Consider the following 121,896-nt stretch of genomic DNA (forward strand, 5'->3'; position numbering starts at 1 on the left):
AAAGTCACAAAATCGTTCAGTGTCTGATGACGAATTTCCACACGAGTCATTATCACTCAATTCTGCAAGTGGTTCTAATTTACTATCGCTGTTCTCTAGCTGTTCTAAAACCGATTTTGACCTAAAGGGACACTTTTTGGACGCCATGGACGTTTCTCAGTTTCCAGGCAGAAAGAACAGTAAAAATGCAGGCAGGGCACAGGACAAAGCACTCGGGACAAAATGTATGTGAAATGGTTTGATACAGGAATGTTATACTATGTGATTTTAGTGAATGTCACTTTTTGTCATTTTCAAATTTCCCGCCGGTTCCAGCCCCCGAACGTCCCGACGCTCGCAGGGGACTGAACCCAGATGAGAGATGCTAGCATCTGCCGGAGGACATTACAGGGGACACTGCAGGAGGGACATCACGGGAGCGCAGGACAAGGTAAGAGGAGAACATATCCCGGAGCAACGCTCGGGGTTACCGCCTGTGGTACTGAAACTTTACCCCGAGCTACACTCAGGAATACCGCCAGGGAGGCTACGGTATTAACATTAAAGTGGTACTGATGTCTAGAAGCGGAGCTTAAAAAAAAAAAAAGTCAGGCAGAGGGCAAAGGACAAGTCACCAGTAGTGCTGGTGATCTCCCTGCTACTGATCCTTCCTCCCCGGTTATGGACTTTCCATGCCATGCTCAGCACTGTGTGAAGGTGGCTATTCTGGTAAAGACAGGGCTGTGGTTCCTCATGTCAGAGCTTCCAGCATTGGGCACAGTAGTAAACATCACCAAATCTCAGGATATCAGCAGTCAGAGGCAGAAGTGCCTTGGATGATCTCACACTGCAGATATACAGGAGTGCCTAGGCACTCATATTTTTCAGGAGAAATTCAGCACAAAAGGTACATTTTCCAGGGTGCCGATAAGGCACAATTCACATTACTAGATATCTTCCCTGGTGCATGGAAAATCTTCACTTTTTAAATTCAGGTCCACTTTAAAGCAGTAGTGAACTCTGCAAAAAAACAAAAAAAAACCTAAGATATCCCCGTCAGGTTAATGACATACTGTGCTAATATGCACCGCATACTGACACATTACGGCACTTACTTTTTAAATGGAGCCCTCCAGCGGTGTGCTGTCACTGCTGCAGGCACTGCCATCTTTGTGCTCTCTGACTGTTTGAATGGCTGGGCTGCAATGATGTCACGATCGTGGTGTGGTGATCTCTGCATTGACGGCACAGTGGGTGATCCCAGAATGCAGAGCACACTGCGCATGCGCATGTGACATTACCAGCTGCGAAGATCACCCAGCAGTGTATATCTAGGAGATTTTTACTGTATATACAGGTAATCCTTATCACAAGATTTACTGCAAAGCAAAACTTACTACCATAACATCAGCTTTCTCTATATTGAAGTGGAGAAGGTGAGGCTATCCTGACAGGAAGCAATTGGAAATCTCCTTAATAGAGACACAAGCAGATAAAAACCTGGAAAAGCTTCTACCCCTAACCCCCCCTCCAAAAATGACAGACAGGTTCTAGCTGGAAAATGTATTGTCCCACTGCCAGGGAGGTCTCCCCATGCCATGGTACCCTGAAATCCAATGTAGACTGAGATCTAACATACTTGCAGAGGATCTTTGCTTGCTGACACCCTGCCCCACTTACAGAGTGGTCTGTTGCTTCCATTACCAATACTCACCCGCCCAGAGGATCCGGCGTTGTCCATGAGATCCTCTGGTTCTCCACCACCTCTCAGTCCTGCACTGCCATACAGATCATCAAGAGGCCCGCCAGCTCTTCCTGGTTCAGCCCCACCCCCTCCGACCTTTGTGACGTGCATACCCCAACAAGCAAACAGAGGACCGTGCACGCTGTTCACCAAACTACCGAAACAGAGGACCAGTTTACTGTCCTTCAAACTGTAAGGGGGCTAGACTGTAGGCAGTGGGAGTAGAAAATGTCTTGGCATTGGTGGGAGCAGGGGCAGACTGACAACTCATGGGGCCCCGGGCAATAGGGGATCATGGGGCCCCTGTGTCCTTGCCCAAACTCAAAAAAGCCTATGAAAAAGGTACCAGGAGCATCTCATGGGGCCCCCTACTGACCCCGGGCCCTCGGGCAGTGCCCAAGTTTCCAAATGGTCAGTCCGCCCCTGGGTGGGAGTAAGCAATGCCATAGGCTTGGTGATCCGTGGGAGAAAAAAAAAAAAAAAACACTACATAATTGGTCTCAGTGTGAGGAATACGGCCACATAATTGGTTTCAATGGGAGAATCAGTTGCTCAACTCTGGCGTCAGTGGAATAGCATCCAATTGTTGGTGTCAGAAGCAAGGATAGTGCCCCATCTTTGGTGTCTTGTGGCAGTACGAGGCGCAGTGCCCAAATGGTGGTGGCAGCGCGAGGAACAGTGCCCCATCGATGGTGTCAGTGGAAGGAATAATGCTCCTATGGTGTCAGCGTGAGGAACAGTGCCCCATCGATGGTGTCAGTGGAGGGAATAACGCTCCTATGGTGTCAGCGGGAAGAACAGTGCCCCATCACTGGTGTCAGTGGAGGGAATAACGCTCCTATGGTGTCAGCGGGAAGAACAGTGCCCCATCACTGGTGTCAGTGGAGGGAATAACGCTCCTATGGTGTCAGCGGGAAGAACAGTGCCCCATCACTGGTGTCAGTGGAGGGAATAACACTCCTATGGTGTCAGCGGGAGGAACAGTGCCCCATCACTGGGGTCAGTGGAGGGAATAGCGCTCCTATAGTATCAGTGGGAAGAACAGTGCCCCATCACTGGTGTCAGTGGGGGGAATAGCGCTCCTATAGTATCAGTGGGAAGAACAGTGCCCCATCACTGGTGTCAGTGGGGGGAATAATGCTCCTTCTATGGTGTCAGTGGGAGGAACAGTGCCCCATCACTGGTGTCAGTGGGAAGAACAGTGCATGTTTGTAGCGTTCCACTGTAAGGTGCCCATAGAGGAGTGCGGCCACCCCGCCAGTACACAGGCCTCTCGTCCGTCAGTAGACAGGCTGCAATCTCTCCCACCATCCCCACTGCAGTCACCTGGCCAGCACTCCCCTATGACAAGCTGAAGGCTGTGTGACCAGCACACGTGGCCGACAGCACTGCAATCTGTCAGTAGGACCTTCTACCAGCAAGTCACCCAGACAGGGTGTGCAGCGCTCCAGCCATGCCCCGTCCCCCCGCTACCACACACAGGGCACTCGGACACATTACCTGCAGCCCCACACGACAGATCTGCTTCACTCCACTCTAAGCTGCAACATCCACCCGGATGTGACGTTACTCACACCTCTGATTGGCTGCCGCTAACAAAGTGGGCGAAGGGCGAAGAAGTGCGCAGTTATGGGCGGAGTTACAGCGAGAGTTCCAAAGGAAGGGTGTGTGGACTAGGACGTGTTGAAGATGGCTAACAAATAGGAGTGAGGGGGCGGGGCCGTCACTGGCGGCGCGCAGAGGGAGGACCGGGCATATGAGGGAACATTAGTCAGCCAGACTAGAGTGCGGTAGTTTGGCTGCGGAGGAACACCTGTGGTGCCTTCCATTCACATGTGTATACTGCGCACGCGTTGTGGTAAGAGCAGAGACGGTTGCTAGGATATTTAGTGGAGGGGTGGGCATTGTAAGGACAGTGGTTTAAAAAGACATTGCTTCTATAGGACTTTGCCAGTAGAAGCAGCTCAGTGATATCACGTGTCCATGCACATTAGGACGTTTAGGGGCATGTAAAAAAAAATAATGCACGTTTTTTTCATGGTAAAAGTATGTTTTTATGATGTTTTTATTTATTTAGTGGGAGCCATAAAATCTGCCTCTGCGGTCAGTAAATCACAGGTGCAATGCAGGGCTCCAGCAGACTGCAGATACACAATGACTGAAAGAAGACATACACTACCTGGAGTGATCACCAGTGTCCTAATGGTTCATTGAGTGGGATGTAACTGGGGTTGTGAGCACGGCCCGGGAGCTGGATGTGGGTGGCGTTCTCCCAGGATGGAGCGGGACCAGAATACCGTGACTGTCGTCTGCAGCCTGGGAGCGTGATGTGGGTGGCGTTCTCCCAGGATGGAGTGGGACCAGAATACTGTGACTGTCGTCTGCAGCCTGGGAGCGTGATGTGGATGGCGTTCTCCCAGGATGGAGCGGGACCAGAATACCGTGACTGTCGTCTGCGGCCCGGGAGCTGGATGTGGATGGCGTTCTCCCCGGATGGAGCGGGACCAGAATACTGTGACTGTCGTCTGCAGCCTGGGAGCGTGATGTGGATGGCGTTCTCCCAGGATGGAGCGGGACCAGAATACCGTGACTGTCGTCTGCGGCCCGGGAGCTGGATGTGGGTGGCGTTCTCCCCGGATGGAGCGGGACCAGAATACCGTGACTGTCGTCTGCAGCCTGGGAGCGTGATGTGGATGGCGTTCTCCCCGGATGGAGCGGGACCAGAATACCGTGACTGTCGCCTGCGGCCTGGGAGCGTGATGTGGATGGCGTTCTCCCCGGATGGAGCGGGACCAGAATACCGTGACTGTCGTCTGCGGCCTGGGAGCTGGATGTGGATGGCGATCTCCCCGGATGGAGCGGGACCAGAATACCATGACTGTCGTCTGCAGCCTGGGAGCGTGATGTGGATGGCGTGCTCCCCGGATGGAGCGGGACCAGAATACCGTGACTGTCGTCTGCAGCCTGGGAGCGTGATGTGGATGGCGTTCTCCCCGGATGGAGCGGGACCAGAATACCGTGACTGTCGTCTGCGGCCTGGGAGCTGGATGTGGATGGCGTTCTCCCCGGATGGAGCGGGACCAGAATACCGTGACTGTCGCCTGGGAGCTGGATGTGGATGGCGTTCTCCCCGGATGGAGCGGGACCAGAATACCGTGACTGTCGCCTGCGGCCTGGGAGCGTGATGTGGATGGCGTTCTCCCCAGATGGAGCGGGACCAGAATACCGTGACTGTCGTCTGCGGCCTGGGAGCTGGATGTGGATGGCGATCTCCCCGGATGGAGCGGGACCAGAATACCATGACTGTCGTCTGCAGCCTGGGAGCGTGATGTGGATGGCGTTCTCCCCGGATGGAGCGGGACCAGAATACCGTGACTGTCGCCTGGGAGCTGGATGTGGATGGCGTTCTCCCCGGATGGAGCGGGACCAGAATACCGTGACTGTCGCCTGCGGCCTGGGAGCGTGATGTAGATGGCGTTCTCCCCGGATGGAGCGGGACCAGAATACCGTGACTGTCGTCTGCGGCCTGAGAGCTGGATGTGGATGGCGTTCTCCCTGGATGCAGTGGGACCAGAATACCTTGACTGTTGTCTGCGGCCTGGGAGCTGGATGTGGATGGCGTTCTCTCTGGATGGAGTGGGACCAGAATACCATGACTGTTGTGTACCCTCTGATGTGTGTTGTTGAGGATTGAGTGTTGCTCCCCCAGTTAGGAGTGGGTGTGGAGGGATATAACTGTCAAATTCAATGGCTCAACCATCAACCCGTCCCCACATACCAGGGTGCTAGGTGTAATCCTGGACCGTGAACTATCCTTTCAGCCTCGCATCCAATCACTGTCCAGAGCTTTCCGCCTCAACCTCTGCAACATCTCCAAGATACGTCCCTTCCTAACCAATGACATCACAAAGCTTCTAACTCACTAATCCACCTTTCCAACCGTTCAGTGTCTGCCACCCTTCTTTGCCAATTCCTCTATTAGGCTCCCACTCACACAACAAATAAAATTCAAAATACTAACAACAACTTTTGAAGCCGTCCACAACTAAGCCCCTAGTTACATCACCAACCTGGTCTCAAAATACCAACCAAATTGTTCCCTTTGTTCCTACAAAGACCTCCTGCTCTCCAGCTCCATTCTCACCTCCTCCCATGCTTCCAGGATTTCTCCAGAGCCACTCCCATCCTCTGGAACTCTCTTCCCCACTGTGTCCGGCTATGGATGTGGATGGTGTTCTCCCCGGATGGAGTGGGACCAGAATACCATGACAGTTGTCTACCCTCTGATGTGTGTTGTTGAAGATTGAGTGTTGCTCCCCCAGTTAGGAGTGGGTGTGAAGGGATATAACTCAAATTCAACAGCTCAACCATCAACCCGTCCCCACATGCCAGGGTGCTAGGTGTACCCCTGGACTCTGAACTATCCTTTCAGCCTCATATCCAATCGCTGTCCAGAGCTTGCCGCCTCAACCTCCGCAACATCTCCAAGATACGCCCCTTCCTAACCAATGACACCACAAGCTTCTAACTCACTCCCTGGTCATCTCCCGCCTTGACTACTGCAACTCCCTCCTCACTGGCTTACCTTTGCATAGGCTATCCCCCCTCCAGTACATCATGAATACTGCTGCCAGGCTCATCCACCTTACCAACCATTCAGTGTCTGCCACCCCTCTCTGCCAATCCCTCCACTGGCTTCCACTCACCCAACAAATAACATTCAAAATACTAACAACAACTTATAAAGCCTTCCACAACTCAGTCCCTAGTTACATCACCACCCTGGTCTCAAAATACCAACCAAATCGTTCTCTTCGTTCCTCACAAGACCTCCTTGTCACCCCCTCCCATGCTCATCTCCAGGATTTATCCAGAGCCGCTCCCATCCTCTGGAACACCCTTCCCCAATGTGTCCAGCTATGGCTTAGATGGTGTTCTTCCCGGATGGAGTAGGACCAGAATACCATGACTGTTGTCTACCCTCTGATGTGTGTTGTTGAGGATTGAGTGTTGCTCCCCCCAGTTAGGAGTGGGTGTGGAGGGATTAAACTGGGGTTTTGAGCATGGCCTGGGAGCTGGATGTGGATAATGTTCTCCCTGTATGGAGTGTGGCCAGAATTCCATGACAAATTGTCTACCCCCTGATGGATGTGTGTTGAGTGCTGCTCCCCCCAGTCAGGAGTGGGTGTGGAGGGATATAACTGAGGTTAAATAAGGTTGTGAGCTTGGCCTCTTTGTTGCTTGTGGATAGTGATCTCCCCGGATGGTGCGTGAGCACAGTACCCTGAGAACGTTTATTCCCATTATAGGTAGTCCAGAAATTAGTGCTATTCCTCCCAGTTAGGTTGGGTGTGGAGGGATATAACTGGAGTTGTGTGCACACCCTAGTTGCTGTAAGTGGATACTGTGACCAGAGTATCCTGGCGGTGTTCATTCCCTTCCTACAGGTAGACGACACGGAGTGCTACTCCTCACAGTTTGGAGTGAGTGTGGTGGGATACAACTAGGGTTGTGTGCATGGTCTGATTGCTGGATGTAGATAGTGTTCTCAGATGGAGGCTTACCAGAGTACCCTGACAGTTTTCTTCCCCCTGATACAGGTAGTCTATGATTGAGTACTACTCTTCTGAGTTAGGAGTGGGTGTGGTGAAATGTAACTGGAGTTGTGTGCATGGCATGGTTCCTGGATGTGGATAGTGTTCTCCTCGGATGGAAAGTGATTAGAGTACACCAGCAGTGTTAATCCACTTTATACAGTAAGTGTAGGATTGAGAATGGTTGCATATAACTGGGGATGTCTGCACAGCCTGGTTGCAGGATATGGATGGTGTTCTCTCCAGATGGAGAGCGACCAGAGCATCCCAATGGTGTTCATCCCCCTGACACAGGTAGTCCAAGTTTAAGTTCTACACCTCCTAGTTAGGTGTGGGTGTGGTGGATAATAACTGAGGTTGTGTGCAGGGCCTTGTTGCTGGCTTTTGATGGTGTTCTTCCCAGGTACAGAGGGACCAGAATACCATGATGATATTTATCCCCGTTACAGGTAGTCCAGTACTGAGTAGTACTCCTCCCAGTTAGGAGTATTTGTGGTAGGATATCACTGGGGCTGTGTGGACAACCTTTTGCTGTAGATCGTATTCTCCCCAAATGGACATGATGGTGTTCATCCCAATAGATACAGGTAATTTAGGATGCAGTGGTAAAATTCCCACTTGGGAGTAGATGTTGTGGAGTTTACCTTTGGATGTGTGTACGGCCTTCTTGCTGCATGTGGATGGTGTTTTCTCTAGATGGAGAGTGACCAGGGTACCCTGAAGGTGTTCATTCCCATAGATTTAAATGTCATTTTTGATGCATATGTAGCACTACCCCCCCCCCCCCCCTTAGGAGTTGCTGAATTATTTTTGGGCTCCCTGTCTCTCTCTCGACCCACTCTGAAATTTCCACCCCTGCTGACACCACTGTGCACATTTGGTCAATGTTAACTCTATGTTTATTACCAGAAAATAGACACACACAAGTTACAGTGAACTGATATTTGTTTATGTTGCAGTTGAATGTGAGAACAGTAAAGCAGCATAAAGCAGTAAGTGTGCAAATAATAACATCACTCTTAGTGGCTTTAAGCAAAAGTCGACACAGCAAAACACCTCAATCAGTTTTGGACTTCCTGCAGTTCAGAATTTGACCAAGATTCACAGCTCTGAGATGTTCCTGTCCCCAGAGAGCAAAGGAACACTACAAAAGAGTAAGGATAGCTCACTTTGGGCCCTCAGAAGCCAAAGACAAGGTTCAAGTCTGAGAAAAAGAAAGAGCTCTTTAATCGGCGAGGTTAATCTCCCTTTAACTGCAGTGAAAAATCTTCTGCACGCTCATTGGGGCCCAAGTTGGTGCACTACAAGAGTTCAAATCTCCTTGGATGCAATAGGTAGTCCCACAAAAGATTATTGCGAGAACAGGCACTGCCCCTTTAGGTGGTAGTCTACTTAGGCAGTACCCCATAAGATGAGATGCAAGTTTTCTGTTTCAATGTTTTTTATTAGAGAAAAAATTTTTGAACAATATAACAGGCTCACGAAATGCAGAGCTGAGCAAACATACAAAAGCAGATACAGATCAGTAGTATGCATTAATCAGTCAACACAATGCCAAACATCACTAAAGGGGATGGCAGGAAAATCAAACCAATTATATCAACATCACTCAGGCATCCCTTCTAAAGCAAATATCCCTACTGAGTAGTATCAACTCAGAAAAAAGAAAAAAAAAAGACATAAAACAAAAAGGAAAGAAAGAGAGTTATAGGAAAATGGAGAGAGACCAAAAAAAGAGGAGAAGTCAGGAAAAGAAAAAAATCATAGATCCAAGGCCAGCACAGACAACATAGGAGGCCATAGCTAGTGGGAGGTAAGAATGAAAAGGAACAATTTATCCAGGGTTCCCAAACTTTAAAGAATTTCATATGTGAATCTTTGAGAATGCTGGACATCTGTTCATTAATCATCATGGAATTCATCCGGGTCTTCACACCCTGGAAGGTAACTGAAGAGGTCCTCCAGGCTTGAGCTATAGTACATTTGGCCGAGATAAATAGGTAGGAAGCCAATTTCTGCTGGCGCGTGGAAAGACCTGGAATTGGACAATGCAAGAGGGCCAATCTAGCATCCTTACAGACCATTACATGAAACAACGTTTGTAGCAAGCCAAAAACCCTAGACCAGAAGCCTATCAAACGTGGGCATGACCACCAAATATGCATGGCATCCCCCCGCTGACCACAGCTCCTAAAACACCTATCGCTACCACTTGGGTAGATGTGAGCAGTCCAAGCCGGGACCCAGTACCATCACAGGAGAACTTTGTTGGCGGCCTCAAGAGTAGAGGGAGATGCAAGTTTTAAACGAGGTTTAAAGGGTGGGCAGAAGAAGTGTGTGTGCCACTGAGTTGCAGGATACTGCCACCTTGTGTAAATGTGAGATTTTTCCATGCTGCGGTGTCCATGAGGGGAAAGAAGCAAGCTGTGCGTCTCCATCTTGGATACTCATGAGGCATGACAGAAAACCACAAATACATATTACTCCCAGGAGTCTATTGCAAGTTTAAGTGGCTTAGTTCACTTCCACCGGAGGCAAGTACCCTTGAATAGAGCTAAGTCATATCTTGTTATTTACAGTGATACAGGATTATTATACCGTATGCTTTCATTGGGAATTCCAGCACTCTTATATATAGAGACATTTTTGGGCCTTTCATAGGTGAATATTGAGCATTATCTCACAAGTATTTTTTCTTGTTAAACAGGACAATAGTCCCAATAACCCCTATAAGGAACCGTACTTGCGCTTACATTGAAGATACATTTTTGGAGCCCTTTTTAAGCAAATCACTGGAATGTTCCAGTGCTATTATGCACAATCAAGATTTTTCAACTATATTCAACAATTTTTTGATATAAAGGAGAATATACCTCTCATCGATTTAAGAATTTATACAGATTAATATTTCATTAGTGGAAACATCATGGTTTCTATTATGGTAATTATTCATTCCAGTTGGCAATCTCTATGACTTATAAGAGAAGTTGATACAATAACATTTGTTTGTTCATTCTAGAAACCTAATCATTGTTATCCTATGAAAACATTTCATTTAAGGAATATCGGCCGATTGAAATTGGCCATACACTGTGAAACAACTACAATTGATCTATATGATGTTGATGAGTCGCCAAGAAGGTAATATACCTATATATCATTTATACTAAGCCTTTCTGTGGCCATATGGTTTAATTCAGAAGTTATCTTGATATGGCAAGATAATGACAGAAGTCTAGCAAACTCAAGGACTTCATGTATTCATTATTTATTTATTCTCCAGGACCTTTGACATACAGTCAGGTCCATAAATATTGGGACATCGACACAATTCTAACATTTTTGCTTCTATACACCACCACAATGGATTTGAAATGAAACAAACAAGATGTGCTTTAACTGCAGACTGTCAGCATTAATTTGAGGGTATTTACATCCAAATCAGGTGAACGGTGTAGGAATTACAACAGTTTGCATATGTGCCTCCCACTTGTTAAGGGACCAAAAGTAATGGGACAGAATAATAATCATAAATCAAACTTTCACTTTTTAATACTTGGTTGCAAATCCTTTGCAGTCAATTACAGCCTGAAGTCTGGAATGCACAGACATCACCAGAAGCTGGGTTTCATCCCTGGTGATGCTCTGCCAGGCCTCTACTTCAACTGTCTTCAGTTCCTGCTTGTTTTTGGGGCATTTTCCCTTCAGTTTTGTCTTCAGCAAGTGAAATGCCTGCTCAATCGGATTCAGGTCAGGTGATTGACTTGGCCATTGCATAACATTCCACTTCTTTCCCATAAAAAAAACTCTTTGGTTGCTTTTGCAGTATGCTTTGGGTCATTGTCCATCTGCACTGTGAAGCGGCGTCCGATGAGTTCTGAAGCATTTGGCTGAATATGAGCAGATAATATTGCCCGAAACACTTCAGAATTCATCCTGCTGCTTTTGTCAGCAGTCACATCATCAATAAATACAAGAGAACCAGTTCCATTGGCAGCCATACATGCCCACGCCATGACACTACCACCACCATGCTTCACTGATGAGGTGGTATGCTTAGGATCATGAGCAGTTCCTTTCCTTCTCCATACTCTTCTCTTCCCATCACTCTGGTACAAGTTGATCTTGGTCTCATCTGTCCATAGGATGTTGTTCCAGAACTGTGAAGGCTTTTTTAGATGTCGTTTGGCAAACTCGAATCTGGCCTTCCTGTTTTTGAGGCTCACCAATGGTTTACATCTTATAGTGAACCCTCTGTATTCACTCTGGTGAAGTCTTCTCTTGATTGTTGACTTTGACACACATACACCTACCTCCTGTAGAGTGTTCTTGATCTGGCCATCTGTTGTGAAGGGTGTTTTCTTCACCAGGGAAAGAATTCTTCGGTCATCCACCACAGTTGTTTTCCGTGGTCTTCCGGGTCTTTTTGGTGTTGCTGAGCTCACCGGTGCGTTCCTTCTGTTTAAGAATGTTCCAAACAGTTGTTTTGGCCACGCCTAATGTTTTTGCTATCTCTCTGATGGGTTTGTTTTGTTTTTTCAGCCTAATGATGGCTTGCTTCACTGATAGTGACAGCTCTTTGGGTCTCATCTTGACAGTTGACAGCAACAGATTCCAAATGCAAATAGCACACTTGAAATGAACTCTGGACCTTTTATCTGCTCATTGTAATTGGGATAATGAGGGAATAACACACACCTGGCCATGGAACAGCTGAGAAGCCAATTGTCCCATTACTTTTGGTCCCTTAACAAGTGGGAGGCACATATGCAAACTGTTGTAATTCCTACATCGTTCTCCTGATTTGGATGTAAATACCCTCAAATTAAAGCTGACAGTCTGCAGTTAAAGCACATCTTGTTAGTTTCATTTCAAATCCATTGTGGTGGTGTATAGAGCCAAAAATGTTAGAATTATGTCGATGTCCCAATATTTATGGACCTGACTGTATATGCTTCCCTCACCATAATAGGATTGGAAGAAATTTTTGATACCCTTCAGATTAGAGATACAGATTGAGAATAGAGAAGATTTACATATACCTGGATTTTTCATATGGACTTTCCATAATGAATACAGAAGCAGTATTTACCTATTTCATCTGGCTCATTTGTCACTTATGCAGCTAAGTGGAAAACGCAGAACGTTTTTTTTTGTTTTTACTTTTTTGATTTTATTTTCATGATTGACACTGTGTTCTCCATGATATAATGTCTACCTTTCCATGATCCATGTGAACTTAATAAATACTATTGCATCCACTAATATAGTGATTATTACTCCGCTTGGGATTCGTAATATACCGCTTTGTGGCAGGTCTGCTCTTGTCAGCTGCTAATATCTATTCGTAACTCTTGCAGAGGCTGACTTCATACCCTAATGTGCTTTAACTAACCGCGAACGTCAGATTTCTCTGTGCAGTGCGCTGGTTATTTTCATACACCCCTTTAGGAAAACTTCAGACCAGGCAGGACAATTTTAAAAGGTTTTGCCAAGAAACCTCAGTATAGCAGTTCAAAACAGAAAAATAAGTCTGCCTAACTTTTACAAGCCATTACAAAAATTAAACCTGGCAAGGCCCCTGGACACCTTGGCTTATTATAAACATTTTCATGCTCAACTGGCCCTACACTGTTGAGGCGTTCAATGCCCTCACACAACAGCGTAACTTTAGACCTGAAACACTGAAAGCATACATCACTGTCATACCCCAAGAAGGAAAAGATCATACCCTGTGCCCGAATTTTAGGCCTTTATCTCTTTTAAATGTGTACCTCAAACTATACACCAAAATCTTGGCGAACCGTTTGATCCCACATTTACAGGATATTATACATTTGGACCAAATGGGCTTCATGTTTGGGAGGGAGGCAAAAGATGGCACAATTCGAGCTTTAAATGTGATCCACTCCGCCCTGTCAAAGGCTAATTCTACTTTCATCCTCTCCTCAGATTCTGAAAAGGCCTTTGATAGGGTGGACTAGACTTTTCTTGAACACACTTTAAAAGCTGTGGGCTTTGGTAAATCTATGATGGGTTGGATTGAGTCTCTATAACCTACTCTCCCAACCATTGGATATCAACAATGGGATCAGGGCTGCCCCTTGTCACCCCTTATTTTTATAATGACCTTACAGCCCTTCCTAAGGCAAATTCTGCTATTAATGGAATCAAGGTAGGACGGAACTGGCATAAGGTCTCCGCATGTGCGGATGACCTTCTATTTTTCATTAGTCAGCCTGACATATCAGTACCTAATTTATTGGCTGAGTTTAAACGCTATGGAGCGCTATCTAATTTCCAGATAAACTTCCAGAAATCTGAGGCTTTAAACCTAACTGTGGCGAGGGCAGTGCTGCAGGGACTTAGATCAAACTTTGCATTTAAATGGGCCCACTCCAGCATTCAATACTTGGGAATCCAGCTGGCAAATTTATTTTCCAAAATTTATTTGTGCCCCTTCTCACCGCTTTCAAGAAAGACATAGCTGGTTGGCATCATCATATTTTCTCCTGAATGAGTGGATGTGATGTCATTAAACAAACCTTCTCCCTAAACTACTTTACCTGTTGCAAACCATACCAATCTCCATCCCATCTTCCTATTTGAGATCAATGCAGTCGATCCAGAATCAGTTTGTATGGGCTAATAAGCCAGCCCATATTAAACATACAACACTTAGATGCTGGAAAACGGAGGGTGGCATGGCAATGCCTGAAGTGAAACGTTACCAAATGGTGACACATCTCACTAGAGTTATTGACTGGAATAGACACTCACAAACTAAACAATGGGTGACCATGGAAAATCAGTACTCTCCTACACCCCTCTCAGTACTGCCATGGAGCCCTGCTTTACCTACATTTTCCTTACGCAACCATTCAACCATCGCCCCAACCTGCAAAGACCTTTAGTACCTAAGGCCTATCTCCTTTTCCTTCAGCCCTTTATTCCGTAATGGGCAACCCTTGATTTCCCCAAGGTCTACAGGATGCAACTTTCTCTTTAGTCTATCTAAGTCACTCATGAAGTCTGACTGTATAACAGATGATGCAGATACCACCATTATTCCACCTTAACCAATTTCATCTGCTTCAATTACCCCATTTTTTTTATATCTTTACCAGTGACATCACGCTGTTTACCTGCCCTCTTGACTTTGAAAGTGAATGTAAGGTGGAAGGCCCAAGCAGACATGCATTGTCTCTCATCTACAGTGAAGCAAGTAAGTATTTGATCCCCTGCTGTTTTTGAATGTTTGCCCACTGACAAAGAAATGATCAGTCTAAAAATCGAATGGTCGGTGTATTGTAACACTGAGAGACAGAATAACAACAAAAATTTCAAAAGAAATGCATGTCTAACAAATTATGCACTGATTTGCATGTTCATGAGGGAAATAAGTATTTGATCCCATTCACAAAACATGACTTAGTACTTGGTGGCAAATCCCTTGTTGGCAATCACAGAGGTCAGACATTTCCTGTAGTTGGCCACCAGGTTTGCACACATCTCAGGAAGGATTTTGACCCACTCCTCTTGGCAGATCCTCTCCAAGTCATTAAGGTTTAGTGGTTGTCATTTGGCAACTCGAACTTTCACCTCCCTCCTCAGATTTTCAATCGGATTAAGGTCTGGAGACTGGCTAGGCCACTCCAGGACCTTAATGTGCTTCTTCTTGAGCCACTCCTTTGTTGCCTTGGCTGTGTGTTTTGGGTCATTGTCATGCTGGAACACCCATCCACAACCCATTTTCAATGCCCTGGCTGAGGGAAGAAGGTTCTCACCCAAGATGTGACGGTACATTGCCCCATCCATCGTCCCTTTGATTCAGTGCAGTTGTCCTGTCCCCTTAGCAGAGAAACACCCCCAAAGCAGAATTTTCCACCACCATGTTTGACGGGAGGGTGTTCTTGGGGTCATAGGCAGCATTCCTCCTCCTCCAAAACACGGCGAGTTGAGTTGATGCCAAAGAGCTCGATTTTGGTCTCATCTGAGCATAACACTATCAACCAGTCCTCCTCTGCATCATTCAGATGTTCAGTGGCAAACTTCAGATGGACCTGGACATGTGCTTTCTTGAGCAGAGGGACCTTGCGGGCACAAATTACCAATTGTTTTCTTGGTGACTGTGGTCCCAGCTGCCTGGACATCATTGACAAGATCCTCATGTGTAGTTCTAGGAGGATTCCTCACTGTTCTCATGATCGTTGACACTCCACGATGTGAGATCTTACATGGTGGACCACACCTAGGGAGACTGACAGTTATTTTGTATTTTTTCCATTTGCGAATGATTGCACCAACTGTTGTCACCTTCTCACCAAGCTGCTTGGCGATAGTTTGGAAGCCCAGTCCAGCCTTGTGGAGGTCTACAATCTTGTCCCTGACATCTTTGGACAGCTCTTTGGTCTTTGCTATGGTGGAGAGTTTGAAATCTGATTGTTTGATTGCTCCTGTGGACAGGTGTCTTTTCTACAGGTAACAAAATGAGATTGGCAGCACTCCCTTTAAGAGACTGCTTCTAATCTCAGCTTATTACCTGCATGAAAGACACCTGGTAGCCAGGAATCCTGCTGAATGATAGGGGATCAAATGCTTATTTCCCTCATGAACATGCAAATCAGTGCATAATTTGTTAGACATGCATTTCGTTTGAAATTTTTGTTGCTATTCTGTCTACACCTACCATTCACTTTTTAGACTGATTATTTCTTTGTGAGTGGGCAAACATTCAAAATCAGCAGAGGATCAAATACTTATTTCCTTCACTGTATCTACCTTCAATAGGCAGCCTACCTACACATCTCCCTCTTTTATCGCAAGTCGTCCTGGCTTACATTATAACGTTTCAGCCAGCATTACAGTGCAGCATCATAAATAAGAGTCATGGAAACCTAAAGAGTAAAATAGTATTCACGTAGTTCAAAGATAAAAGTCTGGGTCAGGGAAGTATACTTGCTCTCCAGTGATCAAGTGGATCCCCCTGACACAGTGGATGACCAGGAAGAGGCAACCTGGTTTGATGATTTAAAACCGATCCATCTGGATGTGCCTGCCGATGTTATATTCCTGGTACAAGTGGTTGAACTCAGCCTCAATGTATTTGTTTTGTTGCAGAAAGTTCCTGAGATGGTCCAGCACTTTGAGTCGCTCTCAGATGGCCTGGCTTTATAGCTTGTGTCACTCTTCCTCAAGTTGGTAAAACAACAGTAAGGCTACTTTCATACTGAGGAGTTTTTGAAGCGTTTTTGCATTAAAAAAAGCTGAAAAGCTCAAGAAAAACGCTTCCCTATCTATGAGAATGTATATCTATGGAAGTTTTCACACTGAGGCGTTGTGCTTGCGGTGCGGTGTAAAAACTCCTGCTTGCAGCATCTTTGGGGCATGTTTGGGGAGTTAAAAAAAACACCTCTTCCCATTGAAATCAATGGAAAACACCTGAAAAGCATCTAAAAAATGCATCTAAGAAGTGTTTTTGGTGCAGTTTTTAAGTCAAGTGTTCTTTAAAGACGCTCAGAAAGCATGGTAAAAGCGCGGTAAAAACGCCTGTGCGTTTTTGCTGTGTTTTTGCAGCAGATCAGTGTGAAAGTAGCCTAAGGGAACAGCAAGGGAAGACCAGGCTGTAATTTTCTCAACTATGGGCATCCAAGCAACTGGGCCAACTGGATGATTCTTGCCCGAAAATGAACAAAGCCTTCTGGCAGATATGCATCCGCCGGATGGTGATATTTATGGAAAGCTTGTTAAATTGGTGCCACTTGGAAACCTAAACAAAAACAGTAGTGGGCGCTCTATGCATGTGCTTAAACCAATATTACAAACCACCTATATAATCAAACATAAGAAATCAATTCCATCATCTGTCAATTTCCCATTTTCTGACATAAGTCAATGTGAATAAAGGAAAAAGGGAAAAGATTAAAAAATCTTAAATAGAAAAGTCTGTGTGTATAAAACAACAATAAGAGTTTTTCATCTTAGTCCATAAATCTTCCCAATTCTTCAGTGTTTCCTCCACCGCAATGAGTGTACAACACCCGATGAAATATGAGGCCTAAATCGTTCACCAGACCAGTTAGACCTTCTTACTAAGAGAGAAGGTCAACATGCACTGGATTAATTAACCAGGATCCACTGCTGCCCAGGGGAATACATTTAAGTAAATAAAAGTAAAGGTGTTGTGCTAGTGTAAAATCATATCATGCACATGCATATTCACATAGCACACAGAGTCTTTCAAAGTCTCTTTAACCACTTCAAGTCCGGACACTTCAACCCCCTTCTAGTTCAGGCCAATTTTCAGCTTTCAGTACTAACACACTTTGAGTCACAATTACTCAACAACCATGCAACACTGAAACACTGAACATATGATATTTTTATCATTTTTTTTTTTAGACAGAGCTTTCTTTTGGTGGCATTTGATCACCATTGTGATATTTATTTTTGCTATATAATTGAAAAAATACCAAAAAATTTGAAAAAAAAATTTTGCTTAGCTTTTATTATTCAATTTTGCAAAATAATAAATTTTCTTCATAAATTTAGGGCAAAATGTACTCTGCTACATTTTTGGGGTAAAATAACCCAAAACAGTGTATATTATTTAGTCTGCGTGAAAGCAATAAAATGCTGAATGCTAATATGACATATGGCAGTGATCAGGATGCTGGTATAGGGTATGGCGGGGATCAGGCTGTTAGCACAAGTTATGGCGATGTTCGGGGCACTGGTATGGGGTATGGCGGTGATCAGGATGCTGGTATGAGGTATGGCAGTGATTAGGACGTTGGTATGGCATATAGGATAACCAGAATGCTGATATGGGACATGGCAGTGATCAGGGCGATGGTATGGTGTATGGTAGTGATCAGGGTACTGATATGGGGTATGGCAGTGATCAGGGTGCTGGTATGGGGTATTTCCATGATCAGGAAGCTGGTATGGCAGTGATCATAGCATGGCTATGGTGTATGGCGGTGGCATTGTGAGCACTGGGACAGGTGACGGGCTGGCTGGATTATTTATTAGAACTACAATGGGCAGGGATCAGGGACACTGGGGCAGGGATCAGGGACACTGGGGTGGCTGGCACTGCAGTCTGTGGGTGTACATGCAGCCTGACAGGTTAGAGGAGAGAGAACTGATCTTTTCTTTCAGTTCCTAGTGTTTAGTATGCGATTGCTGTGATTGGAAACAGCAATCACATGGTAGAACACCATGTGATTGCCCAGATACAGTGGTAGTGTGATCCGCTGTGTCTGGGCGACATGCGTATTGCCAGGCTCCCGGGAGCAAGCTCTGTGTGCCATGCAGGAATGGAACGTTAGTCAGTATCGGCACAGCTTCCCGTCCACCAATAATCTATAGAAATTGGGTCATTTTGGGGGGTGCTGCTACTATTCAACATTTTAGGGCCTCCAAAACTGTGATAGGTGGTGGGGAAGTGAAATGAGGAAGTTACACCCTTTGAAAGCCTGAAGATGGGCATTGGTTTTTGGCCCCTGTACACGGCTAGGCTCCCAAAAAGTCTCTCACGTGTGGTATCTCCATACTCGGGAGAAGCAGCAGAATGTGTTTTGGGGTGTGATTCCACATATACTCATGGCATGTATGAGAAATATCTCATTAAAATGACAACTTTGTGGGGAAAAAAATAATTGTCATTTTCCAAACACGTGTAAAAAAAATATTCCATGCACTCAGCATGCCTCTCAGCAAATACCTTGGGGTGTCTGCTTTTCAAAAAGGGGTTATTTGGGGGGGGAGGTGTTGTGCTATCCACGCATTTTTATGTCCAACATTAGAAGCTTCTGCAACACATCACCCACTCTTCTAACCACTTGAAGACCAAGCCTTTCTGACACTTTTTGTTTACATGTAAAACTCAATATTTTCTTGCTATAAAATTACTTGGAAGCAGAGGCCCTAGAGAATAAAATGGTGGGTAGTGCAATTTTTTATCTTGCATGGTATTTGGAAAAAATATACTTATTTACATTTCAGTGCACAAAAACACAATATAATACCCAATTGTTTGATAAAATATAAAAGGTGATGTTACGCTGAGTAAAAAGATACCAAACATGCCACACTTTAAAATTGCGCACACCCGTGCAATGGCGACAAGCTATGTAAATTTTTATTACCCATGGGCAACACTTTAAATGCCTTTACAGGTTATTACTTTTATTTACATAGGAGGTCTAGTGCTAGAATTACTTCCCTTCAGTTCCCTGACATTTGCGGTGATACCTCACATGCATGGTGCGATCGCTGTTTACATACGGAGGTGGGACCAACGTGTGCGCTCGCCTTTTTGTGTGAGTACAGGGGGCGGGGGCATTTTAATTTTTTTTTTTTTTTTTTTTTTTTTTTAAATGTTGACACTGTCCCTTTATTATTTTTTTTTACACTTTTATTGTTATCTCAAGGAATGTAAATATCCCCTGTGATAGCAATAACCAGTGACAGGTACTCTTTACTGATAAATCTGGGATCAACTAGAACCAGATCCCTCCTCTGTCCTTAACAGCATCTAATTACAGCAAGATCAGTGTGATCAGATGCTTTCCCAATTTAGAGAGCCAGAGAAAGCCATGGAAAGCAGTGAGGGATAGGGGGGATGTCCCCTCCTGCTGCTTGTAAAAGCACTCCTAGTGGCTAAATAGCCTTTACAAGAAATCTGACTTGCCAGTTAAAAAAGACAATACCGGGATGATGCCTGCAGCTGGTATCATCCCGGTATACCCACTCAAAGTCCAGCGATGTACCTGTACATTGCTGGTCCTGTTGGGCATATATGTAATGTGTTTTTCTTCATATAGCCCGTCGGCCGAATTAAAAAATGAACCTATGGATGAAGAAATCTCTGCCAAACTGTGGATGAGAAATCTCCAGCAGCGCTGCAAACGCTGACGTATATATTCTTATGGCCTGATGGAAGGAGGACCTAGTTTACGCAAGAGACTGGCCCGAACGGAGATTTTATCTGAGGTATATCGATGATATCCTCCTCCTCTGGCAAGGGGATGAGGAATCATTAGGTAATTTTATTGACTTTTTGAATAACAACACGTTGAATATTAGTTTAACCCATACCTATAGTTGGGAAGAAATTAAATTCTTGGATCTAACATTAATGAACAATGGGACGAACATAGTGACAAAATCCTTTTCAAGCCCACTGATAAAAATAGCTATATACCCATGGATAGTTGTCATCACTCTTTCTGATTAAAGGATATTCCCAAAGGGCAATTTATCAGAATTAGATGGAATTGTCAAAATCTATCTGATTTCCATTCACAAGCTAAGATTCTTAAGGATAGATTTCTAGAAAAAGGATATGCTAATAATGTTTTGGATGACACTATCACTCAAGTAGCTGGACTCCACAGAATTTCTCTTTTTAATATCCAGAAGGTGAAACCTGAATCTCGGATAATTTGCCCTTTTGTCACTAATTTTTAAGTGCAACATTTCCAAGTCAAAAACATTATGTTTAAACATTGGAACATTTTAAGAAATTATCCCGTTCTCAAAGATTTCCTCCCATCCAGACCAAAAGTTATCTTTAGGTGGGCACCAACTCTGAGGGATAAAATCATGCCAAATGTTGTTAATCCCCCACAAGAGATCTCTTTTTTTAAAGGCCTTAAAGGTTTCTTTCCATGCAATCGATGCATGATTTGTCAACTAGGGGGAAGAAGGCGGACTAAAGTCACCTCCTTTACCGCGAGTGTTACTAATAGAACTTACAATATTAATTCCTTCATCTCTTGCAATAGTCAATATGTTGTATACATCCTAGAATGCTCCTGCAACAAACAATAAATTGGGAGGACCACCAGACGCATGAGAGACAGAATGAGGGAGCATTTGTATAACATCAAGAAGGGTTTCAAAGAACATTCGTTGTCCAAACATTTTAGAGACTGTAACCATAGGGACCCACACGGTATCAAATTCACAGGCATTGATGTCTTAAGCCCTCACTGGAGAGGGTGTAATAAGAGAAGAGCAGTATCCCAGCTTGAGACCAAGTGGATATATCATTGCGCTCTCTGATTCCCATGGGCCTTAACGTAGATATTGATATCAATGGATTTATTTATAACAGCTGAATATTAATTTAGTTGGTTGTGATAGATCAGTGATATTCATCATGTACTGTGACCTGTGCTGCTCATTTAAATTGCCTGCCTTATTTTCCAATTTGATCTGCCATTTTTTTACCCCCCTTTTTTTCATCTAATGTTAGGTTAACATCCCTATATACAGTTGCGAGAAAAAGTATGTGAACCCCTTGGGATTACGTGGAGTTTTGCATGAATTGGGCATAAAATGTGCTCTGAATTTCATCTAAGTCACAACAATAGAAGAACACAGTCTGCTGAACATAATACTACACAAACATTAGATGTTGCCATGGTTTAATTGCACATAACATGTAAACATTCACAGTGCAGGGAGGAAAAAGTATGTGAGGCCCTAGCTTAATGACTTCTTCCTAGAGCTTATTGGAGCCAGGAGTGAGCCAACCTTGACTCCAATCAGTGTGATGATATTGGATGTGTTGCTGACAGCTGTCCTGCCCTTAAAAAACACACACCTGTTTTGGGTTTACTGGTTTCAAGAAGCACTGTCTGATGTGAACCATGCCTCGCAGAAAAGAGCTCTCAGAAGACCTACGATCGAGAATTGTTGACTTGCATGAAGCTGGAAAGGGTTACAAAAGTATCTCCAAAAGCCTTGATGTTTATGTGTCCACGGTAAGACAGACTGTCTACAAATGGAGAAAGTTTAGCACTGTTGCTACTCTCCCTAGGCGTGGTCGTCCTGTAAAAATGACTGCAAGAGCACAGCGCAGAATGCTGCATGAGGTAAAGAAGAATCCCAGAGTGTCAGCTAAAGACCTACAGAAATCTCTGGCACATGCTAACATTTTTGTTGACACATCTACAATAGGGAAAACATTAAACAAGAATGGAGTACATGGGAGGACACCACGGGGAAGCCATTTCTGTCCAAAAAGAAAATTGCAGCACGTTTGAAGTTTGCAAAAGAGCACCTGGATGTTCCACAGCACTACTGGCAAAATATACTGTGGACAGATGAAACCAAGATTGAGTTGTTTGGGAAAAACACACAACACTATGTGTGGAGAAAAAAAGGCACAGCACACCAACATCAAAACCTCATCCCCACTGTAAAACATGGCGGAGGGAGCATCATGGTTTGGGGCTGCTTTGCTGCCTCAGGGCCTGGACGGATTGTTGTCATTGATGGGAAAATGAATTCCAGAGTTTATCAAGACATTTTGCAGGAAAACGTATGACCATCTGTCCACCAACTGAAGCTCCGCAGAGGATGGGTGATGCAACAGGACAATGACCCAAAGCATATAAGTAATTCAACAAAACAATGGCTGCAACAGCACAGAATACGCCTTCTGGAGTGGCCCAGTCAGAGTCCTGACCTCAACCCGATTGAAATGCTGTGGCATGACCTTAAGAGAGCGATTCACACCAGACATCCCAAGAATATTACTACACTGAAACAGTTTTGTGAAGAGGAGTGGTCCAAAATGACTGCAGATCGTTGTGCAGGTCTGATCTGCAACTACAGGAAACGTTTGGTTGAGGTTATTGCTGCCAAAGGAGGGTCAACCAGTTATTAAGTCCAAAGGTTCACATACTTTTTCCTCCCTGCACTGTCTGTGAATGTTTACATGTTATTAGATTGTAAGCTCGAAAAAGCAGGGCCCTCAATCCCCTCATGTTTTGCATTGTATTGGCATTGTTCTGTCACATGTTCTGTCCCCCTCTGTAATGTACAGCACTGAGTGAACTATTGGCGCTTTATAAATACTGTATAATAATAATAATAATAATGTGCAATTAAACCATGGCAACATCTGTTTGTGTAGTATTATGTTCAGCAGACTGTGTTCTTCTATTGTTGTGACTTAGATGACGTTCAGAGCACATTTTATGCCCAATTCATGCAAAACTCCACGTAATCCCAAGGGGTTCACATACTTTTCCTTGCAACTGTATTTATCTGAATGCTATTAGATGTTTGCTGCTATCCTGTCGACCACAGAATTATGGCTCCTGCAGCATAATCCAGATAGTGAGCATTTCCTGATCTGTGGGCTCCAGCAAAATGGCACTGACTAATTAACATTGCGCCTTGCAGGCTATTTAAATTGAGTCTGTGTATGACGTTGGCAAGTAGGAGTACCCCTGAGGACGTGCACGGGCACGAAACGCGCTGGGTGGAGCCTTTCGTGCTGACGTCACGCCACCGTGGCCAGGGCTGAGTAAATTTACTGGAGAAGTCTGGTCTGCACATATGGCTCTACCAGTAGCGTTCTGGTGAGTGCATATCCATAGGAGGTGGTGGATTATGAGCACCTTTTGAATATCTCACCTGGTATTGCTGTATCTTGTAGTACCGCAGATTTCTTTCATTGAATGATGAGCACTATTATATTTATCACATTGTCATTGCTGTGATTTGTAGTACCACAGACATTTTATGATTATATCTATCACATTGGTATTGCTGTGATTTGTAGTACCACAGACATTTTGTTTTTATTTTGTTTAATATTTTGAATGGTTGTATGTGCAATACATGCAGATTTTGTCACATGGTTTATTACAATCAGGTATTCACTATAACACTTTATGACTGTATTTGATACTTAGCGCGGCACTTCCACCTAATAGTTCTTGTGGGTTTTATTACCTTTGCCCTTTTTTGTGCTAGCAGCTCTTAATGCTCAGTGCTCACCACATATTTTGCATTTCATGCATATTCTGAGAGCAACACCCTGTTGCTGTCAGATTAAACAGATCAGTGCTGCAGCTGATTGGCATTCCTGCAAAGCAAACAACAAAGGTAACAATAACACACAGTAACAATATAACATTGACTCCATGAAATTACAATTTTCTTTTGCTTTTTTATTTTCTCAATTTTTGTTTACTAATTTTCTTTTTTTTTCTTACTTTTTACATTTTAATTTTAATTAATTTTTTTTACTTTCTTAACTTTTTTTGTAACTTATGGCAGAACTCTGGGCAAAAAATATTTTCCATGTTCTTGCTGCTGATCTCCTACCTTCACTGAATATGTTCTCCATCTTCTGGTTTACTCAGTAGTTGCTCTGAAATAAGCTGATGATTTTCAAATAAAACCGTTAATCCTCTGTGGTTTCCTGTTTGTAAGACCAGTGGCTGCTATTCCTCCTATTCCCCCAGAGCCATTGGTCTTGACACAGCCCCTCTGTAGTTTTTCCTCCAGTAAGCTGTGATGTATTTCCTCCTTGCTCAATGTAGTGGGTGTGAGTCAGACTCCTGGTCAGTGTTTTTACCCGTTTGTGCCATGATTTTACCTGCGAGTGTGCAGCAATCTTACCCACGATTTTGCCATGATTTTACCCAGAATTTTGCTGTGATTATACTCAGAATTTTGCGATTTTTACCTGGGATTTTGCCAGGATTTTACCTGCGATTCTGCCGCATTTTAACCCGTTTTTACCCTCGATTTTGCAGTGATTTTGCCCACAAGTTTGTCAAAAAACAATTTGACTCACAAGAAATATGGAATGGTATTGAATCTCTGGAGAGTAGGAATTATATTGTGATCTGACCAGTGGATAAAGATACAAAGCACATTTTGCAATTGTTACAAAATAGTATTACTACAAAACAAAATTAATTACTTAGTTGCGTTACTTTAACTGACAATTGCTCGGTCATGCAATGCTGTACATAAATGAAATTTATGTCCATTTCCCCACAAATAGAGCTTTCTTTCGGTGGTATTTGATCACCTCTGCGTTTTTTTTTTTTTGCGCTATAAACAAAAAAATACCGACAATTTTGAAAAAAAAACAACATTTTTGACTTTTTGCTATAAAACATGTCCTGTAAAAAATTTAAAAAAACAAAATTTTGGCATAAATTTATGTCAAAATGTATTCTGCTACAAATCTTTGTTAAAAAAAATCCCAATACATGTAACTCAATTGGTTTACGTGAAAGTTCTACAAATGGCGGTACAGATACTGGAATTTTTTTTTTTTTACTAGCAGGACTGCAGCGGGCATTCTGACACTGGGGGAACTGACTTGGTGTCACTGACACCCCTAGTGACACCAATACAGTGATCAGTGCTAAAAAAAAAGCACTGACACTGTACTAATGGCACTGGGCAGGAAGGGGTTAACATAAGGGGCGATCAAAGGGTCAATTGTGGGCATGGAGTGTTTTACATAGGGGGCGGTGTGTGTGGGCTTACCTGTAAGTATACTGTTGTGTATGCCTGTGCTGTGCACAGCCATCCACAGCAGTGTGCCCGAGCTGACGGGGACGAGGACTGTTAGTAAAAAAAGCAGTCCTCCTCCCCATCGAAGCTGTTCAGTAATAACTGGGCGCTGGGTAGGGCGCTCACACATGCCCCCTACCCGGAAACACAAAATCACATATATATATACATGATTTTGCGCACCCAGTATATCTGCTATAGGGCAGTCGGGAAGTGATTAAAAGAAGTGAGGACTTCATTGTGTATTTGCTGCTGTTTCTTTCCTCACTGTTCTGCAGGTTCCTGGACAGCTGTCATTCTCTGAACAAGAAGAATCATTTGCTGAAGGGCTTCCTTCCTGGAGGAGGTGCTTCATCCCTATGTGGATGTTCTTTGTACATATGGTCATGGTACTATGTTCACTTTCCTGTTGCTAGTTATTTACTGTTAGTCAGAATGTAAATATGTTTACTTAGATTTGTGTAAATTTGTGCATTGTGTATTATTTATACTTTTCTACAAAATATTTATATGCATATAACCTCCCCTCCAAGTTTTTTCCCTTCCCATTGGTCCCTCTTTTTGTATGGAATGGCCCATTCCTGGGCTCAGGAACCTTTTTGTTTTGCCCCCCAGCCAGTGAGGAAATGGGGGGGAGGAGTGTGGGGGGGGGGGTGAATGTAGCACCTCCTAGTTAGCCAGGGGGAGGTAGCTAATTATTTTTGACCCTCTGGATGATAGTCAGAGGGTCAAACTTGGGTCAGAGCTGAGAGGCTATGCAGATCAGCTCATTGATACCTCCCCCTGATCTAGAAGACTTGAAGTCTCTAGAACTCAGTAGACGGGGGGGAGGAGGTGATGAGGAGCTGGTCTGCACTCTTGGCGGATCCTGACCAACCCCCAAGCAGGAGGCTTGGCATGGGGTCAGGGCAGCCCTTAAGAGTGATTGAGCGTGCCCAGTAGCAGTAGAGTTTGGGTGGAAGATAAAGTGAGATCAGGAGCTGGAAGGGAGGATCTTTTATCCTCAACTGCCTTCAGCCCAGCGTAAGGCCTGAAGGCAGCCACCAACCCACAAGCTTGCAGGAGAGGACTGAGTGAGTAATCCCACATTCCCTGGGCCAGATAAGGGGAGAGGGCATTCTGGTGGGAAACCTGACTAGCTCCCATCTAGGACAGCAGGTTTTACATTGGCAGATTCTGGGACCCATTGCCCAAGCATTCCCTTAGGCAGCTGGGTGAATAGGCGATTTCGTCTGGGATCTGAGGCGGTACACAAGGAGAGCTGTCCCAATAAAGAGACTTTGCTGTCTAAAGACTTGTACATAGTTGCTAAGGAGTTTGTCCTCCATTTACAGTTCCCCTGGGCATCCCGTACACCCCTCAACCCCATCTAAGTTCAATATCTCTTAATAAAATCCCAAAAAAACAAGTTCAAGGACTGTTTACTGTCTCCTGTATGGAAGGTCTGAAGAAAATGCGTTGTGCCTGGCTGTGCAGGACTATAGGGGGACCCAAATCTCTATCAACTCCTAAGGGGGTAGTACTACATGTAGATATCCACGGGTGTTACGCCTTTGTTCACAAGAAACTTCTTCACCACATGCTGTTCCATGCACTCACTAACACTGTTGCCTGCCATCTTGATTAACGGCCTCTGGACTGGCCCACGACAAGTGCACCTCCTATCAGTAATAGGAAACACTTGCGACTTACTACTGTGAGTAATACTGACACACTAGCATCCCTTTTTATACCTGTAAAATTAAAAGACTTGAACACCCCTCATATATATGATATGTACATGTAGTATAAAATCACATGGATAGTGAAGTAAATATATTAGCATGTTTTATATAATTATTAAATTGGTGGCGTCTTTATGTATGTATAAGTGTGGGGGTAGGGTGCAATATTAATCGTATATGAGAAGAGGGAATGGTTGTAAAACAAAATCTGTTGTTATTTGGGGTAATTTCCTTATATAATAGCCCTTATTTACATTAATACAATTTACAATAAAATGGTGCTGATGGGATGCAATAGACCACAAAAAAATTATGTCCATTTGAAGATCGAAGGAAAAAATATTTTTAGGTAGCTAGGAGTTTTTCTTAGTCAGAGCCTTGCTAGAAGCCTGGGATGAGTCAGCCTGGGTGTGAAGTATTGAGGTTACCTCAGGACAGGCTGGGAAGCTCTACAAGTCAGGGCTTTTGGAGCCCTCCCACCCTTCCAGAAACTGGAAGAACTTCCTGGAAGAGGGGCTGAGGAGAGAAGGAGGCCTGGATATGCATGTATGAGGGAACTTGGCCAATCCCCAGGCAGGAGGCCAGGCATATAATACACTATTTTAGCAATTTTTTAACCTTTGGGTGATTTGGCATAGTGGAGTGAATGTGAGCAGAAAAGTGACATCTCATTCCCTGGGCAGCAGTGGATCCCAGTTGAGTGAAGCAGGGCCATGTTGACCTTCTTTCAAAGTAAACAGGTCTAATTAGTCTGGTGAGTGATTTAAGTGTTACTAAACCCAGGACCCTGCATTCACTTTATCTGGTCTCCCACAGTACACAGAGCATGGAAATGCAATTATTTTAATAAATATAAACTGCTAAATACCTTTTCTCATCAGCAGTTAGAGAAGTCTTGTGACTTCAGCAGAGCACTGGTTGAAGCTTGTAGGAGGAGTTTTTGTCCTCCCCTGATTGCTCTCTTGGACTGCAGGACCTCTGACCCTCTGTCTGGACAGTGCTGATTGAAAAATTTAAACTGTCACTGTTGTATTATACACCTAGATTTTTTTATTTTTTAATATTTTTTCATCTTTTCACTTTTTACTTTTTTCTGTATTTACATTGACTTATGGGCAAATGGGCAAACCCGACAGCAGGCTGGTACCAGGTGTCAGTTGTGACCATTACCTTCTTTCAAGGTAGTTGTTGTTCGGACATCCACCTCACTCCCAGTGACAGAATGGAGTCGCTATGCACCTAGCATGGGCCTCATGCATGCACTTTGTTCTCACTCTCCTGGTGGCTAGGCCGAGGGCCTCTGTGATGTTAATCTTCTCCTGCTGCTATGGAAGACAGGCGGGATCCCAAGAAGCAACCCCCTCGCTACTGGAGGATACCTCACCTTGCACAGGTACCATGCTTCATGACAGGCTGCTTGCACTGGTTACTACACTTCTGTAACTCTTGATAACTACTTGCTTCTACTCCACACCATGTTAAAGTTAAGAGTTGCCTCCTTTAAGATTTATTGCAGCATTAACTTGGATGGAGTTCAGGTTGCTGAGGGATACTCTGAAACTGTAGAACTGTAGAGGATGAGGACTGCTCTGCATAAGTTGCTGGCTGTATTGCACAACCTTAAACTGCACAGTACTGTCTCTTAGCTGAATTTGAATAACTCCTGGTGGCATTGCACAGCTCTTGGCTGCACTAGGAACAATGAAAGTATAGGGAACGGAAGCAGTATGACATGCTCCTGGCCCTCTCGCACAGCTTGCACTACTGGTAGCGCTGCATTAAGTTGCTAGGTGAAACACCCCACAGTCACTTCTGCACAACGTAGCAGGATCAAATACTTATTCATTGCCAAATAGTGGAGCTTTTATACTTTACAGACCCTAACCCAGACTCTCTCTCCTTGGTAGGCCCCCAGCTTAGCCTAGCTGGGACCTTGACGTGCTCTCAAAGGACTCCTTAGCCTATCTGCCCCAAGGGCAGAGCCCCCAGCACAGGGGGTCTTCTCCAGAAGGCTGGACCCTGGAAAATTCTTCAGTCTGCCAGGCCTCTGAGTATTACGGGCTTTCCGTATACCTACTGGGCACACCTGCCCAGGGATTGGCTGGAGATCCACAAATATTCAGGCTGCCTGTCCTGCTCTTTCTTCCCCTATTCTTCTAGAACTCTCCAGAAATAGGGGGAACAGCAACCTGTGAAACACTGAACATCCCCTACTAATTAATTTCTGCTCCTTTGCTTATAAAAGAGCAAACATTTTCCTAGCAGCCTACTCTGAACTAGGAGGGTGCTACACTACTGAAGATATGACTCCTACCAGTCTAAAAGTGCTTGACACATGGAACACTTCTTGTTTTATTGGAGAATGAAAGAAACACAAAGACAGGAAATGCATAGCCATGAAGTTCTACTAGCAAGAACATTACATTATGCAAGCGAGACTGGAAACTGGGCTCATCACAAATCAATGCATATATTCGCCAGCATACCATGGATCATCAAATGTCATCAGAAGCTTTTGTTGCAGAAAGGACAAAAAAGTGATTTTTCTGATATTAAAGCTTTGGATGACATTTGATGATCCATAATGTGCAGGTGAATATATGTGTTGAGGTCCATTTGAGGAGACCTGAAGTGCCCTGACAGCTCATTGAAAATTAATAACATACTGCATGTTAACTTGTGTGCGGTATCATACCACAAAAGTGTGAAGGAAGTCCTATCACACAGTAAAAGCAGGGTCCTTTCACACAATAAAAGCACAATATGCACCTTCCCCCATTATTAATCTAACTCCCCATAGTACTATATACAACCAGACGTTCACAAGCCGCAGACCAACAGTATACCACCACAAACCAAGCTCAAGCATCCTCCAAGCAACCCCACAACTTGCGTGCCAGTTCAGATAAGATCAGTGCTTCATGCATGTATTTCTTCACTTTGCCTCTGAGTCCCAATCTGCAAAACTAGGGGTAGGGCACATTTAGCAGTGGGCAAGACTCAACATGTTAACAGGCGGTGCCAAGATGATCAGAACAATCACACTGGCTGCCAGGCGGGTATTTGCTCTTCATTGTTGGGTCTCACCAGAGGATGTTCTGGTCCTTAAGCAAACCTGTTCAAGCCTAAATATAGTGTACAGAGTTCAACAGTCTGAGGAATGTAATGTATAACAAAACATGCAAAGCATAGTAGTTTGGATTATGTACTATGGAGACAGTCAAAGGAGGAATGCATAAATGCAGTGTGGGACAGTAGAGAACTGCTCGGGTGCTGTGTCAGCCAGGGGAAAACTGTGTGGGTGCAGAAATGGCCAGTAGAGATGCAGTGGTGGTTGGTGGAGAAGTACATGACTGATGTGGCAATTGGTCAAAAAAAGTATGCGGTGTGCACCATTTAAGGAGAAGCCAATAAAAAAGTGATGGTGGTCAGAGAAGTGCATAGTGGAAGTGACAATCAGTGGAGCAATGTATGGGTGCAGTGGCTGCCAGACGAGAAGTTCAATGCAGTGATGGTTAGTGGAGTAGAGTATAATTGTGAAGGTGGTCAATAGAAAAGTGCACAGGTGCAGTGGTGGCCAATGAGGTGCATGGGTACAAGGGCCCTAACCTCCTTAATGTTTAGACTGTAGAGACAGTAAATGGTTCACTGCCTTGTTTTCACCATTTCAAGAGACTTGTAATAGGTGAATAACTGTAATAAATGACACTGCTATGTGACTTGGCCTTGTCTTCCCATGAAGCCATGTCACTCTCCAGTTGTTGTAATGGCTTCACAGCTTGTGGAGTAGGTGCAGCATGGTGCGGCGGCAGTGATCACACAGAGGCCCAAAGTTCAGTAACCAATGTATTGACAAACTTGAAAAACAGTACAACAGCCTGGCAGGGAGCTCACCTGACTGAGTCAATGAAGCTTAGAGTCAGCGGTGGTATGCCCGAGCCGAAGAAAGCACTTGTCAAGGGAGGTGGAATGTGGCCTGGCCAGTCCAATGCAAGCGTGGTACTGTGATAGGTTGCCACCTGTGCAATAAGTCCATCCATTAAATTTCTTTGCTACTAAATATTCCACGGTCAACTGTTAGTGGTATTATACCAAGCAACTGGGAACAACAGTGCACAGAAGTCGCCAACTGTTTGCAGAGTAATAGCTAAAGACCTCCAAACTTCACGTGGCCTTCAGATTAGCAGAACAACAGTGCATTGAGAGCTTAATGAAATGGGTTTTCATGGCCGAGCAGCTGCATCCAAGCCTTACATCGCCAAATGTCGGATACAGTGGTGTAAAGCAAGCCGCCACTGGACTCTAGAGCAGTGGAGACGTGTTCTTTGCAGTAACCAATCATGTTTCTCTGTCTTGCAATCCGATGGACGTGTTTGGGTTTGGCAGTTGCCAGAAGAACGGTATTTGCCTGATTGAATTGTGCCAAGTGTAAAGTTTGGTGGAGAGGAAACTCTGGTGTGGGGTTCTTCAGGGGATTGGCTTTCCCCTTAGTTCCAGTGAAGGGAAATCTTAAGGCATCAGCATACCAAGACATTTTGGACAATTTCATGCTTGCTGTTCTAACATGACTGTACACCAGTGCACAAAGTAAGGTCCATAAAGACATGAATTAGCTAGTTTGGGGTGGTGGAACTTGACTGGCTTACTTCAACCCGACAGAACACCTTTGGGATGAATTAGAGCAGCGACTGCAAGCCAGGGCTTCTCGTCCAACATCAGTGCCTAACCTCACAAATGTGTTTCTGGAAGAATGGTCAAACATTCCCATAAACACACTCCCAAACCTTGTGGACAGCCTTCCCAGAAGAGTTGAAGCTGTTATAGCTGCAAAGGGTGGGCCAACTCAATATTAAACCCTACCAACTAAGACTGGGATGCCATTAAAGTTCATGTGCGTATAAAGGCAGGCGTCCCAATACTTTTGGCAATTTAGTGTATTACAGTATTGTATTTTAGGGGTTTGGACGCAGCCAAGGATGGCTTGCATCTAAATGGGGAGGGGTGTAAGCAGGTTGCAAGTTAGCTGCTGCCGGGCATGGCTGGAAAGGGTTAACTTCTTTCTGGATCTCTGTTTCTGTTTTTGGCAGGCTGCTGCAGGGCTCTGCTCCTCTCTGTGCATATAAATTCAGGAGAAAGCTTTGCCCAGACAATCCTGGCCCTATGGGAGAAGAGAGAAGGCTGTCTACTGCAATGTAAAGTGATTCTCCAGCAACCCCTCCCCCGAAAGGGGGAAACCCTGCTCCCCTCTGCACTCAGCTATCTCTATCCTGGCTGCTATCATGGAGGATTGTCTGGCAGAGGAGTTGGCCAATGAGCCTGGGGTTGCTAAGACCTGTAGTCCCACAACACCCAGCCTGCTGCAAGGAAAGAAAAGACATAAACAGCCAGCAAGATACTGGAGAGTGCTTCTGTTCCTCATTTCAGCATACTACAAACCTGTGTTTTGGAAACCTCCACGTGTATGGGGATGGCTAAGACTTCAAGTCCTCCCTGAAGAAACCAACCAGGGACTCGGCCAAGAAGGGACTCTCTTCTGTGCAGGTATGCTGGGCAGCCACAAACCTGTAGTTGGGGATTAGGTATGTTTGCAAAAGGCTGCAATTATTGTTGAACTGTTATCCTTTACTTCATACTATGCCTTATTATTCAAATACAATTTTGAAACTTTGCCTTTGCCTTGTCTGAAGTTACTATAAGGGATGCATGGTGGTAATTGCATATAGAAGAACAAGGCTGTAATGCACACAAGGGGTAAAGTGGTGAGATGTTGTTTCTATGGGTACCCAACACAAGGAAAGGATGTTATGATAGGCAGACAGCGGGAGAGTGGTTCCGGCAAAGGTGTCAGGTCTCCTGTACAGTATAGTAGGGGGGCAGTTCAGAGATTACCTCCCTAGAGGTTGGTGTCCTAACAACCAGGACCGGACCCATGTGATGGAGACCCTATGGACCTAGCTGTATGGAACAGAAGAGTTAATCATACATGCACACGAGGTCCATGCTGGCCTCCGACAAGACCTGCTCTGTCACTGAGAGATCAGTGGCAGAGTTGAGAGATCAGTGGCAGAGGTTAGCTGGACTGGTGGGACAGAACACAAGCTCAGTGGTGTACCCTTCAAAATGTCGCATCCTGAGCAGGTGTGTGTATCATGGGAGCAGGAGAAACCTGTACACAGCAAATACAGCAAAAGGCCCCATGTGCATCGGGTGAGTCAGCCCCACCCACAAGCTGGCTCCTGTTCTTTGTTATATGTCTGGATGCTCAGGTGGCTGGCATGTCCAGGTCCCTGAATGTGCTTCTAACTTTTTGCAGAGGTCCCTAATAGCCTGAAATACCAAAGCTTGTGCATTCCTATTGGTTATAAATGTGATGGGTGTTGTCACTAGCTAAAAGGAAGCAGCAGGTGGTATGGGCAAAACTATTGTTTTCAATGCATTTTAGTGCCCTGGGATTGAAGTGAACCCAACAGGCAAGCTCCCCTTACACACTACTGTTGAGGCATAGGCGATTCAGCTTGAAGAAGAATCTATTTCTGGATCCCGTTAATCGGTCTGATTTACTTGATTCACTTACAATATACACATACATTCAGCAGGATGAATGCATAACCTTTCAGTAGGAAGTTAATTTGTTACATTATGATAAACCTACACAGCAGCTCAGTAAGAAGGAGGATGTGGTTATAGCCTGAGGTCTCAAAACATGTGTTTAACACCTTGACTTTGCTCATAGATCTGCAGATAACATTTCATGAGCTCCTCCTACTCTATCTCTGCTTCTTCCAGACCACCTTTCTCTGAAACAAATTCTCACAGCTCATGATGTCGAACATTTGTGCAGTCACCTGCATGGCTGTCCTGGGATTTAATATTTTTTTGCTTTAAATGGATACCAATAGACATATGAACAGCTCATGGCCTCCTTGTGACTCAGTGGAGCAGAGGCCGATGAATCAAATTAATAATTCAGTCATATTACGACAGGTGCTCATTAAGAGATCCCAGCAAAAAAGGAGGACTTCTCCAGCCAACTTCAAGTCAAGGGTCTTCATCCTTACTCCACGTTTACTCAACTACTATGAACACCGAAATGGGGTGAGTAAAGGGGCCATACTAGTTGCCCATAGAGTACATAGCTGCCTATTTAGATGTGCATAAATGTTAGGTTTTTATCTATTGTAATAAATGTATTTCAAAATATTTTTATCTATCATGTTTTCTCTGTATGTACTGTATGTGCTCTGGAAGAATGTGACTGTGTTGCTCACAGCCTCCAATTAGATTTTAGCTGTCAAAGGCAATGTTTGGGTTGTCCTTTCCAATAACTATTATAACAACTTTTAGTTTGATCAGCTGTATTTAAAGAAATTATTTGTATGACTGCAACCACTATCCTTCCTGAGGTATAATAACCTTACTTTGGGCAGTGTGATGTAATAGACCATGTAAAAATCTTTGGATTTTAAGAGAGCTTTGCTGTGCTTTGCACTGGTTTAGAGGACGTTTTTTGTGTTCTTTTTGGCCCTTCTTACAATAACCTGTTGGGTTATACCCTATACCAGTGGTCTCTAAACTGTGGCCCAGGGGACAGATGCGGCCCTTTGTTTCTTTTATCCGGTCCTTAGGGCACTATTTCATCCACTGATACCAACAGCGGGGCACAATTCCTCCCAATGACACCAAAGATGGGGCGCAGTACCTCCAAATGACACCAAAGATGGGGCGCAATTCATCTCAATAACACCAGCAAAGGGGCCCAATGATACCAACGATGGGACACAATTCCTTCCACTGACACAAAGATGGGGCACTATTCCCCCCAATAACACCAAAGATGGGACATTTTTTATTCCCTCTTATGTCGGGACCTTTTCTACTCCCAATGGTCAGTCTGGCCCCCCTTAAGTCTGAAGGACCAAAAACTGGCCCTTTGCTTACAAAGTGTGGAGACCCCTGCCCTATACCAATAGAAGCCATTACTTGCATGCACTGAACTGATGATGGCCAACAACTCTGAAGCAGCTGCATGCAGTTTGGAATATTCAGTTTCACTCTATAATATTAGGTTGTATCGGCGCTAAAAACCTGGTTCTGAATGTAAAATTGGCCAAAAAGGCATAAAGAAATACTTTGCATGTCGCCATCCAATATCCTAAAACAAAAAAAAAATTATCCCCTTATTTCTGTGATTTGTGATGGAATGAAACATGTAAGCGCCTATTGTTCTAAGAAAGATGTACTGTGCTTTGCAGGAAATTTGTGAAATTTTACACAAAAATAAAAATGTCAAATTTTTATGTACCTACAGCCTAACTATCCTTGGTACTGTTTTCCCTATATACATACTATATTAACTGTAAGGGCATTATAATGGTACTTAGTACAGTGGTACTGAGTAGAAAATAATCTGACCCTATCTTGAATAAAATAAGATTTTTTTTAGATAAACTTGGTAATGTATAATGAAAGTGTTACTAAACCCACAACAGTAAAATCAGTCTGCATTTGCAGTATAGCATGCTTGTTATACTCACTGTGGTACCCAAGGGGTTAATTCTCCGCATTGTGTAAAAAGGAGGTTTGATCCTGTCTTCTCTGATCCTCCCTTTCTTCTACTGTCCCCAATCCATCTGCTGATAGAACAGAGCCTTGGGGCAACCTGCACATGCTTAGTTTGGTGTGTATTGCTAGAGAGTGTTTTTTTTTTTTGGGAAGGTGCATTGATCAGCACAGGGGCAATCAGCATTGTCCAGACAGAGGGTGAGGGGTTATGCAGCCTCATAGGACAATCAGGGGAGTATTAAAACTCCTCCTACAAGCTTTAACCAGTGCTCAGCTGGACACTGATAGAAATCATACAACTGCTCTAACTGCTGATGAGAGAAGGTATTTAACAGTTTATATTTACTAAAATAATTGCATTTCCATGTTCTTTGTCCTGTGGGAGACCAGATATAGTGAATGCAGGGTCCTGGGTTTAGTAATACTTTAATAAAACTAGCAGGCAATGGGGTGTTGTACACTGCTGATTCTAGAGAATATTTATATCTAATGCATTTCATCCACCGTCCACCTTCTATATTTCTACTATACTGTAACAAACATAAGTCAAGTTGGAAGTATGGTGGAGCACACTCTAAATCCTGGAATCTTCAGAAACGTATGAGGACAATTGGATGTTTCACAGTTCGATTACCCTCAGACATTTATGGCTGCTGGGAACATAAAATCCGACTGGGCATATTGTGAAACTGATCGAGTTTAGGTCACTCAGAGGAGTGATGAAGATTCTCTACAGACACCTCAGGCACTGGCTTTAAGGGGAAGAATCCTAGTCATTAGGGGAGGTTTGTCAAGTCCCTTCTCCCCCTTACAAGTTGTGGCTGGTGAGTGTCTTCTGGTGACCAATACCCATAAGATTACTTCATGATGGCACTTGGTTATGACCACCTTTAGTCTAAGCCGCAGGCATAAGAGCACTGACGGGTCCATAAGTATGCCAAGCATCTGTGCTTGTATTATGGAGGTATGAAAGGCTGCCTCCAGTGAAGACTTATTAAAGTGACTTTTATTTTATACAAATTGTTTATATTAACTTTATTTTATACTCTGCAAAGGAGATAATTAATAGTTATTGCTTCCACCACTGATGTATTGGATAGAATCAGCCAGCTGAAGAATGTTCAGAATCTGACACTTTAGGCCCCATGTACGCGGGATGTTTGGAAAACACTTCTGAACGATGGAACTGACTGCTGGAAAACGTAGGTTAAAAAACGTCTGTTTAGCTGCGTTTGCATACCGTGTTTATGTGCGTTTATGAGTGTTTGCGTTTAGAAGCGTTTTTTAAAGATAACCTCAGGAGACCTTCCAAAATGCCCAGAATGCACTGAAAATCAGTGAAAAATTAACTATTACAGACATTTTGAGAGAGATAGAGAGAGCAGAAGCAGAGAGAACAGTATTTGTTGAGATTAGCTGTCTTTTTTTTTTTTGTGGCGTTTGGATGTGTTCCAGCTCATTTCTGTGCAGAAATTATTGCAGCAGTGTCTAATATATTTTCTTTCATCCCAAATCTCAAAGTATGGTGTACCAGGTTCATTTGAGTAACGGGTAAACGCTTTGCTTGCACTTTTCATGATGAAAAAAGGCTCTGGACAGCATCTGGAAATGGAAGAGTTAAAAAAAAATTCCAAACGCAAACACTTATAAACACGGTTAGCCGCATTTACGCTCATTTACAAGCGATTGGCATTTGAAAATGCTGATAAAATCTATTCCTGAACGCAAGTTTGGTGCGTTCAAAAAAACGACTGTAAACTCAACTGCCTGTAAATGACTGTAAACGACAATGTGTACATGGACATATAGGAAAACATTAGGGAGAGTTCAGGGGCTGCTGAAAACAACGCAGAAAAGTTCGTAAACGTGAGTTTATCAGCTGCAGTGTACATGGAGCCTTAGGTGAGTCGGGCTACTGCTCCTCCACTCCACTCAGCAGTTCCTCCCTCTGGCCCCCTCTACAAAAACAAGACACAGACATGAAGAAGGGGGCTGGCAGTAGAAATCGCAGCATACTAGGACTATTGGGACTAGGTTTGGATTCTGAAGTTTCTTCATGCAACGTTTTCTGCACATCACAGCGGAGATTGGTGGAGCAGGAGAGGTGAGTATTAACTTGTTTGAGTTGGGGGCGCATTATTTAGTCGTTTTGTTTTAGTAACAGAATCACTTTACAGTAAAGTAAATTCTCATCAACAGGGACGTGAATAGCAATGAAAACTCGACAGAGGTTATAACTTTTCTCAGCACTCCTTACAAAGGTGTTTTATTGTTTGTGTCCCTACTGGAGATATTTCCCCCCACTTCCTGTCTCAGAAATGGAGGAAGTAAGGCAAATTTCTTCCCATAGGGACACACACGTCCATAAAAACCTCATTGAAGTTTTAACCCTTCTGCATTATATCCAAAACTATTAAAATCTTTCTTTTCTGCTGACTTTTCACTTCAATAATCCCAATTGAATATTTTATGGTCTCTTGCTTAAAGCAACTCTGTTAAAAAAATAAACATATTCTCCTGCGAAAAAAAATGAATAAGTAACCTTCTGCAAGGCAGTGGCCTTAATCTTTGCCCTTTTGAAGAGCTATTGCGCCCAGGGGTGGACTGATCATTGGGGTACTTGGGCACTTCCCGAGGGCCCGGGATCAGTAGGGGGCCCCATGAGATGCCCTTGGTACCTTTCATAGGCTTTTTTGGGTGTGGTTTGAGAGTGGGCGAGGACAGATGGGCCATATGATCCCCTATTGCCCGGGGCCCCATGAGTTGTCAGTCTGCCCCTGATTGCGCCCCAAGAATCTTCTGCATTTAACACACTTCTGAGGGTATCAGATACCTTGTTTCTTGCTGTTTTCCATGGTTCCATTCACTACGTCACTACATATTATATGTAAGTACATATTATATTAAAATTACAAAGCTAGATTTTGCTGCGATATTCACCTTCAGTCCAGAGATTTCCCCCACAGTACTTCTTCCTGGTACTATATGTCCTCAGTCTGATGGCCAGCATCATTCAACCCACTTTCTCTGAGCCCAGGTCATTCTGGACCTGTACCAGCTTGTGGCTGGACAGTGAAAGGAGAAGCAGCATAGCGATAAGCTAATCTCCGTGCTTTCTGTTCTTATCAGCATGCTTCTTGTCAGCACACAAACTGATTGTCTCCTTGTCCTACTATATTTTGCTGTACAGGGACTGCATCAGACCCATACCAGGTCAAATTCAGGTACAGTGCCTGCATTAAAAATACATTTAATGATCTATTAATGACTACTGCATTATTATATATCTTTTAGATTTGCTTTAAAATTTATATGAACCAAATCACTACAAAAAAAAGAAGAAATAAAGGATTTAATTTTAAAAATGTTAAAGTTTTAAGGTTTACATCTATTTATGTGGTTTTGGTGGGAGCTGCTTGGTCTGGTATGTATTGTAAACTTAAACTTCAAATTGGTCAAGGATTGTTTTACCATCATATTATGATATATACTGTACAGGGAATTTTCAGTTTTGTATAATTACCGACACATATGTAAAATTTCTGCATTAGCACCATAATTATAGCCAAACTTTGTCTTGAATAGAATGAGGAAGTGTAAGGGCTCTTGCACATAGGCGGCTGTGCCAGTTGAATGTAATTGCTGGTGTATTTCCTCCTGCCAGGCAGACCAGGTCCATTTGACATGAAAGCCTGTGTGCTGCTGTACTTGAGAATATGGTGGTGCTATTCTGAACATGGGTACAACATATGGTCATGTGCAAAAATAAAAAACAAAAGTTTTGCCCTTCCCTGTTCTACTAATAATGTGTTTTGGCTGGAGTTGAGCATTATTTCTTATTCATATAAAGATTACAACAAAAATATTGGACACTGTTTTATTCTATAAGCGCAAGCATTATCAAGTCCTTAAAAGTCATCTGGAATGCACAACAGGAAGTAATGGAAATCTTCTAAAAATGAGGGAAAATCCACCTCTGGCAATTGTCACTGATATCCCTGTTTGAAGATCTCAATTTTACTCTTGTTAAAGTGATAACTGTAAAATTTTGGATTCCCCCTCATTTTTTCTTCTGTTGACAGTGGTCCCCAAATAGTAAGGTTAGAGATGTCTGGCAATCGCCAGGACAAATATTGAGGTTAGATCTGTCCAACAGGGACATAGTCAACAATAAAATCTTCACCTACTAACCTTTCCCCACTCTATCCAAAACTAGAAAGAATAGTTTTGGTTTGGGATATACTTTAAAGGGAACCTGTACCCAGGGGCGGACTGACCATTTGGAAACTGCCTGAGGGCCCAGGGTAAGTAGGGGGCCCCATGAGATGCCCCTGGTACCTTTTTCATAGGCTTTTTTCAGTTTGGGCAAGGACACAGGGGCCCCATGATCCCCTATTTCCAGGGGGCCCCATGAGTTGTCAGTCCGCCCCTGCCTGTACCCTTTTCTTGTACTGGACAAAGACATGTTTGCTCTCTGGGGCATTAGTAGTCAGTGAAAATTCCCCCAATCTCCATAAAATCTAATCAGGAGTTCTTTAGGACAATCATATTGGTTTGTGCCTTCCATAGGTATTCCTTACATATCCTGGGTAAATGATTAGAAGCACCTATTTAGATAAATATAAAAAGTAATATTGTGGCGCCTGAAAAAAGTGTAAATATTAGCCAAATATTAGTGATGTTGGCTTTTTGCAAGCGGTGATAGCAGCTGCCTCTAAATAGTGAATAAACACTTGTATACCAAATCATAAGTAGATAGGCGCTTACTCAATAAAACATGTGTCCAAAAATAACAAAGTGCTCTCACAACAACTTAAGAATAATAAATAAAACTACTTAAAGTCCCAAAAGAAATATTAAATATGAATATCAGTCCCATAGGAAGATATCCCATAGATCAAAGAAATTTTCTTTTCCACCACGTGTATGCAACAGATAAATTCCTCACTCACCAGAAATTATTGACCCCTGTTAAGGTGGTCAAATATTGCTCTACGGTCAAGCAATGTGTGGATACCCATTTGCAGACTTATGGAATGGGTCTCCTGCTTTCCTTTTTATGAGTAGTTATCCAAGAAACAAAAGACATTGGCCCCCAGATGGGTGGTCACATAACTCCGGGCAAATGAATAATGGATAGATTCCCAGTTCTAGGCTTTTCCCAAGATAAATCTCCAAATGCCCTTCGGATGGATTGTGCTCCAGATAGCTCAAATAAAATGAATGAATTAAAATGCTCTAAGTGTAATATTTAATTAGAACCATGGTTCAAAAGTAATAAATGACAATGAACTCACATATACAGGCGCCCAAGTACCGGCACCAGTCTGTGCAGCCTGTGTGTAGCATAAATCTCGCTGAACATAGGCGGCGTGCACTCCAAGCTTCGCTACCAGGAAATTATGTCATAGGGACTCGGAAGTGACAGGATTATGTTTCTACATATGTTTCACCTGGTGGCATCATCAGGAACATGTTAGCATTTAGGTTTCAACACCTGCTTTCAAAAGTGATCCATCTAGACCAGATAGGCTTTATTAAGGGGAAAAAAGCAAGAGATAATTCGATTAGGGCTTTACACCTAACCCACTGGGTTTTTGCCCAGGTACACCCATATAGCCTGCTCCTGTCTGCAGATGCTGAAAAAGCATTTGACAGGATAGATTGAGTCTTTCTTGAAGAGACCCTAAAGGCCCTGGGCTTAGGACACAACTCATTACAATGGATATTGGCCCTGTGTAGAGCGCCTTCTGCTAGGATTAAAGTCAATGGTATCCTTTCACAGCTCTTTGGTTTTAGGAATGGGACAAGGCAGGGCTGCCTCCTGTCACCTTTATTATTTATATTGATCATGGAGATGTTGCTCTGTAAAATTAGAGGGAACCCGAATGTTCATGGTTTCAGGGCAGCTGATGTAGAACACAAACTGTCTGCTTATGCAGACAACATACTGTTTTATATCTCAGAGCCACTGATAACTTTACCCAATTTGATGGCAGATCTATTTGGAATTAGGGGCCTTGTCAAATTTCAAGGTTCATTTTTCAAAATCTGAAATTATACCACTGTATCTACCTTTAGAGATGGTCAACTCCCTTAAACAATCATTCTCATTTGAATGGAATATGAGAACTGTTAGATATTTGGCCATATATTTTACAGCAGATGTATCAAAATTATATACTGAAAATGATGTCCCCCTACTTAATAAATTAAAGAAAGGTCTGGAGGGTTGGGATAAAGCCACTTACGTGGCTAGGTAGAGTTAATATTATAAAAATGAATGTGTTACCAAAGGTTTTGTTCCTCCTGCAGATGGTACCTACTGGGCTCCCAAAGACTGTTTTTCTCCATTTTGCAGCAAGTTTTCACAATTTTTGTGTGGAAAAAAGATAAACCCAGATTAGTATATCAAATCCTTATGAATCAGAGTGTGTATTAGGACTACCAAATGTGAAACATTCTTATAGAGCAGTGGCACTAACTAGAATACTGAGCTGGAAATATCATGTGAACCAAAAAAATATGGGTTAGGCTTGGTCAGAGTATGGCAGGACGTAAGATATCTGACATCTCATGGGTCCCAAGGACATATCAAGGCGTGTTGAATATTACCTCACCCCTCACTAAGCAAACCTTGAAGTTATGGGATAATATACACAAACAGGGAACATTATCTCCATCTGTATCTCCTCTTCCACCATTGGGAGGTTTTCTATGCTTCCCTCCAGGTGGATCTCTTATATTCTTCAAGACATGGGCAGTGGATGGGGATACCAGCTGTCTTTTTTCTTCTTACCCTCTTCTTTTGTCCACTGGTGATGTATTTAGATGATTAAGATGTAGATATCTAATATAAGCTATGTGGGGATGAATTGGCATAGGAGTGTCTTGGGTGGGGGAAAGTCGAAACGTTTTATATGTGTTTTGTACTTTATACTATTGATATACTTGTATTGGAAAATCAGAAATAAAGATTATAAAAAAATAAAAAAGAAGCACCTAGTTAGAAATGGTCGCTTTGTTTCAGGGATCTTTTAACTGGATCTTGTTGGCTGCTTTCGCTGCAGTCAGGTTATGCGGACACTCAGCCAATAACCTGCCTGATTCCAGGCTACAAAGAGAATCTTTACCAGATTCTGTTATATATCATTTTTGAAGCCTTGACACAGCCAGAACACATTGGCTGCATCTGACATGCCTGTTTAATAAACCTTTCAAACTAAATTAGTTCCTGTTTAATTTCCTACCACAGTCCAAAGACATGCTGGTAGGTTACTTGGCCCTAGTATGTGTATGAGTGTGAGTTAGAACTCCTTGAGGACTTATTTGTAATATGTGACGTGCTGCTTAATTGACGGTGGTATATATGTACCTGTAATAAATAAACCAGGCCTCTACACACCTACCAGTATCCCTGCTCCTGCCAATTTGTTATGTATGTTGAGTGAGCTATGTTTGACCCCACAACTCCTACATCTATATGACTGGAGATGCCAGGCAACATTGGCTCCTGCACTTTCTCACACCTATTCTGTTGTTTCAAACAGCCACTAAAACTTTCCACAATGACATGAGTCACTGAAAGTCAATGCAATCACTTTCTGAAATACTTTGCTTTAGTGGGAACAATTTGATGACTATTTAGATACAGACTGTTCTCTACATTATCATATTGAAATAATATGACATACTATTGGGAAATCTTTTTATTGATGCACAATGCCTCTATAGGCTTGAATGGAGCCATACACTGAGTTTCTATAAAATATGTAGGCTGCCATTGCTGATCTTTGCGATTGAGACTGTTAGTTGGCTGGTTATTATGCTGATCCAAAGGCTTCAATACTTTCTGAGTAAGTGATCCAGAACTAATCGTCATATGATTGTCATATATATATGAAGTTTTATTATTGACTTTTGCTTACTAGTTCTTGGTCAGTGGTTTAGAAAGTACTGAGCTTGGCGAGATGGCCAGGAAACTAGCATTCTCAGGGTTAACACCCTACTTCTTTCAGTACAGATTTCATTTATTAAAGCAGTATAATAAAGAGAAACTGCGGTAACAAAGCAAACATTATTCTCTGTCTCCAGAAAGTGCGTAGCCTCAGAGGTTTTGTTGAAGTGGCTCAGATTAAATGTGTTGAAATCGTTACCACTGATGTCAGCATTGCCTGCAAGAACAAGTACGCCTTCCAGGTAATTGTTTGTTTCACTTTTTTTTTACACCAGTATAGTATAAGATAATTATAGCGCTAGTTTATATAAGGTTATACTGCCAAATATAAAGACCTGGATAAGTTAAAATGGACCTGGATGAAAAAAAAATTATATTTTCTCCCATATAGAGTATATCTTGAAATGTTATTTATGCCTAAGCAATTGCCCCTGAAATACTGTATTTCCTGTGCCTACAGCTTTATATTTGCATATATCTGCAGTGTGACATCATCTGTGGCACTGTGTCTGTGAATGATGAGTCTTACGTGATTTAGAGATTACACTACTGCGCTCTTCACTTTTCACCTTGCCGAAGAGGAAGCTGTACCTGGGAACCTGCAGTGCAAGCAGGGGCGGACTGACCATTTGGAAACTCGGGCACTGCCCGAAGGCCCGGGGTCAGTAGGGGGCCCCATGAGATGCCCCTGGTACCTTTTTCATAGGCTTTTTTGTTTGGGCAAGGACACAGGGGCCCCATGATCCCCTATTGCCCGGGGGCCCCATGAGTTGTCAGTCTGCCCCTGAGTGCAAGGATCTCCGTGCTTCTGCTCTACCCATTCTGTGGTTCTGTACTTCCTACACCTTTCCTGCTGCTTCTTAAAAATCCCCCCACCAGTCATCGGGGGGCAGTATAGGTTTTTTTATGTGGCCATAGTTGTACTTTAATAATGTGACACAAATAAGAAAAGGAAGTTTGTGAAAGTCACATCAAGAATTACCTCCTTATAGGAAGCTAAGAAAAATCAACCCAAACACATTACAGGTGAATCAAAACAAAAGATGTGCAAAGCCCTTGGGATTCATTTAGGCTTGCAGCTGGGGGTCTGTAAAAACAGGCATTTAAGCTGTGTTTTTTCACCCCTCTTTTTAAGATGCAAAGCAGCCAGATGGGGATTTACACATGCCACTCCTGCGATGCTTAGCTTCGTGTTTGCGGCAAAAATTATACCCCCTGACACCTTCGTCAGTGGTACAAGCTGGCATCACATTCCCAAACTGCATAATCCCATAAACAGTCCTAAGAATGAGCCAACATGTTTTGCTGCATTTAACAGCTTCAACAGGAATACAAGATATATACTGGTCAGGGGCTCAGTGCTCTTGATGCATGTGCAAACAGAAATAATAATAATTCCCCAATATTATTATTATTATTTTTGTTTACGGTTTGCATATGCATCAAGACCACTGAGCACATTATCACATATTGTACCCATGAAGAAGCCACTAAATGCTGCAAAACTTGTTGGGTCATTCTTAGAGCTGTGTATGGGTTTATGCTATTTGTGATGCTGATTCTAGCCAGCTTGTAACATTTTATTTTTTTTTCTTCAAGGAAATATTTATGGTAACAACTGATATAACAGTGGGACAATATGGCATATGGTATGCAAGAGGAAAGATTGTTCCAGCAAGTTTATTTGTACAGGAAAATAGGTGACATTTCAAGTATCCTGGTAACCTTTTTTGAAAGAAATTGATCCTTTAGTAGGTTTAAAGTGTAGGTAATATCTCACATAATGGCTAAAGGTATATAACCCACTCCTGCTGCTATATAGAGTATGTATATTTGAAAGTATATCTAATTTTGGACAGGCTGGCATTGCATTACAAAATGAAATGTAAAAGGTGCAATGTGTAGAAGAACACACACAAGTCAAGTATGTTTTAGTAATGTTTAATAAAGCTCAAACTTAGAAGATCTCTGATGGGGTTAAAATGCTAGGTAGCAATGCACGTATAGCGCTACCCCTGCAGGAGCCACTAGGAAGTGGCATCCACTGTTTCTGCTCAGACACGGCTAAAGATCTAAACCCCTCTGACACCTCAGGTTACACCACCTTACACAAAATCGATTTGAAATTTCACCATAACTTCAGGTCACCCTGAACGCAGACTCGAGGCTTTGCAGTAGATAACTGTATATATTGTCTCTCAAAAAGCAAGTAAGTAGGGTATTACAGTACAGCATATAAAACTAGCAATACACTGACAATGAGCACAGAGACTCAATGAATGAACCTTTTGACCTAACCAACATAAACGGTTTCCCTACTTGGTGTGTGACTGCAGGAAACAAGTGGTTAATCTTAGCTAGAGCATAGGGCTAAATTGGGCTAAATTGCGTGTAAAACCTATGGTGAAGGTGTTAGGCCAAGGCTTTCTATTGCAAACAGAGGAGTGTGCAAACAGCTGAACTAGATGAATGAATTTCATATATATAGTCCCCAGTGGAAGTCTTCTGCCGGCTATGGTAGGGCCTTTGGTGTTGTTGGCGCACTTGATTAAAGTTAGCAATTAGAGGTGCACCCTTGGCCAAAACGTTTCGGCAGAAAACACGCCTATTGGCCAATATGAATATAAGCACTGATACAGGTGCTGAAAATAACCCCGCCTCCTCGCCACAACCACTCCTTACCGTCGTTCGGTAGTTCTCAGCCTTACCTGAGAAGCCACCGAATGATCCCGGTGCTGGGTATAGAGATAAGTGAAGGAAAGATGGCCTCCACTCATCTCTATGTCGTTGGAGGCCCAGAGTGATGTCACTTCCGATTCCAGCACCTTGTAAACAAGGCCTTGTTTTGTTTTCTTAAAGCACTAGATCAATGCTTTTTTGTATTTCAATGTTTTTATTAATTTATAAACAGTTTAAGACAGGAGCAACAAAACATGCTCACGCAGGGGCTATCAATTGCACATAAAAAAAAAGAAAAGAAAAACAGTGCTCTAACACCAACAGAGAAAAAGGTGTGCCCATGCAGGGGCTATCAATGGCACATAAATGACAAAAACATTGGTATAACACCGACAGTAACTCAAACTAAATTCAGCTATCCACTGCCACACCAAAAACAAACACAAAAAGAAAAGGAAAGAGGAGTACAAAAGGAAAAAGATAACAAGACCAAAAGCAGGGGTCCGAGAATGCGGATCAATGCTTTTTTTTTATCTAATGCTTTACATTGTAGAGGAGAAATGTGGAGTCTTATAGACCCCATATCTCTCCATAAAGAGGACCTGTCACTGCTTATTCCTATCACAAGGGATGCATACATTCCTTGTGATAGGAATAAAAGTGATTACATTTTTTTTTTTTAAAGGGACAGTATAAAAAAAAAAAATTTTTTTAAAGTTTAAAGTACCCCTGCCCCCCCCCGTGCTTGTAGTGGTAAATGCATATGCAGGCCATGCCCACATATGTAAACGATGTTCAATCCACACATGTGAGGTATCGCCTCAAACGTCAGAGAAGTGCAATAATTTTAGCACTAGACCTCCTCTGTAACTTTACATTGGTAACCTGTAGAAATTTTTAAAGCGTCACTCATGGAGATTTTTTAAGTACTGTAGTTTGACGCCATTATATATATTTTTATTTATAAAATATTTATTACCAATATATTTATTTTTTGTAATTATTTTTAAAAACTGTCCATTTAGTTTTCGGTCCAGTTGTGCTCTGGAGTCTCTGGGAAATGCAGTTCAACTCCAGCAAATACTTCTTACAAGACTACATTTCCCAATTTTGAGTTTTGTGCTTTGTGTTCCTAGATGGTTCATGAAGGAAAGATTAGCATCTCCATATCTCCATCTTGTTATAAAATGAAGTTTGCATAATTAATACTTATTAATATTATAGTCTATGGATGTCCTGCATAACTCAGTGACAGCGTGCCTGCTACACACTTGTTGCATTTATTACGCCAGATATATTTTATTCTTATACCCCCAAGTACAGAGAGAATATTAAAAAAATTACAATCTTGAGTACAGTATATAAATGCTTTCCAAACAAAATGAACTGTAAGACTTTGAACATTTGTTTTGATGTACCTGGAATGCATTTGACTAATTTGAACTGAAAGATTAACTAGGCTTTGATTTAGTTTCCACACTATCTCTAACCAAAAAAAAAAAAAAATCTGTTTCTTTTCTTAGGTTCTTCATGAGAATTATTTTCTATATATTTTTGCTCCAGACAAAGAAAGCCGGCAACAGTGGGTGCTAGCCTTGAAAGAAGGTAAGAAACAAATGTATCTTATAGCGTTAAATCCTTGCATAATCACATTTACAAAAAGTACATAAATTAACATTCATTGCTAGTACCGTACGTATTTGGCACAGATGCTTAAGGTGCTTATAATATTTTGGTATGCCAATAATTAGGCTAAAAGTAATTTACTCTACGTCTAACCCTGAACTACTCATATAGCTACCCATCTGAGAGGTTACATGCAAATAGAACCTCAGACCAACCCTGAACGCAACCAATGTAAGTCCAGGGTTGGCATTTCTGTTGGGTTTTGGCCACACACAAACTGACCACAGCTAATCTGCCAGTTTGTATGCTGCCATAGCGCAGAGTGCCAGAGGTGGCATTTATCTACCTCTGAATGCAGTAAAATATCCACTGCTCTATGTCTGTCTGGATGTAGCCAAACTGAACAAGCTGAAGATAGAAGCTGATTGCTTGCCATGCACAACTGCTCCAGATTCTGTCTGTTCCAGTTGTGATAAATTTCTCTGTACATGTAGTACAGCATTCTTTTTGTTTTTTTAACAAACTACAGCTATCCTATAAATAAAAGATGCCAGAGCCACTGATTTTTTAATTAATCTGCTGTATTTCACTGATAGCCTAACCTGGCAGATTTAATTTAAAGCAGAATTAAAGTCTCTCAATCAACATCGACTATTTTTAAACCTTCTGCTGTTAGCATCAGTAAATAGATAGGAAGGTGTATTATATTTACTTGTTTTAAACTTTTTTTTTTTTTTTTTTAACATTTCTTCAGTTGCTTCCTGGTTAGTGGCCTAGACCAAAATGATGTCATACATTATAGGATTCTTCATGAGCATTTTTTCTCTTTCATCTGGAGGAGGGGAAATAAGGACACTCTCCTGTCTGCATGAGCTAAGGGCAAATGTATTCCAGAAAGTAAATGCTACATGACTCATCTGCCCTTACTCAAGGTGGCCATGGCTAGAAATACTAAGGAAGTGTTTTTCAAAGTGATTTCTCAGCAGAATAAAGCATGGACCCATGAATGGATGGGTGATTTTGCTTTCAAAATTAAAAATTAATTAAATAACATTTTCAGTTTGTGGTGCTCAGACACAGTTAAGTTCTGCTTTAATGCCTTTACGTTTGATATGGAAAGTGGACTGGCCGCTTATGTAAACTTTTTCTTCATGTACAGTGACTAAGAACAACCACTGCCTCATTCCTAAGTACCACCCCAACTTCTGGGTGGAGGGTCGGTGGAGATGTTGCTGCCAGACAGAGAAGATGGCAGGGGGGTGCACATTATACGACCCCAGCATTGGCTGTAAGTACCACCTTGTATGTAGATTGTGCTTGCTGTCTGTGTGCAGATTTAATAGTTAGATTATAGTGACTGCTGTTGTGAATTGTATTGTATCTATACACTTTAAGATAGCGATAAATGAAACGCTTTGTCTAAAGCCAAACCTCATATCTCAGAATAATCTATTTTATGAGAAATGTTACATAAGAGGAAAGGAAAATCCTGTTACACAAGTCCCTGAACCTTTTTGAACTCAAAAGTGGGATCCCCATTGGATCCTGTATTATCATGACCTGGAGCTGCATGGGTTAGGGTTGAGTGCCTATAATCTGATATATAGAGCGGACCCCATGCTCTGTGATCCAGTGGATCTCTTTACTAATTCACTGTGCACTGGGTAGGTCGGGAATATCAACTTTCCGCATTTGATCCACCAAATCACTGGTAGAGATTTGCGGAGAGTCATCTATCACTCATGATAGATATTGGCCTTTTACCAACATATTATTGCACAGCAAAAATTTCTAAATAACCTTGGATAAAACTGTGATGCCAAAATTTCAATTTCACAGGCACTAACCCTCCCAAAATGGGTACATATAAGTATAATCAGACGGACAAATAGTTCTTTCACACTCCATCCAAAATGTAAAAAAAAATTGTTTTAGCTCTACATACACTTTTAAGGGGCATGTTTATAAAGCAGTGAATCTGTCATTCATCAAATATTCACTGCAGGGGAATCTTTTCAGGTACACGTGTTTTAAATGACAATGGTTGATTCTCCACTCCTGAATGATTGTTGAAAGTCAAATTCACTAGTCTATGAATACTCGTATGCCCCTAAGTGGTTTGAATGGAGCAATACAAATCAATCTTGTGTGCCTGATTTGCCAGCCGGGCTTTCAGAACAGCTGCTTTATACAGTGTTTCACAATTTTAGCATGTTGGCCTTGGCAAAGTGTGGTATCTAGGGAAAGTGAGACTGTGCCTGTACTCCTAATGTCCGTGGGCACCCTTATGTTAAAACCAAAATCTAGCAAAGGTAAGAGTTAGCATTTCTGTGAGGCTTGTATTATGGTCTGTGACCTCAATGGATCTCCTTACTTCCTATGCCTGTACAGTGCCTTGAAAAAGTATTCATACCCCTTGAATGTTTCCACATTTTGTCATGTTACAACCAAAAACGTAAATGTATTTTATTGGGATTTTATGTGATAGACCAACGCAAAGTGGTACATAATTGTGAAGTGGAAGGAAAATGATAAATGGTTTTCGAAATTTTTTACAAATAAATATCTGAAAAGTGTGGCGTGCATTTGTATTCAGCTCCCTTTACTCTGATACCCCTAACTAAAATCTAGTGAAACAAATTGCCTTCAGAAATCACCTAATTAGCTAATTAGTAAATAGAGTCCACCTGTGTGTATTTTAATCTCAGTATAAATACAGCTGTTCTGTAAAACCCTCAGAGGTGTGTTAGAGAACATTAGTAAACAAACAGCATCACGAAGGCCAAGGAACACACCAGACAGGTCAGGAATAAAATTGTGGGGAAGTTTAAAGCAGGGTTAGGTTATAAAAAAAATATCCCAAGCTTTGAACATCTCATGGAGCACTGTTTAATCCAGCTCAGGTGGGAGCATCTGTCCATAGGACAACTATTAGTCATGGACTGCACAAATCTGGCCTTTATGGAAGAGTGGCAAGAAGAAAGCCACTGTTGAAAAAAAATCCATAAGAAGTCCCATTTGCAGTTTGCAAGAAGCCATGTGGGGAAGACAGCAAACATGTGGAAGAAGCTGCTCTGGTCAGATGAGACCAAAATCAAACTTTTTGGTCTAAAAGCAAAACGCTGTGTGGTGGAAAACTGACACTGCACATCACCATGAAACATGGTGGTAGCATCATCATGTGGTGGGGATGCTTTTCTTTAGCAGGGACAGAGAAGCTGGTCAGAGTTGATGGGAAGATGGATGGAGCAAAATACAGGGCAATCGTTGAAGAAAACCTGGGGCAGAGGTTTACCTTCCAGCAGGACAACAACCCTAAACATTCAGCCAGAGCTACAATGGAATGGTTTAGATCAAAGCATATTCATGTGTTAGAATGGCCCAGTCAAAGTCTAGACCTAAATCCAATTGAGAATCTGTGGCAAGACTTGAAAATTGCTGTTCACAGACACTCTCCAACCAATCTGACAGAGCTTGAGCTATTTTGCAAAGAAGAATGGCCAAAACGTTCCCTCTCTAGATATGCAAAGCTTTTAGACACATCCCCAAAAAAACTTGCAGCTGTAATTGCAGTGAAAGGTGGTTCTACAAAGTATCGACTCCGACGGGCTGAAGACAAATGCAAGCCAAACTTTCAGATATTTATTTGTAAAAGAAATTTGAAAACCATTTATCATTTTCCTTCCACTTCACAATTATGAGCCACTTTGTGTTGGTTTATCACATAAAATCCCAATAAAATACATTTATGTTTTTGGTTGTAACATAACAAAATGTGGAAAATTTCAAGGGGTATGAATACTTTTTCAAAGCACTGTAACAACAGTGAACAATATAGAGACAACAAGTTTCTACAGACAAGAAGGACAGTTTTTTTTGTGTCCCTTCTATAGTGATCACTATTCATTCCATCAACAGTAGGATATCTAATTAAATTGGACACCGACTGCAAAAAAAAACCTGATAGAGGTTCTGACTTCACCCCGCTCATCAAAAAAAAAAAATATTTAGCTGGAGTTAGTCTTTAAAGTGGAAAAACATTTTAATTTCCTGTTTCATTTTACAATTTATATAGGCATTTTTGTGCCTAAGACTATGTTCTCATAGATGTAAACACAGAAAACAAGAAGAGACACCACTGTCTAAGTGTAGTAAAGATAGGAAAATCAATGATTATGGATTTTCCTAACACTAATACTCTTAGACAGTGGCGCTTTCTCTCCCCCTTCCTGTTCTCTGTGTTTACATGACCATTGGTGGGAAAACCCCAGAACTTGCTCCAGAGAGACTGCTGACACTGTAACAGTGTGTTTCCTCAACTGGATTAATTATATTATACAAAATTTATTTTCATGAACATTACCTTGAGATTTATTGCCAATTACCCCTTGTCCCTCTAACTCTGAGGGTTGTATACCAATCTTTAATACTGAAAGGATGAACCTCCTGCACTAGGAATGGGGCCCTATCTTACAAGCCGCTGACACTAAACCTCCTACCAAAATGAGTGAATAACAATAAATGATATAAAGTGCAGCACTAAACCTACAATCCCAAATATAGTAATGAATATATGAAAGTGCTAAAAATATGTGCAAAATATATATCTGTGCAATATACAATCCAATAATAAACTCAAAATATTCAATATATTATAAATATATAAATATATACTAAAGGTGTAAATAAATAATAAAGTGCAACACGTGTATTCCCACCGGGAATATTAAAGTGTTCAAAGTGATAACAATAAATAATAAAATCACTGCAAATATATTCAAAATGAATCCATATGAAACTTAGTGTCCAAACAAGTAAACAAAAAACTCTCAATCTTCATGCATGTGATCCCAGGTGTCCACACTGTGTAAATCCAAACAGTGGCTACAGTGGCCCCTCACCTCCTTGCATAGACCCCACAGGGTCAGCTTGCCTTAAGAAAAAACACACCACTCTGATGAATCACCGGATCCTCCCCAGACTCATATATTCTCTCAGCAGCCTCCTCCTCGGTTCATATATAAATAGAAACTCACATAGTGTAAAACTGTATTTATTCCATATACTGCATAAATATTAAAAATGTCCACTCACATTTACATCTCCAATTACAGGCTTCTATACCGCATGCTATGAGTGTCCTGCATGGGTATTGTATATAGGGGTTTCAAAATATGTCCGCCACGCCGGAAATGACGTCACCGCGCTCCCAGAATCCTCCTCGCGTACCGACGCGTTGCGTCACGATAGACACGTGACTTCCTCAGGGTGAACCTAAGGAAGTCACGTGTCTATCGTGACGCAACGCGTCGGTACACGAGGAGGATTCTGGGAGCGCGGTGACGTCATTTCCGGCGTGGCGGACATATTTTGAAACCCCTATATACAATACCCATGCAGGACACTCATAGCATGCGGTATAGAAGCCTGTAATTGGAGATGTAAATGTGAGTGGACATTTTTAATATTTATGCAGTATATGGAATAAATACAGTTTTACACTATGTGAGTTTCTATTTATATATGAACCGAGGAGGAGGCTGCTGAGAGAATATATGAGTCTGGGGAGGATCCGGTGATTCATCAGAGTGGTGTGTTTTTTCTTAAGGCAAGCTGACCCTGTGGGGTCTATGCAAGGAGGTGAGGGGCCACTGTAGCCACTGTTTGGATTTACACAGTGTGGACACCTGGGATCACATGCATGAAGATTGAGTTTTTTGTTTACTTGTTTGGACACTAAGGGGTTTATTTACTAAAGCTGGAGAGTGCAAAATCAGACTCACTTCTGCATAGAAACCAATCAGCTTCCAGGTTTCATTGCCAAAGCTTCATTGAACAAGCTGAGGTTAGAAGCTGATTGGTTTCTATGCAGAAGGGAGTCTGATTTTGGACTCTCCAGCTTTAGTAAATAAACCCCTAAGTTTCATATGGATTCATTTTGAATATATTTGCAGTGATTTTATTATTTATTGTTATCACTTTGAACACTTTAATATTCCCGGTGGGAATACACGTGTTGCACTTTATTATTTATTTACACTTTTAGTATATATTTATATATTTATAATATATTGAATATTTTGAGTTTATTATTGGATTGTATATTGCACAGATATATATTTTGCACATATTTTTAGCACTTTCATATATTCATTACTATATATGGGATTGTAGGTTTAGCGCTGCACTTTATATCATTTATTGTATACCAATCTTGCTCCTTTTGCACTGGATTTCAAGTATATACCCTTGTGGGGGCATATTTGATATTGCTTTTCTACACATGTTCACATAGATATTAAAAATGGGCACTAGACCTATTTCTATACACCAAAATCCTTCCCATCTGCAGGTTTCGGAATACTATTTATGCTGATAGCCTCTGTACGTGTTTCTGATTGTGCTTGGTCCTGCAAGGAAAACATTGACAGCTTGGGCAGAAATTGGCCTCGATAAAATAGGCACAGTGTGCCCTACATCCAACACCTGCAAAAGCACCATTTCATATTGAGAATTGTACTTACAAAATTTATAAGACAATCAAATCTATGTTTACATAAATTGCTAGCAACTTCACAAACCACCTATACAGATTTACAAAACAAAAGAAAAAACACTGAGTTTATTTGTCCAGCATGACTCAACTATTTTACACATTTTTTTCAAACTCAGGTTTCAGATATTACAAATATAAAGCTGATTTAATTACAGAGTAGCTATGTATAGGCTTGGTGCTTTTTTTCAATGAAAGGTGAAACATCTTTTCCTGTTATAAATGGTAGCCAGAGTAGGTTGTGAAATCATCATTGCTTCATCAAAAGATCAAGGTTTCTCAGAATGATGACTTTTTGTGGCCAGAGGCATGTAAATTATGGGAAAGCAAGGTTGATTGTTAAAGTGATACTAAACCCCAGACCCTGCATTCACTTTATCTGGTCTCCCACAGTACACACAACATGGAAATGCAATTATTTTAGTAAATATAAACTGCTAAATACCTTTTCTCATCAGCAGTTAGAGCAGTCTTGTGACTTCAGCAGAGCACTGGTTAAAGCTTGTAGGAGTTTTCTTTCTGTTCTTGGAGGATGTGAATCCCTTGACCTTCTGTCTGGACAGTGCTGATTGGCCCTGTGCTGATCACATGCATTCTCCCAAGAAAAAAAAAAAAACCTCTCTAGCAATACACACCAAATTGAGCATGTGCATGTGACTACTGATTCAGTCTGTATCAGGTGGTCATTTCAACAAGAGGAGGGGCAGAGAAGAAAGGATCAAACAGCCTTTTTACACAATGCAGAGGATTAACCCCTTAGGTTCCACAGTGAGTATAACAAGCATGCTTTACTGCATATACAGACTGATTTTACTTTTGTGGGTTTAGTAACACTTTAAAAAGAACATCAAATGTATGGTCAACTTAAAGTGTATGTATATGGATCAAACTCTATAAAGAGAGGTGGATTGTCATTGGAGTCAGTGTTTCCATTGGAAGATTTCCCCTTACCTGTTGAGTTGGTCGCAACTCTAAAATTTCTCATCAAGTGAAAAGGGAATCTACCTCTCGGTGACAGAAAAAGAAACTGACAAGACTGAGAATCTGAGCTTTAGTTCCTTGCTACAAGCCACAAATTTAGGGAACTTTTTTCACTACAAACAGTACATCAGTAAGCAGACTTAAACTGGCCATACACATAAAAATTGTCCAGTCCATGATAAACAGCGAGGCTAGTGAAATCCCCCACTGCTGGCTATTTTATTATGGCAGTTGGCACCTGCAGCTGTCACAATTCCTGTACAGTGTCTACAGCTGATTGGGTGCAGTCACTGGTTGACTGTTTCTGCCCAACTCCTTTGTTTTCCTAATCGAAAATTGTTAAGCAGTGTAGTGTCAGCAGGACCACAGGAATCGTCTGAAATTCAAGCTGTATATGACCAGTTTTAAAACAGCAGAATGGCCATGTGGCCCCAAATTCTGAATAATATCATTATCTACAACTCAGACATTGGCTGACATCCCTATGTAAGTTGGGGGAATTTCTGTTTACAAAATCAGCATTTGAACACACCTGCTTGCATTCTCTGTGGGATCCTAGGCTGATCTTAAATATATATTCAGTAGTGAACACCCAAGGAGCTCTTTCCTCCCTTTCCTATGTAGAAAACTGAGGAGCAAGACTTATCAATACCTGTGGACTTGGAGGACTGAAGTAAGTCTTGGTCACACTTCAGTTTTGGAGTCAATATACAAGGTCCTCTTTCAGTGGTATTGGGTGCCCGAGCCCAGCCTATATTGACAGATGTTTCTGAAGCTATGATCTGCAGGGTGATATCATTCATACATGGCAGTCCTGTCCAAAATGAATTGCTTTTGGGTCCATACTTTTTGACGTTCTACAAATCCTTTTCACCTCATCATTCCCAGAGATGCTTGCTTGGCTCTTCTACATTCCCAATTGGCAACAGAAACTGGCTGGGTATCTGTTTCTGACAGCAAAACAAGTGATAGCAAGAGCCTGGAAAGAACCCACAGTCCCATTTGAAGAGGTGAAAGATTGTATGAACCAAATGCTAGTTAACAAAATGATGTCTAGCATTCTTAATGATTTCCAGTCTAAATTTTTAAAAATTCGGGAGCCATGGCCTAATACTCTTCCATCTTTGAATTCAGGTAGCCTGAGCACTCTATAACTTCCCTGTCTGATTTCTCAACTTGAGCCTGTGGGCGTTTGGCTCTGTCCCCCTCTCCCACCATCCCTTCCTTCTTTTCCCTCTCTTTTCTTTCTCCCCTCTGTTTCTCCTTTCTTTCTTGGTCATTTGTCCTACACTTCTGGACCATTTCTGGGTATATTCTGTTAGATGATTTACAGGTTCCTATTTTGTTCCATTCTGTCAGCTTGCCAAGGAACCCTGCACCACGTTCTCTGTAACATGCGTTTTACCTTTTTGGTGTATAATATTTTGTTTATTACTTGTGTCCCTGTTTGGGGGGAAACATTTGCTCTTGTACCAAAAATAGCAGAAGGATTTCTCGGTTTGTGTATTTATAATGAGCTTTGCCTGGAGTTCTGTAAATATGAAGCTTGCACTCTACTGGTATATAACAGTGAACTGCAGAAGGGATGAAGACAAAGTTGTAATTGTTTTCAGAAGGGTCAACTGGGAAAAGTAAAGCGAGGGCGAGAGACCTATTGGCAGTTTCAAAAACAGATGAAGTGATGGATTGAGGTTAAGTAGGGAATTTCCAAAACGGGGCAGGAAGTTGCAATGGAATCTATTTGTGGTTGCTGAAAAGCATGAATGTGGTATAACATAGCAACTTAGTAGTAACTTAGTGCATGAGGATATGATATGTAGTAATAAGAATTATTTTCAATCTTGTATAACGTCACAATACAAATAATTATTTCCCCCTATTTATATAGATATTATGGAGCATTTTACAAAGTACATACCTTTTTATGGTTGAGTTTCTGCACCAATTCTCTGAAAAAAGCCCTGAATTTTACTATATTATTGCCAAGTCACCTGTCTGGTTAATAAATGAATCAAGTCAAACCCATTCTATGCTGGCCATTTTAAATAATCAGCCAAATATGTTTGCCTAGGAATTGACTTTAGCTACGTTTCGTGGGCAGAAAGAACTCAAATCTTAATACTCTACAGCTGCAGAGAATGTCAAAGTCCCATTTACTATTGTTTATCCCCAACCACAGTATCTCTAATGAGACAAAATTGGTCTCAAAGCTGATTTTAAAAGGGTAGGTATATTGGCTTTTTATTTATTTCAAATTATTATTTTAAGTTTTCTGCATCCTATGTGATACACACTCCTGAGCACTTCACAATACACACTCCTTAGCTCTGTATGATATGCACTCCTGAGTCCTGTGCTCATTATACATTCCTGAACCAGATCTGACATGCAGATCTGAGCCCTGACTACACCCAGGGCTGTGGATAAGGGGGTACCACCAGTCCTCCTGTACGGGGCCCATGCCAGCAGGGGGGCCCAGGCAGCTGGGTGAATTGGATGTGGGCATCGAGGGTGATCGGCATGTTGGGGGTTTAATTACTGGAACCAATCTCCTGTATGGCTCTCTGCAGCATCTGAAAGTTGGATTCTTCTCCTCTCCCTCCTGCTCTTTTTCAGCTGCTGCAGAGAAAGCCATACAGGGGATCAGTTCCAGTAATTGCCCCTCACCAGGGGCGGACTGACCATTTGAGCACTCGGGCACTGGCTCAGTAGGGGGCCCCATGAGATGCCCCTGGTACCTTTCATTGGCTTTTTCATAGGCTTTTTTGGGTTTGAGAGAGGACACAGGGGTCCCATGATCCCCTATTGCCCAAGGGCCCCATGAGGTGGCGGTCCGCTCCTGCCCCTCACCCACCATGTCAATCACCCTCCCTGTACACATCTGATTCACCCTGCTGCCTCGGCCCCCACAATGCCAGCTGCCCTCCTCTCCTTCCCACCGGCAGCTGCAAACACACAATAGGACCCTTCAGGATGGCGAGTGGGAGACGGGTCTGATAAATATGTCACATTAACCAGCCCCTTCCATTCCTGAATTAACACAATTGAGTGATTGGCACTGATCACTCACTGTGTTCATTCATAGCTGAAGCCTAGTAAACTGTGTTTTTTTTTGGAAGGGGACCCTGTCAGGTGGGCTGTATGGGGCCCCGTGGTTTCTAACAGCAGCTTTGACCACACCCACTATTTACCAGTGCATGACCTTCTTAACTTCTCTCCCCAGAGAAAAGGGGAGGATTGTGAGTACCTGCACCTATTCTCTGAGTAAATCCCTGAGTAGAACTAAAGGAAAATAATTTTTTGTACGTTTTGGATAGAGTTAGGCAGGGTTGTTACCTGTCAGATTTTTGTTGTCCCATTAGGGAGATTTCCCCTTACTTCCTGTCCCGTAGTCAAAATGGCAAGTGCGAGGAAGTCCCTCAAAGTTGTCTCCAGGGTCCCCTTTGAAAGATTTCCCATTCTATTTACTCTTCTGGAGACAAACCAAAATTTGTGATTTTGCTTTCATTTGAAGTAAACTGACACACTCCTGTCTTTGGTAAGAAATGGGGAAATGTGTGTGAGGGGTGTTTCCACTTCTCTGTCATTCGCTATCTGTAGGAATCTGCTGCCCTCTACTGTCTGAATTTGTAAATGCCTGTAAATATGCTATTTATGCACTTCCTGTCCCTGGGTTGGTGGCTTTGAAACCCTTAAAGGAGGAAGTAGAGAGAGAAAAAGAAAGTCTCTGCCACATGTCCTGTCCATGCTGCTAATCCCCAAGCCAAATGGGACTACTATGCAAATACTCCCATGATCTAATGGTTTAAGTGCAACAGCTGTGTACATTTAAATCCTTGTGACACAGTATCTGTGCCCTGTCCTTGTTATTATTTCATATACACAATGCCAGATAACTAGGTCTGTGCTACTGTATGTGTTGTGGTATTAGTAGGTGAACTTATTTATTGCAATATAGTTTATATGCTGCTCCTGTTAATCTAGTTAACCCTGTACCTTCTGGTCTGGGATTCTATGGCTAGTTTTGGCTTAGAGCTCTATAACCAGTATAGGCCTTTTTCAATGAGGGTGCCGTGGCACCCTGGGGTGCCTTTAGGTTTCTGCAAAAATGCCTAAAAATTGCCCAAAAAACTGTATAAACCAGCAGATGGATCACACCTGCCTTTATTCTCACAAAGCCACAAGTTTTCTTTATGCCTCATTACAACCTTCTAGCCACCCACATCCTAACATCATTGGTTAATAAGGAGGACGTCGGAGCTCCTGCATAGCATCCTTTTTTGCCCTCCTTTGCCCCTTTCCATCGGCACTGAGGTCACATTAGCTAAGTGAGGGAGAAAAACTGATAGAGAGGAGAAACATTGGAATACTAGTCAGTACCAGTGTGAAAAGGTATGTTTGCTTTGGAAGAGTAAATCACCTTTAACATTGGGTGTCCTACATGTGTGGATGTTGCTGCATTCTGTAAAACTGTTAGTTTAGTGTTTTACATTTTAGAATGGGGTGCCTCAAGATTGTGCAGAATTTTAAAGGGTGTCATGACACCCTGAAAATATGTTGAGAAACACTGGGCTAGAGCCATGTTGGACATCCGGTGGCCATATTGAGATCATTAGCATGAAAGTCCAGCGGGTTGTCCGATTAGAAACTATTAGGGAGCGACTAAAGTTCAGAGTGCATAGGCTAACTCTGAGTTCCAGTACCACAATACAGTTCCTATTGGTGAGAAGCTCGGTTCCAGGCTGGTGGTACAACAATTAAAAGATTTCCTCATGGCTGTGGATCTTGTCATCAGTTCTCCCACACAAAGACAGATACTGCATCACCTATTAATACCTATATATGTGCACAAGTATATGCGCACAATTTTACCAGGACTCCTATCGGGCGCTTTGCTGATAATACCTATTTGTACATTGGACATACAGTGCCTTGAAAAAGTATTCATACTCCTTGACATTTTCCACATTTTATCATGTTACAACCAAAAACGTAAATGTATTTTATTAGGATTTTTTGTGATAGACCAACACAAAGTGGCACATAATTGTGAAGTGGAAGGAAACTGATAAATGGTTTTCAAAATGGTTTACAAATAAATATCAGAAAAGTGTGGCATGCATTTGTATGCAGCCCCCTTTACTCTTGTACCCCTAACTAAAATCTAGTGGAACCAATTGCCTTCAGAAGTCACCTAATTAGTAAGTAGAGTCCACCTGTGTGGTGGAAATCTAACACTGCACACCACCCTGAAAACACCATCTCCACCGTGAAACATGGTGGTGGCAGCATCATGTTGTGGTGATGCTTTTCTTCAGAAGGGGCAGAGAAGCTGGTCAGAGTTGATGGGAAGGTGGATGGAGCTAAATACAGGGCAATCTTAGAAGAAAACCTGTTAGAGTCTGCAAAAGACTTGAGACCGGGGCGGAGGCTCACCTTCCAGCAGGACAACGACCCTAAACATCCAGCCAGAGCTACAATGGAATGGTTTAGATCAAAGCATATTCATGTGTTAAAATGGCCCAGTCAAAGTCCAGACCTAAATCCAATTGAGAATCTGTGGCAAGACTTGAAATATGCTGTTCACAGACACTCTCCATCCAATCTGACAGAGCTTGAGCTATTTTGTAAAGAAGAATGGGAAAAAATGTCCCTCTCTAGATGTACAAAGCTGGTAGAGACATCCCCAAAAAGACTTGCATCTGTAATTGCAGTGAAAGGTGGTTCTACAGAGTATTGACTCCGGGGGCTGAATTCAAATGCACGCCACACTTTTCAGATATTTATTTGTAAAACATTTTGAAAACCATTTATCATTTTCCTTCCACTTCACAATTATGTGCCACTTTGTGTTGGTCTATCACACAAAATCCAAACAAAATACATTTACGTTTTTGATTGTAACATGACAAAATTAGGCAAAGTTCAAGGGGTATGAATACTTTTTCAAGGCACTCTATGTACTGTTATTAATCTCTTCTTATCTAAAGCTTGTATTATTTCTATACTGGTGTGCATTTATTATACTTATGTTAATGTTATATGCTGGTTGCTGGTTGCAGTAGTTCCCCTGCTCCCAATTACTTTGTTTAGATTAGTGATTAGTTTCCCAGGAAGGGAATCCCCTCAATATCCTGTTTGGGGAGGATCATTTCTAATAACACCTCCAAAAGAGGGCTACACATCTCTCCTGTTGTAAAGATGTTTCCCTATAGTGCAGTGTTTTAACCCTTTGAGGACCAAGGGACGTATTTGTCCCATGTTTTTAATTGCCTGTATCATCTGATTAAGAACTTAAAATACTTCTTTTTTTTTTTTTTGGTTTGAGTCAAAATATTAGTTCTTATCAACAAATGGATCTAGCTTTTTGCCAATTATTTCATGAAATGGCTTAGTTACAGCAACAGAAGTATACGAACTTTAAAAACAAAAAATTGATTATTTTGGCGTTCCGTAATCTTATGGTCCTCAAAGGGTTAAGACTGTACAATGCAGAAGTTTTGTGTGGAGCTTGCTGGAAGAGATTAGTAGGTACAAAGTGTTTATAAGTTATCAATTTACTTGCTATAAAAGAAAACGTTTTTTTGCCAGTATTAAACATATACATATAAGTTACACAGTTTCATGAAATGGAAGTTCCATTCCGACCACTGGAGCTACCTTTTCTATGCCCAAATCATAGGTGCTTAGTGCTGGCTGATGTAATAGTATATGATTCACAACTCCTGTTTTGAGTATTATACACATCTACACTCACCTTACTGTATTAATCTGGCTTTTTTTTACATTCTTAATTTTATGTATTATGCTATAGTCATCTTTTTGCCTAGCACAGTATGTTGGTATGTTTTTATAGTTTTAGCTGGGGGACCAAAATTTTTAATGCGTATTTTCGGCAAAGTTGAACTCAAGTAATAATGCTGCTTAACCCCTTCACGCCTAAGAGTAAACAAATCTTAACACCTAAGCGCAGTTTTGCACCTTGACATGTGTTAGTAAAACCGTACATATCATCACAACTACTTTGTACATCCAGGTGAATTATACCTTGTTTTTTCAGGACAAAATGGGCTTTCATTTGGTGGTAAATGGTAATGGATATCTCCTCATTTTTTTATATTATCAAAGGAAAACTGGCCCCAAATAATAAAAAAAATATATATTTTTGCAGTGATACCATATATGTGTATGTTATTTGTTGTTTGTACCTGGAGTACAGCCCAGAGACAATAGTGAGCATTTTGCTTTTTGTTTTTTTTTACCTAAAACATACTGACACTGACATTAACTGATACTGATACCAATAAAAAAAAAAAATCCTGATCTTTGACCCTGACCTTGACCCAAACACTAACCCTGGCACTGAACTAGATCAAACCTTGATCTAGGTATTTCTTCTTTATTTTGTTCATTTTATTTTGTTATATTTTTTTATTTATCTTTTTTTTTTTTCAACAAACATTTTTTTTCGCTATAAAAGGAGAGAGAGAGGAACCTATCCTTCAAAACACTAAGCTATCATGATCACTATTTGCCACAATGACTATAATTGTTTGAAGAATTGAGCCTTTTCGTCAGTAAATTAACACAGCATCAGGTTTCATACATTTAAAGGACTTATTAAAAAGAGTTGACATTGAATTTTTACTACATTGAACATGAACATATGAACGTGTTTTCAGTTTCTGTTATTGAAGTATTCAATATTCAGTTATCAATGTATTCCACAATTTTTACTGTAAAAATGAAAAGTATATCCAGAAAAGTTTTACTTTTGGTTTTAGATAAGATAGGTGTTATTTAAAACTCTGGTGAGGTTTTTATTTGCTACCTATGTCCCATTTTGGTTTTTTTTTTTTTACTTCCATTCCTGAAAACCCAGCAGTGAAGGGGATTAACCTTGAGACAACTGTCACTGGTACTGGTATCCCCATTGGAAGATTTCACCTTGCCTCGGATTCCGATGCCAATAACAAAGTTTTGAATTTGTAAACACTTTCTGCCTCAATGACAATGGCCATCATGACAAATAGAGAGGATGAATTTCCCCTGTGGGGACACAGATAAGAAAATCTACTGAAAAAATCTGGGTGCAAACCACCTACTGTGTGCAAGATATAAGCTATCACCTTCTATTGTTTCTATGGGACAGGAAATCTCACAGGATACAGAAAAAAAAGCTGAATTCTAACCTTTCCCCATCCTGTCCAGAACTAAAGTAAGTTTAGGCCTTAGGTACTTAAAAACCATGTCTATTGACAACTATATTTTAACTGCTTCCTGACCGCCCTATAGCAGAAATACTGCTACAGGGCGGCCTGGGTGCGCAAAATCACATATATATATATACGTGATTTTGCATTTCCGAGTAGGAGCGCACGCACCCTACCCGCGCCGCCGTTGGTGGCTGCAGCTGTCAATCAACGGGTCCCGGCTGGGGATTTCCAAGTATCTCCGACAGGGAGGAGAACTGTTTTGAACAGCACAACCATCCAAACCAGTGTGCTTACAGTGAAGCACACACACCGCCCCCTAGTAAAACACTGCCAGCACACAGTTAACCCTTATGTTTACCCCTTCCTGCCCAGTGCCATTAGTACAGTATCAGTGCTTTATTTTAGCACTGATCACTATAGTGGTGTCACTGGGGATGTCAGTGACACCAAGTCAGTTCCCCCCAGTGTCAGAATGTCTGCCACAGTCCTGGAGTCCCGCTCTAAGTCGCTTATTGCCGCCATTACTAGTAAAAATAAAAATAAAAAAAATTCCAGTATCTATACCGCCATTTGTAAACGCTAAAACTTTCACGTAAACCATTTAATTTACACGTTTTTTTTTAAGCGAAGAAATGTAGCAGAATACATTTTGGCCTAAATTTATGACGAAATTTGATTTTTAAAATTTTATTTACTGGACATGTTTAATAGCAAAAAGTCAGAAATATTGTTTTTTTTCTCAAAATTGTTGGTCTTTTTTTTTATAGCACAAAAAATAACAAACACACGTGATCAAATACCACCAAAAGAAAGCTCAATTAGTGGGGAAAAAATAATTTTAGTTGGGTGCAGCGTTGCATGATTGTGCAATTGTCAGTTAAAATAACGTAGCGCTGTAAGTCAAAAAATGGCCTGGTTAGGAAGGGGGGTAAATCCTCAGGAGGGCAAGTGGTTAAAGCAGAGTTTCTCAAACTAAGGGTCGGAACCAAAACTGGATCACCACTTTACTAGGTGTCCAACCACAACTTGTATGGGGAGCTCTAGCATGCACTAGTCAAGGTTGGAGGCAATTACCCAGATAAGATTGTGAGGTGTTTTGACTGTGAAAGGGGAAGTCACTTGAGACAGAATCAGCTTGAGAGTCAATGGTCGTGGGTAGGTAGCTAGCCCTTATACCATCAGTTTTGACAGTGGTCCTCATCTGCAGTCCTTGTGCCCCCATGACATATTATGAACACTGAGCTTCATTAATTACTGTTTGTGTTTTTGTTTTGTTTTTTGTTTGTTTTTTTAGTATGTGTAACCCATTGAAATGTTATTACTTGCAATACATTAAGATGGACTTTAGATGGTGGTGGTCTGCCATTCAGGGTCACTCACATGGATAGAACAGCCCTCTGGAACTTGAATGCTGAACAGCAGGGTTCAGCTGGTGAGCAGGGCGGTCAAGGACTATATTTCCCAAGAAGGGTAGCGTGTGGGCGGGGGCATATAAATATCAAAGCCCGGGAGCTTGGCCAGGAGAGTGTAGGGAGAGACTGAAGGAGAAGGATGTGTGATGACAGCTGAAGTGCTGAACTAGGCCACAGAGCCAGAGTTGGAGAGAGAGAGAGAGAGAGCAGAAAGAGCCTATTGACCCCCCTGTCTGCCATGCTGCCCAGCAGGTCAATCTGACAGCAGAAGACCAGATGGGACCCCAAGTCTAAGCCAGAGAGTCCATGGACTGACTCCATCTGCAGAGAAAGACAGACTGCTATGAACACTTTGATTGGTTGAGAGAGACCCATTAACCCGCTAACCAAGTGAATACTGACAGTTTGCCATCTCAGCTATCTACCTACACATAGTTGTGAACATTACATATAGTTGCCCCAGTTTGCGGCCTAGTTTTCACAGCCGCCATCGTTGGGATACACCTGCATTACAAGCTGACTGCAGGACATACAGTTGCAAGCCAGGATACAGCAGTGCCAACTGAGACAACAAGTTCCCTTTTTCAACAAAGCAGGATTCCTACTGTAGTGGATTGTGATAGACAGTCCACGTTTTATTAGATGATCAGTAAAATGACAATTGACAATGATAATGTTCACTTTGTCTCTAATATTCAGAGGGAGTTGTCTTTGTCCATAGACACTTATGACAATAGTTGCTATTCATTACTTCAAGCCTGCCCTATGTTTAGTGCTTTAAAGGGGACCCTGCACTAATTCACTACCACCAAGAGGAAAAGTGTTAAATCTTCCCGTCCCTCACTATCTTTGTGTTGCCACCCTGAGGAACTACATTTCACACCTCAACTCAACTTCATACCAACTGGGCCCCAACAAGCACGCAGAAGACACTGTAGTACTCTTAAAGGGACATTGCTCAATTTCCAATGAGAATTCTCATTGTTTTACATCCAATCCTTGTCATCCAGTTCTGAGGATACACAGTGAACTTACTTGTTTCTTGATAGTTGTTACTGCTCACTGGGGATTCAGCAGTCCCCTCAGAGTGGAGCAGACCTGCTAACTGTTATTGTTGCTTTTCTGTGAATATCATTACTTTTGCTCAAAATCGCCAAGAGTGACTATATTTGCTGCATATATCAGTGTCATTTTGTTCTTTTTGACCAAGTTGCTGTTAATTCCAATATAAACTTCATATTGGTTTATACTAACTTGTGTGTGACTCCATTTTACAGTTGTGATTTATTTTGGTCACAAGAGCACGGTGGTGTCAGCAGAGGTCGGGCTTTCAACAAGAGGTCCAGATTGATAGGGAACCCAAAAATTACTAAGCAACCCTAAAGGGGGTATTGCTACCTATATATGATGATTGTTATTTGTCTTTCTGTAGCTTTGATGCCATTGTGCATTTCTAGCACTATAGCTAGTTTCAAATTTGGATCCTCAGATTAAAATAAATTAAACGATAAATTCATTTTTGGGAACATGTTACATGTTCCACCTGTTTTTAGGGTGGAACATGTAACAAGTTCCCAATGCTGCAGTCACCACCCGCTGCCGCCTCCACACATAGAAGTTCCCCCGTACTAGTTGTCAGACTTAAAAACAGCCTGGACGTGCGGGACTCCGCCCACACGGCTGCATCGATCATTCACAGAGTTTTGTGAATGAATGAACTACACGTCCCGACAGCCTTAGCGGATGTCAGCTTGTAGTTCTCAATTAACTATCGCGGTTCTGTGGAGCGCCACCGTAGTACATTGAATCTTCTTGTCAATATCCCATGTGGGCAAGCAGATATGCTGACAGGTCTGCAGGAGACTTGCATGGCACCAGTGATCTGCTGAATGGTGGTGCAATGCTTTACAGGCTCCTGCAGGCAAAAATAATAAATACACATTTTTTAACCTGCAAATAATGTGCATTTATTATTTTTGGGCAAAAGTTGAACTTATCCTTTAAGAACCCCTGCTTTAAAGGTATGCTCAGGCTCAAATTGAAAATGAAACCTTCAGATTCTTGGATGGCACACAGCATACCGACAAGCTGTTCACTAAAGTGATGATGATTTTATTAAGCTCCACCTGTTCATGATTTAAAGCAGCGGTTCTCAACCTGGGGGTCGCGACCCCTTTGGGGGTCGAACGACCATTTCCCAGGGGTCGCCTAAGACCATCGGAAAACACATATTTCCGATGGTCTTAGGAACCGAGACACCGCTGCTCTGTCTCGCGATCTGTGGGCGGGATGATATGCTGCCCCTGTAACCTGGCCACACCTCCGGGATCACTCAACAGCTCCGCCTCCTCGCCGCTGATTGGCCACCGGAACTGTAGCTCAGGAGAGGCACACAGGCGGCCAATCACCGGCGAGGAGGTGGAGCTTGGAGAGGAGGAGCCGAGCGGCAGAGCGCGCAGATCGAAGAAGATCGAGGGAGCTGCAGGACCGAGTGAAGAGGAGAGAGGCCAGAGAAGGAAGACAGCTGACAGGTAAGTGCAAATTTTGCTTCTGCAGGCTGTAGATGGGAGAGGGAGAGAGCGAGCCCAGGCTGGAGCAGGGGTCAGCAAGGTAAGTATCATTGGTGTCAGTGGGAGGAATAGTGCCCCATCATTTGTGTCACTAATACCAACGATGGGGCACTATTCCTCCCCCCACTGACACCAACGATGGGGCACTATTCCTCCCCCCACTGACACCAACGATGGGGCACTATTCCTCCCCCCACTGACACCAACGATGGGGCACTATTCCTCCCCCCACTGACACCAATGATAGGCACTATTCCTCCCCCCACTGACACCAACGATGGGGCACTATTCCTCCCACTGACACCAACGATGGGGCACTATTCCTCCCACTGACACCAACGATGGGGCACTATTCCTCCCACTGACACCAACGATGGGGCACTATTCCTCCCCCCACTGACACCAACGATGGGGCACTATTCCTCCCCCCACTGACACCAACGATGGGGCACTATTCCTCCCCCCACTGACACCAACGATGGGGCACTATTCCTCCCCCCACTGACACCAACGATGGGGCACTATTCCTCCCCCCACTGACACCAATGATAGGCACTATTCCTCCCCCCACTGACACCAACGATGGGGCACTATTCCTCCCACTGACACCAACGATGCGGCACTGTTCCTCCCACTGACACCAACGATGGGGCACTATTCCTCCCACTGGCACCAATGATAGGCACTATTCCTCCCCCCACTGACACCAACGATGGGGCACTATTCCTCCCCCCACTGACACCAACGATGGGGCACTATTCCTCCCCCCACTGACACCAACGATGGGGCACTATTCCTCCCCCCACTGACACCAACGATGGGGCACTATTCCTCCCCCCACTGACACCAACGATGGGGCACTATTCTTCCCCCCACTGACACCAATGATAGGCACTATTCCTCCCCCCACTGACACCAACGATGGGGCACTATTCCTCCCCCCACTGACACCAACGATGGGGCACTATTCCTCCCCCCACTGACACCAACGATGGGGCACTATTCCTCCCCCCACTGACACCAATGATAGGCACTATTCCTCCCCCCACTGACAACAACGATGGGACACTATTCCTCCCCCCACTGATACCAATGATGGGACACTATTCCTCCCACTGACACCAACGATGGGACACTATTCCTCCCACTGACATCAGTGATGGGGCGCTAGTCCTCCCACTGATACCAATGATGGGGCACTATTCCTCCCACTGCAAAATTACAGTTCTGAAGTAGCAACGAAAATAATTTTATGGTTGGGGGTCACCACAACATGAGGAACTGTATTTGGGGTCGCGGCGTTAGAAAGGTTGAGAACCACTGATTTAAAGGGACTCCTCTTATGTTAGGCTAGATTCACATATGTGCTGGTGGTTCTGCTGCGGATCTGCACAAAAATCTGTGCAGCCGCACCACCCTCACAGAGAAATGCAGACCGGCGGGCGGGTGCCATTAATTCTAATTTCACGCCGCCCGCACTGGAAATCGCAACCGTACTGAGAACTGAGGTTCCCGTGTGGGCTGCGTTTTCAGAAGAAGTGCAGGGACGTCTTCCCTGCATGTCCCGGGGCATGGGAGTCCATTCAAATGAATGGGCTGTCATGCCTGTGCAAAATGTGGACTGCAGGAACGTGGATATGTGAATCAAGGGTAACCAAATCCCTCTATCCATTTTCCCCCTCAGTTGTACCTCTTTTTGTTTTGATGTATAGCCCTATGTAAAAAAAAATGCAACATTTAACTTTCAAAAGTGTTATTCTACACTTATCTGACATATATATTTTCTTAAAAGCACATATAAAGGAAACGTAGATGTGAAAAGGTACTTATGGGTTTGACCAATACTTTTTGTCCATGTACTGTAAATGTGGCAGGAGTCTGTCCCCTGCCTACATACCTTGTGCTAAAGGGGTTGTTTACACTTGTGGTGCACTCTGAAGAGCAACCTGGAGTGGATCCCTCTTCAGAGGGTGTTTGACAGGTAGTGGGGAGACCTTATCTCACCTGTTTTAATCCCTAAAAATCTGCACTCTTATGCGCCAACCATGGCAACTGTGGTGTTGACCTATTCAAGTAAATGGGTTTCATGCGGTAGAAAGTATTGTCTGCCAAACTCAACAGGGGGATAATTTCTGCAGTGAGGCAAAGCATCTTGGCCACAACATGTGTAAGCCCCCTTCCACTGTAGCTTAAGGGGGAGCTGTTGGAGGGTGTAAAAGTGTGGCTCAACTGACTTTTTGTCCCCCCCCCCAACCACAAGTGTAAACAAGGCCAAAAGATGTCCCTCTTTCCATCTCAGAAAGTTGGTGGTATGTCATTGTGTTGTCCATCTCCTAGCTATATAGTTCTGCAGGTGTTCCCAAAAAAAGATGATCAAAGTGACAAATTGTTTGTCAGGAAAAATAGTTCACATATATGAATCTTAACTGCCTATGAAGCTGTTTTTGTTGGGAGATATCAATACAGTGCCTTGTAAAAGTATTCATACCCCTTGAAATTATCCACATTTTGTCATGTTACAACCAAAAACGTAAATGTATTTTATTGGGATTTTATGTGATCAACCAATATGAAGTGGCACATAATTGTGTATTGGAAGGAAAATGATAAATGGTTTTCAACATTTTTTACAAATAAATATCTGAAAAGTGTGGCGGCATTTGTATTCAGCCCCCCGGAATCAATACTTTGTAGAGCCACCTTTCACTGCAATTACAGCTGCAACTCTTTTTGGGGATGTCTACAGCTTTGCTCATCTAGAGAGGGGCATTTTTGCCCATTTTTCTTTGCAAAGCTCTGTCAGATTGGATGGAGAGCGCCTGTGAACAGCAATTTTCAAGTCTTGCCACAGATTCTCAATTGGATTTTGGTCTGGACTTTGACTGGACCATTCTAACACATGAATATGCTTTGATGTAAACCATTCCATTGTAGCTCTGGCTGTATTTTTAGGGTCGTTGTCCTGCTGGAAGGTGAACCTCCGCCCCAGTCTCAAGTCTTTTGCAGACTCTTAACAGGTTTTCTTCTACGACTGCCCTGTATCTGGCTCCATCCATCTTCCCATCAACACTGACCAGCTTCCCATTCCATGCTGAATAAAAGCTTCTCCACAACATGATGCTACCACCACCATGTTTCACGGTGTGGACGGCGTGTTCTGGGTGATGTGCAGTGTTTGTTTTCCGCCACACATAGCATTTTGCTTTTAGGCCAAAAAGCTCAATTTTGGTCTCATCTGACCAGAACACCTTCATCCACATGTTTGCTGTGTCCCCGACATGGCTTCTCGCAAGCTGCAAACGGGACATCTTATGGCTTTCTTTCAACAATGGCTTTCTTCTTGCCACTCTTCCATAAAGGCCAGAATTGTGGATTGCACAGCTAATAATCGTCCTGTGGACAGATTCTCCCACCTGAGCTGTGGATCTTTTCAGCTCCTCCAGAGCTACCATGGGCCTCTTGGCTGTGTCTCTGATTATTGCTCTCCTTTCCCAGCCTGTCAGTTTAGGTGGATGGCCATGACTTGATAGGTTTGCAGTTGTGCCATACTCTTTCCATTTTCGGATGATGGATTGAACAGTGCTCCAAGAGATTTTCAAAGCTTGGGATTTTTTTTATAAACTAACCCTGCTTTAAATGTATCCACAAATTTATCCCTGACCTGTCTGGTGTGTTCCTTGGCCTTCATAATGCTGTTTGATCACTAATATTTTCTAACAAACCTCTGAGGGCTTCACAGAACAGCTGTATGTATACTGAGATTAAATTACACACAGGTGGACTCTATTTATTAATTAGGTGACTTCTGAAGGCAATTGGTTCCACTAGATTTCAGATTTTAGGGGTATCAGAGTACAGGGGGCTGAATACAAATGCACACCACACTTTTAAGATATTTATTTGTAAAACATTTTGAAAACCATTTATCATTTTCCTTCCACTTCACTATTATGTGAAACTTTGTGTTGGTCTAACACATAAAATCCCAATAAAATACATTTACGTTTTCGGTTGTAACACGACAAAATGTGGAAAATTTCAAGGGGTATGAATACTTTTTCAAGGCACTGTATATAAAAGGATACAAGACGTTAACTTGGTTTTGTTAACTGTTGTAGATTCAGGGATTGTGAGTTGACCTCCAACAACAAGTCACTTCTTCATTCTTTACTCATTAAACATCATACAAAAAGAACTTTACAATACAGTATACTTGTGTACCTGACCACTGATGCCTCAACTTCCTTCATATTTAACAGAACCTGATAGTTACAGTGACTTAACAAAATGAGTGTTACTTTTTATCCAAAGTAGGGGGTCCTCAAGCTTTTTAAACAAAGGGTTTATTGACCTCCAGACCCAAGAGGACCAGTCTGTGGCCAGTAGGAGTAGAAATTGCCCCGATGTCATTGGTCAGTGAAAGTGTCCCCAGTGTTGGTGGGTAGGAAGAGTAAAAAAATGACCTACTGCTGTACTTACTGGGAGGGGAAATAGTGCCCTATGGTTGGTATTAGTGGAATGAATAGAGTTCCATCATTGGTGTCAGTGAAAGGTACAGTGCCTCATCATTGGGGTCATTAAGAGAAATAGTGCCCCATTGTTGGTATCAGTGGAAGGAATAGAGCCCCTTCATTGGTGTCAGTAGAAAGAATAATGTCATATTATTCGTGTCAATAGGAGGCAGTGTCTCATTATTGGTGTCAGCCGGAGAAATAGTGTGCCCAAGAGTTTAACCACTGAAGGTTTTACCCCCTTCATAACTAGGGCATTTTTTGCTATTCAGCACTGCGTTACTTTAACTGGCATTTGTGTGGTCATACAACACTGTTCCCAAAGGAAATGTTTGTATTTTTTTCACATAAATAGAGCTTTCTTTTGGTGGTATTTGATCATCATTGTTTATTTTATTATATGAATGAAAAAAGACAGAAAATTGTGAAAAAAATATATTTTCTACTTTCTGTTGTAAAACATATCCAATTAAAATATATCCCATGTTTTATGTGAAAGCACTACATAAATTAATACAATAAATATATATACACTATATTGTCAAAAGTATTGGGCCAGCCCTCCAAATCATTGGACTCAGGTGTTCCAATCACCTCCATGGCCACAGGTGTATAAAATCAAGCACCTAGGCATGCAGACTGCTTCTACAAACATTTGTGAAAGAATGGGTCGCTCTCAGGAGCTCAAATTCAAGCATGGCACCATGATAGGTTGCCACCTGTGCAATAAGTCCATCTGTGACATTTCCTTGCTACTAAATATTCCACGGTCAACTGTTAGTGGTATTATAACAAAGTGGAAGCAACTGGGAACAACAGCAACTCAGCCACCAAGTGGTAGGCCGCATAAAATGACAGAGCGGGGTCAGCGCATGCTGAAGTGCACAGTGCATAGAAGTCGCCACCTGTCTGCAGAGTCAATTGCTAAAGATCTTCAAACTTCATGTGGCCTTCAGATTAGCACAACAACAGTGTGTAGAGAGCTTCATGGAATGGGTTTCCATGGCCGAGCTGCTGCATCCAAGCCTTACATCACCAAGTGCAATGCAAAGTGGCGGATGCAGTGGTGTAAAGCATGCCACCACTGGACTCTCTAGAGCAGTGGAGACGTGTTCTCTGGAGTGGCGAATCACGCTTCTCTGTCTGGCAATCTGATGGAGTTGACTGGGTTTGGCGATTGCCAGGAGAACGGTACTTGCCTGACTGCATTGTTCCAAGTGTAAAGTTTGGTGGAGGGGGATTATAGTGTGGGGTTGTTTTTCAGGGGTTGGGATTAGCTCCTTAGTTCCAGTGAAGCCCTACAGACAGTGCCCCGTCAACATGTGTTTTTCTACTTCACTGCAACAAGGAATACAGGAAACTTTTATTCAGAGAAAAGACATAGATTTTACCATAGATGCAGCTACAAACGTATAAACACTTCCATCTGTTGTTTGAAGAATAAAGCTCTACTGAATACTGATGTACTTGTTGCACAAAATAAATGAACACTTTATTCCAACACCCCCACTCAACAACTGCCCCTTGTATTAGTCTCATTTCAGGTCTGAGTCCTATAAATCTGTTTCAGTTCACTAAGAGATGTCATCTCTTCATGAGCAGCTCTGATACACTTTTTTCATTGAGGTTGGAAGTCTTTGCATCTCATCCCATGAATCTGGCTCTGGTTTTAATGCTAGGAGAGTAGTATAGGACAGATGTTTGACTGGGATGCATTTATTGCTTTTGGTGGATTTCCTGACTGAAGCCTGGTTTATTCTTTTACACTATTTGGATTGTCTGCATTAAAGTGTTACTAAACCCAGGACCCTGCATTCACTATATCTGGTCTCCCATAGTACACATGAAAATGCAATTATTTTAGTAAATATAAAGTGCTAAATATCTTTTCTCCTCAGCAGTTAGAGCAGTCTTGTGACTTCTATCAGTGTCCAGCAGAACACTGGTTAAAGCTTGTAGGAGGCGATTTCATTCTTCTCTCACTGCCCTATGAAATTGCACAACCCCTGACTGTCTGTCTGGACCGTGCTGATTGGCCCTGTGCTGATCACATGCACTCTCCCAAGAAAAAGAAAAAACTCTGCAGCAGTACACACCAAACTGAGCATGTGCAGAGTGTCCCTGAGGCTGTGTTCTGTCAGGAGATGAAATGGGGAACATGGAAGAAGGGGAGGATCAGAGAAGACAGGATCAAACCTCCTTTTCACAAAATGCAGAGGATTAACCCCTTAAGTTCCTCAGTGAGTACAACAAGCATGCTTTACTGCATACAGACTGATTTTACTGTTGTGGGTTTAGTAACACTTTAATTTCTATTTTACTTTGTTGCTTATCTTCATGTGACACTGATGTGGAATGTATTTCAGTTTGAAGCGTTTGTGTTCATGAACTTTTGAACACACTGAAGTTTCATCGACAATTACACTTCTAATGATGGTTCCCTTGTTTGTGTCTTGGTGTAGAATTATGTATCCCTTTTGAGATTCACTGTACTCCGTTGTCTGTGTGCAATACACTCATCTTTTTGCTAAATTTGTTGCTTACTTGAGCTATATACTGTTCAAGTTTCTCTGGTACTTCACTTTTGTTGAGTAACATATATAGTGTAGTATACTTGGAGTAATCATCTACAAAAGTGAGAAAATACCTCTTCTTTCCTGGAGTCATCTTTTCCATTGGACCACAAATATCTGAATGGGTTAAGTCTACAGGCTCTGCTTTGGAAAGGCTTTTCTTGACATTTTTCCTTTCATACAGCTGGTGCATTTCATTGTTTGATCACATGGACTATTTTGTATTCAGCTTGCATTGTCATTCTCAGTTAATTTCCATATAATGTCAGGACTTCTGTGCCCAAGGCGTCTGTGCCATGTGTGAATGCAGTTTGAATGTTTTTCCTCCTTGGCAGTATTAACCACTTAATTGCAGTTCAGCTGATACAGTTCATCTGTAATTGTATCCTAAGCTATCCCCTTTTGAAGTGGCACAACTGTTATATTGGCAGGTCATTACTTTGGCTTGTTTTGTGAGCTTCTTCACTGGCAAAAGATTAATTTTAAGACCAGGGACATACCGGTAGGTACTAAGTAATACTGCTGCAACATGAAAATATTTTATTTATGCTCTTATGCCTCTCAGGCGTTCAACCATTGTCAACAGGAGTGCTGCTACTCCGAAAGTTGCTAGGAAGCCAGAGCTACTTACACTCTGGTAAGCAGAAGTGACATCATCCAGTGACAATCTTCCTCTACAGGTTTTATTTGTAATCAGTGTCTTCAGGGAAAATCTTTAGCGCTGAATCTTACTAAAGCCTGCTAGCAGCTTGCTTAAGGTGACAGCACTCCCAATAAAAGTCCCCTTATATTTTTTCGACCAGTGTTGAGAAAATTCAAAGGAGCAGGATGCAAAATTGAATGAACAAATTTCTAACCACCATCATTTACTGAAGGGGAGCCTAAGTTCATGAGGTGTCTATTTCATTTATTGTGGGGTTGAAGGCAGTGCCCTATTGGAAGAAATAAAATGGATTAACATTGAAGCTTTCACTTCCACCAGTTACTTTTATATATTCTAGCTTCTATCCAGTTAAGGGGTTTGTGAGTATATTAGTCTTTTGTGCCTGTTATAGGACTATTATTTGAAGCAGTACTATTTCTTACATTACTACACTGCTCAAAAAAAATTAAAGGAACACTTTGAAAACACATCAGATCGCAATGGGGAAAAATCTCATGCTGGATATCTATACTGATATGGACGGGGTAATGTGTTAGAAACGTAAGGATGCCCCATTGTTTAATGGAAATGAAAATTATCAGCCTACAGAGGACTGAATTCAAAGACACCGCGAAAATCAAAGTGAAAAAATGATGCAGCAGGCCAGTCCATTTTGCTGACATTTCATTGCAGCAACTCAAAATGGTCCTCAGTAGTTTGTATGGCCCCCATGTGCATGTATGCATGCCTGACAACACCAGGGCATACTCCTAATGAGACGATGGATGATGTCCTGGGGGATTTCCTCTCAGATCTTTACCAGGGCATCACTGAGTACCTGGACAGTGTGAGGTGCAACCTGGTGACATCGGTTGGACCGACACATGATATCCCAGAGGTGTTCTATTGGATTTACATCAGGCAAGCGTGGTATCAATTCCCTCATTCTCCAGGAACTGTCTGCATACTCTTGCCACATGAGGCCGGGCATTGTCGTGTACCAGGAGGAACCCAGGACCCACTGTGCCAGCGTAGGGTCTGACAATGGGTCCAAGGATTTCATCCCGATACCTAATGGCAGTCAGGGTGCCGTTGTCTGGCCTGTAGAGGTCTGTGGGTCCCTCCATGAATATGCCTCCCCAGACCATCATTGACCCATCACCAAAACGGTCATGCTGAACAATGTTACAGACAGCATAACATTCTCCATGGCTTCTCCAGACACTTTCACGTCTGTCACATGTGCTCAGGGTGAACCTGATCTCATCTGTGAAAAGCACAGGGTGCCAGTGGTGGACCTGCCAATTCTGGTGTTCAATGCCAAATGCCAATCAAGCTCTATGGTGCTGGCAGTGAGCACAGGGCCCACTAGAGGACGTCGCCCCCTTAGGCCACCCTTATGAAGTCAAATTCTTATTGTTTGGTCAGAGACATTCACACCAGTGGCCTGCTGGAGGTCATTTTGTAGGGCTCTGGCAGTGCTCTTCCTGTTCCTCCTTGCACAAAGGAGGGTTAAGGACCTTCTACGGCCCTGTCCAGCTCTCCTAGAGTAACTGCCTGTCTCCTGGAATCTCCTCCATGCTCTTGAGACTGTGCTGGGAGACCCAGCAAACCTTCTGGCAATGGCACGTATTGATGTGCCATCCTGGAGGAATTGAATCTGCCTGTGCAACATCTGTAGGGTCCAGGTATTGCCTCATTCTACCAGTAGTGACACTGATCCTAACCAAATACAAAACTAGTGAAAAACAGTCAGAGAAGATGAGTAAGGAAAAAAATGTCTTTGGCCTCCACCTGTAAATCCATTCCTGTTTTGGGGATCGTCTCATTGTTGCCCATCTAGTGCACCTGCTGTCAATTTAACACCAAAGCAGCTGAAACTGATTAACAACCCCCTCTTCTACCTAACTGACCAGATCAATATCCCAGGAGTTTAATTGACTTGATGCTGTACTCTGATTAAAAAGTGTTCTTTTAATTTTTTTGAGCAGTGTATTGTGCTGTAAAGTGCATTCAGTTCCTTCCCTGGGGAACTTGTAAAGTCTCTATTCCCTCTTTTTAGGGTAAATGCCCTATACAATTTAGTTATGCGATGGCACCCCTAGAAGACATAGATGCTTTCACACTGGTCCATTGCAAAAATGTGGTAAAACGCATATGCATTTTTGCCCTGCTTTACTGCATTTTTGTTGCATTTTTGGTGTATTTTGCACCTATGAAAAAGGACATGTGAATGCAAAAACACATAAAAAAACACAACCGTGGGTGCGTCTTTGATGCATTTTTTATTCATTTCAATGGGGAGGTGTATTTTATGTGTGGTTATTTTACCTCACCAAATATTCACTTAAATTGCAGCTTGTGGGTCTTTTAACAAATGCAAAGATCCGCAACTTACTTGTGTAAAGAGCTCCATAGCATTTAATGGTCATGTATTTTCTGTGCACTTTTGGTAAGGCAAAAATGGAAGAAAAACTGATCAGTGTGAAAGGAGCCTTAGATTACATTGATGATACAAACCCATCTTCATTTAAGATCTTTTGAACCTGCTGATATAATAAGAAAATAATAACAAGCATTTCTAAGATTATTTACAGTGCCTTGAAAAAGTATTCATACCCCTTTTCAATTTTCCACATTTTGTCATGTTACAACCAAAAATGTAAATGTATTTTATTGGGATTTTATGTGATAAACCAACATAAAGTGGCACATAATTGTGAAGTGGAAGGAAAATGAAAAATGGTTTTCAAACTTTTTTACAAATAAATATCTGAAAAGTGTGGCGTGCATTTGTATTCAGCCCCACTCAGTCAATACTTTGTAGAACCACCTTTCGCTGCAATTACAGCTGCAAGTCTTTTTGGGGATGTCTCTACCAGCTTTACACATCTAGAGAGGGACATTTTTACCCATTCTTCTTTGCAAAATAGCTCAAGCTCTGTCAGACTGGATGGAGAGCGCATGCGAACAGCAATTTTCAAGTCATGCCACAGATTCTCAATTGAATTTAGGTCTGGACTTTGACTGGGCCATTATAACACATTAATATGCTTTGATAGTTTACCAAGGCTTAAAATTTCAAGTCCTGAGCTACTAGCCAGGCCTTAAGAGTTACTCACCACCAACAAACGCACACAAACAGAGATACCTGTACACACACACAGACATGTACATACACACACACACACATACACACACAGAAACATGTACGCACATGCACAGAGACACATGTACACACACACATACAGACACATGTATACACACACAGGCACGTACAGACATGCATACACACAGATACATGTACATACACAGAAATACACACGCACAGACACATGTACATACACACAGACACATGTACATACATACACAGACACGTACACAGAGACACATGTACATACATACACACAAACACACACACATGTACATGCACACACACACAGACACATGTACACACACACATACATGTACATACACGCAGACACATGTACAGATACACACATGTACATACACACAGACACATGTACATGCATATACACACACAGACACACAAACACACACACACATGTACACATACACACACACATCACCCCCCTCCCCATAAAAAGTTGTAGTACTTCGTTGTTCACTCACAGAGCTGGGTACTGCACTCTAGGGGGAGGCAGAGAGCACAGCGCACTTGCCTTCCTTTGCTTTCACTGCGCTCAGCTATTGAGCAGTCTGACGGCTCCCAGTGCCAATGACAGATCCAGCCTGAGCTCTGAGCCTGCTCAGCAAGACGGCCCTAGGGGACACATTCACCCCCACCATAATTTTCAATTGCCATTGGCGAGTGGAAATTTCAAACCCTGATCTAAACCATTCCATTGTAGCTCTGGCTGTATGTTTAGGGTAGTTGTCCTGCTGGAAGGTGGAAGTCTTTTGCAGACTCTAACAGGTTTTCTTCTAAGATTGCCCTCTACTTGGCTCCATCCATCTTCCCACCAACTCTGACCAGCTTCCCTGTCCCTGCTGAAGAAAAGCATCCCCACAACATGATGCTGCCACCACGTTTCACGGTGGGGATGGTGTGTTCAGGGTGATGTGCAGTGTTAGTTTTCCGCCACACATACCGTTTTGCTTTTAGGCCAAACCGTTCAGGTTTGGCCTTATCTGACCAGAGCACCTTCTTCCACATGATTGCTATGTCCCCCATATGGCTTCTTGAAAAATGCAAATGGGACTTCTTATGGCTTAATTTCAACAATGGCTTTCTTCTTGCCACTGTTCCATAAAGGCCAGATTTGTGAAGTGCACGACTAATAGTCGTCCTGTAGACAGATTCTCCCAGCTGAGCTGTGGATCTCTGCAGCTCTTCCAGAGTTCCCATGGGCCTCTTGGCTGCTTCTCTGATTAATGCTTTCCTTGCCCAGCCTGTCAGTTTAGGTGGACGGCCATGTCTTGGTAGGTTTGCAGTTGTGCCATACTCTTTCCATTTTCAGATGATGGATTGAATAGTGCTTCGTGAGATGTTCAAAGCTTGGGATATTTTTTTATAACCTAACCCTGCATTACACTTCTCAACAACTTTATCCCTGACCTGTCTGGTGTGTTCCTTGGCCTTCATGATGCTGTTTGTTCACTAATGTTGTCTAACAAACCTCAGGGCTTCACAGAACAGATGTATTTATACTAGGATTAAATTACACAGATGGACTCTATTTATTAATTAGGTGACTTCTGAAGGCAATTGGTTCCACTAGATTTCAGATTTTAGGGATATCAGAGTAAAGGGAGCTGAATACAAATGCACACCACACTTTTCAGATACTTATTTGTAAAAAAAATGTTTATTAATAATTTATCATTTTTCTTCCTCTTCTCAATTATGTGCCACTTAGTGTTGGTCTATCACATAAAATCCCAACAAAATCCATTTACACTTTTGGTTGTAACATGACAAAATGTGGAAAATTGCAAGGGGTATGAATACTTTTTTAAGGCACTGTATATTCAGTTAATCTCCTTTAATGTATTCTGATAAAAGTTATTATTTTTAATTAAAACAATACTGAGGCCAAACAGTTCCATCCATTATATAGAATATCCATTTATGAAATGTAAATAAATGCACATTTTTTATGTTTCCATTACCACGCTTATGTTTGATTTTCTGTTTTCTTATTTTAAGGGAAACCACTTCCTCCTACCCCAGATGACAACAGGGTGAGTGTTTTCATGTATCTTCATTGCTAAGACTCTTTTATGTTGAATCTGTGTGCAGTGTCTCTATAACAGTACTATATAGTATATGACAGCGAGCGTCTCACTCTGGCCAATGTAAAGGTATGTCCATGGTGGCTTGCAGCCACTTAAAGCAGTTTGGATGATGCTAGGTGTCAAAGATTACATAAAAGGAATGGTGCTCTATCTTAAAATGATGAGTCTGCACTCGACAGTGCCATAGAGGATATGGGTATTGCAGCCAGTGCTGCTTTTTTATTTTACATCTCCAGAGCCACTGTTTTTCCATTTTTTGAAAGGTGGAGTTGGGATTTAACTACTTCAGCCCCAAGCCTATTCTGACTCTTCTCTCCTACAATTAAAAATAAGCATTTTTTTGCTAGATTATTACCCCCCCCCCCCCAATGTTGTGCACAAAAACACAACATACTTGCCAACTGTTTATTAAAATATAAAAGATGATGCTACATCAGGGCTTGACAAATTTCCTTTGAATCTAGGAGCTAGCTAAATAAGTTAGGAGACAGTTTTTCAAATCAATTGTCCGGGGCCCAGAACTGCATGTCTGGGAGCATCGGGCTATAAGAATTACTCACTCCTGATGCCAAATGAAAAAAGACTGAAATTACAAATATATATACTGTGTGTGTGTGTATATATATGTATATATATATATATATACATATACAGTCAGGTCCATAAATATTGGGGCATGGACACAATTCTACCATTTTTGGCTCTATACACCACCAAATGAAACGAACAAGATGTGCTTTAACTGCAGACTGTCAGCTTTAATTTGAGGGTATTTACATCCAAATCCGGTGAACGGTGTAGGAATTGCAACAGTTTGCATATGTGCCACCCACTTGTTAAGGGACCAAAAGTAATGGGACAATTGGCTTCTCAGCTGTTCCATGGCCAGCTGTGTGTTTATTCCCTCATTATCCCAATTACAATGAGCAGATAAAAGGTCCAGAGTTCATTTCAAGTGTGCGATTTGCATTTGGAATCTGTTGCTGTCAACTCTCAAGATGAGATCCAAAGAGCTGTCACTATCAGTGAAGCAAGCCATCATTAGGCTGAAAAAACAAAACAAACCCATCAGAGAGATAGCAAAAACATTAGGCGTGGCCAAAACAACTGTTTGGAATATTCTTAAAAAGAAGGAACACACCGGTGAGCTCCGCAACACCAAAAGACCCGGAAGACCACGGAAAACAACTGTGGTGGATGAGCGAAGAATTCTTTCCCTGGTGAAGAAAACACCCTTCACAACAGTTGGCCAGATCAAGAACACTCTCCAGGAGGTAGGTGTATGTGTGTCAAAGTCAATCATCAAGAGAAGACTTCACCAGAGTGAATACAGAGGGTTCACCACAAGATGTAAACCATTGGGGAGCCTCAAAAACAGGAAGGCCAGATTAGAGTTTGCCAAACGACATGTAAAAAAGCCTTCACAGTTCTGGAACAACATCCTATGGACAGATGAGACCGAGATCAACTTGTACCAGAGTGATGGGAAGAGAAGAGTACGGAGAAGGAAAGGAACTGCTCATGATCCTAAGCATACCACCTCATCAGTGAAGCATGGTGGTGGTAGTCTCATGGCGTGGGCATGTATGGCTGCCAATGGAACTGGTTCTCTTGTATTTATTGATGATGTGACTGCTCACAATAGCAGCAGGATGAATTCTGAAGTGTTTCGGGAATATTATCTACTCATAATCAGCCAAATGCTTCAGAACTCATTGGACGCCGCTTCACAGAGCAGATGGACAATGACCCAAAGCAGACTGCAAAAGCAACCAAAGAGTTTTTTAAGGGAAAGAAGTGGAATGTTATGCAATGGCCAAGTCAATGACCTGACCCGAATCCGATTGAGCATGCATTTTACATGCTGAAGACAAAACTGAAGGGAAAATGCCCCAAGAACAAGCAGAAACTGAAGACATTTGCAGTAGAGGCCTGGCAGAGCATCACCAGGGATGAAACCCAGCGTCTGGTGATGTCTATGCGTTCCAGACTTCAGGCTGTAATTGACTGCAAAGGATTTGCAACCAAGTATTAAAAAGTGAAAGTTTGATTTATGATTATTATTCTGTCCCATTACTTTTGGTCCCTTAAGAAGTGGGAGGCACATATGCAAACTATTGTAATTCCTACACCGTTCACCTGATTTGGATGTAAATACCCTCAAATTAAAGCTGACAGACTGCAGTTAAAGCACATCTTGTTCGTTTCATTTCAAATCCATTGTGGTGGTGTATAGAGCCAAAAATGTTAGAATTGTGTCCATGTCCCAATATTTATGGACCTGACTGTATATATATATATATATATATATACACACTCACCGTATATATAGTGATTTTTCTCCTTCACTGATGTGCGCTAATGAGGCTGTACTGATGGGCAGTGATAGGCTACACTGATGGGCACTGATGAGGCTGCACTAATGGGCATTGATGAGGCTGCACTAATGGGCACTGATAGGCAGCACTGATAGGTGGCACTGATGGGCACTCATAGGTGGCACTGGTCGGAAGGCACTTATGGGTACTAATAGGTGGCACTGATGAGGCTGCACTGATATGCGGCACTGATGGGCACTAATAGGTGGCACTGATAGGCAACACTGATAATCAGGTTGGATTTGTTCTGTTACATAACTCAAACCTTAGTGGGGAAGGGAGGTAGATAAAAGGAATTGAAGCCATAGCCAGCTGCCCCACGCTCCCCGTCTACTCACCGGCGGTAAGACAAGAGCACCAGATAAAACCCCTCAGTCAGAATGGCTGGCGGCCATGCTAATCACAGCCCCCCACCAGAGGATGGTGTTGGTTCCCACAAACAAACGCTGTGTCCCGCTCCAGTAGGCCACAAATCTGCGACCTCAATTACCAGCCAACCTGACCTCTTGGTCCTCACACCTGCGAGGGGAAGGGCACATGGGGAGACTAAATCCAGACTGCTGCTGCAGTGTAGCAAAGGCGCCAGGATGCAATTTCCAGTAGCCATATTGAACTGGCACCTGGGATTTGTCGAGCCTTGTGTTACACTGAGTAAATAGATACCTAACATGTCAAGTTGCTTGTGGAATGGCAACACAGTACTTAAAAATCTACACAGGGGATGCTTTACAGCTACACAGGAGGTCTGGTGCTAGAATTATAGCTCTCGCTCTGACATTTGCGGCAAAAGCTCACGTGTGGTGTGATCATCGTTTACGTATGTGTGCAGGACCAAGCCCTGCATTCACATTTGTGAACGAGCACAGTGAGATGGGGGTGCGTTAAAAATTGTTTTTATTTATTTATTTTTACACTGTAACTTTATTTTTTATCACTTTTATTGCTATCACAAGGGGTGAGCAACATTAAAAGCATCTACTCAAACCAAGATCAGTTTTATCAGATGCTTTCACAAGCCAGTAATGACTCGTTTACATCTGAGAAAAACTGGAAATGACAAAATAGACTGTAGAGAGTTTCTTAAACCATACACGTTTGAGTCCCAGGCTCCCTGGTGGGATGGGAAAGCCAGGGAAGGCGGAGGAATTTGGTGGGGAGGGGAGAGTAGCTGCAGACATCATCCAGGTATAACCACTTCAACCTGGTGATGTATGGGTACATAGCTGAGGCTGAAGTGGTCAAAGTGAACTCAAGGTTTGTTTATACATTGTTGATGGTTGGTTGGTAGGCAAGAAAATATGTTCTCTTGCATGACATGCAGAGAGAACCAAAACCTGATGTACATTAATATGACAATATAGCAGGATTGAGTTTGGAAAATGAAAAGGCACTACAATGGCTGGACAGAACATTAATTGCCAACAGACAACTATTTCTGAGTGCCTGATTTATGAGATCAGCTTTTTTTGCATTACAGAGGACCTCAGCCCTATGCAAATAGCGACACCTGTCACTGAGAAAAGATTTATCTGACATGAAAACATAGTCACTTAAACCAATGTATTTCTTTTTGGCTTTCACATCTCCAGATAAGCAATCTAGAGCCAGGCTGGTCACTGGCATTATACGATTACACAACAGAAAATCCAGAAGAGATGGTACTATGCAGAGGAGAAGAGTATCTGTTACTGGACACTTCTGAACAGCACTGGTGGAAGGTACAGGATAAAAATGGGTAGGTGGACACCAATGAATTTACACAAATCATGTTTCATGAATTTCAGGGTTTATTTTTGTGTAAAAATGGGTTTAATGTAAATGTTTTTACAGCAGCATACTTACTGAAAATCAACGTATTCATCAAACGTGGCCCCTTCCTAGTCAACTTTACCCCCCACATATCCAAAATCTCTGTGCAATTGCAGGTGAACATCCACCAAAATCTAAAGGGGTTCTGAAAAATTCAGCCATGTTGGCAGAAGGGCCTTATATTTGCCATCAATCCCTCTCCCAGTGTTTGCAGTACATTATCATAAGTACACTGGTTAGTTTCTGGTACAGAGATGTTGAGTCTGATGCCCCACACTAACCCCTTTTACACTAAGCACCCTTAGGAACCTTAGAGCAAAACTCCAGCCAAAGGCAGCTGCCTTCTAAAAATGCCAATTAATTGTCTTGCTGTCTTAAGTTCATTATTATCTGAGTCACTGACCAGACCAGAGCTCCTAATTTGTTGACTTTATGAATGACACATAGAATGATAAAGCCATAGGACTAAAGTGAAGGCAAGGCAAAGAAGATATTAGTAATGACAGCATATTGCCTCCCCAGCCAATTTTTTTCTTAGTTTTGCATAGAATGGGGAATGGGGAAAATTTCTTCCAGGTTCCTGTTTATATCTGTGACCTCATTGGGTAGATTTTCTCACACTTCCTGAATGTTTGTGACACCAAGACAAAAAATAGAAGGTTGCAGTAAAATCCTGACAGAAGGTCTAACCATTTAATACATCATTAAAAAACAATATAAAACTTCTTGGCTGTGTCTTCTGTGTCAGGAACCTTTTCACTGTAAGATACCAAAATTGTTGTTAATGTTATTGTTGACAAAGGTTCTCCAAAATTTAAAATTTCTTTCATTTCAATTTTAAGTGTTAAATTAAAAGAGAATAAGTACAGGCATAACATTAGTAAGGTACACAGGAGCATTTACTACACATAAATAACTTGATGCTGAGGAATATTACATATACCTTAATCAAAGTCATTATATAACACAGTTTTATTAACTGCACCACTTACCACCTCACTTGAAAGACCACCACTGAGCCAACACCCTACCCACCACCATCGTGTAGGTACCCCAGTCTCACTGCCAAGCTTGAAACCCCACCACCACCATGCCTTCACGTCACGTCTCTCTCCCAACCACACCTGGCACCCCCATCCTCCTTCCTCACCACACCTGTACACCAACCCACGCTCTCACCACCCCCTGCACCCAACCCCCAACTTCCTTCCACTGCTCTCACCACCCGTCCTGCATGCCCCTTCTTAACTTGCCACTACACTGTGCTATTCAGCATCTCAGTGTCATACCTATCTACACTCAGCCCATTTAACGAGAGGGGTCACACATACTAGTCATTATATAAGATAGTTAGAGCAAGGTTTACTGCAGATCCATAAGGCTATGAATTTAGGCCTGGTTCACTCATTTGAATGGGGTGCTGTGCCTGTGTTTCACGCAAGAAAAGGGTGCATGCACCTTCTCAAAAAAGCATCCACAGGGAAACACATGGTCTTTTTATCCGCTTCGGGGGGTTGCAGGTGCTGGAGCAGATGCAATTTCTACACCAACAACGAGGCCAAAGCCTGCAGGCTAGTGTGAACCTAGCCTTAGATTGGACTTCTTTAAGGCCCTTACCAACTGGTAATAATTTCCTTTTCTTTATAGAGCCCAGTGAGTGTGAAGTATAATAATGCAAGTGTACAATCCAAACGTACACATTCCTGCATTAAAAATGCCTGTGTGTATAAGTGGGTGCTGTAGCGACCATCGGCTAGAACCGAACAGAATCAGCAAGGGAGGATGTCACCAGCACACCGAGGATCACCAATATGGCTCCAAAAGTTTTAATGAACGATCACATAGTTACAGCAAGGCAACGTTTTCAGAGTCTTGCAGGACCCCTTCATCAGGCATATGACCACATGCTGGCGACATTCTCCCTTATTATTATTATACAGTATTTATAACGCGCCAATAGTTCGCTCAGCGCTGTACATTACAAAGGGGGACAGAACACGTGACAGAACAATACCAATACAATGCAAAACATGAGGGGATCGAGGGCCCTGCTCTTTTCGAGCTTACAATCTAGGAGGGAGGGGATGGTGGCACAGGAGGAGATAGCTGTGGGGGATGGAGTGGTAGAAAGAGTGGAGGAGGTCGGCAGGTTAGCAGGGGGTGGGGTAGGCTTCCCTGAAGAGATGGGTTTTCAGGGTGTGCCTAAAGGAGAGGAGAGTAGGTGATAATCTGATGGGTTGGGGCAGGGAGTTCCAGAGGATGGGTGACACCCTGGAGAAGTCCTGGAGGCGGGCATGGGAGGAGGAGACCAGGGAACTAGAGAGAAGGAGGTCTTGTGAGGAGCGGAGTGTGCGTGCTGGGCGGTACTTGGATATTAGGTCAGTGATGTAGTTTGGGGCAGTATGGTGGACAGCTTTGTACGTCAGTGTTAGGATTTTGAATTTGATCCGTTGCGCAATCGGAAGCCAGTGGAGGGATTGGCAGAGGGGGGTGGCGGAAACGGAGCGGTTGGAAAGGTGAATGAGTCTGGCAGCCGTATTCAGGATGGACTGAAGCGGGGATAGCCAGCAGCGAGGCAGGCCAGTGAGGAAGGAGTTGCAGTAGTCGAGTCGTGATATGATGAGGGAGTGGATGAGCTGTTTAGTGGTTTCTGGGGTTAGGAAGTATAATAATATCCCGTTGAGGTGTTTTTGAAGTATAATAATATATTTATATATTTTGTTTCAGGCATGTGGGTTATGCTCCAAGCAGCTACTTGGCAAAGCAAAGTGAAGATAGTCTCCTGGCCTATGAGTAAGTAACAGCATTTAGATTGGGAAATATAAAAACGACTAGTAGAAAAAGTAGTCCAAAGTGGCATTATTTAAAAAATGCATATACAGTATGTTTCCATTACCGGCCCTTGCTAAATTTTCTTTGCGTAGTTTATACAGTTTATGAACAGGCAGTACATTTTCTTTAATACATGATTGGGGAACAAGAGAAGATTGTTCCTGTTCTGCAATTAAATTGTATCTACTGTTTACATACAATGTAAAGGTTTTGCATAAAGTAATGAGGGGTTAGAACCTCTGTCGGGTCTTTGTTAAATATCTGGGCTAGGTATATTTATCCTCTCTAGTTGTCCTGGGGACTGAGACAGAAAGGGATGGGAAATCCACATTTTTAGAGATTTTTTTTAACAGAACAAGAGGTGAAGGAAAACCTTCCAATCGCAGTACCTATGCCAGTGACAAGTATCAAAAAAGGGAATTCCAAGCACTTTGTAGAGATATCCCCGTGCTTCTTGCTGCATCTCTGGAAAAGGAAGTAAAGGCAAATCTCCCAAATGGGAAACAGGCAGCAAAAAATAAAGTGAGATTTGTTTTAATCCTTCCCTACTCTACTAAAAAATAAGGATTTGACTATACATACACTTTTTTATTAAAAAAAAATTTTCAGAGCAGCCTTCAGTACATGACCATACAGAAGTGCACCCTTTGATACACCAGCCTTTCTTAAGATGTACTTTGACAGCTGGTTCTTTTTACTTCATACCTTTATGGACCTCATTGCTTGCAGTCTTCAAAGTGTACAGGATTCAATACATTTTTTTCCAGATAACATTAAATCTTAGTAATTCCTGCAATTGCTACATACTGTATTTATCCACTGATGTCCTGAAATATTTGTATAAAGCTTTTTAAACAGAGTATAGCCTTCCTAACTGAAGGTATGTGCATGCCTCTTATCCAACACAAACCCACAAAGTAAATGGTTGACTACTCATTTTAGGGTAGCACTACCCCCACAGGGGCTGCTTGATAATGCTTATCCCCAGTTTTTGCCCTGACCTTGCAAGCCTCCTGACACCTCTGACACTCTGGGTTCAAAGATATATCAATAGTATAGAATAATGATGCAAGAGACAGAGTTTTTTAGTAACACCTCTATATTAGCCTTGTTCAAAAGAGAAAGCTACAACAATGGGTTTAGGATATACAACCCCTGTTAATGCATAAAAGCAGAAAACTAGGAATCCTCTCCTAGGTAAAATAGGAATGGTGAAATCCGCTGTCTTCTGCTAGCAATGGTGGGGCCCATAAGCATTAGTGAATGCTGGTAATTCAATGAAGTTAAACAGGTAAGCTGTGGTTCTGCTCAAAGCAACTGAGGAGTAAAACATGTCTGTATGCAGTGTCTCTAGAATGATGACAGAAAGAGGTTGGAAATCCAGCTGCTCACCAATCCCATTGATGACATGGTCTCCTAGGAACAAGAGTTCTTGCCCAGGCTCTTGGCTGTTTGCAAGGATGTGCAGAATTACTGTCTGATAGCCTGTCAGCTCAGCGACCAGAGATGTCTGTGTAAAGATTGGACAGTGACAGTCCCAATGCACAGAAGCTGATGCAATTCCGGTGCAGCGATCTGCGTCACAACTAATGTGAAGAACTGATGTGAAGAGCTGAATTGATGTGAAGAGTCCCACAGCAGTAGGCCAGCAATCTGTCTCTGGAGGAGAACAGCAGTCCCCCTGGCTTCAGCTCTGAATCCCGCACCAAGAGAGCCAGGCCCTTGCTGTAGAATATATCTGCTTTCCTAGCATCCTTCTTGTTCCCCAGCTCTCTGGTAGCTGTAGTTCAATCAGTATTCACAAATACAGTATGTATTGGCTATAGGACTACGGATCCCAAGATCATCTGCTTTTAGAAAAATTGAATCCACTCTGCTAACAGTAAGTGATGTAGCAGTCTCAGTACTGGGCACTAGGGGGAAAAGGATTAATTGCAGTATCATCTGTAAATGTCCCTGAATGGCATAATGATATAGCCAGCACCTGGCTACACCAGTTTAGTGGATGGGACCATGAAAATAATATTTTTTCTTAGTCCCTGCACCAACTGTTCATCCAAAACCATTGATTTATGGCATACATTTAAACTAATATTATAGACTCAGTTGACCCTAGGAACAGAAAGAATGTTAATGATTCTAGCTCAAAGATGGATAAGTCCTTTATTTAAATTTGGAATTTTGATGAATCATACAGATATCGTCTCTTTTTAGAAGGCTGTACTCTCATTTGCACTGGTTAATTGAGGAAAGTTTTAGCTTTGTTTACCTCACTATGCCCTGTCTTGTTGTATTTTGTTGTAAACCATCTTGCAATTCAATTTTGCTGGCCTTGGGATTAATGTGTAAATGCGCATCTTTGTTTTTAGATGGTACAACAGGAAAATTAACAGGAACCAAGCTGAAAGGCTTCTGATTGACCAGGCAAGTTCTAATTTTTATAATTATATTATAAGAATCTTTGGCAGGTATTCTGGTTTCAAAGTAAGTTCAATATTTGAATTTCAGTTCCCATGCGCCGTTTCTAGTTTGGCTAAAGTTACCTACAATTACAGTATGTTGCTATATACCAGTTTTCATCTATTAGTAGATCACTTCCCCTTCAGGCCTTCAGGTAAATGCAGTCTGCCTAAACCTACCGAACTCCCTTCATAAATCACCTACTATTAGTTGGTGTAAAATGTACCTGTAATGAGAAAAGTTAGGATTTATATTCACCTCGCACCGCACCTAGGTGAGGGTGACCTCACACTCCTTTAGGCCAGATTCGGAGAAATACAGACCAATCCAATGCACATGCCCATGAGAAGCCACTTGCCACATATCATATTAATTAGCACCATGCCCAGCTCAGCCAGGCCATCTTCCTTGTATTTAAAGTGGAACTACACTGTATCTGAGCGCCACAAGCCAAAAACACTGTTTAATTCATTTTTAAAATTCAAAGCAAACTCACCCATCCATATATGTTTCCATGTTCTATTTTGCTGAGAAATCTCTTTTAAAAACATCTCCTTACAATTTCTGGTCATGGCCATCATGAAGCATTTACTTCCTGGAATCCATCTGCCCTCAGCTCAGGCATGCAGACAGGATGGTGTGCTTACTTGAGAAAGCTCCTCCTACCTTCCTGCAAACTCCTGGGATGTATGACATCAGTTGCCTAGGCATGAAAACCAGCAAGTAACTGAAGAAATATAAAAAAAAAAAGTTTAAAACAAGCAAATATAATACACCTTTCTATCTGTTTACAAATACTAGCAGTATAAGGATTCAAAATAGTCGATGCTGCTTGAGCGTGTGAAGTTCCACTTTAAGCTTAGCTCATTCCCTCAGGCATGGCCTGAGTAACAGCTAGTTTTCTTAGTGCCAGATCCCTCGATCTACCCAGTGTACCCCAGTGTGTCCATGTGTTCTTGGCTTCCTTTGAGGACTCCTAGTTTACCCCCAGTGCTTCCATGTGCCCCTGGCTTCCTGAGAGGATTCCTGGTGTACCCCCAGTGCTTCCATGTGTTCTTGGCATCCTAAGAGGATTCCTAGTGTACCCCCAGTGCTTCCATGTGTTCTTGGCATCCTAAGAGGATTCCTAGTGTACCCCCAGTGCTTCCATGTGCCCCTGGCTTCCTGAGAGGATTCCTAGTGTACCTCCAGTGCTTCCATGGGTTCCTGGCTTCCTGAGAAGATTCCTAGTGTACCTCCAGTGCTTCCATGTGTCCCTGGATTCCTGAGAGGATTACTAGTGTGCCCTCAGTTCTTACACGTGTTCCTGGCTTCCTGAGAGAATTCATAGTGTACCCCCAGTGCTTCCATGTGTCCCTGGCTTCCTGAGAGGATACCTAGTGTACCCCCAGTGTGTCCATGTGTTCTTGGCTTCCTTTGAGGACTCCTAGTGTACCCCCAGTGCTTCCAGAGAGGATTCATAGTGTACCCCCAGTGCTTCCATGTGTTCTTGGCTTCCTAAGAGGATTCCTAGTGTACCCCCAGTGCTTCCATGTGCCCCTGGCTTCCTGAGAGGATTCCTAGTGTACCTCCAGTGCTTCCATGGGTTCCTGGCTTCCTGAGAAGATTCCTAGTGTACTCGCAGTGCTTCCATGTGTTCCTGGCTTCCTGAGAAGATTCCTAGTGTACCTCCAGTGCTTCCATGTGTCCCTGGCTTCCTGAGAGGATACCTAGTGTACCCCCAGTGCTTCCATGTGTCCCTGGCTTCTTAAGAGAATTCCTAGTGTACCCCTGGTGCTTCCGTCTGTTCCTGGCTTCCTGAGAGGATTCCTAGTGTACCTCCAGTGCTTCCGTGTGTCCCTGGTTTCCTGAGAGGATTCCTAGTATACCTCCAGTGCTTCCGTGTGTCCCTGGTTTCCTGAGAGGATTCCTAGTGTACCCCCAGAGCTATCTTGTGTCCCTGACTTCCTGAGAAGATTCCTAGTGTACCCCCAGTGCTTCCGTTAGTCCCTGGCTCCCTGAGAGTATTCCTAGTGTACCCCCAGTGCTTCCGTGTGTGCCTGGCTTCCTGTGAGGATTCCTAGTGTACCCCCAGTGCTTCCACGTGTTCCTGGCTTCCTGAGAGAATTCCTAGTGTACCCCCAGTGCTTCCATGTGTTCTGGCTTCTTGAGAGGATTTTTAGTGTACCCCCAGTGCTTCCACGTGTTCTGGCTTCTTGAGAGGATTCCTAGTGTACCCCCAGTGCTTCCACGTGTTCCTGGCTTCCTGAGAGGATTCCTAGTGACCTCTATACTCCTAGTGTTCTACTTTCTATGAGATTCCCAGTGACCTCATATATTCCTATTGATCCTGTAGTTGGACCCCCCCTTGTTCGTAATTTCTGCTTGCAAGTGTCTCACAGTGCTCTCCAGTGGGATCCCTATACCCCCAGTGTCTTTCATCCTGTCCACAGTGATTATCAGTGTATTTTCATTAGCAAACTGTAACCTTTCACTTGTTGTGATCTTTGAGCATTCCATTGTCCTTGTGCCTGTTTCCCCTGTATTGGTTGAACTAGGTGGAGTAGTGCCTTTTTTTCAACCTCACTAATTATGTAAATACCTTTGCCAGCTTTCAGCCTTGCAGCCACTCTGTGATCTCCTTTGAATTCCCATGGACTATTTGTTAGCATCACCTGTCTGCAGTCTGCTTCAGTGTATTTCTCCCAGTGTATTTCTGTTCTGTTCCTGCTTGATGTCCCTGTGCACCTGCTCCCAGTGTATGTGTGTTTCCATGCATGGCCATCAGCTTGGGCTGTACTCCCTACTGTCTTGTGATCCCTGTGCCTCAGTGCTGGAAGGGATTCTTATATGCTTATCAGTCCTTAATTCCCAGTAGCTGCCTACTTTGGGGAGTCAGAGAACCGTAACCTGGGAATTGTCTGCAGTGCAAACCATTTCCACCCTCAAGAACTCTGGAGAAGACCCAGGCAATTTGAGCGGATCTTGCATTGTTCTGTAAGGTCTGGTTTAGGTCAAAGTAGGGGTAGGAATGAAGAGTGCTGGATTTTGTAGACTGAAGTTAGACCAGGTTAGGTGATTTTTTTTTCCTGTTTAAATATACAGGATCCATATTTGGGTTCTTGTGTTTTTATTTTAAAAATGGTAGCACCAGGTCAAACGTTCTTACCCAGATTGATTTATTTATCAAACATATTCATTAAAGTGTTACTAAACCCACAACAGTACAATCAGTCTGTATATGCAGTAAAGCATGCTTGTTATACTCACTGTAAAACCTAAGGGGTAGTTTCTCCACATTGCGTAAAAAGGTTTTTTGATCCTGTCTTCTCTACTCCTCCCCTTATTCTACTGTCCCCAATCCATCTGCTGATAGTACAGCGCTCTAGGAGTTACTCTGCACATGCTCAGTTTAGTGTGTGTAGCTAGAGAGGTTTTTGTTCTTGTCAGAGTGCATATGATCAGCACAGGGCCAATAAGCACTGTCCAGACAGAGGGTTAGGGGTCATGCAACCTCATAGGACAGTCAGAGGAGAATGAAAACTCCTCCTACAATATTAACCAGTGCTCAGCTGGACACTGATGAGAGTCACAAGACTGCTATATACTGCTGATGAGAAAAAGTAATTAGCAGTTTATATTTACTAAAATAATTGCATTTCCATGTTGTGTGTACTGTGGGAGACCAGGTATAGTGAATGCAGGGTCCTGGGTTTAGTAACATATCTAAACAGTCAACATATTTTGAGGGTGCAAGGGCCCCCTTAATCAGGGATAAAACCATACATGCAAAGACATCATAAACAGTATTCAAAAGGTGGATAAGATAGGATTAAAAGTACATGATTTATATATAAATTTCATAGTGTCAACATGTAACTAAGTATAGATAACTAAATATAATAATTTAGACAGTAGAAAGTTGTCCACAATAAAAATTGTATTTTTGTTTTGCTGATAAGTCTTGAATGCCTAAACCTTCAGTCACACTGAATCCGACTTTGAAATCGTGCGACTTCACTTAAATTCGCACAATTTCAAAATTAGATGTCAGTCTGATTTCAGGTGCGACTTGGAAGACATCTGTGCAACTTCACGTCTCACCTGAACTTTCAAAAAGTAGCGCATGAAGTACTTTCAAAATTGATGCATTATGACTGCTTCCATTGCGGAAATGCGGTGCGACTTCGCAGCGGGGTTACTGGGGACTAAATCAGTTTTTTATGGTCTACAATGGATCAAATACAGCATGCCATGGTGATTTTTTGGTAAAGTATGCAGTGACTACTGCTGGATTGCTATAATGTAATTTAAAGCGGAGCTCCACCCAAAAGGGGAAGTTCCACTTTAAGTCTTTGTCCCCCACTCCCCATTAAGGATTGCCACCTTTGGGGAGCGGGTACCCGAATTTGACAGGTACCCACTCCCATTTTTTCTGCGATCGCCTAGGCCATCGGATGCAGAAGTTGTCCTCCCCCTCTCCCTCCCTATAGTCTTCTGGGACATGTTACAGGTCCCAGAAGGCTACGGGGCCATTCACATGTGCAGTGGGCACCCGGCTGTGAATCCGCAAGCTGTCACAGCCGGGTGCCCACACTGAAGATGCCGGCACCAGGGAGAGAAGACGGCCGATGATACCAGCCGTAGTGAGGACACTGCTGGACCGAGGGACAGGTAAGTGTCTGTATTTTAAAAGTCAGCAGCTACAGTTTTTGTAGCTGCTGACTTTTTTTTTTCAGGTGGAACTCCACTTTGAGTATATATGAAATTGCCATTTAATAATTGATTTTTTGCTAAAATTTTATTTGCTCAAATTAACACTCCATATCTGTATCTAAGGATATTTAGATAGTGCAGTAAATTAGTAAATGGAGAAACTACTCTGGTAAACACAGGTTTGACATCCTTTGGTACAATAGGATATTCACACAACTATGTAATCATTAGGTTACTAAAACAATGCATACAACATTAAGTATTAAGGAAAACCTCATAGTGTATGGGGAATAATAATGCCTACTACCCTGAAGTCATACATTCCTCAACAGCAGTATGTTAAGAGTTGCCATGTTGTCCTGTAAAAGCTATTCACTAACTCACTATTCACACTTTGTATGCTCATTGTCATTGTGGGCTATTTACTAAAACTGGACAGTACACAATCTGGTGCAGCTCTACATAGAATCCAATCAGCTTCCAGGTTTTATTGCCAAAGTTTAATTGAACAAGCTGAAGTTAAAAGCTCATTGGCTATCATGCACAGCTGCACCAAATTCTGAGCGCTCTGGCTTTAGTAAATCTCCCCCTGTATGTCATTGCTCGTTTCAATTCATTCCTTAGCTTTTGTAGTTTAAATACACATATACGGAATAATTCAATATACTGAGGGGGGTCCGCTGACCAAAATGCAGCAAGCCCTAATAATGAATTAATATTTGTCGTTGACTGCAATCAGCCGAAATCTGATTGGCTGTAATGGATAACTACATTCTCTACCTAATGAATGTACATTCTGCTGATGTAATAAGATGTCCATCATTGCTTGTTTGTAGGATGCTTCATCTGCTGTTCTGTTTTATTTAATTTATTTTTATGATGTTCTGACATAGGGGAAAGAAGGTGCTTTTATGGTTCGGGACTCAAGACATCCAGGAGTGTACACCTTGTCCATATTCACTAAGTCTCTAGGGTAATACCACTTATTTTCTGTAACAAACTAACTGTGCATAGGATGCTTTTGCATACAAAGTAACAGTTCATTGACATATAGATCCAGAATCCAAGAAGTTCTAACCTTTATGAACCTGAATGTTCCAGCTGCTTTCCCATCCCTCCATCTATCCCCTAAAGGCCAGCAGTAAAATGTACCTAAAGCCAAGGTCAAATCTGTAATACATTGCAGCTTACCATTTATTAGATGTGGTGGCAGAATCCTATTTTTTTCTGCTTTTTTCCATTTATTTTCATCTGATAATCATGCCAGTAAAACACTTCCTTTCCCAGGGTGACAACACATATTTGCTGTATTTTGTCTATGGGGGAACAGCACTGATGCCCTAAAACAGGATTACTGAATGCCTCCTCTATTTCCTTTTCCATAATAGAGGGGAGGTGTTCTGTAGTTCACTGGGAAAATGGGAACAATATTAACTGATAACAGTATAGCAGAGGTAGAGAGGACAGGAAGTACATAAGATTTATGGATGGAACAACAGGTTTCTTTTTTTCGCACTGATCCAACAGACATAACAAAACATTTACAACGGCATGTTTAGCTCTTTCACGGGAAAGATCAATCAAACCAAAGATCAAAACAAAGCTTGACACCCAAACCCAATTTTGCAACTTTGACATGTGTTCCATTGAGTCTGTTCCGGGTTAGGGGCGGGCAGCGCAATGGACACAGTGGATTGGCACTCCCAGTACCTGGCTGCTTTGAATGGCCTCGGGACTGTGTGATAGTTATGCAACCACATGATCACAATGTCAACAAAGCTGTTATGAATGAATGGCATTCACAACAGCTGTGCTTATTATACAGTGATGCTGTGATTGGCCCACAGCTATCACATGGTATCTGGGCCAATCACAGAAACCTGTACCATGTGATTAGCTGTAGCCAATCACAGACCACTAGTATTCACAGCTGTTATGAAATTAACCCATTCATGCCATCCAAAACATTGCTGTTACAGTGATTGTCATTGTAGCAGCAATCAAAGTTAAAAAAAAAACAAAAACCCTGATATGTGAAAAAAAAAAAAACATTTAAAATTTTGTTAAAAAATTTAGAAAATTATTTAAAATTTGTATTTATTTATTTTTATTTTTAACATACTATCAACAGCCAGTGTCCCTGATCAGTGCCACACCAGTCATATCATATACTGCACTGGTGACAGAATGTTAAAAAAAAGTTGTGAAAAAAATAATTTTATTTAATTTCTTCCTTTTCAAAATCATTGTGACAAAATAATTATTTCAAAAAACTTGCCAGGCCTCTTACTAAGCACCTTTTAGGCTTTTAGAACCCTTAAAGGGCCGAGAGATGGCCAGCACCAAGGGGTTAAGGATAGGGCACATATCCAGCAGTTTATTAATTTTTAATCTCTGTTTCTAAAGACAGCGATTGCTCCTGAGCATGGCTCACATTTCCTTGTCTTTTTGCTTTAGCTTCTACAACCCCATCTTCTCAGACCATGCAGAGAGGAGTTGCTGTCAGTATACCATCTGATCTGCCTTGCAAATGTAGTGCTACACCCATAGGAGCCGCTAATAGTGTTGGGTCCTCTGTTCTCACCTCACTCTGTATTAGGCCTCAACCCCTCTGACACCTCAGGTTATGCCAGCTTTGGCAGCTTCTATTTGCAAACTTTGCAGTACCTTAAGATCAATCTTTAATCAAACTCAAGACTATACAGTAGGTAACAGCATACATTATCTCTTGAGAAGTAGGTGTACAGAGTATAACAGTACAGGATGTAGTAACATATACATTTTACTTGCAATGTGCACCAATAATAAGAAATGAACTTTTACACGTGACGCGTAAACTGCAGCTTGCGCACAAATGTATGACAACAGATGATTACTGTAGCAAGAGTATAATGCTAAGATGTCTGGGCGTGCCAATGATGGGTTAAGCTTTAAACAAAAATGATATAGATATATATACAGGTGAAACTCAAAAAATTTGAATATCGTGCAAAAGTTCATTTATTTCAGTAATGCAACTTAAAAGGTGAAACTAATATATGAGATAGACTCATTACATGCAAAGCAAGATAGTTCAAGCCGTGATTTGTCATAATTGTGATTATTATGGCTTACAGCTCATGAAAACCCCAAATCCACAATCTCAGAAAATTAGAATATTGTGAAAAGGTGCAATATTCTCGTCTCAAAGTGTCCCACTCTAATCAGCTAATTAAGCCATAACACCTGCAAAGGGTTCCTGAGCCTTTAAATGGTCTCTCAGTCTGGTTCAGTAGGAATCACAATCATGGGAAAGACTGCTGACCTGACAGTTGTGCAGAAAACCATCATTGACACCCTCCATAAGGAGGGAATGCCTCAAAAGGTAATTGCAAAAGAAGTTGGATGTTCCCAAAGTGCTGTATCAAAGCACATTAATAGAAAGTTATGTGGAAGGGAAAAGTGTGGAAGAAAAAGGTGCACAAGCAGCAGGGATGGCCGCAACCTGGAGAGGATTTTCAGGAAAAGGCCATTCAAAAGTGTTGGGGACTTTCACAAGGAGTGGACTGAGGCTGGAGTCAGTGCATCAAGAGCCACCACACACAGACGGATCCTGGACATTGGCTACCTCTTGTCAAGCCGCTCCTGAACAACAAACAACATCAGAAGCGCCTTACCTGGGCTAAAGAAAAACAGACTTGGTCTGTTGCTCAGTGGTCCAAAGTCCTCTTTTTTGATGAGAGCAACTTTTGCATCTCATTTGGAAACCAAGGACCCAAAGTATGGAGGAAGAATGGAGAGGCACACAATGCAAGATGCTTGAAGTCCAGTGTGAAGTTTCCACAGTCTGTGTTGATTTGGGAAGCCATGTCATCTGCTGGTGTTGGTCCACTGTGCTTCATTAAGTCCAGGGTCAACGCAGCCGTCTACCAGGAGATTTTGGAGCACTTCATGCTTCCTTCCACAGACAAGCTTTATGGGGATGCTGACTTCATTTTCCAGCAGAACTTGGTACCTGCCCACACTGCCAAAAGCACCAAAACCTGGTTCAATGACCGTGGGATTACTGCGTTTGATTAGCCAGCAAACTCGCCTGACCTGAACCCCATAGAGAATCTCTGGGGCATTGCCAAGAGGAAGATGAGAGACATGAGACCAAACAATGCAGAAGAGCTGAAGGCTGCTATTGAAGCATCCTGGTCTTCCATAACCCCTCAGCAGTGCCACAGGCTGAAAGCTTCCATGCCACACCGCATTGAGGCAGTAATTGCTGCAAAAGGGGCCCAAACCAAGTACTGAGTACATATGCATGCTTATACTTTTCAGAGGTCCGATATTGTTCTATGTACAATCCTTGTTTTATTGATTGCATGTAATATTCTAATTTTCTGAGATTGTGGATTTGGGGTTTTCATGAGCTGTAAGCCATAATCATCAAAAATTATGACAAATCACGGCTTGAACTATCTTGCTTTGCATGTAATGAGTCTATCTCATATATTAGTTTCACCTTTTAAGTTGCATTACTGAAATAAATGAACTTTTGCACAATATTCAAATTTTTTGAGTTTTACCTGTATATTATTTATTTGTATTTTTTTAACAGAGTACACATGTATAAACATAATGAAATCTAAACAAATGACCCAAACTATTCAATTTCAATTTAGATCTAAGCTTTAGAATATCAAAGCAAACTGCAGATTGTATGCAAATGGTCGGTTTAAATAACAATAAATCACAAATGTGCAGTAATATCAATGTTTTAGAAACATGCGATGTCCTTTAACGTCTCCTTATATGTTTGTTTTATTATCCTGACAGAGAGGGTATTCACACAGTGAAGCATTATCGTATTCGGCAAACAAATGACTCTCCCCAGAAATACTATGTGGCTGAAAAGTTTGTCTTTCCCACTATACCCCAACTCATCAACTACCACCAACACAACTCTGGGGGTATGGATTTATGAAAATCATTATAATGTAGTAGAAAGATAGATACTGTAGATAGATAGATACATTTGTTAGTATCGTTTATCACATCTTTGTTTTGCATATAGGACTAACGTCACGTCTTCGTCATCCAGTCTGCTGCTGGAAGGAGAAAACCCCTGTCACAGCTGGACTGAGCTATGGTGAGCTTCCTTGTCAAATATTTTATTTGGTTATACTGCTATTGATGCATGCATGAAAAGTAAAATTTAAGATTTGCTGTCCTCTTGACCAGGTCAGACTTCTTGATCTGCTAGCTAAATGGCGGAACTATATTTTTAATATATATTACTCATATCGGTCAAAAAGCTATGGATTCCATCTTTGAAATAACAGAGATAAGAGCAACATTTACCACATTCCCTAGACTTCTTTATTTTGGCTAGTTGTGTGCCATGAGGGTCACCACATTACAACCTGACCAAAACCGTCATAACTGGACAATCTTTGTTCAACCAACTTTAGATTTACCAAAACTATGTAACATGGGGACCTATATAACCTGTCCAATCACTCCATGCAGTCAGGCTCTTGTACTTCATAGTTGTTAGTAGATCTGATGGACCTTGTGCAATAAGAATGTGACATGTGTGGTGAGCCTAACTGTTCAGGTCATATCCATCAACCAAACACCAGTCTTTCACACTAATCCTTCAGTAGTATTGTTGCATGTGCTTGAGTTAAATGTAATCAGATTTGCTCTCTTTGCAGGTAAATGGGAAATTGACCCCACCCACTTGACTGTTATTCAGGAGATTGGCAGCGGACAGTTTGGAGTGGTAAAGCTTGCATCTTGGCAAGGGATGAAAAAAGTTGCCGTGAAGATGATTCGGGAAGGGATGATGTCAGAAGACGATTTTGTAGAGGAAGCCCAAGTCTTGATGTAAAGAACTGTTAAAAAATTCAGAGCAATGCAGAATTTTGTGATGTGGAATATGAAATGTTCGAAATATGAAATATTCGAAATATGAAAGGGCAATGTCTGAAATAGAGGCTGGGCATTACACATGTGTGCATAGATACAAACCAAAGAGCCAACAGATGGACTCATGAAAAAAAAAATTTAGTAATGAAGTAAAAACAAAATAATATACAAAAGTAAATGGCGAGTGCTAGAGAGTTGAAGCTGCTTGCACTAAAAAGGAAGTGACAAACCCAAAATGTAAATGTATGAAAACAGTGCAGCGTATGAAACATATATCTAAATTATGCAAATAAGTATGTGATTACCAGAATAAATATATGAATAACTGAAGTATTGTAAATCAGTGTTAATACATAAATAGTACTCATTAAAGTGCCAAGTACAATAATATAAAAAAAAGTCCTTCTAGTGATAGTCCTATAGAAATCTCCAGTGAAACAATATCAAACAGTGCTAGATCCCAAGAAGTGCTCCTCTCCTGTACAAGGTCAAGGTTACAACAAAATGGCGCTCGTAATTTGATGGGGCGCCTACAAGCTATTTAAGCAGAGTTGTCCTGACGTCAACATTGGGTGTATCCCTGAGGACATGCGTGTGCACAAAGTGCGACGGGTGGAGCCTACGTGCTGATGTCACGCCATCATTTCAGAAGTCCAGATCGGCTGCCATCTTGGCTCCAGGTCATACTGATAGCGATATTGAGTTGAGGAGTGTGAAACGGAGGTTCCCTATTAGTTGAGTTACAGGCTATTGACCAAGTGGCTTTCTTGTGAGTGCATGGTGGTGGAGGACCTTGCACAGGAGAGGAACACATTTTGGGATCTGTTTGAAATTGTTTCACCGGAGATTTCTAGACTATCACTAGAGGGACTTTTTTATGTTATTGTACTTCGCACTTTATTGAGTACTATTTATGTATTAACACTGATTTACAATACTTCATTTATTCATATATTTATTCTGGTAATCACTTATTTGCATAATTTGGATATATGTTTCATGCGCTGCACTGTTTTGATACATAAAAACAAAATAAGGCTGTGAACAGCAATATGTAAACTGCACAAACCCATAGAATGCTATAAGAAATATCCCTCTATTGATCCTACAGTAATACTCAGGTTTGAGTGGTTGCTTTGGCTTTCTGCACTTTGCACATCTGTGCTGCCATTTGCATTGTGTTAATGGTCAAAGCACAGAGTGGAGATTGACTGGCTCTCTTTAGCAAATAAGCATTTTCCCCATTCCTTACCCCTTCCTATTTCATTGATAGACTTTTTAAACATACATGTGTGGCAAACTTTGTGTCACTTGTTCCCAAGTTACTTTAGAGAAATGTATACAATTGGCAATATGCATGTGAAAGTTTTACCAAATCAGTTAAGGTACCATGGATCTATTTCAAGTCACTCCACAATTCACACCGGATTGTGCGAAGTCGGTGAGGGTTATTTGGCTACAGGTTCAATATGAACATAAAGCTTTGATCTGCATGTGTCCATATTGAGGGACAGTATTGAAAGTGGGAGTCAGTATTTGTATTTGATAAACTCAAGGGAAGGGCAGAGTATGAATGTTGCCACAGTGCCAGTAACCACTCGGGTAAATATTTTTGTTCCTTTCTCTTGAATCTTCTCTTTCTTTTCAACAGGAAAATGTCTCATCCAAAACTTGTTCAGCTGCTTGGTGTATCCACCCAACAAATGCCCATATTTCTTGTGTTCGAGTACATGGAGCATGGCAGCCTGAATGACTATCTACGTAGAAACAAAGGGACACTGTCAATGAGTATAGCTCTTGGGATGTGCCAGGATGTCTGCGAGGGCATGGAATATCTGGAGGCCTCTAATTACATTCACAGAGATCTAGTAAGGACCACTGCCTCATTGCACCTCTAGCTTCCTTGTGTCTAAAGGCAATAACGCATAGCAGCCAATCAAATTCATCCAGTTCAACAGCTAAAAACAACAGTTTGGATGTTTAAAGTGAAAGTTCACCTTTCAGGAAGATTTTCAGGAAACCCCCTATGGAGTGTTATATCAAAAGGATAGTACATACCATTGCTGCTCTTATTGGAAATGCTGAAGGCTCTCCCATTCCAGATGCAGCTTTTTTGGGCTCTATCCAGAAAAGGCATTGGTTCCCCATACCTCTCTGTCCTGAATTTCACTATACATAATTTCTTTATATTGTATCACTTAACTTCACTATATTGCACTGCTTTGGGCCATTCATACTGTGTGTACGGGCACAGTGCGTCCGTTCCTTGCTCCAGCTAATTCTAGTAGCGGCCAATCTAGGCTTTTCAAACTTGCATGTGCGCAGTTTCGCTGGCTCCATTTCTAACTGAGTGCACTATTGAAATACAGCCCATCCTGCAAACTGTAGGACAGAAAGATATGGGGGCCTGTGCTTTTCTGGAGAGGACTCAAAACGGCTGCATCTGGAATGGGAGGACTTTTACCATTTCCAACAGGAGGACCTGTGGTATGTACTATTCATTGGATGTACAATTGCATAAGGGGAATTTCTGAAAACCTTCTAGAAAGGTGAAATTAAACTTTAAGATTGCCACAAGCTTCTATGTACTTCTATGTACTATGTAGCAGGGGCGGACTGACCATTTGGAAACTCGGGCACTGCCCGAGGGCCCGGGGTCAGTAGGGGGCCCCATGAGATGCCCCTGGTACCTTTTTCATAGGCTTTTTTGAGTTTGGGCAAGGACACAGGGGCCCCATGATCCCCTATTGCTCAGGGGCCCCATGAGTTGTCAGTCCGCCCCTGCTATGTAGTGCAAGGTTCTACTTCAACTTAAGTTTGGTACAGCTAACGCAGATTGTACAGTCCAATTGTAACTGACTGTACTGAGGGTTGGATCACCCAGATGGTTAGTTGCAGTGCGCTACTACGCTTTGCATGCTGCTCTTTTTAGTAGACTGCCTTGTTAGTGTATAACCTACACTATATATCTCATAACCTTTGTTGAATTGTTACTCTTCTGCATACAATTATAATGCTGCTCTGAGTATTAATATTTTCCTGTGTCACAGGCTGCTCGGAACTGTCTTGTTGGAGAGTCATTGGTGGTTAAAGTTTCAGACTTTGGGATGACTAGGTAAGAATTCTTGGTCTGTTTATAACGTATTATATGTTTTTGTTTTTAATAAGGCTCCCCATAGATTGGCAGATATCTTGCCTATATCCATCTTAAGAGCAGGGGCAGACTGACCATTCAGAAACTCGGGCACTGCCCGAGGGCCCGTGGTCAGTAAGGGGCCCCATGATATGCCCCTGGTACCTTTCATAGGCTTTTTTGGGTGTGGTTCGAGTGTGGGCCAGGACACAGGGGCCCCATGATCCCCTATTGCCCGGGGGCCCCATGAGTTGTCAGTCCGCCCCTGCTTAAGAGTATTAATGTATATCAATTGGTGAACACCTCCTACTGTGTCAATGTGTATTATTATTGATCAGGTATCCTCATCCCTATCATAGAAACCACTGTATCAAAAATTGGGTCTATACTAATAGTACACTGACTGACTAAAGAAAAACCACTGACTGTTGTTTACATACATTTCTAAAAGCATCCTATTTATTATCCAATAAGAACATAGTATAGTGAATGTCTTATGATGATCATCCTTTAAATCCAATAAAATCAAAGCTACATACATAAACAGTTTTCATAGTAACAACCATATGACAGTATACTTATAACATATTGGCTAAATGGTTAGCACTTCCACCTGACAGTACTAGGGTCATTGGTTCAAATCCCAGCCACAGCACCACCTGCCTGGAGTTTGCATGTTCTCCCTGTGCCTTCCCACTCTCCAAAGACATGCTGGTAGGTTAATTGGATTCTGTCTAAATTGTCCCTAGCATGTGTATGTATGAATGTGAGTTAGGGACCTGATTGTACGCCCCTTTTATGATTATTTATTAAATTATAATTTATGATTTCGTGTTTCAAATTTTAACATACCCGGAATGTTTACTAGATTCTTGTTCGGACAGATTTCAGTGAGTTATTCCTAAAAGTTACAGGCCTACAATAAAAAAAATACATATTTCCATGCACAAAAATGTACCGCTTTGAACACAAAAATATGGACATAATCAGACCGCTAGGGAGGGAGGTTAACTCGATTCTGTCCAAATTGGCTAGTATGTGTGAATGTGAGTTAGGGACCTTAGATTGTAAGCTCCTCGAAGGACAAGGACTGATGTAAATGTACAATACAGCTGTAAAGCGCTGAGTAAATTGACAGCACTAAATAAGTTCCTGAAAATAAATAAATAAATAAACATGCATGACTATTAACTTACAGAACTATCAACAATGCTAGAATCTATGCAGCTATTACAGCAGCAGGGTTGACAATGCTGCAGTGATTTTAGAGCAAAAGGGAGGGTGTTGTCACCCTATCAAATAAAGTGCCTATCCAATTATTGTTTTGGCTGGATCTACAGGTAAAAATGTTCTAAGGGGTATTTATAGTTTTACTATATATTTTTTAAAACCCAATTGAAATCTCAAATTTTATGATCACTTTATAATCCTGTTCCCATTATATTTTATGATTTGTGACTGATTTTTGCTTTGAAATGCTTAAAAATATATTTTCCTGCCCTGCTCTATGCAATGTATAATTGGATCTGACGTGGGAAATCTCTGATTGTTAACCATTCTTTTAGGACCCTGAGCTGTCTGTAACTTTTAGACACATCATAACCTGTTCACATTTTTCTAGGTTTGTCCTGGATGACCAGTACACCAGCTCATCAGGCAGTAAATTTCCAGTGAAGTGGTCAGCTCCAGAGGTCTTCCAGTATGGACACTACAGCAGCAAATCAGACGTGTGGGCTTATGGTATGACTTGTACTTAGCAATTCCAGTTGCTTTGTTGAAAATTATTTTTTAAAATGTTGTGAGCAGTCAGTAGAGATGAGCTTAAGGCTTAAGCGTGAGGTCCCAACCCCCCCCCCCCCAAAAAAAAAAATCAGTCCTAGACCCTTGTTACCCCTTTGACAAAGTACCCCTTCTCCCATGTTGAGCATATGCGGCCTGGTATGGTTCAGGAGGAGCATGCTCATTCCCAAACCCCCCCCCTCTCCCACTCTGTTTCTGGCTTGCCAGGGTCTGGTGCATTTTTTTTATTTATTTATTCATTTTTGTGTGTGATCCCCCTTTAAAATTCATATCAGACCTAAGGGTTATCTTTATTAGACTTTCATCTGGGATAAGGGTTTGGTATATATGAAGGGAATCCCTGGCCGCCTTGCTTACAAACAGAGCGAAGCAGCTGGGAACTGTCATTTTGCTGGCAATTTAAACACACTTTCGTCTTTGTAAATGTTAGTGTTGCTGTAGTAGGTTGTATACGTCGTACAGATGCATCACTTCACAGGCAGGATCAAGGTATCTCCCAGACATGTTATTTAAAGGGATTTTATATGGTTTGAAGGTTTCACTTTAGGCATTACTAAAATTGCTGCTCACTGCCAATTGAAAATGTAAAAATTATATTTTTTTTCTTTGGTACATGTCCCCCAGGGGAGTGCTGCTGAGTAATCCCCCCTCTTAACATTTGTTTGACATCCCTTAGCATACTAGAAAATGTCCATTACTGTGTTTTTTAACATTGAGCTCCCATTGACTCAAGTGAGGTTCATATTTGGCACCCAGATTTTAGTCTGGTGTGCTGAGCCTGCCCTGCACTATGTTTGGCTCACTAGTGGTCATCTTCAAGCAGACAACTTCCAGAGAGGCTTTCTGCCCATATTTATATTTTCACAGCAAACAAAAACAAAAGAGGTTCCCTCACAGGATTATACCTGGACAGAGATAGAGGGTTGAACAAAAAAAAACTGACTCAATGAGCTATTGTATTCTGACAGCAGACAGACTTGCCCGCCATCAGAATACATTGATCAGTGCTGCAGACTATAGCCTGCAGTGCTGATCCAGCAGGGAAACTCTGACAGGTTGGTTGTACAGAAGTCAATCAGTAGTCCACCCCTGCTTCACACTGATGCTACCTGCCCTGGCCAGTGAGGGTTTATAGCCTGTGGCATCCTAACCAGGTTTTCAGTTCTGATATGATCTGTATGTGCTAGACCCAGCCATAGAGAATGAAGGCTATCCTGTATGTCTTGAGCTTACTATGGAGACAAATGTTTCTGTCTGGGACTAGATGTGAATGTGGAAAGTTTATTTTGCTATAAGTCCAGTTTAGTACAAGCAAGAGAGACTAAAGATAATGTATATATGGCAATATATACAGTATGTGTTTGTGTTTAGTAAATATATATATACAATTTGTACACAGCCAGATGAGTATCATTAAATGCTGAACAACACAGCTACTCTCAGGCTAACATAGCTCATATTTATATCCTGTGCAGGTGTTCTGGTTTGGGAGATATTTAGTGAAGGAAAGACTCCTTTCGAACACCTTAGCAATGCAGATGCAGTGAAGGAAATAATATCTGGATTGAGACTCTTCAAGCCTAAACTGGCCACAGAAAGAGTGTACCAGCTCATGCATGGCTGTTGGCAAGAGGTAAGTGGCCAGGGTTGTCAGATGTGCACTGCAACCAGAAGACGCAGTTCCGTTTGTGCTTTGTTACCATACAGGAACTGGAGACACAAGACATACAGTAGTTGATTTACTAAAACAGAAGCATGCAAAAACTGGTACAGCTCTGCATAGAAGTCAATGAAGTCAATCAGCTTCCAGGTTTTATTGTCAAAGCCTAATTGAACAAGTTGAAGTGAGAAGCTGATTGGCTACTATGCACAGTTGTACCAGATTTTGAACTCTCCAGTTCTAGTAAAGCTACCCCACAGTGTCTGTATGAACAGTCTGCAGTCAGTTGTAGGCAGCTGTACACTGTTTTAGACATACCTGTGAAAAGTGTGGCAAAGTAGATGATGTATTACATAGACACCACATAATGTTGCTTTGTATACATAAAGTAAAAGCACATGCACGCTATACATGCGCTCTTTGCAAACAGTTGGCATCCACCATAGTCAAGTTGAAAATGGAGAGATTAAAAGAGGAAGACTTGGAGTCTTCCATCAATGGGCAAAGTGGCACCCAGTGGATTACGGAGCCCGGTACTTAGGGCCTGGTGATCATGATCACATTCAAACCAACGACCCTTCTGCCTAGCAGTACCAGGGTCATTGGTTCGAATCACAACCACGGCACCACCTGCCTGGAATTTGCATGTTCTCCCTGTGCCTGCGTGGGTTTCCACCGGGTACTCCGGTTTCCTCCCACACTTCAAAGACAAGCTGGTAGGTTAATTGGCTCCTATCTAAACTGACTCTAGTATGTGTATGTATGAATGTAAGTTACGGACCCTAGATTGTACGCCCCTTGAGGGTTAGGGACCAATGTGAATGTAATATATATATATATATATAAGTGCTGCGTACATTGAGATCGCTATATAAGTACCTGCAATAAATAAAACTGTATTTGCTTGGGTCAATCTTTCGCTTCGCAATTGGCAGTATGAAGGTAGTCTGAAAAGATTACTGTCCAACACGGAAGGAGTGATCCCACAAACATGAAACCTTATCACTGTAACTAGCCACTCTTCCACATGTTCAGCACTGAAAATGGCACATGCACGCTATACATGCGCTCTTTGCAAACAGTTGGCACCCACCATAGTCAAGTTAAAAATGGAGAAAGTAGAAGAGGAAGGCTTGGAGTCTTCCATCAATGGGCAAAGTGGCACCCACTGGACACAGTGGATTACAGATCCCGGTACTAGGGGCCAGTGATCATTATCACAGTATCAACAAAGCTGTTATGAATAAATTAATTAATAACAGCTGTGTTTCCTATACTGTGATTAGCCAACAGCTATCACAAGGTACCTGGGCCAATCACAGCACCCTGAAAAAACAAAATCATTGATGACCTCCTCAGAGTAGTGCAGTGTTATTATGATGACACTGAACTACTCTAATGAAAGTATGTAATAAAAAATGAAAACAAAATGTTAAAAATTGTCACCAGTCAGTGTCCCTGATCACTGCCACATCAGTCATATGATGATGCTGTACTGCACTAGTGACAGTATGTAAAAAAAATTTGAAAAAGATTTTATTCAGTTTCTTTCTTGACAAAAAAATTACAACTTTAAAAAATGTGCCATGCCTCAGACAGTTTACTTTCCAAAAAGGGTACATTTAGGGGGAAATTGCATTTTAGGGCCTCAAGAAATGAGATGTCAGGCTGTCAGTACATCAGGACTGATCAATTTTCAGATCTATATACTATAGTTTGTAGACTCTATAAATTTCACACAAACCAATTAACATACGCTTATTGGGATTTTTTTTTTTCAAAGACAATTGGTGACAAAATTTGATTTTATTGGATATTTTTTATAACAGAAAGCTTTTTTTTCTTTCAAAATTGTCTGTCTTTTTTTTCATTTATATCGCAAAAAAATAAAAATCCCAGTGGTGATAAAATAGCACCAAAAGAAAGCTCTATTTGTGTGAAAAATAAAAAATTTAATTTGTGTACAGTGTTGCATGATCGAGCAATTGCCAGTTAAAGTAGCGCAGTACTGAATAACAAAATATGCCCTGGTCATGAAGGGGGTAAAAGTGATTATTAAACACTCATAAGAGGTACACATAACATAAGATTATATATACAAAATGACAAAATGCATATTATCAGTCACCCTTATTGAGACTCCCCCTTTTATTGATAGGTGGGCTAAAGTCCCCCCTCCCTCACTCCATACTTCCCAATATATTCTTTAGCAATTATCTGAGACAAATAATCATTTCAGTTAAATATCTGTGACCTCTCACAGTACTTTATTAACAGGACTAACTTTTATAACGAATGCTTATGGAGTGGAAGAGATACGGGCTAGAAATGGACATGCAGTCTGTAGGCTGCAGATAACAATATTAATTGTGCCTTGTTAACCCTAGATTCACACCTAAGTGTTTTACGCAGCATTTTATGTTTTGCAGAAACGCAGTACAGTCCATTTAACATGATTTCCTATGGGACAGGTTCACATCTCTGCGTTTTCACCCGGTGCGTTTTTTGAAAAGGGTCAGGGACTTTTTTGAATGCAAAAAGTTGCGTTTTTTGTTCTATAGACTTCAATGGAAACGCTGCAAAAAAGCATGTATAGAATTTTTGCCAATTTTTGATGCGTTTTAAGCCCTGGTTCACATATATGCGGCCGTGCGCAGGCATGAGAGCCCATTCATTTGAATGGACTCTAGTGCCCCGTGACACGCAGAGAAGAAGTTCCTGCACTTCTTCTGAAATCACAGCCCACACGGGAAACTCGTTTCCCAGTACGGTTGCATTTTCCAGTGTGGGCGGTGTGCCATTAGAATCTAATGGCACCTGCCTGCGGGTCTGTATTTCTCTGTGTGGGTGGTGCGGCTGCACGGATTTTTGTGCAGATCCGCAGCGGCACCACCCGCACAGATGTGAACCTAGCCTCAAAAAAAAAAAAAATCAAAAACATGGCAAAAACGCAGGAGCAAAAACACAACGCAAAACGCAATGCAGAAACGGCTCAAACACAAAACCTAGCCTAAGTCATTTATCCAATTTGATATTATAGCTTCGTCTTGCTAACTTGTGTATCACAAATAGGTATTCAGCTGTGTGGTACCACACCAAAGTAACTGCTAATGTCTATTCTCTTTTCATTCAATAACAGAAAGCAGAAATGCGTCCAAGCTTCAGCCGTCTTATGAGAGAGATCACAGACCTTGTGGAATCTGAACTGTGACCAGACTGAGGATTTTGGAAGATTTGACCTAAATGGGGCATTACATTTATAAGCTAGTTTCCAATAGGGCTAGGAGTACACAGAGAGAAGGAGGGGTAACAGTCTGTCTAAAAGCGGTAGTAAATCACGGCCAATGAAAAGAAAAATCCCTTGCAAGGTAAAGGCATAATGTGTTAGCATGCATCGCATACTAGCACATTATGCACAACTTACCTTAACCCCTTCACGCCGGCTGCACGCAAATGTGCGGCCTCCCGGCATCTGGGCCTAGACGCAGAGCGGCCGCACATTTGCGTTCATGTAACAAAAAACATATGTACTGAGAGCGCGCGCCCTGCGTGCTCCCAGCACACATGTGCGGTACTCACAGAAAGGTCCCGGTCTGCTTTTTCGATCAGAATCTTTCCAGATCATGTGACCGGCCGTGACGTCACGGTGGCCACATGACACTAAGCCAAGCCCCATCCCACCCACCTCCCGGCGCAAGAACTCCTCTTCATGCCGGGATGATATGGCGTGAAGGGGTTAAAATCAAGCCCTCTAGCGGAGCGCTGTCTTGTGGAGGCTTCACCTGTTCCTGCTTTCGGGTTCACAAGCTCCAGTCATCTGGATGGCTGAGCCGCGATGACGTCACTCCCGCGCAACAGGTATGCCATTCATTCAAAGAGCATGCACCGGCTGTAGAAAAAAAACCCTGAATATCTCCTAAACCGTGCACGTTTAGGAGATATTCATTTTACCTACAAGTAAGCTTTATTATAAGCCTACCTTTTGGTAAAAATGAACAAAGTGGTTTTACTACCACTTTAAAAGGACTTCCAGCTTTCATTATGGATTTTCCCTTCCTCCTGAACCCCTAGATATATGATACAACTACTGCAGAATTTATGTTTTCATGTTATCACTTGCATTGTGGGTTTTTGCTATCAAGGAAATTGCGTTCTTCTGCTTCCTGTGAGCTTTGAAAGCTGCATTCTTGCTGTGAAAAAAGTTAGGGTGTAGATAATTAATATAGATAACAAACGTATTATTATACAGGATTTATATAGCGCCAACAGTTTGCTCAGCACTTTTCAATATAAAGAGAGACAATACAGTTCAATACAAGAAGGTTAGGAGGGCCCTGCTCACAGGAGCTTACAATCTGCGATGTGGTTAATTGGAGATATTTTGTATTGACTAATTGAAAAAAGCACAATTTAAACTGGACGGCTTCTATTATAACACATGAAAGCGAAGTGATGGTTAAAAACTAGGATTACCTGTACATTGCATTTTGAGGTGCCAGGGAATATGGTATCAACTGCTCCGAGGGACTTGCATTCATTTTACATTTTGCTCCAAAGACAAGTTCACTTTAAAGGGACAAGAAAAGAGTTTGTGCTGCCATCTGCTGGTCAGAAGTGGTACTGCAAATTTGATGTTATTTGCAAAGAGACATGGCTTGACAGTTCATTGTATATGTGGTACAGTATTTATTATAGTTTTTAAATATTTCATTAAATAAGCAGAAATCCTTGTTATTTTAGCTTTGTATGTAGGTTTTATTTTTTTTATTATGGGGAGGAGACTTAAAAATGTCTTGAAAGTTTCTGAATGAGCATACAGGTAAATCCGACCATTAAGAGCCCCTAGATCGGAGACAATCATCTCCTGATCCAACTGAATGTTGTTAGATCAGGAAACAATCTTATGTCTACCTGTGAGCTGAAACAATTGTCTCTTGCCAGCTGATGGCTACTGTTCCTTTAATGCAGTGATCTCCAAACTGCTGCCCTTTGCTTGCCTTTATCCAGCCTTTGAGGCATTATTCCTTCCACTAGAACCAAAAATGGGGCATAATTCCTTCCACTGACAACAAAAATGGAGTACTATGCCCTCCACTAGCACCAACAATGGGGCATAATTCCTGCCACTGACAACAAAAATGGGGTACTATTCCCTCCACTGGCACCAACAATGGGGTACTATTCCTCCCACTGACACCAGCGATGGGGCATAATTCCTGCCACTGACACCAAGTATTTTTCCACCAATATCAAAGATGGGGCATTGTTTATTCCCACTGGGCACAGTCCAGCCCCCCTAAAGTCTGAAGGACAGTAAACTGGCCCTTTCTTTAGAAAGTTTGGAGACCCCTGCTTTAAAGGATAAGTTCACCTTTGGGTATATACCCGTTTCTAGGGTGGAACATGTAACATGTTCCCAATGCTACAGCCGCTGCCTGACCCTCCCCCTCTATGTGATAGAGAAGAAGTTCCCTGTACAAGCTGTCGTTAATTTAAAAACAGCTCCACCCACACGGCCATGTCATTCATTCAGGAGTTCTGTGAGTGAATGAATGAACTACAAGTACCGACATCCTTTGTGGATGTTTACTTGTAGTTCTCAATGAACTATCACAGCACTGTGAAGCGCCATGATAGTTCACTGATTCCTCCTGTCAGTATATCTGCTTGCCTGTACATCCCAATATACTGACAGTCTGCAGGAGACCTGCATGGCACCAGCAATCTGCCTATCACTGGTACAATGCTTTCCATGCTCCTAAAACAAAAAATAATAAATCCACATTTTTTTACCTGCAAAAAAAATGTGAATTTATTATTTTTTGTCAAAAGGTGAACTTATCCTTTGAGGTAAAGCTGTTGTCAGGAAGGTCTAAAGAACCATTGTTCTAATGAGCAAAACATTTGCCGAAAGGGGGTAGGAGTTCACCAAGTTGTATTGCTTTAACATCAATAGAGAAAACTCAGGTTACCAACACGGCAGGGCTAGTAAATCTCAGGACAGTTTTTTTTCTGAGAATTACAAATCCTTTGGAAGATAATACAGCTCTATTTCAAATGTTTGTTTAGCTCAGGGGTGTCCAACCTGCGGCCCATGGGCCACATGAGGCCCAAGACGAAGAAGGCTATGAATGTGGCCCAACTCAAAATCGTAAATATACTTTAAAAATGTTGATTTTTGGGGGGGGAATTTTTTGCAAAAATACGTTTACACTTAGTGAACATATGTGCCCAAAAAAAGTTGACAGTGTCTCTTTTCTGACCTTTTATACATTTTATCTTTTCAAAATAAAATCTCCCACTCTTCACAATCACACCTTATTCATGTCATCAGTTTTCAGTAGCACCTATTTTTGTGAGCAACTATATTCAGGGATGAAACACAAAAAGCTCAAAATTAGAACCAAAATATCTGATGAGCACCTTGAGAATTCATTGAGAATTGCTACTACATCCATCCATCCAGATATTGATGTGTTAGTTTATCACAGTGTCAAATATTACATTAGTTTTATGCTGCCCTCTTTTATTTGTATTATAAAAAAATTACAAAAAAATAACGTTTTATTACTCAGATAGGTACATTGCCTATATCAGTGATGGTTAACTTGTGATCTGCCAACTTTTTCTGCTCATCAGCTATCCTTTATTGTTAGTGTGTTTTATATGTGACCCAAGACAATTACTCTTCTTCCAGTGTGGCCCAGGAAAGTCAAAAGGTTGGACACCCCTGGTTTAGCTGTTTGCCTGGAGCGCAGATTTACCTGCCCAGCCCCTTTAAGGCCCTTTTCACACAGGGAAGAATCCCCTTTTCTCAGCATGGAACCTATCCACTGATCCCCTACTGTGCAGGTCTGTGTCCGCTCAGTTTATACAGAGCGGCCATGGAGACAGCTGTATAGGTGGTCGGATGTAAATGGACTGGCTGTCAGTTTACATCTGACTGCCTTCTGATCTGATCCACCCAGACAGAGAGGAATGAATTCCTTTCCTTTTTTTCTTTTTAGTGGATCAGATCAGATATGTGGTAGTGGGTGTAAATAGGTGTGCCAGTCCATAGGAGTACATGGACCATATGATCAGATCAGAATAAAAAACTGACAGGCGGACCTGATTAGATTGCCCGTATGAACAGGGTCCAATAGGGTCTGTACACCCAGGGGGCAAGAAGGATCGACCAATCATGTGACCTCTGTCATTGGCTGTCACATGATCAGAAGCTGATTCTGCCGACGTCCAATCATTAGTACTGGCGGAGAGCTGTCTCTGACAGCTTGGTACCTGTGCTAGATATGTAGTAAGCATGCTCTCAGCACAGAAAGTTCTGCCGCTTACGGACTCCTATGTGTGGGCATTAAGTATAGTGTTTGTGTGGGCATAATGCATAGTATTTGTCATGATAATCAATATTTTTGGCCATGTGATAGTTGCTTTCAGCTCTTCTTGGTTCTGTTTGCTATAGCTTGTTGAATTGAGCCATATGAGCCTTCCATTTTCATTGGTCCATGACATTGGTGCACACATGTCCCAGAAGATTAAAGTGGAACTCCTGGCAGAAAAAATAAATATTGGTAGCCCCCCCATCCCTCTTGTATATATCACTTGTTTTTTCTAGGGGTGCTGTGATAGAGTGCAGTAGTGGCCCTTCTCCACAGTTTGGTAGTCTCCCTACAAGCAAGATGACCAGTTCCCTCACAGACGATACTGTTCCCTGACTGTGCAGCCCCCACCCTGCTGACATTGCGTACAATGCAGAATCAGTGGTTCTGCATTGTATGTGACTATGTCAGTGCCTCTTCCCCCACGGGATTGAGGTGCAAGGTCAGTATTTGTCTCTAGTTCAGAGGTCTACAAACTTTTGAGTTTACTGGCCTTCAAACTTTACGGAGGCTGGACTGTGGCCAGTGGGAATAGAAAATGCCCTGACATTGATGCCATAGGCTTGTATTCAGGGGGAGTAAAAAAATGGCATCATTGGTGTCAGTGGGAGGAATAAAGCCACATAATTGGTGTCAATGGGAGAATTAGTTCCCCAACTCTGGTGTCAGTGGGAAGAATAGTAACCAATTGCTTGTATCGGTGGAAGGAATAGTACCCCATATTTTGTGTCAAAGGAAAAGTGCCTCGTACCAGTGGAAGAAATATTGCCCAAAGGGCCGGATACAGGTAAGCAAAGGGCCACATCTGGCCCACGGGCTGAAGTTTGGAAACCCCTACTCTATTTAAAGAATATGAGCAGTATATTATGTGCTTGTGGAGGGGCTGGCAGTATTTTTTTGGGGCTCAAGCCTGGTATTGGCCATGAGTGAGATTTTGCTACATGTTTTTGACATTCTGGGGTCAGGATATATAAATATAAATCTTTTGATTACAGTGCATGAATGTTTATGTAACTTCTGAAGTGCAGCACCTATACATGGTTTTCATTGTAAATTGCTTGGACTTTGAAATGTAAAGGAATAACAATTTTCAGAGTGTCAGACATTGGACTGTCTATTCATTTATCTCCAATTGCAAGTAAAGGAAGTGAAATGGTTAACATGTTTTTATTTTGTATTTTTGACAGCCCTGTTTTTAAAACAATTATTTTTCATTAGACTGGAGTTTTTTAAGTTCACTTTTTTGGACATAATTTCACTTTCCATAATAAATAGAGGCCTTTTCTAGTATATTTTCTACCTATTCCATCACAATATGCTTATCACTCACTTACCTAGTCCTTGGCAGCTTTGACTCTTCACCTCTCAGTTCAACATTTTAAAAAATGCTTTCTGAGCTCATCACTTCCTGTATCATCGTGTGACCTTCCAGGAAACTTCATATCCCAGCATGCACTGCCTTACTTCATCACAGAATAGGGCCAGTTTATCACTCTTGTCCACACCTCCCTCATTACTATACCACCTCTTATTTTTATTTCCACCAACTTTCCTACTTCTTACTTTAAGGTGACCAAACACCATACAACCTGATTGTATGATCTATCATCAACTATGTAGTGCAAGGGCCTGCCTGCTTTTATACAAATTGAATGGATTAATAAGGTGGGTTCTCCTATTACATAGTTTTGGTAAATTTAGAGGAAATTGTACAGAGATTTCAGATGTCAATGTTCTTGTAATCCAGATCCAGTTCAGGGAGAGGGAGGGTGAAAACACACCAATTTCACCTTCAGGTCTCATTCACACAGTGTAGTAGGAACGCACATTTTTATGGTACAATGGTACATTTTAAGAACAATGGGCTGCAAACACAGCACAGTATGAGGAAAGAACAAACAGAGGGCGCACAGGCCTAGTGCATTATCATAAAAAGTGTTTAATAAGAAATAAAGTAGGTGTTGTACTCACAAACGACAATAAAGTCAAGGCACATCATAAAGAACAGCTGGGTCAACACCGCGCTGAGTAACAGTCCGCAATAGGGAGTGTAGACATCCAATAGACTACCGCGTTTCGAAGACTTGCCTCTTCCTCAGAGCCAACTGACTAAATGTCTGCTCCCTCTTTTATATGCTCACTACTAGTTGAATCAAAGGTCACATGGGCCGTCCTGGACACTCCCCTATGCAGGTGGAGGGGTCACAGGGGCAATTGACATAGTATAAGTAAACACAAAAGATCTATAAAAATATATATAAATATATATGTATAAATAAAATCATGTTTAAAATCATTGAAACTAGTGACAATCATAAGAACCATAAAAAGTGTGCAAATAAAAAATAAATAAGTAGAAAATTACACATATGTATATTAAAAATCCTACCCTGGTGATGCACTGCACTGCTTGCATTTAAATAAATGGATGGATGGATGAATGACACCACAATGCTGCCTAGTGCTCTGCTTGCCATAAACAACCATGGGACATGGATTTAATGAAGAGAGTAGATCTGGAACCCAGCAGTGGCACTTATTAATTTATAGAAATGCAGCCTCCAGGGTGTGTACTATTACTCTAGTATAGTCAGATGTGATGAAACTTAAGCATGTGTGGCAATGCAGTGCACCATGGATGGATGTACATATACTATATACAGGGACAAAGGAGATAGGTCACTGTTTATATAAAACGTTACAAAAAACTTCTTAATATGGTTTACAAAGTTTAAATAAAATAAAATTAAATTAAATAAGTATTGTTACAGTACAATATAGTATAAAATCTGGTAAAATTGGTATAATGTTTGGTATATGTGTGTATGCATAAACATGGAAGCATAAGAAATATAAAAAATATAGGAAATAAATAAAAAAAAAATTCTATAAATAAAAAAATGTGTAAAAGATATATAGGTGTGTGTGTTATATATAAGAAATATATATGGACGTCAAAGGTGTTATGGAACAAGCACCTGCATGATGAGAAAGCAGTGCTCGGAGAGAGCTCCCTGGATCACATGCGTGTGTGTGTAACACATCCATATGAGTAACTGCTTTCTTGTAAAAAACATGTATATACATACATACATACATACACATACACACACATATATGGAAACTAAATGAAAAAATGGTGACCAATAAATGACCCATAGGCACAAGCGCCTGGGAATACGGTCGAGCACATGCGCCTAAGGGTGACACAATAAGTATGAAGTGAGCAACCTAGTGTGTAAGGATGCAGGGTAATGGTAGCTATACTGATGATACTATAGTAATCATAGCTGATGAAAATTAATATATCCAAAAATGTTTTTCCTGCAACACGATAGGGGAGCCCATTGATTTCAATGGGCTGCCCTAAACGCGACAAACACAGCACAGTAGCTCATGCAGCATTTTGGAGCATTGCGGCTTACACATTTTCTACTGAGCGTTTATTGCGTTTGGACAAAATACGCATTTGCTTTTGTGTTTTGGGTGCTGTGAACAATTAAAAGTGCAACTAGTTCATTTTAGGTGTATAAAAGGTGGCCATACACCATACAGATTGTATAATCTTTAGATTTACCAAAATTATATAATAGGAGGACACACCTATCTATCCCATCACTCTGTATCCAATCAGGTAGGCCCTTTCTGTACATAGTTGATGGTAGATCTAAAGGAGATTGTCCAATCAGATTGTATAGTATATGGTGAGCGTTATAGACTACCAGACTATAGTTTTTCTTCACATAGATTGTTATGTGATCGCTCAGGTCTTGCACACTGCCAAATGAACATTCTATGCAAGAAGAAGGTACAAAACTGTTAATGGCTGTTTGAAGAGGAAGAACAGTGCTCACTGGCATTGCCTGCATAGGAAAAGCATAGAACTACAGAGGTGGGTGGCAGCAATCTTCTGGAGGGGGAGGACAGGTGCAGGGTGTGTGTTATCGAGGTCACACAGGCTGCTGAACTACTTCCTTGTAATGGTTTTTCCATCTTAAATAATACATTTCAGGATGGGTAATGGAGGAGTTTTCTAAAGGAGACTGGAGGGTTGAGATGATGCCTGTCCTAGAAGACACAGAAGTTTTTTCTTTTCTGCAATAGAAGTACATTAATGGTATATTGATACATAGGGAAGGTGAAATTTAGGAAAAAAGTGAACTTCGCTTTTAATGGCCAACAGCATTGCCTGTCAAAGTACACATTACAACCCAAGACTGAAATGTAACTTAAATTGGACCAGTGGTTCATAATTACATAAACTCAAAAAATGTATTGCATATATAGATATTTATTTTAAGTTGTATTTTAAAATGTTCTAATAAAATTGCTTTCACAATCAAGCTGTTCTCCATTAGTTTTTTGTGTTTCTGGACCAGCTTTAATACTAGTTAGGCTATTTTCTATAAGGCTCCACTCACACTAGGTTTTTTCAAACTGCAGGTGGAATCACTTTGATTCGAAAACGCGCTGTAAAAGTGTGAAAATGCATTTTCAGGTGTCATTCATTTTGTTTCTGGTGGGATCGCAGCATGTTTTTTTCATGCAGCAATTGCACAAACAAAATTGCTAGATGTGATTTTGTTTGCATGATCGCATGCGTTTGCCGCACGAGAAAACACGCCTTGATCGCAGCATAAACTACCTGCGTTTTCAGGTGCCATTGAAATGTGCATCATCACACTTTTACAGCGCGTTTTCAAATTGTGGACGAAATCGTGGCAATTCCGCCTGTGATTTGAAAAAACCTAATGCGAATGGAGCCTGGAACTCTCAAGTCATTTTCACACTAAATTACTTTATGGTTTTTGCGCATGCTTTAGGAAAATGAGACTCAGTGCTGCGCTGCATGTGCTTCTGGGTGCCATTCAAAAGGAATGGTACCCCAACCCAGTGATACCTGTTAAGTGTGCTACCTTTACGTTGCAATAATGTACAACAAGGTGGAAGTGTAAATGGGTCCTCAAACTCTTTTTCAAATGGTGTATCACAAACCATGCTGACTCTTCCTCGTTAAAGAGCTTCAGTTCTGACAATTTTTTTATTTTAAAAGCACAAGATGTCTGTATATACCCTAATGCAAACCTGTACTTAAAGCAGAGCTCCACCCAAAAGGGGAAGTTCCTCTTTAAGACTTTGTCCCCCGCTCCGTGTTAAAGATTGGCACCTTTGGATAAGTTCGTTAAGGATTGGCACCCGAAATTGACAGGTACCCGCTCCCACCTCTGCTGCGATCGCCTAAGGTGATCGGAAGCGGAAGTTGTCCTCCTACCCTCACTCCCCATAGTATTCTGGGACACATGACAGAAGATTATGGGTCCATTCACAAAGCGCAGCACTACTCGCATAAATTTTAAATCCAGTAATGCATTGCACATGCTCAGTTGCTCTTCATTTTTAAGCACTGATGAATTTGCAGAAGCCAGTCTGCTGCCAGTGTTAAAGCGGAAGGAAACCCTCCTATCCTTTACAGCCAAGGAAACTTCTTCTGTTTGATCTGCAACTGCCATGCTGCTGCACATGATCAGTTATGATACCAGCCATTTGATGGTTGTACAGTGTGGTCCATAATTAGCAATCCCCGCATTCTAGGTATGAAACTGTTTTTTGAAACTGTTAAATCGATGGGTTTCTGCTTTATGATTTCCTGCTGTTCAGGGGCTCTGGGCTTCAGCAAAATGGCAGCCTCCAGCAAGAAGAAACAGGAACAATGCTGGACGCAATCTACAGCACACACTCTTTTTGGTAGCATGATCAGGGGTGGACTGACCATTTGGAAGCTCGGGCAATGCCCAAGGCCCTAAAGAACATTATTTTTTATCAAGTTGTTATGGGTAAAGTTCTGCTTTAAGCTCTTTTTCTTAAAGTGGAACTTGACATCATAAATAAAAATTTGCAAATAGGAAGATTGTATTTTTTTGTAATTGAAGAGACACACTTTATCTCCTCTGCAACAAAAGATTCTTATCTGGCTGTTCCCATTGTACGCTGCTCTGTGCACACAGTCAGTATAGTTCCACTTCCAAAGCAGAGTTCCACCTGAAAAAAAAAAAAAATAAAAGTCAGCAGCTACAAAAACTGTTGTTGCTGACTTTTAAAATACAGCCACTTACCTGTCCCGTGGTCCTGCGGTGTCCTCACCACCGCTGGTTTCACTGGCCGTCTTCTCTCCCTGACGCCGGCATCTTCAGTGTGGGCACCCGGCTGTGACAGCTTGTGGCTTCACAGCCGGGTGCCTACTGTGCATGCGCGAGAAGTGCTGCGCTTTGTGAATGGCCCCGTAGTCTTCTGGGACCTGTCACGTGTCCCAGAAGACTATGGGGAGGGAGGGGGGAAGGACAACTCCCGCTTCCGACCGCCTTACGTGGGAGCGAGTACCTGTCAAATTCGGGTACCCACCCCCCAAAGGTGCCAATCCTTAATGGGGAGCGGGGGGACAAAGACACAAAGACTTAAAGTGGAATTTCCCCTTTTGCGTAGAGCTCCGCTTTAAGTGCAGTAACCTATAGAAACCAATAAGAATTCATTCTGCTTATGTCCGAACAATACAATATTCTGATTTTATTTTATTTATTTCCATTGTTTATGTAGACCAAGAGCACATCAGTCCCCATTCCTCAAAGGAGTTTGCAATCTAATGTCCCTGGAACATTAGGGCAATTATAAGATTTCTTGGAATTTGGGATTTGAGGTTTTGGAATTCTGATTTGCTTCTATGGATTTCTTTTCTCCCACCACTGAGCAATATGCTTGGCTGTGTGGAACAGGATAAGTGAATTCACATATTCACTGTTAAGAATGTGCAAATACTATAATAATAAATAACTGTAACCTGGCCACAGGGTTTCAATAATGGCAGCCCCACCAACAACACATTATAACCTTCCATTTTCTCTCCTACCACTGCACAGAAATACCCAATAC

At 42.1% G+C, this 121,896-nt stretch overlaps 2 protein-coding genes across 4 annotated transcripts in view; one reads left to right on the forward strand and one right to left on the reverse strand.

The window, feature by feature from the left end:
- Window positions 1–3,367, reverse strand: part of MED7 (mediator complex subunit 7) — a 5,116-nt gene extending 1,749 nt beyond the window's left edge. Inside the window, exon 1 of the mRNA XM_089682840.1 lies at window positions 3,224–3,367. The gene's annotated coding sequence lies outside the window, so the exon portion shown is untranslated. The remainder of the gene's footprint in view (window positions 1–3,223) is intronic.
- Window positions 3,368–34,248: 30,881 nt separating this feature from the next.
- Window positions 34,249–119,315, forward strand: ITK (IL2 inducible T cell kinase). Of its 3 annotated transcripts, XM_089682843.1 has the most exons (18): window positions 34,249–34,481; window positions 44,043–44,147; window positions 48,108–48,189; window positions 49,370–49,489; window positions 76,947–76,961; window positions 80,840–80,880; window positions 84,896–85,041; window positions 87,843–87,908; window positions 90,317–90,371; window positions 95,996–96,075; window positions 99,906–100,039; window positions 100,144–100,218; window positions 100,787–100,958; window positions 102,652–102,868; window positions 104,051–104,115; window positions 105,755–105,873; window positions 107,409–107,566; window positions 110,733–119,315. In XM_089682843.1, exons 1-18 carry the CDS (start codon window positions 34,272–34,274, stop codon window positions 110,802–110,804), a joined length of 1,932 nt encoding a protein of 643 aa, XP_089538969.1. In that variant the 5' UTR covers window positions 34,249–34,271; the 3' UTR covers window positions 110,805–119,315. The 3 variants fall into 3 exon arrangements, with proteins under 3 accessions (XP_089538969.1, XP_089538970.1, XP_089538967.1); XM_089682844.1 differs by lacking the exon at window positions 76,947–76,961 and having other exon boundaries at window positions 49,370–49,498; window positions 84,911–85,041; XM_089682841.1 differs by lacking the exon at window positions 76,947–76,961 and having other exon boundaries at window positions 49,370–49,498; window positions 80,840–80,874.
- The last annotated feature ends 2,581 nt before the right edge of the window (window positions 119,316–121,896 follow it).

The sequence above is a fragment of the Staurois parvus genome, unplaced genomic scaffold (genome assembly GCF_062004578.1).
Source record: "Staurois parvus isolate SC_StPar_1 unplaced genomic scaffold, SC_StPar_1.0 ptg000298l, whole genome shotgun sequence".
Lineage (NCBI taxonomy): Eukaryota > Metazoa > Chordata > Amphibia > Anura > Ranidae > Staurois > Staurois parvus.

What these genes read in the sequence shown, in the direction of transcription:
- ITK (XM_089682843.1), top strand. Translation starts at nt 34,272, where the DNA reads ATGGATACCAATAGACATATGAACAGCTCATGGCCTCCTTGTGACTCA. An exon ending in AAGGTACAGGATAAAAATGG is followed by an intron (nt 85,042 to 87,842) that starts GTAGGTGGACAC and finishes ATTTTGTTTCAG; the next exon opens with GCATGTGGGTTATGCTCCAA. An exon ending in GATAGTCTCCTGGCCTATGA is followed by an intron (nt 87,909 to 90,316) that starts GTAAGTAACAGC and finishes CTTTGTTTTTAG; the next exon opens with ATGGTACAACAGGAAAATTA.